General features: G+C 38.4%; 3 protein-coding genes across 4 annotated transcripts in view; 2 read left to right on the top strand and 1 right to left on the bottom strand.

The window, feature by feature from the left end:
- Positions 1 to 11,968: 11,968 nt before the first annotated feature.
- Positions 11,969 to 80,962, top strand: LOC116500545 (histone-arginine methyltransferase CARM1-like). Its single transcript, XM_032205627.1, has 13 exons — positions 11,969 to 12,134; positions 27,651 to 27,776; positions 43,392 to 43,498; positions 43,708 to 43,812; positions 51,339 to 51,449; positions 62,865 to 63,042; positions 69,266 to 69,356; positions 72,518 to 72,599; positions 74,314 to 74,399; positions 75,908 to 75,997; positions 77,703 to 77,840; positions 79,556 to 79,645; positions 80,811 to 80,962. The coding sequence occupies exons 1-13, from the start codon at positions 11,969 to 11,971 to the stop codon at positions 80,818 to 80,820; spliced, it is 1,380 nt and encodes a 459-aa protein (XP_032061518.1). The 3' UTR covers positions 80,821 to 80,962.
- A 4,211-nt stretch (positions 80,963 to 85,173) lies between these two features.
- On the top strand, positions 85,174 to 112,977 carry PUM3 (pumilio RNA binding family member 3). 2 transcript variants are annotated; one of them, XM_032206420.1, is made up of 17 exons: positions 85,174 to 85,310; positions 86,650 to 86,832; positions 88,473 to 88,608; positions 89,366 to 89,441; positions 90,264 to 90,357; positions 90,574 to 90,640; positions 91,398 to 91,572; positions 93,503 to 93,606; positions 94,136 to 94,214; positions 96,338 to 96,436; positions 97,218 to 97,271; positions 99,617 to 99,697; positions 103,367 to 103,509; positions 104,260 to 104,482; positions 105,757 to 105,844; positions 107,933 to 108,023; positions 112,771 to 112,977. In XM_032206420.1, exons 1-17 carry the CDS (start codon positions 85,214 to 85,216, stop codon positions 112,898 to 112,900), a joined length of 1,920 nt encoding a protein of 639 aa, XP_032062311.1. In that variant the 5' UTR covers positions 85,174 to 85,213; the 3' UTR covers positions 112,901 to 112,977. The 2 variants fall into 2 exon arrangements, with proteins under 2 accessions (XP_032062311.1, XP_032062310.1); XM_032206419.1 differs by having other exon boundaries at positions 86,647 to 86,832.
- A 9,525-nt stretch (positions 112,978 to 122,502) lies between these two features.
- The window catches only part of KCNV2 (potassium voltage-gated channel modifier subfamily V member 2), a gene marked incomplete at its 3' end in the record, with an annotated part of 13,300 nt that continues 11,716 nt past the window's right edge, over positions 122,503 to 124,086 (bottom strand). Inside the window, exon 3 of the mRNA XM_032205625.1 lies at positions 122,503 to 122,523. Within this exon, the coding sequence (XP_032061516.1) occupies positions 122,503 to 122,523 (21 nt within the window). The remainder of the gene's footprint in view (positions 122,524 to 124,086) is intronic.

The following is a 124,086-nucleotide window of genomic DNA, read 5'->3' as shown; positions in this document are numbered from 1 at the left end:
CTATTCCAGGTCTTTTCATATTAGTGGTTCAATCTGCTGCTCTTAGAGAAGATGATTTATAGAGTGCAAGGAATGTAGCAACCTGCATCATTTTCCTTTCAAAAATATTTCCTTGTTGTTAAAGGGGAATTAAATTTTTACAAAAAAAAAATTAGATAAGGCAGTGTAACTGGCACACCTCACTTGTACTTATTCCCAATTGTGTAGAATTTGAATAGGTGGCTAGATGGACCATTGCCATTTAAGAATGTACATCAGGGATCATTGTACCTCGGCTATTACATGGTGCCTTAAACAGAACTGAAGCTAAGATTTAGTACTTTTTGTTATTCTTAATTCTTAAAATAATTCAACAAGGTGTGCCTGTCATTTTCAAATTCCCTAAGAAGTAAGGACAGGTTACATAGCCTTCAAAAGAAGAAAATGATTTTTTATTATTAAATGATTTTAATATCCCTCTTAGAATGACAATAAACCTATTTTTTCTCATTTCTAGCTGGATTTCACTTTATTACAAATAAAATTTGCTTGGGAATTTAGAAGGCAAAACTAGCTTTAATACCAACTTCAAATGTCAAAATAGATTGACCATAGTCCCAAGCATGATTATATATTTTTTAGACCCCTGTCTACTTTTAATTTTAAAAAGTAAAAATAAATGAGCAGGTACATAATGCAGTGCATGTTTTCAATATGTATATTTTGTGGGGTATCAGCCTGATTTTACATTTTAATGGTTAAATCTCATAATGACAGTTTATATAGCCCATATTGATTGACATTAAACAATCAGATTTTTCTTCTTAAACATTTCATTATGCGGACACGTGAATTTGCTACACTAAAATAGGGAATTAAATAAGAAACAAAGCCAAAAACTAAAGGAGAGCACAAAAAGATCAACTTTATACAAAAGACTGTGTAAGAAAATTAGGATTTCATTTATTTTGGATTATCTACTGTGTCTGTAAAATGACTTTAAAGTAATATATACCAAATGGGAGAATAACATGAAATGAATAGTGTACTTACAGCAACAGGTTTGTTGCTATAAATTACATATGCTTCAAAGACAGCTACATGTGAACTGAAACGTCCTAACATTGTTGTACAAAATTCAATTTAAATTCCTTTACGGAATGGGGAGGTGAATCCATCCTGCTTATTCTGTGTAGGTATAATTCCTAGTTAATGTCAGTAGAAGGCTTTTGCCTCAGTAAAAAGTGAAAGTGAGGCTTATATTCATTACTTCTAAACTCATAAATGCACTGAATCTCGTTATATATTTTGTTCTCACCTATATCGCTCAGTGTGTCCTGATTTTTCCATGGAAATCGGCACATCTGTACCCTTCACCAAAAATGCTAAAACTAAGCTGTGATAAATATTTACTCCCCTTCATTGTGCATTATAAGATGTTTACAATTAAAATAAAGTGACATAATTAAACTTTTTTTTTCATTTTCAACTTTTTTTAATTCTGTAGTACTTCTTTAATTTTTTGTGTTGACAAACCTATAATGTTTTTCTATTATTGTCTTTTATTGGTTTAATATTGTATTTGTTGTTGCTGAGAAAAGAGAATGATTGTAATAGGTAAATCTAGATCATTAAAACAGGTGGGACCTGAGTATCTTTAATTATTTAGCTCCCCACTCCCATCCAGTTGTTCACTGTTCACAAAGTGCAAAAACAACAACAACAACCAAACAGAAAACCAACCCACAAACAAAAAAATAAAAATTCTGAAAGACGAATACAAAGCTGGAATGCTGCAATGTATTTCATAGCTTCTATAACAATCAGTTAACAAAGCAAATTAGAACTATGCCAGACTTAGAAAACTGAATGGCATCTATATTCCTATTCTTATCAATTGATTATTCTGTAGAGTTTTTAAACACTCTTTTCCCCTACCTTTTTATCATATTTTTAAAAGAACTGAGTTACTGTAAGCTAATTTGTATAGTTATAAGTTTGGGAGTCTTGTGTTTTGTTCTTACATTTACTGAAATTTGAATTGAACGTACTTAGGCAAAATATTTTGCACACTCCTACTATCTTTAATAATTTTAGTAATGATTATATGACAGAGATACGAATACCTCAGTCCAGATCTTATAATGTGTATCGTGTGGTTGCATTGGCATACCAGCTCTGAAGGCTAGTGCTCTGGAGAAGTGTAGCATGTATCTACAGGATAGACATTATTAGATCTGATAACGATTTATGTGTTTTATCTGATCTTGACATAGAATTGAAAATAATTATTTACAGGCATTTTCTCCATTAGCACAAAAGGCACAGTGAACAGTGTGAGGGAATGGGTATTGTTGAACTACCTTTTCAAAGCACAGGGCCCAATTTTCAAAAGTTTTATATTTATGATAATTTTTGGTACATTTCCATCTTTCTCATGGTAAATCAGTTTTAAAGCTTTTCTTTTTTTATGTTTTCAATTTTTTTTTTATGTGTGTGTTTTACTCATGTACTGTAGCATGCTATAAGCACCTTCTTTTAAAATAAAACTTCCATAAAAAATTGGAAAATAGATTTGAAATCATTTACTTGTAAAATGATGACTTACAGCATTACAGCCTTTAGTTCATAAATAAGAAAATAGATAATGTTCTGGTGTATGGTCATTCAGGAATGTATAGGTCTATATACAAATTTAATTTAAAGCGAGGTATTTTTAAATATCTAAAACACCTCTGTTTTTCACTTTTTTTCCCTAAGAGACATGATCTGATATCTTTGTCAGTATCACTTGTTGACATCTGCACTGTTTAGAAAAACTTATTAGAGATGCACTGCAATCCGATTTAATTCAGAATGGTTTTACAAAATAAAAGTAACAGTCATTAGCCATAAATTATCCACTTCCATAAAAGAGGAAGAAAAATATATTCATTAATAATGTAAGTATGTTTTGGTACTTATCTGCAACAGTAATTTCAGAGTTTAAAACATTCATTTGAGAGAGCAGCATGAATTTCTGAAAATTGGGCCCTTGTCTCTCTAACGGGACAACCTCTGTGTGTATGGTTTAAAACAAATCAGTAAATGGAATTGTACTATCTCTGCTAATTTGTTTGGTGATCTAAGACAAACAAATAAAAAAAAAAAACTGGAATAGGAGCATAAACACACAGTGCTTAGTTCTAGTATTAGAAAATTAATTTAATGTAATGCCTTGCATTAACCCTTTGAGCATTGTAAGTCACATGATGAGAATAAAGCTTTTTAGATAATTTAGTTAGGTCACTGAACATATACTTTGAAATACCTGATAGCATGGTAGATTTTTTTGTTTGTTTGTTTAATTTCTAAAGTAAATACTTGCATACTATATAGGAATGATTTTGTGATAGGAGGTTCAATAGGTTTAGCCAAAATATTCACTGCCATTGATGTGTACTGTCTAATGGAAAACAGTTCTTCAGCTCCCTTGTTTTCATAATCGTAGAAATACATAAAGAAAATCAAATGTGTTTCTACAGACATTAAAATATCTGATTTAAGATGCCTTTAGAAGATGAAGGTTTAGAAAATATATTATATTTAGCCTATTTTGAAAATCTCCTTAGGTAGGTTAGTATTGGAATACTCTGGTACTGTACAAGAGAATCTTTAGGATTAAAAGAAAGATTAGTGAAGAAGAAAAATTTTACAGAATATTTGATATGTTTGCATTAAAATTTTCTGCAGTCTTTTTTGATAAGCAAGAACACAATTATGTTCATATTCCTTTTAACATTCAGCCATTGCAATAATAACTATTGGAAGGATGAAGGTATTCTTTTCAGCTTCATCTACAGGGGTACAATTTGGATGGCCCTTATTGAATGTCAGAATTTTAAAAGCAACCCAGAAACTGCACCAGCCTTTTGCCATGTTAAAATGCCCCTTAGTTCTTATAAATACTGCTCGAAAGAACAAGGGAACAAGTGTAGTAGCAAGTACAGATTCTTTGAAATTAAAGAGAGAAATGCCACCTTACTAAGTGAGAGTACTGTACATTTTCTACTGGTTTCTTGCAGTATCAATCAGTCAGCAAACACTAAATGCAGCTGTACTTATTTAAGTCTAGCTGAGGGCAAAAACAAAGGTCTCCTTTTAAGTTATTTAATGCAATTACGTCAGTAGTATAATGCAAGTAAGCTGTAAACATTTTTAGTCAGTTAATGCAAATTCATGCAGAATTAATTATCATAAATGCAATACTCAAAGGGTTTTAATTTAACAACTTTTTTATTCATAATTTAATGTAAATGCTTCTGAGTTTGCATGCCTTGATCATTGCTGCTAGTGATTTTATGTGCCAGTAGACCTGAGTTTAATTTACCAGTTTAACTTGAGAAATAGTAAAAGCCACTTACAAAGTGACTGCCTAATGTTTGTTTGAAGTAAAATATGCCTTAGTTTGAAAATGATCATTTTAACTCGTTTTTTCTGATTTTTTTTCCTTTTCCTTTTGAAAAAATAAATTAACAATTTGGGATTGGAAGCCCTGAGTAGTTAAATATTTGCTAAGAAATGTTCTTATAGATTGCTCATTAAGGGTGAAATTTATTTTAGAAAAGAAGGCCCAGAACAAGACAATGAGCATCAAATGAGCCTCACATCTAAATCAGAAAAAAATATTTTTTTCTATATTTTTAAGCACTTTCTTGATTCAGGTGCAAATGTCTTACAAGAGTTTTCAGTTCTGGATGAATTTTACTCTGAAACAATAAATGTCCTTGTCACAGGAATTTTGGAGGGCCAACCTCACATGGATTGGTATTAACCAGGAACTCGTTTCAATTATTTTTGACTTGCTGATGTCAGTAAGAGCTTTTTCCACAAAGAGTACTAAAGGGTTCCCCAAATAAAGTTTCCTTCAATACAATATTAATGTGATTGCTTTGCATTTAAACATTATATCCATCTTAAAGTAACCCAATTTACAATGTCAGAAAAAATAACACTTTGTACCAAAGCAAGTTGCCCATCTCCATGCATCTTCACTGAAAATTTGGATTTACAGTTAGTAACCAATGAGGCTGTTAAAGAAACTTCGAGTGCCTTTCAAAAACTTGGAAAATTGTGCCTGAGGTGGTAAACTTTAATTAGGTTAATTCTAGAGCTACCAATCAGTAATTTTGTCATCACTCAGGGCTTTCTTACCTTCTAGGAAACTTCCATTCTTGCATTTATTTTATACTGTATTTTTTTTTAAAGTGCCATCATTTAAATTTTCACTTAGTAAGTGGCAGATTACATTATTCAGTCCCACAGCACAGAAACATCATAACACTAGGACATATTCAAACTTTTATTTTCCAGTTGACTGAATATATTATGTAAATGAGGTAAGCAACTTTTTGTAGATTGTATGTGTGAGATAATGTAATGTTCTTTTCCAGTTTTTGGACTACAGTTGAATATACTTTTTAATTATTTAAAAAAGACATCTTTACAGAATAACGTGATGGTTTTTTTGTATAATGTATTTGATTTTGTAAATACGTATTTCCTGATGTGATTTTTGTGAGAAATGCTAAATCTTTTAGTATATCATGTCCTCTCAAAACTGGCAGGAGCTAAATAATAGTTTGTGGGCAATTTGTATTGTGTACTGTACAATAACTGGGGAACTTTTATAATTATAAAAATATATATTAACTTTTAGTGTGTTGTTTAAAAAAATGACTGGAACATACTAAAGACAGTAGGATTTTTCTGAATATTTCAGACTTGAACTCAGGCTAGCTTTTTGTGTTTTTCAAAACAAAATTGTGTCTTGTCTTTTAAAATCAATAAATTTGTTTTCTTGTTACAAACATAACTGTATTGCTTCAGTTTTTATATAGCCAGCTATTTTGGATTGTAATACTGTAGATTTTGAGAGAGAAGATTATTTCTACTTATGAATTCTAAATAAAAGTGCAAACACTTACTTAGCAGCAACAAAAGTAAGTAAGAACATGTCTCAGACTGTCCATCTACCCAGTAAATACAGATAGTAAAATACTTACTAATTTAAATATCATCAATACTTCCCCATTACAGATTTAGTTAGTTAACAGCTGTCAGTGAGGGGGCTTGCAGACTGCGGCCTTCAGGAATAATTGGGTGTTAATTTTCATTGCAACTAGAAACTACTTCTGAAGGATTTGTTGTAAGTATTCTACAATATACTGATGCACTGAATGTTTTTGGAGTTTCACAAAACAAATACAAAGGCCTAATCTTAACGGGCTATTTTTCTCGTGGGTCTCTAGTGTGTGTTCCAGCCATGGTTTCATATAAAATGCAGAATGTTATTTTAACTGGGGAGGACCTGCCAAATAATAGGTGACAAAAAATCAAAATGGCTATTGGATACAAAATATAGAACAGGTATTTTTCACAAAATTATGGTAAGGATAGGAAAGCTTTGTTATTCTCAGAAAGTTCAGCTGTAAGTTGAACTGTAGTTGAACTGTGTCTATCATTTCATTTCAAATAGTCCATAAGCTTAGTAGAGTATAGTACTGGTTCCTGCAATGCATCCTACCAAACAAGACTAAAAATTTTCTGCTACGGTGACCAGCCACATATATCTGTGTTTACAGAATGCTCCTAATTGTTTTGTTAATGAACATGAAGTCTCCATTGCCTAACTGGTGTCTTGCTGACGCTGAAAAGGTCTTGCTCCAGCACACATACAGGAGAAAACAATCCATAGAGGAATATCTCTCATGCCAACTAACAGTTGATAGAGCCAACAGGCTGTATCATTCGGTTCTTGTCCAGTGATGGCATTACCATTAAGATCCTGCAGAATTTAACCTCTGCTGTTGCTGATGTTAATTAATGTGTCTTAGTTAACTGAGGAAGGTTTTGTTCAGCATCCTGAAGTGCTACAGTCCAGCACTTAAAGCCTGAACCACAACAGAAATATAGGAGAAATTCAGACAGAGCAGGTGCTATAAGAGGACACTAGTGTAAGGGTTACAAATGAAGATTATTTTTATTATTATTACTTCTGTGAAGTAATTTTCTGCATGATGTTAATGATACAAAATAAATACAATACATTCTATAACAAGTTATTTAAGTGTATGTAATTTCTCTTATCTAAAGCACTGGTTTCTATTCTACAAAATGTCATATAGCCTGCAGCTATCCAATTTGTATCAGTTTATGTCCATATTAAGGTCTATGCCAAAAGCCACATGAAATTTAAAGTCAGTTATTGTTCCAAAAAGACATCTAACCAAGGCAAGTTAGAATCCTTGATCCATTTTTGGCACGCTGACAGTACACCAGAGAGAGTTTTTATGCTTACTAGATTCTGCTGTTCTGATTTCATTCTAAATTTTGCTAAATCCTATTTTATATGTTCTTATCTAATACCTGTATTAACCTAATCAGTACATTTTTTCTATTAAAAATATAAAACTACTTGTCCTCAACTACAATGTGCTGTTGAAGGCAGTTTATTCTAAACAATTTTAAAAGCAGGACTGTTCTAAAAAGAATCTCTCTACATATTGATATTTTCCACTGGCATACTGCACGAAAAATCTGCTGCTGCTTTCATTATCAGAGTTTAGGGCAGACATAGTAGGTCGGTGCTTATTTAGTAATTAGTAGTTAGTAAATCAGACATGCTTTCAGAGATGCAGCTTGAAGTGGTATAAAAAAAATGCCTCAAGCTGTTCTCTTTTTGATTGGATATAACTCTTGCCTGCAGTGGAACCACACTAATGGACAGTGTCCCGACACAGCTCTGGTTTAACCACCTTTGTTCAAACTACTGCTAAAAGTGGTTTGTATTAATGTCTCTGCTGCTGTTGGTTAGAAAGGCCTGACAACCTGCTGAAAGCATGGAAGTGCTCATTTTCTTTATTTTCTTTAACGATGTAATGGTAGAAGGATATTTACAATCCTTGAGGTGTTAAAGCAGAGTTAAGTTAGCTACTGGGAGTACTGTTGTGAACAGAAATACCTGAAAACCATTTAATATGCACTTTAGAAGGACCATGAACTGGTTCGTGAACTGGTTGTTTGCAGAAGCTAGAAACTGAGGTTATATTGTCTTTCACCAATACTGAAAGACTGTAGAAGCTGCTGAAGAAGCTGTGCTAACAATAAATTGATTGAAGTGATGGACACAAAGACTTAGGTATAAAGCAGCTTGTAGTACTCAAAGAATTTATGTGTGTTATGGTTTAACTTTGCAGGTGGCTAAGCACCATGCAACTCACATCCCCTACCCACAGTGGGATGGGGGAGAGAATTGTTGGGGTGGGGGGAGGAAGGGGGGTGAAGTACGAGCTTGTGGTTTGAGATGAATACAGTTTAATAGGACAGAAAATGAAGAGAAATATTAATAATAAATAATAGATACAAACTTACATATATACATACAAAGCAAGTGATGCAGAAAGCAATTGCTTACTACCCACTGACAGATGCCCAGCCCGTCCCTGAGCAGCAGCCCCCCTCCCCCCTCATCCTGGCCAGCCACCCCATTTTTATTGTTCAGCATAATGTCATATGTTATGGGATATACCTATAGGACATCCCTTTGGCCAGTTTGAGTCAGCTGTCCTGGTTCTGTCCCCTCCCAGCTTCTTGTGCACCCCCAGCCTTCTCACTGCCAGGACAGCATGAGAAGCTGAAAAGTCCTTGGCTTTGTGTAAGCACTGCTCTGCGACAATTGCATGTTAGCAGCATTATTCTCATCCCAAATCCAAAACACAACACCATACTAGGAGGAAAATGAACTCTATCCTAGCTGAAACCGGGACACTATCTACCCCTTACTGCATACCACTTATGTCATGCTCGGGTCCCACACTTTCCAAAATATCCCAATTAATCGCTTTTCCTGTATATATACATATACACATATACATGGTGTCCATTGAGTTAGTTTAGTTTGTCAGATGGTGTGTGGTGTTCAATTGTTACATACTGAAGCCAGTTCTGATCCCATCACTGCTGTGTTTGTGCAGTTCTATCAAAATTCATTTGTCATTATCCAGGCGACTCTTACTGTGATACCATTAGTGTGACATGTAGCAATCTTCTTTGTGTTGATGTACAGTATTACACAGCAATTAACATCATACAATTCAAATCACGGGCTATTCTCACACATCAGATTCCTGTGAAGTACATACTGGACTTTCCCATTCTTCAGCATTATCCACCAAGTGTACCCAGGTCTTTGAGCAAAAGAAACCCCACGGATGGGTTTGCTTTTGCCTGAGGCAAGAATAGCCCAGACTGCCTTTCCCAGCTTGTTTTTTACAGGCAGTACAGGGACTTTATCCCCTTCAACAGTACGTAACAGGTTTGATTGGACAGGTCCAGCGTGCTTGGTAGATCCTCTAGCGTTGACTAACCATTTGGCCTTTGCTAAGTGTGTATCCCAATGTCTGAATGTCTCAGCACCCATTGCCTTCAGTGTAGTCTTTAACAGTCCATTATATTGCTGACATTTCCTGAAGGCTGGTGCATGATAGGGGATATGATCACAGAATCACAGAATCACAGAATTTCTAGGTTGGAAGAGACCTTAAGATCATCGAGTCCAACCTCTGACCTAACACTAACAGTCCCCACTAAACCATATCCCTAAGCTCTACATCTAAACGTCTTTTGAAGACTTCCAGGGATGGTGACTCCACCACTTCCCTGGGCAGCCTGTTCCAATGTCTAACAACCCTTTCAGTAAAGAAGTTCTTCCTAAGATCCAACCTAAAACTTCCCTGGCGCAACTTAAGCCCATTCCCCCTCGTCCTGTCACCAGGCACATGGGAGAACAGACCAACCCCCACCTCGCTACAGCCTCCTTTAAGGTATCTGTAAAGAGCAATAAGATCACCCCTGAGCCTCCTCTTCTCCAGACTGAACAACCCCAGCTCCCTCAGCCGCTCCTCGTAGGACTTGTTCTCCAGGCCCCTCACCAGCTTCGTCGCCCTTCTCTGCACCCGCTCAAGCACCTCAATGTCCTTCTTGTAGCGAGGGGCCCAAAACTGAACACAGTACTCGAGGTGCGGCCTCACCAGAGCTGAGTACAGGGGGACGATCACCTCCCTAGCCCTGCTGGTCACGCTGTTTCTTATGCAAGCCAGGATGCTGTTGGCCTTCTTGGCCACCTGAGCACACTGTTGGCTCATATTCAGCCGACTATCAACCATCGCTCCCAGGTCCTTCTCTGCCTGGCAGCTCTCCAACCACTCATCTCCCAGCCTGTAGCTCTGCTTGGGGTTATTGCACCCCAGGTGCACTTGGCCTTGTTGAACTTCATGCAGTTGACCTCAGCCCATCGGTGCAGCCTATCCAGATCCTCCTGCAGAGCCTTCCTACCCTCGAGCAGATCAACACATGCGCATAGCTTGGTGTCATCTGCAAACTTACTGACGGTGCACTCAATGCCCTCGTCCACTAGAGCCTTATACTTCTGAGGGTCTGACGTGCCAGAACATTGAACCCATACAGTCCAATAAACTTGATCGTCCCTTTCCTTATTCTGGCTGGAGGTAGGGCCCCTCTAGTGCTGATCAGAGTATTCATTACTGTGTCTGGGGGACCGACCACTGGTAGCTAGAGCTGCAATTTTCTCAGAAAAACTCCCTTTTGTGATTGCCTTTCCTTGAAACTCACATACCTGTGCCTCCCATTTTCCATCCCACTTTCTCAGGTCCTCTCCATGGTCATGCAGGTAAAACCACAGTGTGGCATGTGGTACCCACAATATCCCCCTTCCTGAGCAGAGGGATGCAAGCAATCCAGCTGACTGCCAAAGCCCTAACTTTTCACATGCAGTTTGCTATGCACAAACACCTGATGGTATGTGCAGACTGTCTTACTCCCCCTTTGTAAAGGCGAAGTCAATTTTTTGTACAGGAACATTAATAATTCCTTGACAAAAGAACGGGGGGGGGGGGGGGGGAGGGGGGGGGGATGTCTCCTTTTCCTTCTTAGGAAGGTTAATTAAGTCGAGGCAGAGAAACAGGCTATTGCAGTGACAGAACTTTGTTGCCTTTACAGACAAAACATCCAAGTCATCAGTGCAAAGAAACGCTCAGTAGTGTGTGTGCTACTTGACTACATTTTGTGGGTTAAGTGGCTCAGTGGAACAAGTTCCTGTCCATCTGGGCGACCAACCTGCTGACACAGCCAGTGCAAGCACATCCTCTGGCTTTCCAGCCAGCTAGAGACAAGCTAGCCCGTGTCATGGCCTGGAGATCTTACCGACGCACATATTGCAATAGTGCCTGGGAAGTGAGCAGAAGCCCGTGTAAACTTTCAACAGAAAAAGAAAAAAAAAAAAAAAAAAAAAAGAAAAAGAAAAAATATGTTATTTTTCTCCCATACCAGGACTTAAAAAATAAATAAATAATTTTAAAAAGAACAATCACGGAAAACGTTTTATAGCAAAATAGCGGCACCTACTGCTTAACGTCAGGTACACGGTTAAGCTCCTCGAAAACAGAGCGGCAAACATCGAGGTGGGGGGGGTGCGCAACCCGCACCGTCTGTGTTTCCCTGCCTCTTCCCCGCACACGCCCCGCCGCGGGCTCCGTCCCAAGGGGCCGGGTGCGAAGGCGGAGCCCGGCGCGGGCCGCGCCGCCTCCCCCCCGTGCCGGTCCCGGTCCCGGTCCCGGCCCCGGCCCCGCGCCGGTCCCCGTGTCCCCGCGGTGCGGTGGCGGCGTTTCGGCCGCGAGGTGTCGCTGCCGGGCCGCGGGAGGCCGCTGCCGCCCGTGCCCTCCGCCACGGGCCTGAGGAGCGCCCTGCGGGGCGGGGCGGGGCGGGGCGGGGCTGCCGGGCAGGTGCCGGGCAGCGCCGGGGGGAGGCTCCGCCGCTCGGGGCAGGCTCCTCCGCAGCCTTCCCACGGCGCTGTCAGGAGGCAGCCGCAGCTCCGGCGGTGTCCGGCTGGTGGCCGAGGCGGTGCCGTGCGGCGGTGGCGGTGGCGGTGGCGATGGCCGCGTCGTCCCTTCAGGCGCAGCAGCCGCTGCGGTGCGGCGTGAGGCTGCTCTTCCTCAGCGAGGAGCTCCTGGCGGGGCTGCGGCTCGCCAGCCCCAGCCAGAAAGCCCTGCAGCTGGAGCTGCAGCCGGGAGAGGACGCCAAGCTGATCGTGACAGACGGTAAAGTGCCTCCGCCGCCAGTGGGGTTCGTAGCTGTGCGGGTAGAGCCGGGCAGAGCCCCGTTCAGATTTTGGTCTGTGCAGGCTGATAAATGGGCTGGCATTGAAAGCTGAAGCAAACTCCCTGATTCCGCACGGTGGGATGACTGGGGAAAAGCAGCAACTGCTGTATCTATAGGAAGTAATGAAATATGCTGTCAACGAGGTGGGTGAACATGAGCGCAGTCCTACACAGGTCGAGACACACAGCGCTTGTTGGGACTGATTTGTGAAGAGTGAGCTGAGTGACTTCGGACAAGATTGCTGAAATATACGGGTTACAGTCTAGTTTAGGTTTGGGTCAGCCATGTTAAAGGTTGGACTTGATAATCTTAGAGGTCTTTTCCAATCTAAAGGATTCTATGATTCCATCTGAATAAACCAGTATGCGAACAGTTCAAATTCAATCTATGTCAATATGACATATTGAGGTATGTCATATACTCAATGTTTGCTTGTATTATCAGATACTTAACATGCCATTTAAGGAAGTGTGAATGACATAAACTAACCACTAACCACAAGATCTGCTTCCAACTTAGGTTGTATTAATTTGATGTAGTTAATGTTGTTGTATTGGTCTTTCATTTCACATATGCTCATTCTTGCATGCAAGCGTATGAAAGACCTGCTGGAACTGGGTAACATTGTTACCAGATTTTTTATTGGAAGGGCTCACATAGAACACAACTGAAAACTCTGAAGATGCAGAAGGGATTTTAAAAAATACTTTTGTATTTACTTTAACACTTCAGTGTTGCCAGGCATTCACTGAAGACTTGTCTGGTAAATTTTGAAAGAGGGTGCATCTTTGAACATCAATATACAGCTATGCTATTCTTGGTAAAAGGGGGGAATTGCAAACCTGTTCTAAAGTGCAAGGTATTTTCTTTCCTCTTCTTCATTTCATAAGAAGATGTTGAAGCTATGCCCTACCAGACATAACACAGATACATACATAACACAAATCTTTTCAGCGGTATCTGGGAGTTCAGTAACAATGTTTGAATACTTTTTGCATTAGATGGGAGAAACAATCTGCAAACACCTAGTTTGAAATACTCTAGTTCTGCCAGTGTAGTGTGTTTGTCTATAGTTACCTCTATACTCAGAAATCAATACAACTACTCTATATCCTCTGGAAGGAGTTGGAAGCTGTAGAATTTCTCTATAAGTGGAACCACTGGTTGTGACCCTGAGAGATGCACAAACTCATAGATAAACACAAGATGTTGAAACAGGAAAGAATGAAGGATTGTGCTTTACCAGGCAAAGACTTTCTCCCATCTCCCTGATGGGAGAGAGAAAGAAACTCCACAATGTGTTGGTAATATATGTAGAGTGAGAAGAAGCACTGGACTTTATAAAGTACAGGCGCCAAAGGCAGGATGCAAGTACACTTCTGAATGCTATACAGTGGGCCCAGTGCTGATCTGGAGCTACAGCCATTTGAGGGCAGGGTGCATCAGGTTTTCTGGTGAGTTGTCCAGCACTTTCTTGGAGACCTCTCCTCTCCAAGGAGAGCTGGAAACTGATGCCTCTTGTGGAGGAATAGTGTCAGTAAGACAGATGATCACCAGGTACTACTGATTGTCTGAGATGGTTCGTAACATCTGATTCAGGTCTGAAAACATTGACTGCCAAACTACTCTTGAAATGTTGTCAGCTGCTGCTGAGAGGACTCAGACCTGGTGTTAAAATATTTCTGAGGGTGTTGAACAGAATAAGTCCTGTTGTTTGTGGCTTTGTGCATTGGTTTGGGAGGATGTGATACAAAAAATGTGGCTTGTAGCAGTTTTATGGAATGCTCATAACAGAATTGCGGAAGTCCTGATATGAATAGATAGAACATCTTGGAAGAAAGGAGAAACTGGTGTCTAGGATGTGCTCCTGAGAGACCAAGAGAAAAACCAGAACTGCAACCTACTTGGATAAAGGGAAGCTTAGGAGCAGATGGCTGAGTGTAGTACAATGCAAATGTAGCAGTGTGGTGGCTTCTCTGAGACTGGGAGACCTCTTGGATTTCATTTTCCTGTGATAAGGTTTGGTATGTAAGCAAGTGACAATCTTAAACTAAGTTCTAATTGAAGGCTTCAAACCCAAATTTGGCAGTCTGGAATTTTTTCTTAGCTGCAGCAGTCCTTTAATTATTCCATATTCCTGCTTAGGTGTTCTGAAAAAATACCGGTTAGCTACTGGTTCTCTGAAGTATTTTTCCCCACATTACCTGACAGTTCTATAGGCAATTAAAACAATGTGCCTTGAATCCTCTTTAAGAACACACTGTTAACTCCTTGGAGCCATGCACTGACTTCTGTTCCTACCATTGTGATATTGTTGTCCTCTTGCAAGTATCAAGGATATAAATACAGACGAGATTTAAGCTTCCAAAGAACAAAACATGTCTACCTCCGCATTATGTAGTAGAAGTTGATAATACTGTGCTCAGTCATGGTGTTTCTCTGATGAAACAAGGTTTATAGCTATTGAGGCTCAGGATAGGAAGTGATGGCTAATAGTTGCAGCTTCCGTGTATTTCTGCATAAAGGTCCAAGTTCTGTAGAAGTGCACAGTGTACCAGCTTTTCACTCATTAATTTGTTTTTCCTCAGATTACTAAGAAAAACAAATATATGGTATCTTTTTAGGAAACGGTTCATTGCTATGCCTCATAGTTTACAGTGACGGAGGGAAAGAGAGAAGCTTTTGTGTGCAAGTATGTGATTCAAGGGATAGTTCAAGAAGAAATCAGTTCAATAGCAGTCTAGCAAATAGTTTTCTCTCTAGTTGTGTTCAGAATAAACATAGTGATACCTGAGTAGGCTGCTTTGCAAACTTCCTTTTTGTTCAGTGTACCTGTATAGTAGCTAGATGAAACTGGGAGGGCAGAAATTCTTTCTTCTGAAAAATAAGCAAGCAGTCTTCTTTGAAATTCTGCTGTGTGTGTGTGTGTGTTTTTTCCCTTGCCTTTCATATTTCAGTACCTGCAAAGAGCTTTTTAGTTGTAAATGACAGACATAAAATTGTGAGACTACTAAATGTTCTCATTTGTTTTCAATTGAAAGATTAGGAAGTCTGCAATAAATTTGTGTTTTGTTCTTTATATGTTAGGTGACGTCAGAAAAGAACTTGAACCTTACATAAACTGCCGGGTAAATGCTATCCTTTCAATTTTTGTTACAGTGTCTTCACATGTACTTAAATTTTTAATATTTTTCTAACTATGGCTGATCAGAAACTATGAGCAACTATGGATGGCATGAATTTTGGAAGAATTGATACAGTAAGTAAAAGCCCCAAAGAAAGTTACATTTTACATTGTCACTCATGTTTAAGATCCATCACATCATCTAAAAAGTTGCCTCTCTGAATTCCAACTTCGGAACTCTAGGAAAAATAACAACCATTTTTGGTTGAGTTATTGATAATTTATTTTTTTTTAAATTGTCACATACTCTTCAGGAAGTAATACTGTGCCTGAAGAAGCATATGAAAAGTCCCAGTCATCAGTGGTGTTCCTCAGGGTACTGTTTTGGAGCCCATCCTCTTTAACATCTTTATTGATGACTTGGATGAGGGAATTGAGTGCACCCTCAGTACATTTGCAGAGGACACCAAGTTTGCAGGAAGTGTCAATCTGCCAGAGGGTAGGAAGGCCCTGCAGAGGGACCTGGACAAGATGGGTCGATGTGCAGAGGTCAATGGGATGAGGTTCAACATGGCTAACTGCTGAGTCCTGAACTTTGGTCACAACAACCCCATGCAATGCTGCAGACTTCGCGCAGAGTGGCTGGAAAGCTGTGCAAAGGAAAAGGATCTTGGGATGCTGGTTGATGCTCCCATGAACATGAGCCAGCAGTGTGCCCAGGTGGCCAAGAAGGCCAATGGCATCCTGGCTTGTACCAGGAATAGCGTACCCAGTAGGACCAGGGAGGTGATCGCCCCCCTGTACTCTGCTTTGATGTGGGGCTGCACTTCGAGTGCCATGTTCAGCTTTGGGCACCTCACTACAAGAAGTATCTTGTAGTATCTCAAAGCCTACTGTCGAAGCCCTGGAGCATGTCCAGAGAAGGGCTACGAAGCTGGTGAAGGGCCTGAAACACAAGTCCTGTGAGCAGCGGCTGAGGGCACTGGGGTTGTTTAGTCTGGAGAAGAGAAGAGAAGGCTCAGGGGAGACATTATTGCTCTCTACAACTACCTGAAAGGAAGGTGTGGGGAGCTGGGGGTCGGTCTCTTCTCACAGGTGATAGGACTAGAGGGAATGGCCTCAAGTTGTGCCAGGGGAGGTTCAGGTTGGGAATGAGGAGACATTTCTTCTCAGAAAGAGCAGTCACCGTCAGGCACTGGAAGGGGTTGCTGAGGGAGGTGGTGGTGTAAACATCCCTGGGGGTGTTTAAGGAAAGGTTGCACATGGTGCTTAGGGACATGGTTTAGTGGGTGACATTGGTAGTAGGGGTACGGTTGGACCAGATGATCTTGGAGGTCTTTTTCCAACCTTAATGGTTCTATGATAGGCAAACCATCTCCCAGCTACTTCAGAAAATTAACTGCAGAGAAGATGGATAGTCAGTAGGGAGTACTAACTGTCTCACAGGATGCGATAAACTGTTGAGAGCCACTGCTGCCTTTTGTCTTAATAAGTACTAATACTGTTAGCCATATATTTAAGTTTTATAAAATTACATAAGTGGGAAAGTATGCAGCATTGATGGACTCAAACTGAATGTGTTCTATTTGTGCTCTAGAACACAGGTGATAATTAAAACTTTGTAGCTTGGAAAAACTCATCACTGCAAGCTACTCCAGTTCCACCAACTCAGTGGAAACAAAACAGAGATGGTAGTGAGTTTCAGGCACTATTGATCTGGACTGGATGTGAACCATTAACCACAAGAGATAAATTCTGCATTCTTTCACTTGGCCCCTGCTTAATTACACACATGCAGTACCTTCTAGCTGAATATATTGTAATATTTTCCTATCACATACTGAGAACAGTGTTAAATCCTAAAACATTAGGAGACTAGGAAAATAAAATAATTCTCGTATGAGCTGAAATGCAAAAGTATCAGGATTGGATACCCTAGAAAATATATTAATAGTGTGAATGGTCATTTACGGTCTGATACTGTACGTTCACATGCAGTTGCTACTAGTATTGGCATCCCCAGTGTGCTGGGAGAGGGCAACCACTGTGAACCGTTCTAAACAGCAGATCTGATGTAGTTTGACATTTCTTTTTCCACCATGAAAATCTTCATTTTTTTCTAGTGTGGAAAAATCAATTGCTAGAGAAAGTTTGAATAGATCACAATTGCTAGAGAAAGTTTGAATAGATCACTTAGTTAACATTTTATACATAAAAGTCATGTACACTCTGACATGGAGGTGATATGGAAGCTTTTAGCTGCCCTTTCCCTCTTCTTTCAATATCCATCAGGGGAACACAAAAGGTTTGGAGGGGTAGGTGGGAGGTCGTAAAGAAAACACTTAACATTTGTATAAATTATAATGGTTATTTTCAGGCCTTTTTTGTTTACTTTTCATTTTCCCTGCCCCTCCTAAAGGGATATTGCATAAGCAGAATAGTGCATTTGAAGGAATTGTAGTGTTGTTGAACATGGTATGATTAGAAACAGTAATCCTGTTTTGTTTGTTCATTTGTTTTCTTTTAACTGTTTCATATCATAGTACTAAGCATTCTAGTGGTTAGTTGAGTAGATAAATCCTTAAATTTAAGTTCTAAAGGATCTTTTTGTTATTTCTCTCTTTCTTCCCTACAGAAGCTTGTTGGTTTTTTTTGAAATATGTAAGTAGCTTGCTAGTCAATATGGTCTTGTTGTATCTGCAAGGAGATGTAGATAAAGGAGAAGTGTCAGTTCTGCAGTAGGAGCATGCCTCACCATTAAAATAAAAAGCACTCATTTTTTGTATTTGCATGAATATAGATGTACATATATATATATATATATAAACAGGCGTGTGTTTGTATAAGTAAGTAGGTAAGTATATAGAGAGATAGTAAAGACTGAATAAAGAAGTTTGATAACTAACTTGAAAGACTACAGTGGACTCTGGGTAGCTTGTTTGTGGTTGTTGCTGTTGATGGGATTTGATTTTATTTTATTTTTTAATGTATTTATTATCTGTGTGTTTGCATGTGTGTGTTTTGTTTGCTTCCTCTTTTTTTCTTTTACTTTTTGGTGATGATGATGATGATTATTTTGCTTCTCCCATCTTAATTAACTCTTGTTAGGCTTTTTTATTATACCACCACATTGCATGTACTGTATATTAAATGTGGTGCTCTGGCTAGGGATACCTGGGGATATAGGGAAGCCTGATCTCAGTTCTGTGCTCTCCTATGAAGTGTCTGCCTCAACGATACAGCTAATCTGTCTGTAAAAATGTGGTGATAAAACTTCTTGACCCATCAGCCATGTGGTAAAGCTAAATGTTTAAAGTTGTGTGGTGCTTAGAAACAGTGGCAATGAGACCATTTGTAGATGGATTGAAATATCTTTATAGTGTATGATGCTGGTACTGGAAGTGTTAGAGCTTAATGTACTGTAAATAGCATCATCTATAATGATGAGAAGCCACTATATTTGCCCAGCCTTATTATCCTGTTAGTGTATTTGCCCTCTGAACCAGTTCCTTCTCGCATGCCTGCAATTTTAAGGTGCAATTTGATGGTCTTTATGCTGTTGCTGTTAGTAACGCTTTCTAGGAAAAAAAAAAAAAAAGAAAAAAAAATGAATTTTCTATGTTTGCTTTTAAATGTTTTGCAGTGCTGCTCAGATACCTAAACCAAAACAGAATAGTTATTTCTTAAGGAGTTCAGAGCCTAACTAGAACATGGGGATTTTAAAAAGTCAGTAGGGAGTAAAGGAAGAGATCCTTGTTTTGTTTGTTTGTTTGTTTGTTTTCCTCTAGATTGCAAAGCTAACAAAGAAGCATGCCTTACTAGACAGTTTTGTGTGTTTTTTGTGTCACATGAAGTGTCACAGTAATCTAGGTTGAGTTTAACATATGTCAGCCCTCTGAAATACATTTACTTTTCTGAGTTTGTTTTTGAGGAAAGAAGGGAAATTATTCAGGTTTTTATGGGGATTGGTTTATTTAGAATCATATAATCATAGAATGGCTTGGGTTGGAAGGAACCTTAAAGGTCAACCCGTTCTAATCCCCATGGGGGGGATTATCCCTTCCACCAGACAATGTTGCTCATAATCCCATCCAGCCTGGCTTTGAACACTTCCAGGGATGGGACATCCACAGCTTCTCCGGGCAACCTGTGCCAGTGCCTCACCACTCTCTGAGTAAAGAATTTTTTCATTATATATAATCTATACCCACCCTCTTTTAGTTTAAAGCCATTCCCCCTTGTCCTATCACTACACTCCCTGACAAAGAGTCCCTCCCCAGCTTTATTGTAGACCCCCTTTAGGTACTGGAAGGCCACTATAAGGTCTCCCCGTAGCCTTCTCTTCTCCAGGCTGAACAATCCCAGCTCCATCAGCCTGTCTTAACAGGAAAGGAACTCCAGCCCCTTGATTATCCTTGTAGCCCTTATTTGGGCTCATTCCGATACTTCTGTGTTTTTCTTGTTCTGGGGGCTCCAGAGCTGAACACAGTGCTCCAGGTGGGATCTTACAAGAGCAGAGCTGAGGGGAAGAATCACCTCCTTCCACCTGCTGGCAAGACATCTTTTGATGCAGCGCAGGATCTGGTTGGTTTTCTGGGCTGCAAGTACACTTGGCTGGCTCATGTCAAACTTCTCATCCACCAACACCCCTGGGTGCTTCTCATAAGGCCTGCTCTCAATCCATTCTCCACTCAGCCTGTATTTGTGCTGATCCAGGTGCACTATTTTGCTCAGTTGAACTGCATACACAGAGAAAATGTATGGGTAGATGCCAAAAGGATTTCATTCAAAACGTGTTAATACTAGTGGGAAAGTTTTCACTAATTTCAAGGGAGCCATATGATGCTTCTGCCTGTCTCTTCTCCAACCAAAACCAAGTAAAAGGATCAGTGTATTTATCATAAAAGCAATGAAAAGTCAACTGAAAACTTTGGTCAGGGAGATGTTTTCATAGCTGGCAGAGCTTCTGCACTGCAATGCATTTTAGTGCAGTGAACCTGTACTCCTCTCTCATACAATAAAAGTCTCTACTGGTTTAGTCCTGTGAACTGAAGATGACTGAACTAGTTTTCTAAAAACACAAAAAGATTTCTATATAGTTGTGGTGTCAAAACTGTACCCTCACAGGTCACCTCTACATGTTTGTATTAACATAATAAAAGTCCTATTACTGGTGCATTTTGATGGTATTTTCCTATCCTGTCTTGAATTTTCTGTGGGTGAATTTTCATTTATTTAGTCTCTGGGTAGAACTGACTCTGTGTACATATACATTTAGATTGTGAGGTAAGTAAGTCCAAGGTAAATTATATTATCCTTTCAATAATCTTACATGCTATGTATAAATTAGTTAAGGTCTCTGCATCTGAAAACACAACATGAACATTTTATATCCTTCTCTGTTCAGCTGTTTAGTTTTCAGTGAGGCTGACAGAAACCCCTATTCTGCAAAAATCTATACTAGTTATTTTGTCTCTGTGATTTATTGCCATTAAATTCAGTTGGCAGTATTCCTGAAAGTAGCATGGGTGTCATTACCTCTGCATGTGTCCATAGGATCAGGTTCTTTGTAGCCAGAAAACGAATTGCAACTGTTTAATAATAGACATCTGGAAAGCAAACCATCTGCACTGAGGCCAACATGGCCTGATCATTTTGGTGCCATCTGCTTGAATAACATATTCTTCTGGCAGCTAAAGAGTGTGCATTAGAGAGAGACATTCCATACATTTCACACAGTCATACGCACAGAATGTTTCAAATATGCAGTGGGTTTTGCTGAATGTGGACCTAATTTAAGGTGTTTTCTAAAACGGTAGCAGAAACGCTGTATTAGCAGCTTAGTTTTCCTAAATGCATGTCTGCTTGTTTGATTTCCTAATGATGTAAATGTGTACAAAGCAGTGCAGGGGCAGGCAATGATAATAGGTCCAAACAAGGGTGGGACATATTTAATAGAAAGAAGTTCCAATTATTTGTCCAGATATAGGAATTCTTGAATATCTACTAGTTACCATGCTCTGTGTTTAAAAATTCGGAACTCCACCATACACAGCGACTATGCCTTTCTGAGTAGAAAGTAATACTGTGTTGTCTGCATGAATTTTTGTCAAATCATACATCAAAAACATTCATGAAGCAAATAAAATATTTCTAAAATGGAAAAACTACTTCAAATATATCACGTATAATTAAGATGTACTAAGCTAATAAAATAAGGTATTTCTGCTGTTTTGGAAACAGCAGCCGTAAATGACTGAAAATTACAGACTACTTAGCAAACTACAGGATACTGAGGTAAGGCAATAAAAATTACTGCTGTCCTGGGGATGTCTGGGTCTTGTTTCTTTGTTTCTTGATACCTCTCACCAGTTCATGAAAATGTAAAACACTGTCTTGTTTTCTTGTTTAACAAATCATGTATTGGGCAGTGACTACAGTTTCTTAATTTCCCTAATTTTAAGTTGCTAGTCATAAACAGAAGATTACTTTCATTAGATATTCATGGATAAGAGATTCTTAATTTAATGCTCTCCTTCATTTCTTTATCACTATTAAAAGAGGAAGTTTCCAGGAAACAAACAACCTTTTTTATTATTATTTATTTATTCTATTATTTATATTTGATAATAATTTGCATTGGCTAATAAATATTTAGGCATTTTAATCTGTTAGTTTACTCCTCAGTACAAAATGGAAGAAGCTTGATTATCAAGGTGATAGATTAATTGCTGCTGGCATTTTTTGCTGCACTGCACCCATTAATTCTTTTAAAAGTGCTTCTGCTAATTGTGGTGTACAGTCCAGAGAGCACTGTGCTTTTCAATCTATAGTCTTGTTATAATTTAAATACAGATGGTCAAAAGGCATGTATCGTTGTAGCTTTTCTTTGATAGTTTTATGGTATTTTATTCTTTTTAAATCTTATTTATATAAAAGTGTAGCTGAATTATAATGATACTCTCAAAATGTATGGACATAAAATAAGCAAAATTTAAGCAGAAGTGAATATATTTTATTGAAATTAGAAAAGGTTTTGCAATGTGAGGAAACAAGCCTGGCCTTCTCTTTCTGCAAATTTGGTAACTTTACACCAGGCCCTTCCTCTCCAAGAAGTTTTTGTACAAAAAAGGAGATTCATTGACCCATTAAATTTCAAGCCAAGTAAACACCAGTAGCATGACATTAGCAGTATGAGGTATTATGAAATGCTATTTTTGACTTTTTTATTCTATGTCCTTTAAAAGTACAAGGAAGTAGCATATACATTACCATTGTATTTGCATGTCTCGCTTGACAGCTCAGTGCTATAATGCTTCTATGTCACTAATCTACAGTAATTTAGCATAGTATACTATGATTAATACTTTCTAATTTGAAGTTAATGAAACTGTTTGTTTGTAGCAGAACAGTAACAACAGTAATTCTTAATACTCTGTTAGAGATACTGGTGTATAATTCATTATTCATTTATCAGACTGGAAAGACTGAGAAAGTTCAATGTTATTTAAATGTGTTTATAAAAAGTAATTTCTCTGAAGGTCAGTATAGTTCAGTTAAAGCAGTTCTTATATTCTGTCCCTCAAATCACATTCCTGGTGTGGTTATTTTTAGAATACTTGCTTGAGCTCTGAGTATCTTACAAACTACATCCAAGCCAGTCAGGATACCAAGAGGGCAGTAGTCCTAAACTGTCAGCATTGTGAATCTATGTCACAAAGATTCACTACACTTTCTGATGCTGTTTTTTTGTCATGTATTAGGCTATTAGGCTTTAAATCGTGCAGTTAATATTTAGAGCATTCATCAATACTGAGATTACAGGCAAAAGGAAGTTGTTGGGTAAGGTGGGTTGCATATTGGAAAAAAAAATCAGAGCCCTTGGTTCTAAATATCAACTATATCAACTTGCTGTCCTCTTTTTTTTTTTTTTTTTTTTTTTTTTTAAAATAAATTATGTTTTTTGTTATCAATGTTATCAAGCATGACTCATTCCACCATTGCTTTCTGTGTAGTTTTCTGAATAGCTCTGAATGTCTCTGTGTTTGTACTTCACACATGAAATGATGCAGGCACTTATCCTTATTCTTCATGCAAAAAGTCAAGCACCAAAAAAAAATACTGAGGTAAATTAGCACATTTAATTAGTGAAAGTTAAGATCTAAGTTCACTTAATATGCATACCTACATATTTAAGGACTAGTCAAAAGCCTGGTGATATCAGTAGAAGTCTTACAGGAGTACTGCAACAAATCCATATTTTCAAGTTTTGAAAGGGGGTCAATATTATCAATAGCAGCCTTGGCTGTACCAATCATGGAATAACAATTTGAAGATCTGGAGTGGAGACAGAAGAGTAGCAGAGGACAGATTATGGATAGAAGAGAGCAGACGTGCTGCTCAGGGAACTGGTAGGTATGATCCCATAAGAAGCAACTCTGAAAGATGAAAGAGCTCAAGAGCTCACAGATCTTTAAGGACAGCATCCTCCCAGCACTCAAACAGTGTATCCAGATAGGATGAAGAAAAGAACCAGGAGATCATTTTGGCTAAATAGAGAATTCATGACAGAGATGCAGTGTAGAGCTGATGCGTACAGGAAAGCAGAGACAGGCTACACAAAAGCAGTGTAGAAACTTTGTCCAGTCCTGAAGGAATGACACTTGGAAAGACAAAGTTCATCTAGACTTCAAACTAGCACGTGATGTCAAGGATAACAAGAGCTTTTGTTGCTGCACTATCATTAAAAAAAAAAAAAAAGTTTCATCCTGCTTCTGAATGGGGTGGTGACTCTGTGATAGGAGGCATAGGTGAGACTGGGGTACTTAGTCCCTTTTTAGTCCCTATATCTCAGTCTTCATTAACAAGGCTTACCTGTCTTCTGTGTCTACATGTGGTACTAAGCTGAAAGAAACTACCATAAAGAGGACAGAGTCAGAGGCATCCAAGAGTTCTGAGGAAACTGGTTGGTGTCATTGTGAAGGCACTCTGTCATGGAGCTCCAGAGAGGACCTTGAAAAATGGGGAAAGGAACGTTACACCTTTCCTCAGCAAGGGCAGAAAGGATCATCTGAAGACCTTCAGGAAGTTCAGCTTTGCTTTGTTTCTAGGGAAGACAGTGGAAGAAGTCATCTTGGAAACCATTTCCAAGTGCATAGAATAAGAATGTGGGAACAGCAGTCTTCATCCTTCATCTATCTGGTCGCTTTCAGTAATAAGATGGCTAGATATGTGGATGATGAGAGAGCAGTAGATATTGTCTACCTCGAATTCAGCAAGACACCATCCTTGTATCTAACTTGGGATATTATGGCTATTTGAGTGGATAGCTAGGTGTGTGAAATAATGGCTGCATCACTCATTAAAATGAGTGCATTCCAGTATTCCATCTGGAGGCTGGTTACCCATATTACAGAGGTCTATCCTGAGACCTTCCCTGTTTATCATGGTTACCATCTACACTTAGAGTTCAATAAGTAATGGCCCTGAAAATTCAGGCATAGGGTTGAGGGTGTCTGACAATGGGGGAGATATTGACTGGATACAAGTAAAAACACCATACTGCAAGAGTTACAAGGTGCTGAAATGTGTTGCCTGGAAAAGTTTTGCCATCTCCATCCTTGGAGGTCTTAAAGACCTAGTTGGGTAAAGCACTGAGCAACCAGTCTGATTTCTCACCTGATTCTGCTTTTAATACAAGGTTGGACTGGAGCCCTTATAGCCTGAATTATGCAGTGATTCTGAGAATAAGTGTTAAGGGTCCACTGGAAGACTTTGAAAGGATGTTTTTCTTGTACCTTTGAGGTAGAGAAATAATATTAGAAAGCATGTATGTTTCTAGAAGGTTCATTGCTCCAGCCTATTTAGGAATTGTCAATCAGATCAGTGTGAATGAATTGAGGTACAGGTAAAAAGACGATTTTTGTGGGTGTTTACAGACAGCGTGAACCAAAAATTGGTTCATTCACATTGTATTGTTGTATATATAGAGTGCTTTGCATTTATACTTAACTTGATTGTTTTTTCAGTACTGATGATTTTAAATAGCTGATGGAGTATATATAACTCTTTCGAAGGAAGGAGAGTAGTGTTGCTGGATATGGGTGAAAGATAAGTTTAGGTTTTGGGAAAAATAAGAAGATGTGTGATCCAAACAGAACTCCAGAAGACTACATGCTTACCACTTTGCAAATCTATGAAATGTTTTGCCAAACCATAGTAAACCCATATATTTAGGGAACTATAACATATGGTTTACAAAATGAGGCTGAGGGAGCTGGTTTTTGTTCAGCCCAAGGAATAGAAGGCTAAAAACAAAAGAGCAGCTGGCGAGTAGGGAATAGCATGTATACGGGTATATTCATCACCATTATTTGTGGAAGTGGTGAGTGTTATTTCAAGTCTTCTTACTGCTTCCTTTTGGTTAGTCTGTCCCTTGAGTACTCCAGGGATTTACAATGGAAGTAACATTTGAATGTTGAGGATAGAGTTGTGTAATGGATCAACTGAAGGATACTTTTAATTTTTACATGCATGAATATGTAATGGTTCCTTAGTTGAACAATTTTCATTATCCAAGTCTGAGACCTATGTACAAGACTATAGGTGCAAACACTGTAAAAATAGTAGAATGTGAATAAAGCCTTGGAAATTAGTGCTAATGCTAAGGAAAAAGTCCTTGAGCTGTGGAAAAGTAGCCAGCTGTGCAACTACGTTTGACCTACTGTAGCAGAAGTACAAAGCCGGTGTTCCTTCAGTTTGCTTACAAGCCTAAATTGTGGAAGAGGCTACAAATGCAATTGTGTGTGTGTGCCACACTCACCCATTTGTGAGTGTGGCACAGGTGGGACACATCTTTTTTTTTATTTTATTTTTTTATCCTGATTAAACCTTGCTTGAGATATGGAACATTATACAATGATCTTTCTATCTGTTCTGTTCACCTGTCATTACAGCTAGTGCTGTGAAATGTAAGGTTTCAAAATGTACTGAGTACCTCTGTGATACCTCCATGTGTCTGTGTCTGCCTTCTTGCCCTCTGTGGTCTTTCAAGCATTGTTAGCACAATAACATAGTGAGCAGTGCATAGTTAGCTTTCCACTGAACTTTTATTAATAATTTATTCATCATGTCTCTTGCTTTTTCAAGATGTATGATTTCTTCTGGCTGTTTTTAACTACTTCAGATATGTGTGTAAATTCATTCTGGCTGTCCTTCAGTTTTTCTCTTGTACTTTCTAACATATTGCAGTATATCACTTTTCTGTGGTGCTGCTAATTCCTGTACTTTTGATTTTAATTCTCTATTTTATTTCTGTTTTTCCTTAAACCTTTTATTTTTTGTTTATTTTATTTATTTTATCATTTTTCTCCATAAGGATAAAAAGTGCATGGGAGGAACTTAACTCTCTGCAGCAGAGTTGACTAAAATGAATTCAAGAGTTGTCCAGGGAAATGGAATCTTGGAGCTTTGCTGTTTGAGGGATGAAGACATATATAACAAAGAAAAATAAAAAGCATAATTTAAAAGCTTTGCCTGGTTTAGCCCATGTCCATAGCTGCTGTGTGCATGGTGTTTGCTGACCTCTTTCAGCTTTCTGGAAGTGATAGTGTGCATCCTGCTTCATGTATTCATGCAGCTGCATCCTGACAGCTGCAGTGCTGATAATAAGACAGTGTGTATAGGCTACTGTACTACTTAAGCCTCTGATACTGATCCCACTCCTTAAGGAGCACAGCACAGAAGCTTGCCCTCTGATGCTTTGACACCTAGCTCTAACATACCTGTGTTCTTCATTTTCAGAAAAATTGCATTGTTTTACCTCACATGGTAGGTTTGTTGATAGTTGCCACACATGAGGTGGTATGTAGTGTGTGTTTAAAGAAAAAGTATAGGTTATGTCTTGTTTAGCTGATGTAATTTATTCCTGACTCTTTTCCCTGCCATTTCATGTGCCTGAGCAGGTTCTCTAGAGATTGTCAAGAAATGTGCATATGGGATTGTGGAAACAAAACAAGGAGAAAAAATGTTCAATTATGACCTTGTTTGGATTGAGGTAAAAAATTAATTTAGGCACTTATCTTTCCTTCTTCTGAGGACAGGGCAACTTCAAGAAAGTACGTATGATAAGTTGGATGAATTTTTTGCAAAGCTGTAGATGACTGGAAAATCAGCTTAAGTAAGAACAGTTTAGAGAAAATTCATTGCCCCCCAAGTTGTATACTTCAGATATATGTTTATGTATATTATTAATCAAAAGAGACATCTAGTTCTTTATATGTCTTTGTTTTTAACTACTTGAAGTTTCCTAAAGTATTTTTTTTTCCTTCAGATGATGGCATCTGTGTGCTTAAATGCTTAGTTAACAGAAACACTGAATACTGTCGTGTGGGAAAAGAGTCTTTGTTAATTACACTGGGATTCAAGAGTGTCTTGCTTCGGTTCAGATCACAAGTTGGTAAGTACATCTTACATTTGTGGCTATCTTCTCTGTCCTGTCGTCTAACTGTATTGGCAAATTTTGCTTTAAGACATGTTGTTGTCTTCTACTACTGTTTCATGCTGGCTATTTGAATATTACATTTTGTTATGATTTGCACAACTTCATCTGCCTCTGACCCACTGTAACTGTCTCTTTTTGGAGTACGGGCCATTCCCATGGGGAATATAAGTCTTTAACAAAGCAACTGCAAATTCATTTTATGAAGAAAAAGCACATGTAGATAACAGATTCATGTGACTTAAATTAATGAACTGTAATAACTGGTAAATGTAATACTCTATATGAGCAATCTGCCACTTACTGTCCCACATTCAGATGTTGTCTTACAGATTTGTTCATCTGAATAATTAATTAAAGTACTTTAATATACACCTGTAGTTCACAGGATATTTTGTGAGTAGTGATGGTAAAAATAAACTCACTGTTACAGAAACATAACTAGTTTAGTAAAATGTTGGCTCTATATTTTTATGGTTCTAAGTCACGTTTTTTTAATAAATCCAACAACCGCTACTTTCTGTTACATACTATCTTCACGTGTCCTTACTGGCTTTTTCAAAAGCATTCTTAGTTTTTTTGCAAGCAAATTCAAAAGACTGCCTGTTAGAATATTCTGAGTAGTGTGTATGAGTTGCATGGCTGCAACTCATTTTGAAATTTTATAACTACAGGTAACATACAGCTTCCTCTTTAACAAGAAGCAGGAGCTCTTACATAGCAGAACTACATTAGCAGGACTTGTGATTTCCAGAGGGATCCATTATGGTTATTTCCATTCTATGTTGTGTGGAAGCTGAGTCACAGAACAAGTATATTTGCTATTTGTCAGCTTATTTAAACATACATATGTGTTTCGAAGTATCGAAGGCTGAGAATTTTGACATATATGGGTTTGTGCAATGAGTTCATAGAAACTCTGAATGGTCACACAGACACAAAACATGCGCTCTTCAGTCTCTGTAAGAGAAAATGCAGTTTTTAGACTCACCCAATCTTTCAGTTGGGTGACAAATCTTGGTGGCCTTTAAAGTCCTACCTTTCATCTGTATTCATCAAGAAAAACTTCACATTTTCAATGTCTTATTTTACAAAACAATATGAATGTAACCTAAGAATGACTGTTAGTGTTGTGCTGCTGTTATGTGTTTTGTTGCTTGTTTTTAACTTACGTGTTTGAGAATTACAATTCAGCATTGTGTTTTCATCGATCTCTTTCTCTTGAGCCTGCAATTTTGTGTTGGCACCTACAGAGTGCTATATCATAACTGAAGAGATAATTAAGATTAGGTTGTTCAGTGATTTACTTGGCTTATTACATAGATAGCTTATAACAAGTGATTAAGGTAGCAGACAGACAAGTTTTTCTCTACTCTTTGGTCTACAATCTCTACCATGGCTTACTTACCTATGGAGGTCCTGATTCCAAACGGCACTGATTGTTTGGGACCCCAAGAGAAATGAAGTTCCCATTAGTTCTCTTGTCCTCCTTTAAAAACAAGTATTTGTAAAAAAATAGTTTTCACACAGTATGGTATTATTCCTGGGAGGAGTACTTTGAAGATTAAGTGGTAAATTCAATCCCCTCTTTAGCTGCATTCCTTGGTGATTTATCTTTAGTTAATTTATATAGCTAAATATCATGAATTAGATAAGAACAGTATAGATAGTCTCTTAATTTATTATTTCTGATTGTTTTTTAACATGACAAAATTGAGCATCAATATTTCTGTCTTGCATGCTGTGTTAAACTGAAAGTCACTGATAGAATGGTTTTTCCCCATGCTATAGCAATAGTTTTCTGGTCCTTCTACATGTTAAGTATATCTAGTAGTCCCTAATCTTGAGAAATGTATCTGCTTTTACAAAGAAGACAAGCCTTTAAAGAAGAAGCCAACCTTTTGTTTGTTTTTAACTGCATACAAGTGCAGGTGTTAGTCTCACTTTTATGAATTTTCAAATGTTTATATGCGTATAGTATATAAATGAAAATTATTCTGTAATTCAAAAAAAGAGGTCTGAAAACTCCCTGTTGGTATGTTAAAAGTGTTAACTATGAAAATGCAATGTAAAAGGCTTAAAAACCCTAAGTCCTCTGTCATTTAGGAAGATAGAGGAAGATGAGGAGTGAGGAATGAGGGGAGAGGGAGATTAATGCCCTGCTTGTGCCCACACAGAGAATTGCTGTTTGGCTTCCATCATAAATCACAGACTGTATCTTCCATTTCCTGCTGAACATATGTTAAACATCTGAGAAGGATCATGCAGGCAATAAATACGAAAGTTAGTAGCCTAAAGGCTTTTTTTTTTTTCCCCCAAAAAAACAAAGATCGTTTCTCTATAACAGATCAACCAACCAGTCAGTAACTCATCTGTGGCAGATTTGGTATGTAGCTTTCTACTCCATGGTGGAAATGCCCTGCTTAATTTAGCACAGAATTCGTTCATGAGCAAGGATAAATTGTTCTTTCTGATTCTGGCAGAATGTGGATTCCTTCTCTTTCAAACCTAACTCTGTTCTCCAACGACTTTCACAGTGCGTCCAGACATTAGACATACCAGTACTTTGCAGATGTTTATTTACTAGCAAAACTCATCTTAAAACTTGTCAGCTCTAATTATGTGTGCCACTTATATAGAAGCACAATAGAGGAAAATAAAAATGGGCTTCTTACAGTTTGTAGTTATAAATAACATATATTACTTGTGGATATCCACATAGAGAATTGAGATAGAGACATAAAAGTGTGTGCCTGTATATACATATTAATATATAAGTAATACATATATTAAAGGTATACATAGTTATTTTGTGTATATAGACTGCACATGCTGTTAGTGTAGTATAATTTAAGCAAAGGAACATGGTATGTCTTATGGTGATTTTTTTCCCCTCGATTATTATTTCTCAGAATGACATATCTGTTGAGCTATGATCCCATTAACCAGACAGTCCAGAAGAAACAAATCTGTAGAACAGAACAATTGGTGCCGAGGACCTGGTGTGCAAACTGTACTTATCTGAGAAGGAAGCAAGAATAGAGGGTGTGTATACTTTGAACTAGATCTAGACTATTCTCATAGACTTAATACACATTGACTGTTGAAGTTTATTCCTGGAATGCGTATTTTGTTTTAATTTCATCCAGGACTCAGCTTAGTGTGACTCCATGACTGCACAGTCATGCAATCCAAAGCACAGTAAGTAGAGACAACTAATGGATTTACCTGAAGGCCAAGTAGTTGGAAGAAAGCTGTTCAGCTGTTTAAATGTAAGAATTTGTACCTAATAATAAGGTTCATGAAGTAAACAACCAAAATGACACTGTGGTTGCTCACTAGATTCTGTGTGAAGTAGTGACTTGAATTTTCAGCAGAAATAAAATAAAGAGTTTGGCTTGCCTAAGTCTTATTTTGTTTCAGTCAATTTAAAATTCACAAATGTTTTTAATATTGCAACTTGAAACTTGTGCAGAGTTTCACTGCATGAACAATGAGGTGCAACTTTTTAAGAGAACTTTCAACACATAGACTGTAATTGCAACTAACAGGAATCATGAAATCTAGCATTTGTTAGTCTCAGAGAAGCAGTAGGAGGTTCTACTATTGAAATTACTACCAAATCAGAAAAGTTTTGATTTTTAAGCCATACTGCATGCACAATTGTCATCCTTAACTTATCACCTCTGGGGCATAGAGTTTGGTTCTGTGTTGCACTTCAGTTTTTGCATTTGTCCACTGCCATATAGTGGCTCTAAGCTTTGTAGGTCTTTTCCCTGAGTTAAACCATATATGTGTCTATCCCAAACACTGGATGGTCTTTGGGAATATGCAGCCATCAGTTTGCCCTCTTCAGATTCCAAGGAAATAGGTGTCTGTTAATAATTTTCCAGGTTGTTTTTGGAGTTGAGGATTATGGTGTGCAAGAACAAATACTCATCATGTGATTTTGGAGACTGTTCATCTATCTGTAAATCTGAACAGAGGAGGCTACCAGTGACTGTGCCTGCTGCTGTATCTATATCCATTAGTCTTACTGTTCAGACCTTTGGATTTGCCACTGTCTCAGTCTGTGATTTTCTATGGCATTGCTTTTCTTCATCCAATTAAAGGCATCTGTACAAAAGTTCTGTGGTGTTTTGAGCTGACTCACTGTTTCAAGGTGTAGAATCTAAGGGAAAGCTCAAGGCCTGAGCACTTCTGGCACAATTTTCAGTACTTTTTGTTTCTCCAGACTTTCCTTGAACATTTCTGTGGGAATGTTTTTTAGCATTAGTATTTTAAAATGGTTGTTTATTCTGATTCCTGGGAGGACAAATTAAAGGGGATTAGAAAAAAAAAATCAATCTCCCAGCTTTTGAGCAATTTGTAATACTCTAAAAATAAATCGCCACTAAACCTGTGCTACCAGATAGCAAGACATGTCTGTGTCTACCCATTCAACGAGGCTCTCCCTAAGTGTTGCTAGACCTTTCATATACCAAGACTTTCAATACTGTGGTTGTTTACATCTAGTAGGCACAAGTAAGCCACCTACATCAACCATATCTGCCTCAATATTTCCATTTCATCCTATTGTACTGTATTAAGCCAAATAATCTTTCTTCATTAAAGCATGATTAAAGCATTCATTTTTCATTAAAGTTTAAGGTGTATTTTGAGGAAGATTGTTTATATAAAAAATCACATTTTGAAGATGAATAAAGTAAAAGATCCAATTCTTAATATGTTTAAAAGTTCCAAAAATATAATGTTAAGAGTTTTGCAATATGACAATAATCTTTGCAACCTTTATGTAAATCTAACTACAGCTTTAAAACCCATTTGTCTCTCTGTTGTTTAATACAACTCTAATGGTTGTTCTAAAGAAAGTGAAACATTCAAATTTAGATACTTCATAAAGTCATTTTATGAATTATGAATATTCTTTAGGTAATATTTTTAGTGTGAGACTGACACGGGGGGAAACTTTGGCATCTGCTAATTCACATTGCTTTAGGCTGTGATTGAAGCTTGAATTAAAGGTGCTCCTTTAATATTCTTCTTGATAATAACTGACTGCTCAGTGAATCTGGCTCCATTTTTGTTTTAGTTCAAATGTGAATTACTTACTAATGGATGGAATGTTCTGATAGAAGAAAATTTATTTTAGTTAGAATATTTAGGTTGGAGGCAGGACAGTATTTTGCTTTCTGCTTACCACAGAAAGTCTGTGTTACTGTTGCTAAAAATGTAAAAGATTTTTGCTTTGGGAAAAGTGTGACTTAGGAAATTAATAATGAGATTTGGAGCATGTGGAATCCATCTTCTGATGCAGCATGACACAATGCCATAAGTCATGTTTCCTGTAAAAATGTACAACTGATTGAGTCCCTTGAGTGCTGACTGAATTTCCAAGCATTGAATTCTAGTGTGCTGATGCTTGAAATGATTCCCTGAATAGTATGTGTGGAACAAACCATTCCCATTACAGAAATCAAGACTAACAAAAGAGTTTAAAAGTACACTGCAGAATTTGAATCTTAAAGTAGTATTCTGGTAAGTGACCCGGTCTGCAAATTGTGTTTTAATATTCAGTCATGTTCAAAGCAAAATTTTCTAATGGTGATTGAAGTATTTGTAAATGAGCTGTTAAAATGAACAGAATCTTATTAGTCCATTCTGCTCTGTTTATGACTATGAAATGTTGTATATTTTGTTAAAAGATGTATCAAAAATCTTTTGAGCAAATGCTATCAAACAGATGTAAATTCAAGGATTTCTGGAAGCTTTTTTGACTGTGTGGTGAACATTCCTGGAATTTTACTAAAATACTTGTAATAGGTGTCACTGTGAATGTCTGAAGTCTCCTTACAAGCAAATAAAAACAAAAATATATTCTTCCTTTTTTAGAGATGATACTCCAACCTTGGACATCTTGGATGGTAATCTAACCTTGATCAGTTTACTGTATTTTTATTTCCCATTTCTAATTTTTTTCCAAAGCAGGCATTTTATTATTTAGATATTGTTCAACATTGTTGTTCCAAATGGCAGACTGTGTCCCACTTAATAACAGGAGACAGGTTGACCAGTCTTATTGTTTGACATAGTCTTGTAATGTACTCTTGTCTGATGTAGTCATGGACTACCATACAGATGAGGGGGGTGATATTGCCCTCTATGTCAATGACCAGCTGGAGTGCATGGAACTCTGTCTGCCTGGAGGAGGATGAGGCGCCAGCTGAGAGTTTATGCGTTAAGATTAAAAGGAAGACAAAGACAGGTGACACTATAGTGTGGGGGTCAACTACAGGACACCTGACCATGAAGACCGAGTAGATGAAGGCCTCTGAAGACAGGTAGGAGCAGCCTCACATTCACAAGCCTCATGGGGGGTTTCAACCAACTCAATATCTGTTGAAGGGACAACATAATATGGCATAAGCAATCCAAGAGGTTCCTAGAATGCGTTGATGATAACTTTCTTCTTCAAGTGACAGAGGAGTCAATGAGGAGAAGTGCTATGCTGGGCCTTTTTCATACCAACAAGGAGGAGCTTCTGGGGAATAAAAAACCCAAAGGCATCCTTGGGTACAGTAACCATGAAATGGTGGAATTCAAGATCCTTGGTACAGCAAGAAGGGCACAATTCAAGTTCACAACTGCGGACTTTGGGAGAGCAGAATTTGGTCCCTTCAAGTATCTACTTGGTAGATCCTCCCAGTATCATGGGATAAGCCATGGAGGGAAAAGGAGCCCAGGAGAACTGACTAATGTTCAAGGATCACCTCTTCCAAGCTCAAGAGCAATGCATAGCAGCAGAGAGGAAGTCAGGCAAAAATGCCAGGAGGCCTTCATGGAGGAACAATGATCTCCTGACCAAGCTCAGATACAAAACCAAAACCTACAGAGGGTAGAAGCAAGGACAGGTAGCCTGGAAGGAATACAGTGAAATTGTCCATGTAGTGAGGGATCAAACTAGGAAAGCTAAAGCCCAGAGAGAATTGTATCTGGACAAGGACATCGGTGGTATCAAGAAGATCTTCTGTAAGTATGTCAGTGATAAAAGGAAGACTAGGAAAAATGTAGGCCCTCTCTGAAAGGAAATGGGAGGCCTGGTTACCCAGAATATGGAGAAGGCTGAGGTACTCAATGACTTTTATGCTTCCATCTTCACCAGGAAATGATCTAGCCATACAGCCCAAGTCACAGAAAGCAAAGGCAGGGGCTGGAGGAATGATGAACTGCTCACTGTAGGAGAGGATCAGGTCTGAGACCATCTAAGGAACCAGAACATGCTCAAGTCCATTGGACCTGATGAGTTGCATCCAAGGATTCTGAGGGAACTGCCAGATGAATTTGCTAAGCCACTATCCATCATGGTTGAGAAGTTGTAGCAGTCTGGTGAAGTTCCATCTGACTGGAAAAGGGGAAACATAACCCCAATTTTTAAAAAAGGAAAAAAAACGAAGACCCAGGGAACTACAGAGCTGTCATTCTCACTGCTTTGCCCAACAAGATCATGGAGCAGATCTTCCTGGAAACTGCTAAGGTGTGTTGATTGGTTACAGCCAACATGGCTTCACTAAGGGCAAGTCATGCCTGACAAGTTTGGTGGCCTTCTATGATGTGGTTATGGCATTGATGGATAGGGGAAGAGCAACTGATGTCATCTACCTGGACTTGTGCAAAGCATTTGACACATGACATCCTTGTCTCCAAACTGGAGAGATGTGGATTTAACAGATGAACCACTAGGTAGATAAGCAATTGGCTGGATGGTGCAGTCAAAGAATTGCGGTGAATGGCTTGATGTTCAGGTAGAGACTAGTGATAAATGGTATTCCTTTGGGGTCAATACAGGGACAGGTGCTGTTTAACATCTTTGTCAGTGACATGGACAGTGGGATCGAGTGCACCCTCAGTGAGTTTGTCAACATCACCAAGCTGTGTGGTGTGTTCAACATGCTTGACAGAAGGGATGCCATCCACAAGGACCTGGACAGGCTTGAGAGGTGGTCATATGTGAGCAGCATGCAGTGCAATAAGGCCAAGTGCAAGGTCATACACCTGGGTTGGGACAATTCCAAACATGAAACAGGCTGAGCAATAAGTGGATAGAGAGCAGCTCTCCAGAGAAGGACTTGTGGGTACTGGTGGATGAAAAATTTGACATGACCCAGCAATTAGTTCTTGTAGCCCAGAAAACCAATCATATCTTGGGCTGCATCAAAAGAAAAATGGCCGGCAGGATGATGGAGGTGATTTTCCCTTCTGTTGTTCTCTCGTGAGACCTACCCTGGAGTACGGTGTTCAGCTCTGGAACCTGCAGCATAAGACATAGACCTGTTAGAGAGGGATCAGAGGAAGGCCACAAAGATGATCAGAGGAGCACCTCTAGTGTAAAGAAAGGCTGAGAAAGTTTGGATTATTAACCTAGAGAGGAGAAGGCTGCAGGGATGCCTTACACTGACATTCCAATACTTAGAGGGGTCCTACGAGAAAGACTAGGAACAGACTCTTTATCAGGAATTATAGTGACAGGACAAGGCGGAATGGTTTTAAACTAAAATCGGGTTATTTTATATTAGATAAAAGGAAGAAATTCTTCAGAGTGAGGGTGGTGAGGCATTGGAACAGGTTGCCCAGAGAAGTTGGGAATACCCCATCCCTGGAAGTGCTCAAAGCCAGGCTGGATGGGGCTTTGAGCAGCCTGGTCTAGAGGGAGATGTCTCTGCCCATGGCAGGGGAGTTGGAACTAGATGATCTTTGAGGCCCCTTCTAAGCCAAACAATTCTATGATTGTATGTTGTGTTTTCTTTTTTTTTTTTTTTTTCAAACCCATTCAAAGTTATTACTATATACCTGTCATCGATTGTAGGCCAAATTGACTGCATAATATAAGTACTGCATTTTAGTAGTAGCCTGTAACACATAATGCAAAATGTTGTGGGAATAGCACTTCTCTAAGGCTTTTAGCAAAACTCCCTAGATCAGAAAATTAAATGTTTGTTGGTAAATACATTTTATTTATTGGTTTATTGAAAGTATCATTGTTTTGGATTGATGCTCTGTGTGTTTTGTGTTTTTGTGTTTGTTTTGTTTCTGTTGTGTTTATTTTGTTGTTTTGTTTTGTTGTTTTTTATTCCTCTCTGGGCTTCTTTTATTCTTTGCATGGATTTTTTGTTTTGTTCTGTGTTTATTTTCCCTCCATTTCTCCCTTATCTGCCATCCAAGTTTAATGTTAGATCTTTTTGTTTTGTTATGTTTTGACTTGTTTTGTTTTGCTACTACTCCACGCTCTTCACCTTTTGGACTAGTAATAGAATCCCATCTGAGCAGATGAGTGAAATGCACTACTTTAATATCTCGTGGTTTTGTATGTGTCTTCTGCTGTGAGGATAAGCACTTTGTAAAGAGAAATAATTATGAAAGTTCTGTTTATGCAGTGTGCAACCATTCAAGTGACAAATTACCAGGAACAGGGTATGAATATCCCTGTGGAAACTGCTAGAGTTCTAGAGCTGCTTCTTTCCTTTTTGAGAAGGAGCAGAACTCTTTGGGAGGATATTCCTGTTCTCTTTGGTCATGAGAATCAGTTTTAGCTGGCCTTAATTCAGTGTCTACACCGTGCAGTTTTTAGGTTATCACTGTAGTAATATCTGCAGAATAGTTCCAACAAGTTATCAGACTGTACAATTGATTAGTTCAGGTTCAATATCTAACAGCAAATACAAGTTAGCTGAGATGCATATCTAGTCAAAACTTCACACACAAATTCCCCCATTTTTCACCAAAATATAGCTTTCTGTCAAGGTGAAAGTTTTCAGAGGAGTACCTGTTATAAGACTTAAATTAAAAAAAAAAATAGGGAAATAAAAACAGATCAAAATCCTAACAAGCTTGGCTTTCAAAGAAAATGTTTAAGAGTTATATTTTTAATGTTCTTTTATGAAGTAAATTGCAAGGGAAACCTTTTATTTTTTCTAAACAAGATTCTTGCAAAAGCATTTCAGTCTACGAAAAGTGGAAGTTCTTCTTGCCTTTTAAGTGGCTGGGTAAGTGAGAGTTTTGTTCTGAAATCTAATAATGCATTCATTAAGGTGAGAGGGGAATATACAGAAAAGTATAAATGAAAAAAGACAATAAATATTTCTTCATACCTCTCTAATTGAAAAACTTGAGCTATTAATATGACACTATTGCAACATGTCTGTAAGTCTTGTAAAGTTTTGAGGTTTTTTTTTTTCAACCTGCTGGTTGATTTAGTGATTGGGGCAATGAGAGCATAAGGATTTATTTTTCAGTCAGTGAAAATTGTAAGATATTTCTTTGAAGACAGCCAAGAAGAGTTCCTATGTTCTTCCCAGTTTACAGTTTTACCAGACAATAAAGCTAATGAAATAGTTGGGAGGTTAGAAAGAAACCTTAGCATGGCATCAAGAAGTACCTGTGCCCATCCCCCCCAGACAAAAGCACATGAATTTGGATTTTGCAGAAGACCTTTTGTTTCCAGGTATAACCCCTGATAACCCCACAAATTTCATGAGTAAACAGATTCCTGTTTAAAAATTTTATTTTTTTAAATATAGATAAACAAGCAAAAAGTCAGAACTAAATAAAAAGTGGTGACATTCTAAGCAGTACACTCAGATTGCTAGGCAATACCCTCCAATAAAGAAGCATTATAGCCAAGATTGATTTTGTAAAGATGATAAAAGATCTGGAGAGGTTAGCTGATTTTTCCCTGAGATGAGAAATTCAATTCCCTACAGCCTCAAAGGAAAAGATTTGTAGAGTGCTAGAAACTTGGTGAAGAACATAGGACTGAGGATTAACAGCAAATAGCCTTTGTCTGTTCTTGAAAAATACTTTGCTCATTTTTGGTCTTGTATGCTTAACTCCTGGTTTTAAAATAAGTGACCCACCAGTAGTCCAGGCTGTCTGGTTTTGGTGTAGATTCTTTTCTTATTCCCTTCTACCATTAAGAAAGAAGAAAATCCATTTTTCATAAGAGCTAGGGACAGTTTTTCATGTATTTCTCTGTATGACAGCTTAAGTTTCCAGATTCTTCAGAAGATCAAACTAAAATTTCATTTTAAGGACCTTAATCAATATGCACATAAAACTATATTTTATATCACAAGCAGAATGATGTCCAAGCTAATAAAGAATTTCCTTTATAGAAAACATAAGGTAACAGCTTAGTGTATTTGCATGCAGAAGCAAATAGAGAAAAGATAGGCTATTGTTAATAGTTGTTAGATATAAGAAATAGACTTGCTGGATATAAAACACAGACTCAAGAGAAATGCTTTGCTTTCTTTTGGGACAGTCTACAAAAGGGAGAAACATAATGTTGGTTGTCTGTGCTGAAGAGAGACAGAACAGTTTGTGTACTTTGTGTCATGTGTGGAGTGTGCACAATAGCTTACTCCTTTTTTTCTGTATTTAATATTCATAATTATGTGTATTTCTTAATATACAAAAATGTATTATTTGGCAGTTTTCCCTGAGAGTCACGTAAATGAATATATGTCTGAATTCTCAGAAAATATTTGAAACATTTCTCAGAAAATAATTGAAACTGGTAGTAATTCTTACAAAAAATTCCTGGGCAATTCTGTATGCCCTAAGTGATTTCCTTTTGAATCCTTTAACTGTTTGCATTCAAAAGCAAAACAAAATCCTAAATTCACATCTGCAAAAATAATTCCTTCCCTAAACTTGGTATTTAGTGATTGCTATGTAGTAAGTAGAAGTAACTAAAAGGTTTTTGATGAATGCTTTATTTGTAAGTGTTAGAAGAAAAAGAAAATCACTGAAGAGATGAAGAGTAGCAAATTCATGCCAGGAGTGGAATTTTCATGGTATATTTATTCAATCAGCATGGGATCACAGAAAGATATGAGTATTTCTCAAAGGTGGACTCACTACGTTTTCATGGATAAGTGATGAAGTTTGTTTTGCTGGTTGTTTTTTGGTTTTGTTTTGTTTTTCACAAGTGCATTTTTCACTTCTCATGCAACAACAGTAGTTAAGTGAAGTTCTTTACAGAACTACTTTAACAGTAGTTGAAGTTAAGTTCTTTGTTTAACCTCAGATGTTTTTTCTCACAGTGTTAGTCATGGATAAGTGTGTAGAATGTGGAGTTGGGATTAAAAGTTTGTGAAAAGATTGAGCTGTATTAGATCTAATGCTGTTCCTTCTTTTATTCCTGAATCTTTACTGCCATCTAACAGAGAGGATTTTTAGTGTCTATTTTTTTAGAGATAGATTAATTAAATTACACTTTTTTATTTTATTTTATTTTTTTTTCTGTTATAGCTTGTCAGAGCTTTTTGTGGTCTTACAAATACTCTACTATAAAAGCTTTGAGGGCATCTGAGGTTCGTTATGAAAGACTGTGGAGGAACTTTGCCCATCTCTTGTTATTTCTTTCTATTTTGATGTCTATTATGTTAATATCTCCTCAACTCAGTGAATATTAATTGTGTCATTTGCCAGAACCTTGGAGAGCGCCAAGTACAAACTTCTTACTTGTATATAGAGGAGTACTGTACCACAAGCAAGTCATACTTTTTTTTTTTTTTTTTTTTTTTTTTTTTTTTTATAGAATCATAAAATAATTCAATTGGAAGAGAGCTCATTTGGTTACCTGGTCAAATCTCCTTTGCAAAGCAGGTTCCACCCAAGGTTGCTCAGGGCTTTATACAGTTATGTCTTGAAAACTTCCATGGATAAAAAAGTTCACTGCATAACCTCTCTGGATACCTTCTTCCAATTTTTCTCACCCTGCCCTGGTTCTGAAATCAGTTCTTCAGGAGGACACCAAAGATGTTCTTCTGCGTTGCCAAAAAGTCTCTGCAGAGGTATGAAGATAATGCTGACGTGCAACTTGAAAGGAGATGAGCACGTTGTTGAAACTGTAGCATTATCTCTTACTGTCAAGTAGAAGAAGGAAAAAAAAAAAAAAAGGGATAAGCTTAAGAATATCTCTGCTGTTAGTTGCTTTTCTGGTGGTGTCTCTCTAAAGCAGAGAAATAACAGAATGACTGATTTATTTTAAGCTGTTTCTTGCTTCTTGCAGTAGAAAACTGATGCTGCAATTTGTGCTTTTCTTCATCTTTTGTCATGATCCAATCACTTACTGTTACATTCTGGCCATCATCCTTGTATATGTGAGTGAAAAGGGCATGTTGAAAGCATCTGTACATTTTCACTGGAGTTTACAATTACTTTTGGACCAACTTGAGCAATTTTGAGTCCTCATATCACCTGAAATTCAGATGTGTGACATCTTTTTCCCACTTGAGTCGACGTGACAGAAGTTATGAAATGAGTTAGGATTACTTTATCTCACCTAGTAATGGTCTAGGATAATGCGCATAGTGATTACAGTTGAGCACTCTAGCAGATTTAATCAGTAGGTGAGGTGCTTGTGTTTACAACAAATTACAGAATAGGTGTATGAATTTTCTTTTAGAATATCACTGCCCTACTGTTTTCTGCTGCGGTTGGGTTAAACTTGTTTGTAGCAAACTAGTGCTGTAATGCTTCTAAGAGCTGTGCCCAGAGAAGCTGTGGATGCCCCATCCTTGGAAGTGTTCAAGGCCAGGTTGGATGGGGCTTTGAGCAACCTGTTCTGTTGGGAGGTGTCCCTGTCCAGGGCAGTGGTGTTGGAATTAAATGGTCTTTAAGAGCCATTCCAACCCAAACCATTCTATGATTCTATGATATTATTGCTCCAGATTTTTGACAAGTCATATCGTTACAGCTATTAGAATGCTAATAATCTCAACTAGGAAAAATGACCTTACTTTCCGGAGGTTTAGGAGTGAACTTTGTTATATTAGTCTAGCTTGGAGTTGCCCAAGAACTTCAAGGGGCTATGTCTTCAATTCATTCAAATTTCTCTGAGGAACTATGGCTATTTGTCATTTTTTTGAAACAACATATGACTACCTCAGAAGTGGAGCTTTTTTATCCAGTTTTCAAGCCTTAGTGATTCCTAGCTGTGCAAACAATGGAAGGCTTGGATAAAAACAATGATAGGCTGTGAAACTTTTACTGTGGTCTTTGCTGTCTTTATTACACAATTGCTGTCTTTATTACACAATTTTACCAAGTATTTAAAAATTTCTACAATTGGTCTTGCCCTATTCAAAAATATTTTTTGACTCAGTAAAGGTAGCTTTGCATTAACTATACTTATGTCAATTCCTGTAGACATGGGTCTTTGATTTCATTCCCAGATATCCTTACATTGAACTTGTCATGATTTCCAAAGGTAAATGGGAAGTGACTTGCTATCTTTTGCCTCTCTTTGCTTTTGGATATACCAGCTTCCTGCACTGGAGAAGGATCAGTGCAACAAAATTTTTATTTTGCAGATTTCATAATTTCCTGAAATGATGAGGGAAATCCTTCTTTTTGGTTACTATTTTGAGAAGTTTACTAATGAGTCATTTCTAATGTTTACTTCAAACCCTTTACTTCAAACGGCTTTTATTAGAATTATCAAATTGTTATCAAACTATCTCCAAAGAACTAGAGCATTTAACAGGTGCTTCCCAGTGCACATACTTATATGCTCCAGGCACTTGTTATTTTTCATTGAAAATCTGTGAGCTGTACAGGAGTCTCCTGTTGTATTTAGCAAATTACAAATGGAAATGGCTTGATTTCTCTATCTTCTCTTTTCCTTGTATAAGCAGAAGTTTCCATCTCTGCTTTTATTCTCTATTTATAAGATCTCCCCCTACCCGCCACTGTTCCCCCCCTCTCCTCCTTGCCCTCACCTGCCAGTTTTTCAATATTTCTAGATACTGTCTCTGCTTACTTACTGGCATGTCCTTGTCTTTTGGATGTAAGGAATTACTTTGTGTCAGAGGTTGGTCAGATATTTTTTTAAGATTGGGACAGGAGCCCTTCTGTTTACTATTTTTCAAGTTTTTTGTTTTGTTTTGTTTTTAGGTCAACTAGAATTTTCTTGTTACTTTGATAATAACAGAATTGATTTTGTCCACAGAAGCCTAAATGTTATAAATCTGAACTTTTTTTTTTTTTTTTTTTTTTTTGTTAGACTGCTTCTAAAGGAAGATAATTGATGCTCAGCCTGGCTTTTTATGCCAATTAAATTTTGAGTGTTTTATTATAGGTTTTAAATCTCCCAACTCAAATATATGTATTTCATAATAACCCTAGGTGGTTCTCTCTTTCTGGAGACTGGATTAGTATAGTTTAACTGAAATAGTAGGTGGAGTCTCATGTTCAGCTACTCCTCTGATAAGAGTTCACCATTGCAATTATTTACAGTAGTTAGCTAACATGAATGAAGAATCCTTGACAATATTGTTGCATTCATCCAGGTACTTCTTAAAAATTTAGAGGCTGATCTTCGCAAAAATTCTTCTCTGTTTAATGAAATTAAAAACTATTTTCTGTGTCTTTAAGAACACCATAAGCCAAATGAAACATTACTCTCAAGTATGAGTGAATCTGTTCCTATCTTGTCACTGGATGTTCATCTTAATTTACTATCCTTGTATGTTTTTCTACATTTGTGCCTTTTCTATTTTTCTTTTCCAGAATACAACGTATTTTCAAATGTACTGAAGATAGGCTGGAAGCAGAAGAAAGCTACCTCTGTGTTCAGTCAGAGAACAGATGAAGCATCTGCTACTCAGTATTTTCAGGTAATGAAAGTTTTCAGTGCCGATTTGTGAAATCTAAATTGCTGTTATTTTCATGACTTCAGTCACCAGGCCAGTTAGAAAGATTGCTTAGGTTTATTCAGACTGGTCAAGATCTTTGTAATTTAAGTACCAGTAAGACTGATAGAAATGGGATTTATCTTCTCTCTCTCTCTCTCTCTCATTTTCTTCACCTCCTCCATTCCTTTTAGTTTTATGGCGGTCTGTCTCAACAACAGATTATGATGCAGGATTTTGTGAGGACGACCACTTACCATAGAGCTATAGTGCAGAACCACATAGATTTTAAAGACAAGGTAAGCTCTGTTAAGTCTTAAACGTTGCAGTGTGATTTCTAATTTTGTCATTTTGCTCTTATGTTGTGAGACACCGTTTGATTGAAATTGCTAATCATTCCTCAATTTTTGGTGAGATTTTGTCATTTCTTGTTATGTAATCTTGCTTCTGAGATCAACATTCTAAGTCCTCTCAGCTTTTTTCTTTATGAAAAAGTAGTGCATGACACATTATTATTCTTACTATCTTTCAGTCACCATAAATTCTATGGCATCTGTTTTGAGAATGATTGGCAGGACTTATACATGGTAGTGAAGACAATGCCATACAATTAATTTATACTGCAGAATTCTGACTTTCTAGTTATTCTTTACTGTACTTTTTATAAATCTTGTATTTATTTACTTTTTTTTTCCTGGGACTACATTTATTCATTGAGCATTGATCTTCACCAAAGAATTCATAATGGTGCTTAGGCTCACTCTTTTTTTTTTTTCTTCTATTTCCTGGCCTTGATGCAATTCAGTTTGAACTTGGACGGTATGAGAATAGTTTAGATTTTCCGAAAGTAATATTATTCGGCACTGAGTTGAGTTTACCTTGTATTGACCTGTCAGTTACCTTCAGTACATATCTGTTCTTTCGTTGACTGAAGTTTGTGTCATCTGCAGATCCTTGTATGACACTGCTCACTTCTCTTAATAAAAATATTAATAAAAATAATGAAAAATAGCAAAAAATATTAGACCACATTGAACATTCCGTAAGCTAATAGGCAGTTTGTAAAGAGCAGCTTAGCCACCCAGCAAGATTGTGTTCAAGGGCTCAGAATGTCCACTGAGATCATGTGAGTTGTTCTTCTGATGTCCAGACAGAATACTGCAAATAAATAAAGATGGAGAGAATGAAGTTAAATTTCTGTATATATATTTTTACCCTGTTGTCATTTCTTGTGTTTTCTCCCTTTCCCTTTCCTTCTCTCATCTTCTAAAAGGAGCCTCTTACTTCAACTCATACCATCACAAATGGTCTTCTACATCACCAAAATGAGTCTTTAATAACATATAAGCAAGTATTGAACAAAACATTTCCCTCTAAAAGTGTAGCATATTTAGAGCCAAAATGAGGAGAATTGTAAGTATGAAATCTATTTTGATTATTTTAAGATTGTTATGTTTTAGATATTAATTATTTTTAGTAATAAATTCAAGTCAAATGATTTCTCTTTGTCATGTGACTTAGGCAAAACATGATTCTTTAGAAACTATACTTAAATATTTACCTTCTTAGAAAGAGATTTCAGTCTCTGTAATTTCTTTCTGGCCTGAGATAATTCTTCTCTCCTATTTAATTCAATAAAGTTAGCAAACTAGTGTTGTACACAGGGCTGTGCCAGTTTTCTATAAGCATCAGAATCAAACTCCAAAGCATGTGGTATTGGATGATAGCAGCTCGGTAAGCAGAGCTATTGTATCATTAATGGATTAAATTTTGTACTGGAACATGGAACTTAGTATATGATGAAAGAAACAACAGAGAAAAGATTTTATTTGCAATTCACTTCTTGCCGGTTAGGATACTCACATATTATAACCCAAAAGGATGATTTTTGTATGTAGGTAACATATCTTAATTTCATCTTTGTGCCTGCAGTAGGGAATTCAGGCCTTTTGTAGTCTTTGCCTCTCCGGGAAATGTTGCTGCTATACAGCAGTACAGCTTCCTTACTTTTACTCTTGGTTTATTTGTTTTCCCAACTGTTGGAGGTGCCTTGGCTTCTCTTCAACATACCTATTAGTAAAACTATTACACACTGGGTGTTGTTGGCCACCCTTGTAGAAAATGATCTTTCTTTTTCCTGATTCTGTTGAGAAATGGCAATTTTCAGAGTAAATGTAGCTGAAAAAACTTGAACTATCTACATTGTGGCAAAAAAAACGTTCCCATGAGAACGTGAGAACCCAATTGTGCTGAGACTGAAGCAGGCCAATTTGGAAATACTGCAGCTACATTTATCTTACATCCAGGAAATGCAGGGCAGACAAATGTTTAATGATGGCAGTGAGGAGATTAAAAACGGCAAAAAGTACATAATTATTTTCATACCTTCATTACTGAAAGAAATTTCATTCAATTGCTATTTGACTTACTGTTTCCTGCCTACTCTGCATTCCCTCGGTGTATTTTTTTTTTTTTTTTATTCTTTTTCTTTTTGCCTTCTTCCCTAGATTCTCAGATGGTATATTACATTGACATTTTTGCTTGTAGTCAAAAGTTATCTGTTGATAGGATATATTTTCCTTACTCCAGACTTTATTTTTTCTAAAAATTATCTTTATGAGAAAATGCAACAGGTAATATGAGTTGTGCTTGACCCATTGAGAGGGTTCTTGGTGATAAATTTAAACATACTGTGTCTTAGAGGTAAGGCACTATGGAACCAACTGGGACAGAACTTGTGTTGACTATGTATATTGTATCTTAAAGGAATAAGGAGAGCTCATTCAGAATATAATGAATCTAAGGTTGGATACTGCATATTAATATTGTAGTCCTTACTGATATATACTCTTCATGTTTACCCTTTGAAGGAAACTTCTTAGAACTTTCACTATTTTTAAAAGTAAAACTTGGATTTTGAATAGTTGTATTGCCAGAAGAGGTAAATTAAGGTGTTTTACTTAGTTAAAATGAAAAAAGGCTTTCAACTAAATACAGTAGCAGCATGTAAAGCTGTTTCAAACTGAGTACAAGCTGACACATCTGTATTTCTTCTAAAACAAGTCTAAATTTCAGAGCCTTTTTACATGTATTATTTTTTTTCTTCATAATCTTTTTACAAATAGTTTACTTAAAAGCAAAGCAACTTGAATCAGAATATCTTTAGTGATCCTGGAGGAAGGATCACAGAAATTAACCATTCAGATTATGGAAAGGCACATATTTTGTTTTGTGTGTGTGTGTGTGTGTATTTTTATTTGTTTCTTTGTTTGTTGTTTGTTAAAAAGGAATATTTTCTTCATATAATCTTGCTGATATATAGTAATTTTGAATAATAAATGTAATTGTAGATATATGACATTTTTGCTTTTAGTTTTATATGCTTGCCTTCTTACAGTCTTCCTTCTTCAACTCCTCACCCCTTTTTTGCAAAAGTCCTTTTCAGGGCTTCAATTATGCAAGTACTTAAGTATGCAAGCCTATTACCACATGTGAGTAATTCCCATTAAATTCACATTTGGCATGTTATTCATCTGTGTAGGCAAAGAGGAGCAGTACTGAACTGTGTTCAGGAGGGTAAGGTATCCTCTATTCCTGATTACAATTTCTGGTAATACTGAATTAGCTGCATTCAGATTTCAAAGTAAATACCGAAACACATACAATCTATCGGTAACCTTTACTTTAAATTTGAATGACACTATCATGCCCCAGCCACCTATCTTAAAATTCTTACCTATCTTAAAATTTTACTTTTCAGAAATGTGTATGTTAGTACAACATATTGAATTTCACAGTATTTCATCTTGATTGCTCTTACAGCTCTGATCTTAGAATCATAGAATTAGAATCTTAGAATTATAGAATGGCTTGGGTTGGAAGGGACCTCAAAGATCATCTAGTTCCAACCCCCCTGCCATGGCCAGGGACATCACGCACTAGATCAGATTGCTCAACGTTCATCCAACCTGGTCTTGAATACAAGGGATGGGGCATCCACAGCTTCTCTGGGCAAACTGTTCCAATGCCACCACCCTCTGAGTGAATGAAGTATTTCCTCCTAACCTTTAATCTAAATCTTCCCTCTTTTAGTTTAAAGCCATTACCCTTCATGCTGTTTGAGCAAAGAGTCACCCTTTATCTCTCCATCTTTTTTTAAGTCCCCTTCAAGTACTGAAAGTTTGCAGTGAAGTCACCCCAGAGCCTTCTTTTCTGTATGGTGGTAGAATGCTCTTCCTATGTGAAGCAAGGAAGGCTTTCTGTAGGACATGGCAATGATTGCAGCAATGCCAGTTGGGGAGTAAGGTGTGGTATAGCATCATTGGATTGCAGTACTTTGGTTTGGAAAGGACCCCTGGAGGTCTTTAATACAAATGTAGTGCTTGCGATCTGTCTAGTCACATTTTGAATGGATCTGAGAATAGAGATTCCACACTCTGTGAGCAACCAGTTCAGTCTCTAAAAGAAAACATTCTAGAAAAATATTAAAAATTTTCACTGAAAGCATGAAGTGGACTGTGGAAGACACAGATGTTAAATCCTAAGCCAGAGGACACTTTTAGATGTAAAAATGCCTTTCTAATTAATTGAAAGGAAAGACCCTAGTATGATTAGGAATTAAAAGATAAGGGAAGTTGCTGGAATTCCTCCAGCAACTAAGAATTACAGGCATGTTATTTACTCTTCCTCAAGGAAAAACAAGCAAACAAACAAAAAACAGGTCTTCATGAAGTGAATCCACAGGAGGATGATGACAAGCTTTTCAGAATCTTAAAGGCTGAACATATAGGACTGTGTTCTGCCTGAAGCCAAAGTAGAAGGAGAGCTTGGCCCAGGATTTAATCTTCAAAAATCAGAAAAGAACAAAGAAGAAAAAGATCATCCAAATAAATAATTAAGTAATCCATGCATTTTAAATAAGATGCTTTGTAATTACAAAAGACTGAATTTATTTAGGACAATTCAAGTTGCTAAAATAATAAAGTGAAGGCTAAGTCATACATCATAAAAAAGTTTGAAGGATTTCGAACAAAACAAAGAACATAATCGTGTTTTTATTAAAGGCCTTCAGGTAGACAAAAAAAATATTGTTCAATACTTTTCACCTCTTTCATCTTTCTATATATTCTATACTCTAAATGATCCATATCTTTGATGTATACACATCAAAATATCAGTAAAAAATAACAGTAATTACAGTTAAAAAAGGGGGGATCTTAACCCAACAGAATAGTCCTGGCAGGACAGATATAACAGAACTTTTTTCTGATGCTTAACATGAAACAGGTTTTCAGCAAGAATTTCTGTTGTCATTAATGTTAACAGGATCCAGGTATCATTCACCTAATCTCCATCAAAGATTTATTTTATTATTTGAAGAACAGCAACTTGGCTTTGTTCTGACAAAAATCTTGCTTTAGTAAGTAAAGTAGTAAAGTTTAGTAAAGTAAGTAAAGTAAAGTAGTAAAGTTTAGTAAAGTAAACTCAACTTTAATCTGCATGAATTAAAACAATTTTCGCTCTACTTTGACCCCATGTGATATTTTCTGTATATAATTCTATATAGAATGCAAATAAATAAATAATTAAAAAGGTGATTTTAATTGCTGTATGATTTGCAGTTGCACAAGAAGAAGGAAAATGCAGTACAGCACCTCTATATATTTTTGGTTATCCAAAGAGGAATCTTTTTTTTTTTTTCAGATGCAGTCTCCAGACATTTGAATTTTTGAAAACTTTAAGGCATTTCTGTAGCAATCAACATGACATCTTCATATTTCTCTTTTTTTTTTTTTTTTTTTCCCTTTATTCTCAAAACATTTACAGAGTTTCAGAGTTTTTATGCATTTTTGCTCCATCTTGAGCAGATAAACCAAACTCTGAATTACAGGATGAAAGAAGTAGAGGGATGAAAGAGTCAGGACACATGGTGAAAAATATTATATGTAGCTTAAAAAGTTTTCAAACCTCCACACAATTTTTACATACTCACAAAGTAATTACAGAAAATTTTCAGTATACAATGAAGAAAGATTTAGTGAACTTATGGAACTTTTCAAAGGTTATTAGTTTTGCCAAGATGGCATGATCAGTCTTAACTAATTTTTTCATTCGTTTAGAATGAAGAATTCTCAAGAACTACAACAAAGACCTGGAAATCATTACTGAAAACTAACAGAGGTTGAAAAGTCAGGACTTTTGAGACCAGGACTTTTGAAATTTGAGACTATCTTTATATCTTTATGAAGTTTGCATAACTAGGATGAGTCATTTGTGAAAGCTTTTCTGAGAAAGTTATCCAGTAAAGAAACACTCACAATAGATAAAATACTCACAGGACAATATACATTCATCCAGAGAAGGCATACAGTATATTTATAAGACAATAAGATATCTAAATTAATAGAAGTAGACAAAAAAAAAAGAAAATCATAAATATATAGCTGGTCACTATGACCTAGTTATGTGCATTTTTCATGCAACTTCCTCTACAGTAAACTCATGCATGTATAGCATGAAATAGGGATGTCTGAAATTTCATTATGAAGAATCAACAGTGGAAATTCTTTCTCTGGTGCCTAGGTTTGAAACCTTTGTTTTGAGAGAAAGTAGTTAAAAAAAAAAAAAAACAGTTTGGATGAGTATTGGAGAAATACAAGGGAGATCTGTCAGTTACCTGGAGAGCAAATAAAGAAATCAACAGCTTACTTCTTCCTAACTTTCTTAGGAGTGAGGGCTTTTGTTGAATGCTGTAGCTGTCTGTCCAGTAATGACTAAATTTAAAATAAACAAAAAATAAATGTAATCTAACATACAGCACAAGTGTATGATAGTTGAAACATCTTGCTGAGATTTGAATGATCAATCTAGTCATGATTATATAGTTCATTTAATCTTAACAGTCATCCTCTTAAATACGTAAAGTGAGGAGATACTCTACCTTCTTCTTCCTCATTTCTAGAAGTGCATTAGACAGAAGATTCTTGCAAATCCTCCCACTCCCCAGGGATGCCACAGACATCTTCATCTTCCATCAGCTCTTCTGTAGCTGGCTTCCTGAGAAAAGTAGTACAAGTGTATGAATTTGGACAGGTCACAACACGTAGCACTTCAACGTGTGCCCAAGGGCCATCCAACAGTGGATATAATTTGACCTGCATATAGGTTCATTACTCTCCAGTGGACATCTTGTAACTACATTTGGAATCCTTTTTTCAGTCTGATGGCCCATTTTCTTTTTCCATTATCATTCCAGAGATGTGAAATAGATGTAAAAATCAAAGTAATTGAATAAGCAATATGGGAAAAAATCCAGTAAGCAGAACAAGTATATAATTGATATATATAATTGTTCTTATTTATAATAAGAACAAAGATATATAATTCAGTTTTATTCAAAATACTTCCACATCATGGAATGATTTTTCATTTGAAAATACATAGTTCTGTATTCAATAATAATTACTGTCATGTCATCCCTCCCTCCCTGTATTTGGCTTAGGCTCAGTATTCAAGTTGTCCTCCCAAGGAAAGTTTAATAGAAAAACCTATTTCATCCAAATATACGCATGTAGTTACACTTGAAAATAGTCTATGGTCTCTTAAAAATATGCTGTTGCTGCTAGAATGTAATTTGCTGTTGCAGATCAAGGGTATTCAGATTCTTTATAAACTATTTTTTTTTTTTGACTTTTTCATGTCGAATTCATAATTTTTATATCATTTTTTCATGTCAAATTCAAACAAAAATGTTGTTACTTAAAAGAGGTGTCAGAAAGTGAATTTTAAATACTTTATTTCTTTCGGTGTGCCTTTTGTTTTCAAGGTGGTCCTAGATGTTGGCTCTGGATTAGGAATCCTTTCATTTTTTGCAGTGCAGGCTGGAGCTAGAAAAGTCTATGCAGTTGACGCCAATTCAGTGACAAAATATTCAGAGGTAAGTGCTTTATTTGAGGCAAGTGATAGAATGGTATAGTGTGAAAATGTTAGAGATCTAGTACTCTGTCTCTAAAAGGCTAATGTCAAAAATTTGGTTTTGATTTTTCTAATAAATCAGATCTTAGTGGCAACACATCTTGGATGGTAATTTTTGAAGGTGACCTGAATATTATATCAGGTCTGTAAAACATAGCATCACTGGTTTTGTGAAAAACTTGTGTTCATTGTTCTAACTGTGATTAAGTTTTTACTTTCAGAAGCAAAAATCAAAGCAAAACAAAGAAACAAAGAACAAAAAAAATCAACAACAACAAAAAAACAGATGTTGTTTTTAAGGGTTCTGTGCAAAAATATCAGGGTGTTTTTTCCTGGGCCTCTTGAACATCCATGTGATCAGGTAGTTAACTGAGTTTCCTGATAAGTATTACCCTTTTACTCATTCACCCTTCTTATGAAAAAACATGTTTTTATGTTTACAAAAGGCATGTCTGTAGAGTGTATTCAGTTTTAAAAGATATTTTTCAGGCATTGCTTTTACAAAGTATTATAATATCAGTCAAAGTAAGTTAAGCACTGAAAATGGTATAGAAAACTAAATGCCTTAGGAAAAGTCCGGTACCTATAAGGTGCTAATTCTAAATAGCAGCAACAGCAAAAATCTCCATGTCTTTTCTCGCTGTCTCTGCTTGTTTAGGTGAACATCAGAATGCGTGGGGAGAGTGAGAGCATTATTGTTACAAATTTTGTTAACGCTGATCACCTCCATCTGAGTTTTTACAATAGCTTTAATGTAAAAGAGGGTGAAAAGTAGAGAAATGAACGAATTTTCATCCCACACCTAGAAAAAAGTTGCAGTATCCAGATGTCCATTGTTCTTTTTGCTTTGCTGATCTAGATTCTAAATGTCCATAAGCAGGATTGGGAGTCAATAGTTCTTCAAAGCCCACACAAAGCGTATGCAGTAGTTCAGTGGAACTTCCTCCCTTACGCTCCTTCAGCAACCCAGCCTCATGGTAAAGGCTAGTGAAGACCGATTGTTAATTGTAATACTGTAAAGGAAATGCACTGTTATTGGAATTGAGATAATCTGTTTAGATTTTAAGGAAGAAAATGTGGATACTAGGCATTTTTATTTCTCTCCAGGCAGAAATTTATAAATTATATGTATTTTTCATTCCATCTCAAATACAAAACTCTTAATAATCTCCCCATATACATTTTTCATTAATTCATATACTGAATAAAATATTGTAGCACAACTATCTCTTTTCTATTTCTAAGATATGTGTATATACTATTATATATAGAATTCACCTGAGAAATTTCATATGGTCATTTCCTACTTCTATCTTATTTATATTGCTGCTGACAAAAGGCTTTATTATTATGTGTTTGTTACTTTCGGAATTGGTTAGGGAGCACTAGCCTGACTTATCTGCTAAGTACTAAAAGAAGATTTCTGGGTTTTAGTATAATTTGGATAATTAGAAAAATCTACCTAATTAAAAGGATTTTTTTTTGCTGTTGATTGACAACACTAAGCAAAGGTTAATATATGGAAGGTGTCTATCAGAGGGAATGGTGAAGAGTGGTTCTTAGTTCATGTAGGATTTTGTAAATAGATGCAATGTTGTCCAGTATCTTTGTTTCATAATAGACACAGGTTTTACAAAAACATAATAAAAATAGCAAAAGACAACTTGCTTATCCTAGCAGGTAGTGGGTATTGGCTCACTCATTGAGTCTTTGTTCACTCAAAACTTGGCCCAAGTCAGAAGTGAGCAAAATCACTAGTTGTGATAGGGTACATGTTGCATCTGTAGTCTATCAAATCAAGTATGTAACTATATTGCAATATAAATGTGAGTAAAATATATGGCAACTTCTTGACAGAGAAACAGCATGAAACCATTGGCTTTGGGAACTGAATTGCTTTTCTTCTGGGGTGGATAAAATGCTAAAATGATAAAAACTAGGATTGATAGAGATGTGAAGAACCGTATATAGCTGTAGATCCTTGGGACTACTGGCTAAAGTGTTATTTTTAGTTTGACAATTCATAGCTTTTTGGTTATTTTCTTCTCCTTCTACTTCCCCAAATGGGATTCAGTTTTCATAAGAAGTATAATAGATTTCCGTGGTCATCATTTCTTATGAAAACTTGTTCACTCTTATGAATTGTATTGCAGATCAGATGACCTATTAACACATAGCATATTTTAAGAATTTATTTATTTTTTTCAAAAAAGGATGCTTAGCTGGATCAGTCAATTAAATTCCTATACTGCATATTCAGTATACTATTTGTCATTTCCTCATCTTCCACAATGGGATTTCATTAGTATGGTTTATCAAGTATCTGGATTATAAAATGAATGTTACTTTCCATCGATTTATTCTCTCATTTCTGTACGGATTTATCGTATTTAACATCTGTTTCAGATATATACAATATAGCAATCTGAATATGAGATTAATGAGTCTTTTTCATTTTTTTATGTTTTAGTACAAAGCAAGTATTCCAGTACAATGAACTACTGACTGAAGTGAAATTATACTTGAGCAGTAAAAATTAATGTTGTAGTACTACTTACTGAGAAAGTTGTTGGTATTACATAGATTCCTCTTTATGGTTAGAGGTTTATTTTGAAAGAATGATATTTAAAAAAAAAAATGACAGTGTTGAAAACTGTACAGTGAACAGATGTGCAGTGGCAGAACATTTGAAAATTATGTTAATAGGAAAAATTATAGCAGCTGCTCTATTGGGAAACATACCGGCTGTGCTTAGTCACTCATTTGTTTTAGATATTCAATAAAAAATACTTCATGTCTGCAACAGTCGTTGGTTTGCAATTCATTGGTTTGCAAGTCAATATGTTTGTATTTCTGTGTTGTACCATGGTGTCATTATGGTGTTCAGAAAAGCTAAACAGACGTGAGTCTCTGCTATGTTTGTATGTATATATAATCCTCCAGTGACAGGTATTCTACCACATCTCTGGGGAGGTTCTTCCCATAATTGATTGATTACTGTCAGCATAAGGAAGTATTTCTTATATTGAGATAAAACTTGTCCCAGTGCAACTTGCACTCATTGGTTCTTGTCTTCCCCATATGGCTCGTTGTGAAGAGTGAGCCTCCATCCTCTCTGTAGCTGCTCTAGAATACATACTGGAATACATATTCGTATTCTGCTGGGGACTTCTTCAGGGCAAAAAGACCTAACTCCTTCAGTCATTCCTTACAAGGCAGGTTCTTGAACCATTTGATCATCTTCATGGCCCTCTTTTGGATCCTCTCCAGCCCATCAACACGTTTTTTGAATTGTGAAGACCAGAACTAGCTGCAGCAGTGCTGGCGCAGCCTGACAAACGCTGAGTATGTATGCATATTCAGTCATATGGTATGATTGAATCTCTAGTAATAACCCTACAAATGCCCCAGAAATGCTTGTCAGTCTGCCATGATATAGGACATAAATTGTGCATAGCAATATATAAGACTGCCATTTATTGTGTTGAAATAGCCAAACACAAGGGAATAGATTTAATTAAAGATAATTAGCCTTGAGCAGACTGAACAACAACTCCTGTGAGAAAGCCCATTTATGTGTGGATTCAGGCTGCATATAAGACATATACAGGAGTTTGAACAGGCATTTTGACATGCTCTTAGGACAGCTACTTTTGCAAAGATTCTGTATCAGTCACCACAATGTTTGCACCTGTTTGCTGTGTAGTGTTTAGGTGATATTTGTATGCACCATGCTGTCTTCTGTGGAACAAACAAACAAACTGCACCTGTTTCTGTGTTTTTTGTTTTGTTTGTTTGTTTTGTTTGTTTGTTTGTTTGTTTTTAAATTAGTAGGCTTTAATTGCATTTAATTATGTGGTAAGGTGCCTGCTATCTTATCTGGTATGCCAGATGCTGTATGATGGATTTTATATAGTATGGTGATGATATACATTGAAAAGAGGAAAAGAAAACACTGGCTAGATGCTGCTGTTGCAAGGGGCAACTGTGTAAAAAAATGAGAGCATAGCAGTTTCTCTGTCAAGGAAGATGTATTTCAGCTGTCCAGCTGAATGCATATATAAATATATATGTATGTTTATATATATGTATATATATATATACATAGCCATTTCAAATAAACTCAGCAATTGCTGCTGAGAATCTGGTGAGATAGTCTTCAGAAACAATGTGATGGAAGTACAAAGCTTCATAAGAAGGCTTCTCCATCACAGAACACAAAGTTTGTATTCTTTGGAATTCACAGAGAACAAACATCTTGTTTAGACACTCTTAGATTTCCTCAATATTTAATAGACTTGGCAGTTCAGATAAACTTTAAGATATAGACCTTATATTTTAAGTTCTTATATAATTATGTAATTACTCCTTTTGCCTCTGTTAAGAGAGGTCAGAGAACTGACTTGCATGCTTAGATAAGTGCAGCTGCTGCTAAGGTGCAAAATCTGAGCAGGCAGAGAGTACTAGAATAGTTCCTGATAGACTAACTCTACAAATTGTCAAATTTCTTTTGCAGCTGACTAACTGTGCTCTTGTCTATGACAGCTGATGATCACAGCCAATTAAAGCCTCTGCCACACTTTTGGTTAGGATTTTGGGTGAGCCATCTGTCAGTCTTACAGTTAACTCTTGAAAAAATGCATAGAGAATGTGTATATCAAATTAACTCTATTTTTCTGTCTGGGTTTTTTGAAGTGTCACACAAAGACATGTTTTTAACATGTATGTTCTCAAAAAATTTATTCCTTCTCAGAGTCTTCTATTTACAGAGAAGTTACTCTGTTTTCTCTATATTCATCAGCATTCAATAAAAAATTTAATTACAACAATATTTTATATTATATATTTATATTTTTATATTATATATTATTATTTAATATTATTAGTATTTATATTATATTGGTATTTATATTATATATTATTAGTATTATATTAATTACAACAGTATTTTCAAATATGTAGTTCTTAAGCATCCCTAGAAAGTATGTAGCTGCACCATTAGATAAGTAGCCATTTGACTACTTGTGTTTCAGTATTAAGGATGCTGCTATGTTATTTACTGTTTTGGCGGAGTTCATACAGCAGCACACGCACAGATCAGCTTTTATATCTGTGTGAAATGCTTTGATCTGTTTGCTGTCTCTGGGGCTCCTTTGGAAGTCAGACTTTTGTTGTTGTTTTCAGAGTTTTATTTTTGTTCCATGAAGAAATTTCTAAGTTTTATTTGTGCAGAGAGCAATGAGGCTCTCTCAGCCTCCTTTTCTTCAAACAAGACAATCCAAGTGCCCTCAGCCTCTGCTCAGCACATACATCCAGCACAGCTTTTTTTGCCTTTTTTTTTTTTTTTTTTTTTTTAATGCTTTCAAGCAACTTAACATCCTTTTTGTGTTGCAGAGGTCCGCACTGCACACAACATTTGAAGTAAGGCTGCACCAATGCTAAATACAGCAGGAGAATCACCTCTTTTGACTGGCTGACCATGCTGCATTTAATACACCTGAAAATGTGGTTTGCCCTCCTGGCTATCAGGGCACACTGCTGGCTCACATTGAGCCTGCTGTTAATGAGTACTCCCATATCCTGGGATTACCACAGGGCTGACACGAGCAAGTCCAGGAGGTTCCTGAAGCACCTAGATGATAACTTCTTGGTGCTGGTGCCAAGAGAGCCAACTAGGAAAAGGTGCTTTCCTAGATCTGTTGCTGGAGAACAGAGAGGGTCTTGTGGGGGATGTGGCAATTGGCAGCCATCTTGGTTATAGTGCCCATAACATGGTTGAGTTTAAAATTTTTGGTGACAGAAGGAAAACTGCCACCAAAACTTCAACCCTGGGTATTGGGAAAGCAGACCTCAGGCTGCTCAGGGAACTAGCTAGCAAGGTACCCCGGGAGACTGCTTTTGAGGGCATTGGCACCCATCGGTGCTGGTCAGTCTTTAAGCACTGCCTCCTAGAAGCACAAGATCAGGCAATTCCAAAATACTGGAAGGCAAGCAGGTGGGGCAGAAGGCCGGCCTTGATGACCAGGGATCTTCTACTGGAGAAAAAAGAAAATGTACAACTCCTGGAAGGAGGGTCAGATGACATGGAAGGAATACAGGGACACTGTTCGCATTTGTAGGGAGAAAATTCATGTGGCTAAAGCCCAATTAGAGTTGAAGCTGGCCAGGTCTGTGGAAGACAATAAAAAAGTGTTGTTTTTTTTCAGATGTGTGAACAGAAAAAGGAAGACCAAAGAAAACATAGGTCCGCTACTTGATGGGGAAGGTGGGGAAGGTCTCCTCACACACAATTACATAGGCAAAGCAAAGACGTTTAATGCCTTCTTTGCCTCCATCTTAAACACTGATGATGGACTTCAGGACTCAGGGTGCCCTGAGCTGGAGGACCACGATGGTGGGAATGATAAACTCCCAACTGACCCTGAACGCGTGCGGAATTTGCTGCTCCATCTGGATCTATACAAGTTCATGAGTTACATGGGATTCATCCCAGGGTACCTAGAGAGATGGCTGACATCACCGCAGGTCCTCTCTCAACTATTTTTCAAAGATCTTGGGAATCTGGAGAGGTCCCAGTAGACTGGAAGCTGGCAAATGTTGTACCAATTTTCAAGAAGGGCAAGAAAGAAGACGCCAGCAATTACTGGCCTGTCAGTCTCACGTCAGTGCCTGGTAAAATTATGGAGAAGATAATCCTTGAAGTTATTGAAGCGCACCTGGGGGACAATGCTGTCATTGGTCCCAGCCAACATGGGTTCACAAGGGGTAGGTCTTGCCTAACAAATTTGATTTCCTTTTATGATAAAATCACCCATCTAGTTGATCAAGGGAAACCAGTTGTGGTCTTTTTGGACTTCAGCAAAGCTTTTGACACAGTTTCCCATAGGATCCTACTGGACAAAATGTCCAGCATACAACTAAACAAAAACATCATATGATGGATGAGCAATTGGCTGACAGGCAGGGCTCAAAGGGTTGTGGTTAATGGGGCCACATCTGGCTGGCAGATGGTCACCAGTGGAGTCCCTCAAGGCTCCATTTTAGGGCCAGTCTTCTTCAATGTTTTTATAAACGATTTGGATGTAGGACTAGAAGGTGTTCTGAGCAAATTTGCTGATGACACCAAACTTGGAGAAGTTGTGGGCTCTTTTGAGGGTGGAAAGGCCTTGCAGAGAGACCTGGAGGGGATGGAGAGCTGGGCGATCACCAACTGCATGAAGTTTAACAAAGGCAAGTGCTGGGTCCTGCACCTGGGACGGGGCAACCCTGGCTTTACATACAGACTGGGTGACAAGATGCTGGAGAGCAGCCCTGCAGAGAGGGATCTGGGGGTTATGGTTGACAACAGGTTGAATATGAGCCAGCGGTGTGCCCAACAGTCAGGAGGGCCAACTGTATCCCGGGGTGCATCAAGCATGGCATTGCTAGTTGGTCGAGGGAGGTGATTGTTCGGCTCTGCTCTGCGCTGTGCGGCCTCACCTCGAGTACTGTGTGCAGTTCTGGGCACCACAGTACAAAAAGGACATTAAACTGTTGGGGAGTGTCCAGAGGAAGGCAATGAAGATGAAGGGCCTAGAGGGGAAGACATATGAGGAGTGCCTGAGGTCACTTGGCCTGTTTAGCCTGGAAAAGAGGAAACTGAGGGGAGACCTCATCACAGCTTTCTCACAAAAGGGAGTGGAGGGGCAGTCACCGGTCTATTCTCTTTAGTCACCAGTGATAGGACCCTGGGGAATGGTGTCAAGCTGAGGCAGGGGAAGTTTAGGCTAGACATCAGGAAGAGGTTCTTCAGCAAGAGGGTTGTCGCACACTTAAACAGGCTCCCCAGCGAAGTAGTCACTTCACCAAGCCTGTCTGAATTTAAGTAGCATTTGGACTGTGCACTTAGTCACATGGTCTGAATTTTTGGGTAGACCTGTGTGGTGCCAGGAGTTGGACTCAATGATCCTTTAGGGTCCCTTCCAACTCAGGATATTCTATGATTCTATGATTCCTTTCTGCGGAGATATGTGCTATGGGGTTCAGTATAAGAGATGAAAGATAGATGTGTTTAAAAGGCATAGCTGATATTCCTGCCTGAGCAAGTCATACTGGTGATGGCAGAAATAACTTTTCATGTTTAAAACTTTCAATTCATGAAGGTGCTGCAGAGATTGTGTTAATATAATATTAATAATTCTGTGAAAAGTAAGGTCAGTTCAAACAAGGTCGGAGTTGCTAGAACAAAGCATTAGTTTATAGCTGCTCATTGTAGCCTTTTATTTGTTTAATCTGATTTGGACTAATAGTGTGTGGGATTAGAAATTAACACTGTTTTCTGTACTTTCCCTATAATGCGCTTCTGTTGTATATCTGTTTTAAATTATTTATAATAACCTCTGTAGAATCTTCATCATGTGGAAAAAGAGATATTTGTGGCAAACTGTAGCTCTGAACTACTTAATGCCAATTAATTGATTTTTGCTTCTGTTTCTGTGATAATGAGCTACTACTCATAGTTCATCAATGCATGATAAATTCCAGTTTCAGAAAAATAATCTGTTTTTTAAACAAAAAAAAATAGTAATTAAATGCAACAAATGTTGGAAACAATGAAAAACTAGCTTTCTAGTCTCTCTTGGATACGCTTGTAAAGAATACTTAAACTTGTATTCACTGGCATCCTGAAAGTCAAGGTACACAGACTAGGATTTGTCAGATGCAGGATTGCTTTGCTTCTTCAGAGCACTGTCAGAGCATGTTTGGTAGGACATGGAGAAGAATGTTCTGTGACAAGAAGAGGTTTCTGTTCCCTGAGACTCTCTAGGCAAAACCTTCCTACAGCATTTAAACTCATTGTAAATAATGCAATTTTTGCCTCTGTTAAGCTTTGGAAGACTGAATGCACAGAGAGCTTTAGCTTTCCCAAGATGTAGCTCCACTCTGAAGGACAGAATTAGTACTGACAATATTTCTTGGTATTTTGTTTGTCTTTGCTGTATATGAGGGTAGGAAAACAAATAAACAGTGGCGATTTTTTTTTTTTAAGTTGTATAATAATAATAATAACATGGAATAGCAATGAAAAGCCTTTTCTATTCTACTTGTCTCTCTGCCTTATTTCCAGTAAAAGTAAAAATTTTCACAACTTAAGTATCTCCACCACATATGAGAGGTATTGCAATATTCTGCTGCCCTCTAGCCAACTGTGAGGTATCTATGACAGTCTATGATGGTCTGAAATGATTTAGGCTTCTTTCCTTTATTCATCCATGCTGCTGCCAAGCTGTTCTTAGATGAAGAATTCACCTGTGAGTAAAAAGGTAATTACATTTCCAAAATGAAATCACATTGCATGTTTTCTGGCATAGTCTTCAGTCTAAAGAATTTTAAAATAAATATATTTTTTTGTCAGCCTGTTCTAAGGAATGGTTACAAAAACATTTGGGACTAAAAGAAGAAGCAGTGTAATGTGCCTAATTGTTAGTGTGTCAGTGTAGGATTTTTTTGGGGGGTTATTCAATAGTTTAATTACCACATTATCATGTATATAGTGTTGTGTTTTGGCTGAAAATAATTAACTTTATTATTCATTAAAATGATTGGTTTAGCTAATCACAGAATCACAGAATGACCAAGGTTGGAAGGGACCTCTGAAGATCATCTAGTCCAATCACCCTGCCAAGCAGGATCAAGCAAGATGCACACTGTGCAGGATGGCATCCAGGCAGGTTTTAAACGTCTCCAGAGGAGACTCCAGAACCTCCCTGGACAACCTGTTCCAGTGCTCTGTCACCCACACAGTAAGGAGTGCCCTCTCATATTCAACCAGAACCTCCTGTGCTTCAGTTTGTGCCCATTGCATCTTGTCCTGTCACTGGTCACAGCAGAAAAGGGTCCAGCCCCATCCCCTTGACAACTTCCCTTCAGATATTTACATGTATATGCATTGATAAGGTCTTCCCTCAGTCTTTGCTTTTCCAGTCTAGACAGGCCCAGTTCTCTCAGCCTGTCCTCGTAGAACAGGTGTTCCAGTCCTTTAATCATCTTAGTAGCCCTTAGTACCTAATAACAGTATTAGTCTTTCTTTCCCTAGTTAAAATGAGTTATAAGTTTCATAGCCGTTACCTAGGGCCCAGACTGTGTTGGAAAAGGTTTGCTGAAGTAATTATGCACTTGTACTGATGTTATAGTTATACCAATGCATGCACATCTGTGAGGAAATGATTTCTAGTATTTACTGAATTGTGTATGCTTGGTTTTCCTGGTATCTCTGGACATCAGTATGAATCAATAGCTAGGCATTGGAATGTGTTGCTCAGGAAAGTGGTGGAGTCACTGTCCATGGGGGTGTTTAAGGAAAAGTTGGATGTGGTGCTTAGGGACATGGTTTAGAGAGGTAATATTGGTGGTAGAGGCATGGTTGGACCAGATGATCTTGGAGGTCTTTTTCAACCTTAATGTTTCTATGTTCCTATTGTGCTGTTGCAAAGGGTATTTCATTTTAAAGAGTCTCTTCGTAGACACCTCCCTCTGTTAGAGTAGATTAGTGCAAAGTAAGTGATTCTGTATACATTTGTTCCCCCCCAAAACCAGATTCTACTCGTAATTTGAACTTGACAGGTTTAGCTACTTCTCTGTATGTCTGATTACAGCACAGCTAGGTAGGATATACGTCGATGTGTAGATGTATAGAGAGTTTGAAAAGGTATTCTTTTTTTTAATAACTTGCTATATTGAACATGAAATTTGAGGTCCATCTCTCCTGTTCATTAAATGTTTTGCTCTGAGGTTCACTATGCAAATAGAAGTGAGTAAGTCTCCAGTACACTGGTTGTAACTACTAGCTATTTGAATGCATTTATGCAAATGTAAAGCTATGTTCCACTTATGTTTAGAAATGACTCACCTCAAACTTTTCAGCTATAGAGTTTCTTCTTCTTTCATAACTGAATAATTTATTCATGAACAGTTGTGGTTGCTTTTTTTTATTTATTTGTCTTTAACAACTTGGAGAAGTCAGAAAATGCTTTCTTTGCAATCTTCTGATTGTCATAAAATACCCACTTTTTATTATTATTATTCCTGGTAATTCTCTTATTCTTGTAGATTTTAATTACAATTATTTCTTATGTGACTTTTCTTGTAATGATGCTTTCTGATCCTGCATGATATGTTTCTTTGAGTTTGCTCCAGTGAGCCCCAATCTTTGGAAATTTTGGTGCAGCAAGGAAAAATGTCTACTTTTATGTTTTAATCTGATTATCAGGTTTAAGTAGCTGTTTTACACTGTAGGGGTTTTCATGTTAATTAAAAATCTCTGATATGAAGTCTGTTAGTAAAAAGAGTCAACACTTTCTGTGTGTTTTTTGTTTTTTGTTTTTTGTTTTTTCTTTAGCTGTTGGTGAGAAGTAACAACCTTTCTGACAAGATCACAATCCTGACAGGGAAAATTGAGGAGATCTCCCTGCCTGAGAGCGTTGATGTGGTAATTTCTGAACCAATGGGTTATTTGCTGTTCAATGAAAGGATGTTGGAAAGTTACCTCCATTCTAAGAAATGGCTGAAGTCAAATGGTGAGTGTGCCATCACAGTTACCCCACTGCATATAGAAAGGAAAATAAAAAGCTTCTGAAAGAGAAATCAAAGACCTGCATTATTAGTCCTGGATATTGATAGTTTGGTATTATACTATGGTATACTCTAGCACCAACATCTAGACAGACCAAGGGAATAAACATAATGATGCAGCTATTGTACTATGCTGTGACTTCTTGCTGTTTCACAGTGGAAATAGTTTTTGAGTATGTTGGTGTTGCATTGCCAAGTTCTTCCTGTGTTTTAATCTTAACATGATGTTGTATATTGTATGATTGCATCTTTGTTGCAACATATAACAATAGATGATGGCACAATAACCTCATATGCCACACAGAAGAATGTGGATGAGAGCAGAATGGTCAAATAGGATGAGCTTTTTAGTGGAAAATTATATTTTGCTTGGGAAAACTGAAATTCAAATTGTTTTGAAATCCTTTCACTGGGCTTCTCCCAGATACCTTATTCTCATACTCAAATCTTACCTTTTCAGAGACATATCAGAGATTCAGAGCATTTGGTACTCTTTATTTCATTTCTCCTGTGTTTGGAGGAGTTTTGAAGGGAATCTATGAGTTCCTGGGCCTCTTGCGAATCTTCTTTGTGAGGTGAATCTGGGCATCCATTTGCTGAATGAGAAATCTGTGTGAATTGCTGAAAATGAACTATGAAGTCTCTCTTTAAAAGACTTCTTTCTCAAGTAAAATTATTAGATCAGAAATTTGTGAAGTATGGAGTGAATCTGTACATCAAGGCAGAAAGCTACTGGTTTTGCTTGTTTCAAACTTGCAAATCACATTCAGGTAGTATTTTTCAGAAGTCAGCCACTGATTTGAAGTCTCCTGCATACATTGTTAGGACTCAGTTTCCAAAGAGGCTTCTGAAAATTGATCTGTAGGCATCTAATTTTCAGCTAAAAATATGAGTGAATGAATATGATTTCCATATTTTACAAACTTCCTGGTTACTCTCTTGCACAGTGGGAATGAATCACCTTACATAGTGATTATTAAACTTAATGATTGTCTAAGAAGTGAGCTGAAATCCTGACATTTTGTTTAAGTTGCAAATACTTAGTTATTCCAAACAGTTAAGTTTGTAAACTTTCTATCCTACATTTTCATCTGCAAACTTGTTAATTTTCTCCCTATGACCAGTTTTAAAATGCACATCTTTTTTTGTGAGTGGGTGTTGTTCTTTATTTGAATTCCTGTGGTCTCTTCCTGTATGTACTGAATACAGAAAAGCTGTTTCTTTTCCCCTACCATCCTTTACTTGTCCTCCCCTTCAGGTATTCATCATGTTTTGTACCAGGTAAACAAACAGCTGATGAAGTATGTTCAAATGTAATTCAAAACAACCACATTTATAGAAGCTACAAGATGATTAGAATACAGTGTAGAATACAAGGGCTTCTATTAAAGCTGCTAGTTGGTCTGAATCACTGTCCACTGAAAATAATGGAAAATAGTTCCTGTGGTTTTCTGAGCCATTTGAGTTTGAGTTCCCAATAAAAATGAATTCTTGCAAAAAGATAGATCAGGATTTAACTCCCTGCTCTGTAAATAATTTGCCACACTGTAAATAAAATTCTCCATTCCTCAATTTCATTATGGAGGGAAAAAAGAAAAAAAATAATATCTTTTTATGATAGTAGGATTTTTATTTATGTATAATATTTATTCCTAAGTGCTATCAGTTTCCTGGATAAAGGCTTAAGAGTGATATATACATGACCATCTCAGTCATTAACAGCAGTTCTGATCTCAACAAAAAGCATACCCAGCAATTTAGAATCATAGAATAGGATCATGGAATCATTTAGGATGAAAAAGAGCTCTAAGATCATCAGCTTTAACTGTTAACCTAGCATTGCCTAGTCTACCACTAAACCAGGTCCCAAAGCAACGCATCTGCATGTGATTTAAAAACCTCCAGTGACTCAACCACTGCCCTGGGCAGCGTGTTCCAATGTTCACAACCCTTTTAATTAAGAAATTCTTCCTAATATTCAGCCTAAGCCTCGCCTGGCACAACTTGAGGCCTTTTCCTCTTGTACTATCACTTGTTGTGAGGAGATGGAGGACATGTGAGGAGATGGAGGAGAGACCAACCGCCATCTCACTAAAACCTCCTTTGAGTTAGTTGTAGAGAGTGATAAGGTCTCCCCTGACGTGTATTTTGCTAGGCTAAACAACCCCAGTTCCCTCAGCAATTCTCCTATGACTTGTGTTCCAGACTCTTCACCACATCCGTTACCAATCTTTGGACATGCTCCAGCATGCTCCAGTATGTCCAAAGCTTTCTATATTGAGGGGACCAAAATAGTATACAGAACCTGAGGTGTTGTCTCACTAGAGCTGAGTACAGGGGGACATTCAGTTCCCTGGTCATGCTGGCTACTCTATTCCTTATACAAGCCAGGATGCTGTTAGCCTTCTTGGCCACCTAAGCATACTGCTGGCTCATATTCAGACAGCTATTGACCAATACCCTTAGGTCCCTTTCCTCTAGGAAGCTTTCTAGCCACTCTTCCCCCACCCTATAGTGTGGATGGAGTTGTGTTACAGCTGCAGGACCTGTCACTTGGCCTTGTTGAACTTCATAGAGTTGGCCTTAGCTCATTGATCCAGCCTAACCAGACCCCTGTGTAGAGCCTTCCTACCCTCAACCAGATCAACACTACGCCCTACTTGTCTGCAAACTTACTGAGGGTGCACTTGATCCCCTCGTCCAGATCATTGGTAAAGATTTTAAAGAGAACTGGCCTCAGCACTCAGCCCTATGGCACACCACTAGTGACTGGCCTCCAACTGTATTTAACTCCATTCACCACAACTCTTTGGGCCTGGCCACCCAGCCAGTTCTTTACCCAGCAAAGCATACACCCATCCAAGCCAAAAGCAGCCAGTTTCTCCAGGAGAATGCTAAGAAAAACAGTGTCAAAATCTCTACTAAAGTCTAGGTAGACAACATCCACAGCCTTTCCCTCGTCCACTGAGTGTGTTACTTTGTCATAGAGGGAGACAAGGTTAGTCAAGCAGGACCTGACATTCATAAATCCATGCTGACTGGGCCCAATCATGTGGTTGTCCTGTACGTGCCATTTGATGGCACTCAGGATGATCTGCTCCATAACCTTCCCCAGCATAAAAGTCAGACTGACAGGCCTGTAGCTCCTTCGGTCCTCCTTCCAGCCCTTTTTGTGGATGGGCATCACACTTACTAGCCTCCAGTCAGCTGGGACTTCTCTGGATAGCCAGGACTGATGATAAATGATGGAAAGTGGCTAGGTGAACACTTCTGCCAGCTCCCTCAGTACCCTTGGGTGGATCCCATCTGGTCCCATAGACTTGTGTGCACCTAATTGGTTTAGCAGGTCACCAATAATTTCCTCTTGGATTATGGGGGCTTCACTCTGCTACCTGTCCCTATCTTTCAGCTCAGGGGGCTTAGTACATGGAGTACTTTACTGCTAAAGACTGAGGCAAAGAAAGCATTAAATACCTCAGCCTTTTCCTCATCCTTTCTTACTGAGTTTTCTCCCACATCCAATAAAGCATGGAGATTCTCCTTAGTCCTCCTTGGCTGCTAATGTAATTTTAGAATCATTTTTATTGTGTTTAATGGCATTAGCCATACTAATTTCCAGCTGGGCTTTGGCCTTTCTAATTTCTTCCCTGCATAGCCTCATGACATTTTTGTAGTCCTAGTTAGTGGATTGCCTCTTCTTCCAAAGGTCATAAACTTTCTTTTTCTTCCTGAGTTCTAGCTAAAGCTCTCTGTTCAGCCAGGCCAATCTTCTTGCTCACCAGCTCACTTTTAGACACATGAGAATGGCCTGCTTGTGGGCTTTTTAAGATTTTCTTCTGGAAGAGTGTCCAGACTTCTTGGACTCCATTGCCCTTCAGGACTGCCTCTTAGGGGACTTTGTAAGCCACTCTCCTAAGCAGGCCAAAGTTTGCCCTCTTGAAGTCCAAGGTGGCAATTCTGCTAACATCCCTCATTACTTTTTGAAGAATTGAAAACTCTATTCATTTGTGATTGCCATGACTAAAATGGCCTGCAGCCTTCACATCATCCACAAGTCCTTCTCTGTTCACAAGCAAGAGGTCCAGCAGGGCTCCTTCCCTACCTGGCTCACTCACCACTTGTGTCATGTAGTTATCTTCCACATACTCCAGGAACCTCCTAGAATGTTTCCCTTCTGCTGTATTGTATTTCCAGAAGACATCTGGTAAGTTCAAGTCCCCCATAAGAACGAGGGCTGGTTATTATAAGACTTTCTCTGAGCTACTTATAGAATATTTTTTCTGCCTGTTTATCCTCATTGGGTGGTCTGTAACAGACTCCCACTATGACATCTGCCTTGTTGGGCTTCCCCCTGATTCTTACACATAAAGGATCAACCCTATCGTCCCCATTATTAAGTTCAAGATAATCAAAATACTACTAACATACAGGGCTACCTCACCACCTCTCCTTCCTATCCTATCCCTTCCAAAGAGTTTAAAGCTATCCATTGCAGCACTACAGTTGTGCAAATCATCCCACCATGTTTCTGTGATGGTAACTATGTCGTAATTTTCCTGCTGCGCAATGGCTTCTAGCTCCTCCTTTTTGCTGCCCACACTGCATGCATTGGTTTGCACTTCAGTTTGGCTAATGATCCCATCAACTTTTTGGGGGTAGAAACCCTAATTCCTATGTGACCATTCTTAGGCACATCTGTGATTTCTAACCCATCAATATCCTCTTGTCTTTGCTGTAACATGTTTCTCCATCACCTACTTTCACTGGGATGGCAGACAGGAGGACCTTGCTAGCAAACCGTCCCACAACCATTGGCATACTGCTCCCAGGCTTATATTTAGTGAGCCTGTTTTTATCCCTTTCCCTGTGGCAATGAATGCACAGACTCTGATGCACGTTTCAAGCAAAGGAAAAGATTTTTTTTATTGTCTCTACCTCTGCTCTTTTATATCCGTCCGGAGATAGCACAATACCATGGAAACCTCCTAGCAACAGAATATAGCCTATGTGCCCTCAGTTACTTTCTCACTGCCAAAGGTTAAGCAATCTCATGGTAGCACTTACATTACAAAAACAGTCTTTCGGTGCTTTCACAAGTTTCTCCTAATTGCCATGTTCCCAGGGCTTTCTGCCTACCAAAGCGATAAGACTTTGGTGGCTGTCCAAGTTAGCATATGCCTCTGGCCCCACATTTTCCCCTTCAAATCTAGTTTAAAGTTTTCAGTGAGCCCTGCTAACTCCTTTTCCCTCTTTGAGATGGGTATACCCTGTCTGTTACAAGTAGGGCTGCTATTGTGTGAAACATGATCAAAAAAAACAAAGATCTGCTGGTGTCACCAGGCTTGGAGCCACGTATTCATCTGGTGGGTCTTTCTCTTTCTCCCCTCCTCATTCCCTGCAACTGGAGGGCTAGAGGGGAACACTACTTGTGCTCCTGATCCCTTAACCAGTTGTACCAAGGCCCTGAAGTCTCTCTTGATTGCCCTTGGACTTTTTGGAATTTCATTGCTGTCTATCTGAAAAATCAATAATGGATAATAATCTGAGGGTAGCAACAGGGTAGGAAGGCTTCTCTTCACATATCTAACCCAGGCCCCATGGAGGCAGCAGACTTAGCTATGAAGTGGGTCGGGTCTGCGTGTTAGGCTTCTTGTTTTCTTTGGGAGGGAGTCTGCTATGATAATGACCTATCTGTTTTTCTTTGTGTAAGCTGTTTTGAGGCAGAGCGTAGGCCAACAACCTTGATGATGCCTCCAAGCCAGATGAACCACCATCCTCAGTTTAATTTGAGATCAGGTCTGAACTATAATGAAAGTCCCTCACACAAATATTGTATCTATTGAGTAAGCAAAAAAAGCCACTATAATTCCTCTAGAGAACATTGAGAAACTATTTAATAGCTAGCATTTTACTTCATTTGAAGGGAGTTAAAATATTCAAATAATTAATATAGGACCATAAATTATGAAGACTTTATGAAGTATTGTATGTTTATTTGTTTGTTTGTTTGTTTTACTTGATGCTTGAACATATTCATACATCAGTAATCCCTATACTAATAAAACTAAATGTTAAGATATTTGAACTGGTTTTAAGTAGTTAAGACATTCCTATAGAGTTGCCTGTGGGAGTATGCCTTGCTACTTTATTTTGTCTTTTGTTTACTAGGAATGATGTTTCCAACGTTTAGTGAAATTCATTTGGCTCCTTTTTCTGATGAGCAGCTGTACACAGAACACTACTCCAGAGCCAATTTTTGGTAATGGTTATTTATGTTTTTTGTTTATCACCCAGGGTTCAGTAGAGGTTAAAAAATCAATCAGTTATTTGATTCAGCCTAAAGGGGTGCATAGTATCTGTCAGTATTGGAAGAGAATACTTTTATATTTTCCTTCATTACTTCTCTGAAGTAGAGCCATACTGTTTATTGTGCAAACCTGGGAGATCTTTCAGAAAGTGCTAGAGCTGTCTGAGTCTCTTCTTGAAAAAGAAATTAACTCTATGGAGCATCTATTGTGAGAAACAGTTGTCTGTAAATCAGTTGTTGGTATTTCCTTTGCTATACCAGAGTAGAGTATGCTGTAGATGGTGATTATTTTATTTCTTCAAATCTCAGCTGTTTGAGCATGGCAACAACTCCTTGGGTGTCATCACAGAGAACAAATATTAACTCCTGTGTCCTGAGCAATTTCCAGTTTGGTAGTTACTTTGTCCACCTGAATTTTTCTTTCAGCTTCAACAAGCAGTTGCACTCTTTTTTCCCTTGAAATGTCCCACTGCAACTCTCCACTGTTGAGCTGTCACTATGCCGTATATAGGGGAAAACATTAGCAGTGATATTCTTATGAGGAAAATAATAACATTTCAGCAAAACTCCAGTTGCCTTCTAAGCATCTCCAGTATTCTGCATTTAATCAGATGAATTATCTGTCAACTACTGCAAGACTTTCTGAGAAAGGGGGAAAACGGATCACTCAAGTCTTCCCTAGTAACTACTTTCTCTTCACACCAACAATGTTTTTATCATTATTATCACAAGCTGTAGTAATACTTCATAATTGTGAGAGCATTCAGGTTGGTATCTAAATCACAAAGTATTGCAGTCTCTCCTTCACCCATCTTTGCAGAAGGATGTCTCTCATTTTTGATAGATCTTTGCATTACCTCCATTTGATTTTTGATGAGAATGGATCAACCAAATTAATCACAGAAGTGTGACACAATTACCTGTAGTGATACGCCTTTTATATCAGGTTCTGTTTGATATATTCCTAGTTTGTGCACTCATAATATAATTTATAGCTGTCTTGAAATGTTCTCTATGCAGAGGACTACATTATCAGTCCTTCTATCTATCCTTCTGTCATCCCATATGGTTATAGTTTTGGATGGATATATGCCCAGTGAGTGCTCTACAGACCAAAATATTAGTGCTTCTAATGTCTTCAAGCAAATGTGGGATCAACATTTTTTGAGTAAGAGTGCAGCAGTTCTGCTTCAGCACCACTTTAGGACATTCATGTTCTTAACATTAAAAAGACTGGGAATGTTGCTAGATCCCAAACTATAAAAGTCCTACTTCAGACAGCACTTTCTGGGCTTTCTTGGGTGTTTGAAGTGTACTGTCAGGAACCAGTTGTTGACAGCCTGGAAGTTTTGTAAGCTGTGAACTCCAGTCTTCAAAATACAGCCTCAATTCATTGTCCAGTTTTATTACCTGGAACAGAAGATGTATTTTTGTCTAACAAATGATTTCTTATATAGCTAACTGCATATCCCTGTGTCTTAAAGACTGGATGCGTTTTTGGGACCAACTGGATGATAATAGTTGCCAAAAGACTGAAAGAAATATCTGGATTTGCAGCTTGAAATTGCCTGTGGTAAAGGCACCAGGACCTTGGAAAAATCTTCAAAATAATACTGAAAAATCATAGTGTGTGATTTAATGCTAGGTGCAGCAGATAGCTTAGCCTGTTTACTGTACAAAGGAAAGGTTACATATTTCTCATACTCTTAGAATTATTGCAATTATTGTAATAAAAATTATGACGTAAGTAGGTTGTTCCTCTTCAGGCCTGTAGGTTGGCTTACTGTTGTCCTTCAGAGTTGTGTTTTAATTTGTATTTACCATTAATCATTCTTAGAAGTGTTATAATACATGTATATAGTCTACCATAGAAGAGCAGACTGCTATTTTTGTTATGAAAAATCTTGCCAAGATAGAAAGATACAAAGCATAAATATAAAAGGGGTTAAAAATAACATGCATTTTGTCTGGTTTTCATCAGTAATAAATATGCAACTCAATTACAAAGTGCAGCAAACATATGGATAAAAGATCACTTGCAGTTGGTGTCAGGTGATTTCTGCTGTTGTGCTTATTTGAGTTCCTTCCTTAAAGATACTTTATCAGCTGTAGTTACCTAAGCATTTCCCATTTATGCAATTAGCACAGAATGTAGAATTTATCAGTGTTAAATGGGTGTTGCCAGATTAGTGTAGACTTCCTCATCCACTTTGAAAAAGTGATGATAGCTTAGGAATTGTATGATGTTTTAACCATGAGAACAGACTTTCAAGGTTTCCCTTTTATGTGTTTCCGAAGACTCGGAAGAAGGTTTGCCATAGTTTTATGACACTTCCATCACAAGAAATTGAGCTCTCTTGCTGTTTCCCCTTTCTATCCCATTTTGTTTATGTTATCTGGGGTTAAAGATACCTGTTAAAATTTTCAGTGAGTTGATTAGACCCAGGGTCTGGTATGATTTCTGCAGACACGTACATTTTAATTTCAAAGTTCACACTGGGAGTAGCCTGTATGTACATTAAATGAACGTTTGCAAAAATTTGTAAGATAAAAATAGGATTTTGTTTGTTTGTTTCCTCTTTTCAGTTGGTATCAGATGGTCTTTATTTTCCCCTTTTATATCAGTAAAAGGGACTGGACCTGTAATATAGGCAAACTGAGCACCACTTTTATCTGCATGAGGTCCACCCCCATTTCTGGAATAGATCAAGTTTGCAAAAGTAGTTTAAGACTGCCTAACTGACAGTCTAATTCCTGTTCTTTTGTTTCCATGGGGGGGGGGGTGTCTTTTTTGTTGTTGTTGTTGTTGTTTTTTGTTTTGTTTTTGTTTCTGTTTTTGTTTTTGTTTGTTTGTTTTTCAGTAATGAAGTGTGAAATGTCTACATAATGTCCACTTGAGGGGGTCAGGTCACCTAACTGTGCTGGCTAGAAGGCCTGTATCATAGGGAAAATAAACTGAGGAGGGCTGCTATTTTGTCTCGGCAAAATGGAAAAAGGGAAAGATGTGGCCAGCTGTAGTTCACCTGCTGTTTACAGTTACTCTTCCTGGGTCTGGTTGGAGCCCAAAAAAACATTTTTCCACTAAAAATTTTAAAATGTGTTACTGTTTCTAGGTACCAAGAGTGCTTTTATGGGATTAATTTGTCCAGTCTACGCAGTGCAGCTGTGGAAGAGTATTTCAGACAACCTATTGTGGTAGGTTTGTTTGTCTGGGGGTTACTTCTTACATTTTCCCCTCTCTTATTCCTACCTTATTCTCTCCACAAAATCCTATATGTACCATAGACTCCCTGTTTAACAGAGCTCTGTGGCTGCTGAATAAAGAGCCAGCAACACACTCTGTGAGAACTGTGAACAGAGCTGCTGCGAGAGGTTAACAACTGTATGTGATATTCCTGGTTTTGCTGTAAGTAACAGGTCTAGATATGCATGCATTAGGGAACCACAGCATGTGAACACATCTGTTTTCCTAACATGCAACTAGTTTCCTTCAGTTTTCATTCTCTTAAACAAGTAACTTGACCTTGGATTTTCCCTTCCTTTCTCTGATCCACAAATTAAACCAAAATAGGAAGTGTCCAAACAAAAACATTTCTGCATTATGAAACAACCTTTTAAATTATTTAAATGTACTTTCTTCATGGGTAACTTGTATCTAGCCCCTAATGCTCTCTTTCTTTGAGCTGTCTAACAAAGAAAAACACCCACAAATCAAAAGAGTTACCCCACCACCACAGCCTGGTTTAATGCTTTAGTGTAGGCACAATGTAAAGGTCTTCTCTCAGAAATCTGACTGCAGCAAATTTGGGCTGGATTTATGCTAACTAGTTTAAGTAATGATAGAGGTATAACTGCTGTTGCATGAAGGAATCTGGAAAGATAATCAGCCTACTGCTGCCATCTTTTGCACTCTCTTGCTTTTACTGTGTGAAATAAGAAAACTCTCTCATTTGTATTCATAGATTTCAGCCATATCTTTGATTATATAGCATGGTCATCTCAGTGCTGGTTCTTTAGCTTTCAATTAGAGAATGGAGTAATCTGTAGGATTGAAGTACATCTTTCCATCCCATATGAATTGATGATTGGCTTTTGGCATTTTCTTCCCTTGAAGATCATAAAATTATGTATCAATAAAAGCTTTGTTAAATTGTTTTTTCTTTAAAATAATCATTTATCTCTTTGGTTTCCTCTTATTCTATAGATATTTTTCAATTCTCATTCAGCAGGATATGATATAAGCATTTATGTTAAGGCTTTGCTTTACTTGTCAAGTTGTTTACTTGGTTGTGAACAGTAATGGTTAAAATAAGGGTTAGTGCATGTGACTGAAGAAAGAAAAATGTAGGGAAATGTTCCATTTGCTGACTATCTGCTCTTAACATGTTTCTAGAAGGCAGTCTGCATTAATTTTGCTTCCTATACTTCACTATTGAATTTTCAAGTCTTGTCGTAGTCTCTTAGTTTGGTTTATCCAACTATGTGGTGCATAAGAACACATCAAACTGTGTGCTTTAATAAAATAAAAAATAAGAACAAAAAAAAAATCACAGCATTTTTATAAGTTATCTAATCAATGTAGGGACAGATTTTTTTTTTTTTTTTTTTTTTGGTTTTGTTTCTGGCTTAATAAAACATTCTTTGCTATCAAATAGCTAACATAAGATATCTAGTATATTGAATTCTGATGATGATATGGAGTTTTCACATCTAACAGTGTTTCCAGGGCCAATTAAAATAAATTTTAAAAAAAATAAAAATATATTTACAATGGGTTTATTGGGGTGAAGTTTGATTTGTGTCTTCTTCCCATTTTGTTTAACAGATATATGCTGTTTAACAAGTATATGCTGACAAAACTGAATGGTAATACATATTACCTTTCCTCATCTCCTCTCTCCCCCATTAGGATACTTTTGACATGAGAATTCTGATGGCCCAGACAGTGAAGTACACCATTAACTTCAAAGAAGCTGTAGAGGAAGATTTGCGTAGGTTAGCAGACACCAGCAACCTACTTTTTTTTTTCCTTTTTGTGATTGGCTTTTGATGGTTAATGATGGGAGACAGAGAAAGTTTTGATTAGTGGTGGGTGTGGAGGAGGGAAGGTGGCATGCCAAGATGGTTAGTACACCTCTGGTAATGTACCAGAACATTCATCTGCAGGATGGTTTGTCTACTGTTAGCAGAGAAGTCTGTGAGTCTGTGAAACAGTAAAGAAGTTTAGAAGATTCTTACTGAAAGGGATAAACTGGACTCTAGAAGTCAGTTTGCTGCCAAGCTTTGTCTGTTAGGATACAGTGGCAAGGTAGTTGTTTTTCCAGCTAGACATCCTAAAAGACCTCAAATATTCTGGGTAAGATGGTCATCACAAGCCACTTTTGTGTATGTTTTCTGTTGGTTTTGGTTTGTTTGTTTGAGTGTTTCTTTTTCTTTTTTTTTTTTTTTTTTTTTTTTTTTTACTACATTTATTGCGTAAGAGGGGCCAGTTGCACCTCTTTTCTTCCCTCCAGAGATCCTTCAAATCTTTCCTTGGAAGGTCTTATATTTGCAATGACCTACATTCATTGTGTCCAAGAGTTATAGAGAGAAGCTTCGTCCTTGGTACCTTAGAGAAATAAAATGTATCTTATGGGAGAACTTGAGGGAGTACTACAAGTACTTGCAAGACATCGTCATCAGAGGAAGATATCATATACTGTCTTTGAAACTCTGAACTGCTTATTTCTCAACCTGACTCCTAACTAATTGCATGGTCTAGTGAAGGAAAGGAATTGTTGTGAGAGGGGAAGACAGCTGGAGATCTGCTTTCCAGTTTCAGCTGGCTAGTGTTGACTTATTTCAGTCGTTCTCAGGAGGACTAATAAGTTCTATCTGAATGCTAGTTTTTATATGTTTCTGCAACAGTGAGTGAGATTTGGCTAAAACTGCATAGCCAGTAATACTTCTTTTGGAAGTGAAAATGTTCCAGCTCTTGTTTGGGTAGCTCAGTTTTTAGCTTTTGATTCCAGTAGTAGACCTGTTTGTTAAATTTGTAGTGGAGCATTTTACTGTTCAAAACTAAATTCAAATCCCTCAGTGGGAATAAGATTTTTTTCCATTGGAAAGACTGAACTGCTGTATTTGTAACATCCTGCAGTGATGTAACAAATGATGCAGTAACACATACATACTGACATGTTTGATTCTATGGGCAAATAAGGCCAAATCAGTGCCATTGGTTAGTTCTATTGATATAGAGAAAAAGAACTTTTTTTTTTTTTTAATATGTGGAAAATTGAGACATAAACTGATTAAGAATGGCAATATATAAATTAATATAGGGTAGGTTTCACTAACATATTTCTGATGGATTTTTGTTTCCCGTACTTTTTGTTTTTTTTTGAAATTACTTTTGCAGCATTCTGATTTTCATTTTGTTTGTTTGTTTTGTTTGTTTGTTTTTTGTTTTTGATTTTGTTTGTTTGTTTTTGTTTTTGTTTTTGTTTTTTTTCCTCCTATAGAGTGGAAATCCCGTTCGTTTTCCAAATGATGCAGTCTGGACTAATACATGGCCTGGCCTTCTGGTTTGATGTGGCATTTGTAGGGTCACTGTGAGTACTTCTTTCATACAATGTGTGCCATAATTAGAAGTTTATCTGTTGCAGAGCTGGTTTATAATGTAATTACCCATGCCCTTTGTTATTTTAAGATAATGCCTTCTAGAGGTAACAAGAAATATGGTAACTCGGAGCAGCAAGACTCAGATGGTAGTGATTTTGTTGAGGGTCATAATGCATGTATTTATACTGTTCCATACATCTGTTTCTGCATAATATTATATATTATGTTATATTTTACATTGTAAGTAAAGAAGCAGCATTCAAATACGAGGTGTTTTTTCTTATTTGTGCTGGTCTTGTTTGTGGGCAAAAACAAGAGCTGATTGCAAGTTGCAATTGACAGAATGGAAATGTAGAGAATTTCACCAGGCTTGGGAAAAATTTTCATTGCAGCACCAGGTACTTATTTCAAAATGTGGAGAACTGGTATAGGAAGTAGGGGAAAATTAGCTAAACTTAGGTAGTCAGTATATAGATTTCTGTTAACTATATTTAGCTTTTAGATAAGATTTATTGATATTCCAGTTAAATAGGTCTAGTTTTAGATGAGGTATTTTTTTTTTCAAAATATTTTAAAATACACTTTCATCTATTTGTGTTGATAAATGCCCTTTATTAGCCTTTGAAATAAGGTTTTACAAGAATTCAGAATAGTATATCCATTAAAAGAGAAAAATGATATGGCATTTATATTTATTTTAACAACTGATAGTAACAGTTTTAATCCTAAAAGAAACTCTAAAAACTCCACATGACGTAAAACAATAGACAAAATAGCAGACTTACAGGAACTAACTGAAATCCTTAGCTCAGAAGGCCTCGATTTTGCAGTAGAAAATTGATTAAACAGCACCTCTTTCATGTTGGTAGAACTCTAGAAGTTCTTTGCCTTACTATCTGAAATCTCAGTGGATCAAACTCACAACACTAGGACACGTGTTATGCTTTTCTATACACCTACAAGACCTTTCAGGAAAATTGTTGTAATATGTTTTCCAAGAGAAAACTAGATACAGAAGCTTCTTGGGTAGTGTTCTTAAGGATAAAACTACCATTGCAGAGAATTCTACTGCCATGTTCAGGAGAAACCTTTCTTTCCTGTAATTTCTTAGAGGGTAGATTTGTATTAGGAAGAAATCCTTCACTCAGAGGGTGGTAAAGCACTGGAACGGGTTACTCAGAGAAGCTGTGGATGCCCCATCCCTGGAATTGTTTAAAGGCAATTTGGATGGGGCTTTGAGCAACCAGGTCCAGTAGAAGGTGTCCATGCCCACATCAGGGGAGCTGGAACTAGATAATCTTTAATTGAAACCCTTTCAACTCAAACCATTCTAAGATTCTACGATCTAAGTGGTGAAATGGGAGAAAAATCAGTATTTCCTGTCCTGGGAGCATAGAAAGAAGAGAGAATAGGAGTCTGAAGAGTCTCTTTTTTAATCTGCATAATTGGTCCCCAGGTCTTGTGTTGATGTGCACAGCATGAGCTAAGAAAGAAATTAAGGCCTAATGTATTAATTTCCAGACAAATTCCTCACTATTTCCTCACTACAGAGTGATTCCATAGAATTGCTTGCCCCATTGACTGTACGAGAGTTTAAACTTCATTATGAGCAGTTATGAAAAGCCACATACACATAATCATTTCTGAAAGAAGATTGGTGAGTCCATTCTACATAGTTCCTCTCTTCTGTTTTAGGGTAACTGTTTGGTTGTCAACTGCACCAACAGAACCTCTCACTCACTGGTATCAGGTACGCTGCCTTCTTCAGACGCCACTCTTTGCTAAAGAAGGGGAAACTCTCTCAGGCACCATCTTGTTTGTTGCAAATAAACAGTAAGTGTAAAAGCTTCCTAAGCAGATTTTGAAGTGTTAGAGGTACACAAGCAATAACAGTTAATTTTCAGCACGCTTGTACTCATGTTTATTATCAATCCAACTGATAAATCCACATAAGCACTGTTGGCCTTGCAAGACTCTACTCACCAAAAGGTCTCATGTGTAATGTTCTTTCTCACATAATTCCTCCACGAACACCTGTGAAATTTTGCTGTCCCTCACAATGCTACCTGTAACTTTTGCCAGCTCTCTTATCACACACAACAGTTTTCTTAGGTCATGTCCAATCATTTTCCACACCTTTTTTTCAGTTAGCGTTATGTCTAAGTCATCAGCCTAGTTGTTTGCCTGAAGCCCTGACATAATCCCTCAGCTCCCACCAAGTTCCATGCAGAGATAGGCAGAAGTGGGGTTGATTTCCAATCCACGATATTTTGTAATTCTGAGGGGAAAAAAAAATCCTATAGTCAAGCTGCCCTCTTTAATAGTGCTTTCACATGCTCTTAGTCCTTCCACTGAGTCTAATGACAATGACTGCTTTTGGAAGGGCATATTTCCTCACCAGAGTGCTTCTCTTCTGCTTCTGCTATCAATCACATTTGGAAACTCCACTCAAATACTTAGCTTTGAAAATTATTGTCAAGAGCCTGTACCATACAAGTTGCAGCCTGGTTTGTTTACATATATATGTGGGTTTAATAGAAAACAAACCAAAACCTTCTCTATACAGAAAGGTGAATCTCCTTCCCCGCCTCCGCCAAAAAAAGGGGGGTAGTGGGCAAAAGGAAATATTCAAAGGCTCTTCAGTCATGCAAGTAACTAATGCTTTATGTGACATTTGGCAAATGCCAACATCTGGTTAGGAACTCCTCATGGAACAAATAACAAATACAGGTCTTCATATGCTTCTTTCAAAAGTAAATTATTCAGTATTTTAATATACAAAAGAAACACTGTATGCCACAAAATGATCACACAGCCACTGCTGTAAACATGTCAATATGTAAGGCATATCTACAATTGAGCATGGCTCAGAGACACCTGCACTACTGACCTTGCCAGATTTAGAATGAGCAGTTAAACCAAGTTTAGCACAGAGCTAAAACCCACTACAAAGCTAATTTGCTTCTAGAATCAAGATATCATCTTTATGTAATTCTGCACTTGCAGTTCTGTGTAAGAGAAGCTTTGGTCAGCTTCAGCCTTTTTGTATGTTCTCCATTGCTCAGTCACTCCTGTTTACATTTCAGAAATTTGGTTTCTTGCAAAAAGGTATGTGAAGAATATCTTTTCAGATGAAACCTGGGATTATAAAAAGACTAAACCTAATGGTGTTTGGCCAATAAGATATTTTTGATCATGAAGACTTACTCAGCTAATTTAGAAATTTATAGTATTTCTGTTTGAGAGAGAGAAAAAGAACTTTCACTACTGAATACCATAATGTAAAATGATAGTGTTTTTTCATATGCAAACACTAAATACCAGTTACGCGTCTTATAAATTATTCTTCTTTAGATATGGTTAAAAAATCATGCCCTGGCACTGATAAATAAATGTATTGTAATACTAAGTGGTAATTTTGTTTGATTGTAATACTAAATGGTAATTATTCAGAGAGCGACTACACTGATATTTTTCACATAAGATATTACAGTTTTAACTATAATTTATTTCCATTATCTCCTTTTATACTTGTATTTCTGATGCAGACAAAGTTACGATATTCACATTGTGGCTATGGTGGACCAGACAGGATTTAAATCTGGTAACACTCTTGATTTAAAGAATCCATTTTTTAGGTAAGAAATGCATTTGACTAAAATACAACATTGTATTTAATGAATCAAAGTAGAGTTATCAGATCTTGTGTGACAGAAAGCAAAACACACTTACTATATAAAAAAAGTTTTTGAACTTGTGATTTATTTAATTTCTACAGGTGTGAGTGTATTTTTGTTTTGTGTTAGCAGTAGTTATTTATATAATCATTATTCTATTTAGGCTGCATAGAAAATAGAAAAACACATAGAAAAATAGAAAACACAGGGTTTCCCATGTGAGTCTTCATTATAGTTTTGTTTGCTTGTTTGTTTACTGATCGTTCTTCATTTTGTCCCTGCCTTCCCATAACTGAGTTTTTCAGATGAAGAGTTGAAAAAGCAGTGACAGACTTCCCCAAAGAAAAGTGCTTATTTGTCAACATAAATAAGTGCTTTTTTATAAACATAACTTTAAAAGCATTCATAAGGTTTAAAAAAAATAACGTATAACCTGTATTTTAGACTAGGACATGCAAATTGTCACGCATGGTGGGAAACACTTGATTTAGATTTCAGGCGAAAGCTTCTACAACTTCTTCAAGGGGGAAGGAAGTACGTAGCTGACACAAACAGCCCAATGCTTTTCTACATCACTGCCTCAGAATACGCCTGATTCAAATACTTATTTCTGTACCATTTTTGGCTCACTCGGAAAAACTCCATACAAATTCTATAGCATAGGGCAAAAATAAACTAGAGTAGACTTATTTCTGTAAACCGGTGGCCTGAACTGGTATACATATAAGCAGATAAAAAGTCACTGCCTTTGTAAAATAAGCTGTTTGTGGATTTGGCAGCATTTTACACCTGTGGCACAGCTGCAGATATAGATGAAAAGTTACAATATAAATTTGAAAACACACTGTATTTAATACAGTAACAGCACAAAGTTTTATTCCAAGCACACATTTTTATTCCAATGAGACCTCTCTGCCATGCATTGTCTGAGTGTTGTGTTTACAATACTTCCAATTTCATAAAAACCCATATTAAATATTATAAAGCTGTCAATAGTTTTTTTCTTCAGAGTAAAGTAAGAAAAGCTGTATTAGAATTTATTTACTTTTTTAATTTAGCTAATTCCGTCAGGTGTCAAAGAACTATGTATTTTATTATAAATATCTTATTTTTTCATCCATTTTAGATATGACTAGAACATAGTATAATACGGCACATGAAAACAAAAATGAGATTCTCACCAAGCTGAGCAGCCAACAACAGTGAAATCTGTTCAGTACCTAATACACCTACTGGTCTTCATGTAAAATCAATCTGTAACTGTACATGTATGTAATAATAACAATAATAAAAAAGTGATTGGCATAATAAGGGAGTATTTTTTTTTATTTTGTGTGTGTGTGTGTGTGTGGTTTTTTAACTGAAATTTAGCTTGCACTCACAATTATGACTTTTATTACATTTATGACATTTACAACTTTATTCCAGAATAGAATTAGAAATAGAATAGAAAACAGAATTTCAAAGAATCACAGAATCACAGAATTTCTAGGTTGGAAGAGACCTCAAGATCATCGAGTCTAACCTCTGACCTAACACTAACAGTCCCCACTAAACCATATCCCTAAGCTCTACATCTAAACGTCTTTTAAAGACTTCCAGGGATGGTGACTCCACCATTTCCCTGGGCAGCCTGTTCCAATGCCTAACAACCCTTTCGGTAAAGAAGTTCTTCCTAAGATCCGACCTAAAACTCCCCTGGCACAACTTTAGCCCATTCCCCCTCGTCCTGTCACCAGGAACGTGGGAGAACAGACCAACCCCCACCTCGCTACTGCCTCCTTTAAGGTACCTCTGGAGAGCAATAAGGTCACCCCTGAGCCTCCTCTTCTCCAGGCTCCCTCAGCCGCTCCTTGTAGGACTTCTTCTCCAAGCAGAGCTACAGGCTGGGAGATGAGTGGTTGGAGAGCTGCCAGGCAGAGAAGGACCTGGGAGCAATGGTTGATAGTCGGCTGAATATGAGCCAGCAGTGTGCTCAGATGGCCAAGAAGGCCAACGGCATCCTGGCTTGTATCAGGAACAGTGTGACCAGCAGGGCTAGGGAGGTGATCGTCCCCCTGTACTCAGCTCTGGTGAGGCCGCACCTCGAGTACTGTGTTCAGTTTTGGGCCCCTTGCTACAAGAAGGACATGGAGGTGCTTGAGCGGGTCCAGAGAAGGGCGACGAAGCTGGTGAGGGGCCTGGAGAACAAATCCTACGAGGAGCGGCTGAGGGAGCTGGGCTTGCTCAGCCTGGAGAAGAGGAGGCTCAGGGGCGACCTTATTGCTCTCCAGAGGTACCTTAAAGGAGGCAGTAGCGAGGTGGGGGTTGGTCTGTTCTCCCACGTGCCTGGTGACAGGACGAGGGGGAATGGGCTTAAGTTGATCCAGGGGAGTTTTAGGTCGGATCTTAGGAAGAACTTCTTTACCGAAAGGGTTGTTAGGCATTGGAACAGGCTGCCCAGGGAAGTGGTGGAGTCACCATCCCTGGAAGTCTTCAAAAGACGTTTAGATGTAGAGCTTAGGGATATGGTTTAGTGGGGACTGTTAGTGTTAGGTCAGAGGTTAGACTCGATGATCTTGAGGTCTCTTCCAACCTAGACAATTCTGTGATTCTGTGATAATTTTACTATCACAAACATAACTGCAATGATACCTCTAGCAAAACATAATCACCTGCTAGCCCTTCACGTGCTGATGCAAGGCGGGTCTGAATGAAAAGCTGCACCAAGGCTGACCCTTCTTTTGAGAAGTAACACACAACATTGATCAAAAGACCTTCTTAGCTAAGGAGCCCTGCTGAAAGTAATTAAGAAACAGTTTAGGATTTTTTTTTTCTCATTTTTCCAAGACAATAGCCATTTAAAGATAGTTTATTAGATTATCAAAAGTAGTCTCTAAAACTGTGAAACTTGTAAATGCAACATGAACTTCATGGTTAAGACTGTGAAGCCATTGAAGTTAGTGTATGAATGTAATTGTCTCAACAGTCTCAACAGGACATTTCCAGTAGCATTTAATTCAGTAGAGGACAAGTTTCTTGTTGGAAGGGACTTGTGGAGATCATCTGGTCCAACCTTCCTGCTAAAGCAGGGCCACCTAGAGCTGTTTGTCCAGTACCATGTCCAAATGACTTTTGAGTATCTCCAAGACAGCTTTTGAATATCTCCAGTATCTTCTTTCCTGCTTTGAAGCTTTGGTGATTTTGAGTGTTCAGGAACCCACCCTTAACCTGTACAATGCACTGTTTTCAGCTTACAGAACTTTCTGGGTAGAAACATGATATTTCCCTGCCCTGCCCTGCCCTCCCCCTCCCCCTTCTCAATTCTTCCTGCAGTGCCTAAAAATGGTCCAGAGAAGAGGTCCTTGGCATACTGCAAATGGAGAAGCAGAGATGCAAACAAGTGTGTTTGTGGTGCAGGGTTTTGTGCTGTTATGGCAAAAAAGACTAAAAACAACAACAACAAAAACACCTTTTATATTCTGGAGGAAGTGTGGAGAGAGAGAATGATTTGAAAGCCAGTTCAAGTGTGTTGACACATCTTCCAAGGGACCCGAAACCATGTTCATGATATAAAGCTGGAAACCTCATGTTCAAGGAATAATACACAATTATGCAAGTGAGTCACAATTTTAAAATAATCTGAATGTAAATTTGGCTTTTGAGATCAGGCTCCTGGTAGCGACATGGACTGATAATACTGAATTTCACTATTACATATATTGTACATACATGGCAAATTGATTTTTCTGAATTTCCATCTTTTGGTTCTTTAATTATTTTTATCTCTATGAAATCAAAACAGCATCTAGAAAAGAGATTTATTTATTTTTTATTTATTTTTATTTTTTTTTAATGGACATGAGAACATCCATACTGACTCTGAACATATATGTGGAAATATCCTGGTGACCTGATTAGGTCAATAATTATCATGACAACTACAGGCTGTTGTAAAGTACCTGAAGAATCTTAAGGGACCAATAATTATTTTGTAAAACAGATGAATGCTCAAATGTGCATTCATCATGAGTTTAAATCTCTGGTTGACATTCAAATGTTTCACTGCTTTATTATCTGGGAGGTGTTCATACTATTAGCAACCAAGTTGAACATAACAATGAATTTTCTAATGCCTTAATTGATTTCACAGGTCTTAGTACTTGAAAAGAAACCACCACCAAAAAAAAAAAAAAAAAAAAAAAAGATAAGTTGAGTGGAGACATAAACACCTTGTTTGCATCTGTCTTTACTAGTAAGACCTTGGGGTACTCAGCCGTCAGCCTCCCAACCTGGAATTCTGGGACAAGGAGCAGAAGAAACCTGCACAGTTCAGGTAGAAACAGTTAGAGACCTGCTGCTCCACCTGGACTGCCAGAAGTCCATGAGAATTGAGTGCACCCTCAGTAAGTTTGCAGATGACACAGAGCTGGGGGGCAGTGTCAATCTGCCAGAGGATAGAAAGGCCCTGCAGAGTGACCTGGACAAGATGGGTCGATGTGCAGAGGTCAATGGGATGAGGTTCAACATGGCTAAGTGCTGGGTCCTGAACTTTGGTCACAACAACCCCATGCAGTGCTGCAGACTTCACGCAGAGTGGCTGGAAAGCTGTGCAAAGGAAAAGGATCTTGGGATGCTGGTTGATGCTCCCATGAACATGAGCCAGCAGTGTGCCCAGGTGGCCAAGAAGGCCAATGGCATCCTGGCTTGTACCAGGAATAGCGTACCCAGTAGGACCAGGGAGGTGATCGCCCCCCTGTACTCTGCTTTGATGTGGGGCTGCACTTCGAGTGCCATGTTCAGCTTTGGGCACCTCACTACAAGAAGTATCTTGTAGTATCTCAAAGCCTACTGTCGAGGCCCTGGAGCATGTCCAGAGAAGGGCTACGAAGCTGGTGAAGGGCCTGAAACACAAGTCCTGTGAGCAGCGGCTGAGGGCACTGGGGTTGTTTAGTCTGGAGAAGAGAAGAGAAGGCTCAGGGGAGACATTATTGCTCTCTACAACTACCTGAAAGGAAGGTGTGGGGAGCTGGGGGTCGGTCTCTTCTCACAGGTGATAGGACTAGAGGGAATGGCCTCAAGTTGTGCCAGGGGAGGTTCAGGCTGGGAATGAGGAGACATTTCTTCTCAGAAAGAGCAGTCACCATCAGGCACTGGAAGGGGTTGCTGAGGGAGGTGGTGGTGTAAACATCCCTGGGGGTGTTTAAGGAAAGGTTGGACGTGGTGCTAGGGACGTGGTTTACTGGGAGATACTGGTGGTAGGGGTACGGTTGGACCAGATGACCTTGGAGGTCGCTTCCAACCTTAACGATTCTGTGACTATGCCTGCAGAAGTTTCCAGCACTGACACGAGGCCCTTTGGCTGCGGCGCTCCCGCCCCTGCACCCTGACAGGACCCGCCCAGCGCCGCCCCCGACCTAGGGCAAGGGCCTCCCCGTGCTTTACGGCCGGTGGCTTCACGCTGTCGCGCGGTGCCGTGAGGCGCGGGCGGCGGGCCGGGCCGGGCGGGGCGCTGAGGCCGCTCCTCGTCTGTTCCGCAGCCGCGTGGCGATGGAGGGCAGGGGCAGGAGGAAGCCGGCGGCGAGGAGCGGGAAGGCTCCCGCTGGGAAGGCGCCGCAGGGGAGGAGGAAGTTCAAGAGAGACCACGGTAAGGAGGCTGCGTCCCCGGGAGGCGGCTGTGCCTGGTGGCGGCACGCCCGGGCTCTGCGGGAGCGCCTGGCCGCGTGCAGGGGCCGGCCTGGCAGCCCGGGCCGTGGCCTCTGCTTGGGCTTCAGGAGCGCCTTGACCTCCGCTGCCCGTCCCGTTCGCGCAGAGGAGTCGGTGTGTGTGTGCTGCGTGAGCTGCGATGGGTCAATACTGCGTTCAGTCTTGTTTAACCTCTTCGCTAATGATCTGAATGGTGGGGCACCCGCAGCAGGTCTGCAGATGTCACAAATCACGGATGAGTGGCGGATACACCGGAGTGTATCTGGCTGTGCTGCCATCCGGACAGCCTCAACAGGCAGGAGAGACGGGCAAGTATTTCCAGCAGATCAGCACAGGGTAGCCATCCCCTCTACTCTGGACTGGTGAGGCTGTACCTGGAGCACTATGTCCAGTGCTGGGCTCCCCAATACAAGAGGGAGATGAGCCTACTGGATAGAGTCCAGTGGAGGGCCACCAAGGTGATCAAGGGACTTGAGCACGTCTCCTGTTAGACCAGACTGAAAGAGCTGGGGTTGTTCAGCCTGGAGCAGAGAAGACTCAGGGGGATCTTATCAATGCGTATTAAAACCTGAAAGGAGGGTGCAAAGAGGATGGAGCCATGCTCTTTTCAGCATCGCCTAGTGCCAGGACAAGAGGTGATGAACACAATCTGGAACATAGGAAGTTCCGTCAGGAAGCACTTCTTCACTCTGCTGGTGATGGAGCACTGGAAGACGTTGGCCAGGGTGTTTGTGGAGTGTACCTCGGAGGTCTTCAAAAGCAGTCTGATCATTTTAGTGGGCTTTAGATGTTACTGCTTGTATACGGGGGTTGGACCACTTGACCTCCAGAGGTTCCTTCCAACCTAAACCAGTCTGATTCTGTGTTGCATTCAAAACTGATTGTAAGATCAATAAATTGATCTGTCCTGTTAGAATGTTCTGTTAGTTCTAACATAACTAACAAAATAGTTAGAACTGATGTCAAAACAGCTCTGACCTAAAACTGTGAACAGGTGATTGTAGGACTGGTGACTTTAATATCCTTAATTTAGAACAATCCTTTTTATGCCTGGGCTACTATGCTGCAGGCTGGAAAATAATGCAAGGTTTCTTGGGCAAACTGCAAGACCTAAGACTGCAAAAAAAAATCACTGGCTTTGAGAAGCAAGAAAGAATTGTTGCTGTATATATATTTGGTATTACATATTATAAAGTAGTGTGCTGCTTTTTATAATTGTAATTTGTTATTTTGAAGCTTTAGGGTAATGCTTTAACTTTTTTTTTTTTTTTTTTTAGTAGATTCGGGTCCTCCAAAGAAATTTCCTAACAAAGGAGATGAGGAGGGAAAGCCCAAATCCACTTCCAAAAAATCTGTGAAAGGAAATTTAAGACCTGGAAAAGCTACTATCAAACAATTCAAGAATAAACAGCAGTCAGGAAGTCTTGCAAAGAAGAGGAAACTTCAGGATGGGGAAGAGGGAGGTGAGCAAATTTAAGCCTGGATATCAATGGAAACGAGGATTTGATAAACACATTGTTCATCTCAGTCTTTTATCCACATCTTGTTATCACCTTTCCAAATTGATTGCCTCCAAATTTACTTTCTATTTAGCCTTTTCTGTGTAACGATTTATTTCACCTAGTTAAGCCTGAGGCCAAAGTGATGAGAATCAACAGTTAAAGAGTTTTCTTTGGAATCAAAAGTAAAGATATAACAGCAAATTTAAATAACTGATACGCCATCATAAAGCTGTGATTATTTAAATGACAATGTTGTGGCAAGCATGAAAGTGACAGTTTCCATGTAACTCTGAAAAAGAGTTATTCGTAGACTTGCCTTAGAAATGGAATCCGCTCTTATAAAAGTACTGGCTAAAAATTTGGAATGAAAACATTTGTGAAACAAAGTTGATTATCCTTCTTTATATTAGTTTGGACCACAGAAAAATATCTAGTCACGCCTTAAAAAAAAAAAAATGTGTTTTTTTTATACACTTCACGTCTTATTTTGTCTTAAGATAGAGAGGCTAAATAAAGGCGTGTTTAAATAGTTGTTTTTTTTTTTATAACTTCGGTACAGGAGAACTTTTGCTGTCAAACAAAACTACTGGGATGATTGAACATAAGCATCAACAGAAAATGAGAGGTGGAATCTTGCAGGGTGGATTCTGAAGTTCTCTAGAAAAATGTTAGTTGTCTGAAGGACAGCAAAAAGTGCTGGAGTAGTGGCTGTTGCACATTTGCAGAATGGCTTCAGAGATGGAAAGATTGCATGGTGGTGTGTTGCTCTCAAAGCAAAGTATCACTATTACTTTTGGACAAGTGATACAGAAATTCTAAAATACACTTAGTAAAAAGAGAGCATGGTTTTTGAACAGGCAAAGTAATTAGTTGCATGTTGCTGAATACCAAAGAACAGTGCTTCAGGGTCCAAAAACTTAAAGCTCTATCTGTAGTGTTCCATATAGAAGTGATAGCGCTTGCTTCTGGAAAACAAACTAATATACAATCACTTCTTTTGTCAGGATGTGAATAAAACTAAAACACTTCAAGTTTTTTTCTTATTTCATTTTGTGGCTCTTTCTATAAAGTCGCTCTAAATGAACTTGCTGTGTGGCAGGGTATAGCTATTGTATAGCAAAATCTCCTGTTTTAAAAATTTGAATAAAAAGAATAGGCTTGCAAAATTTTTTTATGTTTTTTCCTTTCTCTGAGATTTCAGTTATGTATCTTCAATTTAAGGGTATCCATTTGAGAGATGGAAGTAGTATCCATCCATATGTGGACAGAGGGAAAATCACCTGGGGCTGTACAGCCACAGGGTGCAAGGTGCATCTAGGGTCAGTGTGCAAGCTGTGAAGAGGTTTCTGATGCATTTTTTGACAGAGCTTTGAGGAAAATCATTGTTTGCTTTGTTCTTCCAGTATTCTAGAAGTGGAAATAGCTAGCTTCGCATACTTATTAACTACTTCTGCTCTCATATTAGCTAGCTGAGAAACTGCTGGCAAAACTCCTGACTTGTTAGGAACTGAAGTAACAGAGCTAGCACAGCTCAGTCTGTTAGACAATTCCTTTGCTTCTCTCTTGTTAACTATAGAAAATATGTTTATTTTTGTCTTCAGGGTCAGATTCTAAAAAGCCTAAATGGAATGACTTCAAAAAGAAAAAGAAGGAATTAAAGCAAAGCAGACAGCTCAGTGATAAAAGTAATTATGACATAATTGTGAAATCAAAGCAAATATGGGAAAGTGTTAGAAGGTAATGATTTATTTTTTTCTTTTATTGTCATAAGTTGCAAAGAGATTCTTTCTCCTTTGGTAATTCTCTGAAACTGTATTTCCACGGTGAAACTCTGTGAGTAAATCATAACATTACATGCAGTTCAAGCATGTAATGTTATGATTTACTGATTTACTCACAGGGTAAGTGTTCGAGCAAAGTGTGGTGATTTGTAATGCTAGGAGTGTAGAAATGTCTGGATTGGTGTCACTTTTATTTTAGGATAAAATATTTAAGGAGTTATGTTGTTTTTTAAATTGTGAACCACAGATCATACGCTGATTTGATCTGATCTTGGAGTTAGATCACTGCTTTTTTTTTGTGGGAGTTTATACTATTTCTCTGTGCTAGCGTAATTCTCAGACTGAGGCCCCATGTCAGAAGGAGGAGTTAATTCTACTATGCTCTAATTGTATGTGCTTTTCATTTTTGCTTGTAAGACATTTAAGAATCTAGTATCTAAGTGACATGAGCAACTGTGGTGGTACGTGTAAGTTTATAGTGTTTTTAATTGTTATTCAGAAGAATATTATTTCAAAGTGTGATTATCTGTTTTGGTTTCTAGGCACTGAAACTGCTTAATTATATCTAGTCACAGCTTTAATTAACGTCAGTGTAAATGTGGATTAGCAGGCACTAATTTCATACTGTTTTTTACCATCTTGCTTTTTAATATATAGATAGAACTGAATCATATGTTTCCTTAATTAAGATTGTTTTACTTCTCTACTTGTAGGAAGAAATGCGATAAGGAGAAGCGGGAAGAGCTGATGAATGATTTACAAAAGCTGCTTAAAGGAAAAATTAAAAATGTAAGGAAAAAATCAACACCATGTAACAAACATCATGTAACGTGCTCAAATTCACAAAAGTTCCTTTTAAGAATAGAGAAGTATAAATGCTATAATATAGTACCAACCTTCTTTGCTAGAAGGAATGTTATTTTAGCCACATTTAAAACAAACAAACAAACTAGCAGGGTTGAAAGGCTGCTTCTGCCCCTTTTAATTTGAGAATGGTAGTCCTGGGATGCTTTGCCTATCAGTTGACTATTATAAGAATGGCTGTTTTGCCAAGCAGATTTAGTCAAGTGAAACTATGTTAAATGAAATTTAAAATCAGCCACTCAGGCTTTTGGTTAGTTACAGTTGTTGTTATGCTTCACAAGTAGTGCTTCACAGAAGTCATTGCCCTGATAATTAACTGTACTAAACAGTCTTTCTGTTAATTCTTGAAATGTGCAAATGCGCAATGAGATATTGCTGTATTCTAAAGGGATTCTTGGTATTCCATGCAGAAGTGTAACTGTAGAGTAACACTCAGGAATTGCGAAGAATATGAGTGAAAACAAGATACAATTTCATGGTTTTAATTCAGAGTTAAATACTTGATGCATTTTACAGTTTTTCTTAATTGTCAGCAATTGCAAGTATTCTCTGTATATTGTTTGGTAGTACTTCTAAAGATCTAAAAAAAACGTAAAACTTGATTTGTTGCAACCTGTAATGACAATTATGAGTGGTTATCTGTTACATGTGGCATAGAGCTATATCAGAGACAGAATGCATTAAAATAAATTTTGTACATAATGGCATATGAATGGCTTAAGATAATGAAATGTATCTGTCCTGCAGCTGGCATTTGCACATGATTCAACTCGAGTGATCCAGTGCTTTATTCAGTATGGTAATGATAAGCAAAGACAAGAGACATTTGAAGAATTGAAAGGTATTTTTTCCCATTTTACTTGTATTCTTGTGCTTTGCTGTTAAGGTGCATTAAAACAAGCTGAGTTATTTTCGCTAAAATATTTTTTGCTTTGTGCTGAAATAATACATCATTTCTATTGAGCTCTTGAAAATTACTTAAATAGTGGCATCTTGTTCTGTATTGTTAATGTCAAGAAAAATAAAAGCTAGCTGAATGTGTTTTCCCTTCTTCTAGATAGCCTAGTGGAGTTGAGCAAGTCAAAATATTCCAGAAATATAGTGAAGAAATTTCTTATGTATGGGTGAGTATGAAGTGAGATTGCTTAGCTGTCATGCATTGTTTCATTTTCACTGTGAATACTCTGGAATGTATGATGATTTAAACAAACAAACAAACAAAAGTATTTGGAAGCATGTTTATAACAGTGGTGAGACAGGAGTGTTTGGTATTTTGCCCAGAGAATTTGTGGAGTCTCCTTCGCGGGAGATACTTACAACCCACCTGGTTGCCATCCAGCTCTACATGATTCTGCTCCATGTAGGGGATTGGACTAGATGATCTTCAGAGGTCCCTTCCAGCCTCGGCCATTCTGTGATTCTGTGATTGCTGGTAGTTGTTTTTCTTTTGCAAGTAGTAAAGCTAAAGCTGTACACATAATTGAGGAAAAAGTGCCCAAAAAGCTCAGATACATGCTGAAAGTTGATTTTTGCCTTACATATAATAACTGGCTTATAAAGATGTTCTGTTCTCACTGAAACTTAGTGTTTCAGGAAGTCATTCTTCTGCAGTGTTTATCCACTGTTTCTTTTTGTTTTATCAGAATGCATACTTGATCATCCTTCATAACTTCTGCAGATCCTTGGGTTTTCACACTATTTTTGTAAAAGCTGTAATGTTGATCCAGATGCATGCATGTTATCTTAACGCTTAGATAACGTAAGATATCTTAGATAACATAAGATATCTTAACACTTAGATAAGCTTCCAGAAATAAAACTAATGCTGGATCACCTCTTTAACGTTTTAACTCTTGGTATCAATCTTTCCCTGTGAAACAGGACAAAACCACAAATTGCAGAAATAATAAAGAGTTTTAAAGGTCACGTGAAAAAAATGCTCCGTCATGCTGAAGCTTCTGCTGTAGTGGAGTATGCATATAATGACAAAGCCATTCTGGAGCAGAGAAATATGCTGACAGAAGAACTATATGGGAATACTTTCCAGGTTTACAAGGTGACTACATTACTTTCTAGGCTAAGGTGTTGTGGTATCTAGTATGTTGTGTTATTGATACTCTACCTATCTTACCTGCTACTTCTTCTGATAAATTTCGTTTCTCTGAGCTGTTCAAATGCATTCTAGTTTAGCATAAGTAAATGCTATGGAAGTTGTGCATTTCCATGATGAGTGTTTCAGTTTGAGCTATGTGAAGTCTATTACTTTCATGTACGAGCTTGTTCTGCTCATCAAAGACAGTCTAGTATTCTGTAGTTGGAGTTACCAAAGTGTCTAGCCTGATGTAGTCATCCTTGCTGAGATACGATTTAGGATTAATTCCCTTAGAATGCTGTAACTGGCTTTTGTATCAGAACTGGATTATATCCCATGAGAACTGCGTGCAAGGAAAATGTGCTTGGATCTATGTACTGCATGCTGTTTAAGCCTAATTTTTGTCTTAGTTTCCTTTTCTCACAGAGACTATTGGACTTGAGTCCAAACTCGTGAAACCATTTAGATGCAGATGCCCAACAGACAGCAGAAAGATTTTTAAACGTGGCCTGCTTTGTTTTGACCTCTAGTTCATTTTCCTTGCTGATCTGGTTTACTGTTACTGGAGTTACAAACAATTCTATTTGCTACAAAGCACAAAACTGTTTTACCCAATTATTAACTACAGCAGAATGACTTTTGTACCTTACATAAAAAAAATCTGGAAGAATTTTAGAGGAATTTAACAGCATATTTCTGAATTTGAAAGCTTTTTTTTTTTTCTTTACAGGTTATCTTAAGTTTTATTAAAGCATTTTGCAACACTATAATGCAAAAGGCATATTTTCTGTGTTTAAGGACTGTAATTTTTCTGGGAGTATACAGTCTTTGAAATCAAGCATGCAGTCAGATTCTACCATTCTAGCATTTGTCTTGAGTGCCTCAAATAATCATACCTTATGGTGTAAAACTAAGACTCAAAAATAGGTGGATTTTTATGAAATTATGACATAATCCTTAAAAGACAAAGAATTCTGTGGAGTTTTGAATTGTGATCCCATTTTCCTCTTCCTGTCTCCAAGTTCTCCACTCCCATTCCAGCAGGATATACAAAATATATAGCAAATAGGAAAAAAAGGAAGATGGTTTTCTTCTAATTATCTGTCTAGTTTGATCTGGTGACCAGTGATAGGACTCAAGGAAATAGCTTGAAGCTGTGACATGGGAGGTTCAGGCTGGATGTGAAGAGAAGGTTCTTTATCCAGAGGGTGGTCAGGCAGTGGGACAGGGTCCTCAGGGCAGTGGCCACAGCACTGAGCCTGACAGAGTTCAAGACACACTTTGACAACATTCCCAGACAGATGGTCTGATTTTTTTGGGTGGTCCTTTGGGAGACCAGGAGTTGGACTTAGTGATCTTTGTGGGTCCCTTCCCTCTCAGGATATTCTATGATTCTACCAGAAGTTAGTTCGGTATTCAGAGTGTATAGTCATTTCTACATGCTGTTCTTGGACTGGAATTTCATGGACCTCTGTTAACTTCTTAATTCGTTGATGTATTATTGTGTTGACGACTGACATATATGCATCTTGCTGTCCTGCAAGACTCCCTTAAACACACTGCTGATTCATGTATTTTACTTTGTACCTGACAGTCTCATGAGGAGCTGACTGCAATTGCCAGAAAACAGTTCGGTCCATAGAAGTAGCTTTTGTTTTGTAATGACTAATACAGTTTGTGAGAACTTAAGTATATAGCTTCTGACATATTCAAAGTAGATAACACTTATTTAGAATTTTAGTTCTAAAAGCTGATAGTTTTGCAGAAAGTTCATTTTGTTTGTGATATTGTTCATGAATTGCTGTTTGACAAGGGACTGAAGAATGTTATAATTTTGTATGAACTCTGATACCTACTGGGAATGATTAAACCTCTGAATGGACATTCTTTTCAGACACCAGTTGTTCCAACGCTGGATAAGGTATTAGAAGCTCAGCCTGAAAAGAGAGAAGCTATCTTGGACGAAATGAAGCAGATTCTTACACCAATGGCACAGAAGTAAGGACAAAAACTAACTGAGCTAACTAATGTCAATCTAGCATGTACCTGTTTGTTTCTTTGTTACTTACATTATCTGCTTATGTAGAAGAATAGCAGTAATGCTGCTGTTCTTTTCACCTGTAACATCGCTGCATGGAGCAACAAGTAACAATGGCTTTGTCAAAATTGCCATAACAAATATCTTAAATCATTGTGAGCTCAATTTCTATAAAGTAAAATGTCCTTACTGCTGCCACTGCCTAATAGAACTCTGGACAGTGTGGTATGCCTTCTTAATGTGCTATCGGACAAGAATCTTGAGTGGTCTTAGGCGACAATATCTTACGAAGTTTTGGAATTTTCCTTTTGGTAGAATTTTCTGTGTTATGCAACTGCTAAACGTCTTAAGTGGAGTGACTGTATATTTTCTGCATGCCATACTGACTGACTGGGTATTTTTTAGAAATACGGATGAGGCAGTGTTAGCTTATGTTACAACCATTGCTAATGGGGGACTTTTTCTCATTTTTTCTCTTCCAAAATACAGAGAGGCTGTGATAAAACACTCACTGGTACATAAAGTATTTTTGGACTTTTTCACTTACGCTTTTCCAAAACAAAGATCTGTAAGTATCCTTTGGTTGTTTTTGTTTTCTCTTACCTTTCAATGAAATGTTTTAAATGTTGTTTTAATAGCATTGTAGCTACAAAGAAATACAGTGGAAATGGTAACTTTTCTTATCTGGTCATCCAGATGAATGTCTGGGGAGTGCTATTTTATGGGGACTTAGAGTGATCTTTTATACTAAAGCAATAGTGTTGGTGATGTTTGACTTTAAAATAATTAAAGTGTAATGCAAAGACTTAATGTGATGGAAAACTGATGTTTTCTCTGTGTTAAATGTTCCTTCTCAGTAGCTGGAAAATAAGATAGAAGCTTTGTTTCCAGCTTTAATTGTAGTAGTTCAGCTTTCAAAGTTTATTAACCTCTTCTAGCTGTTTTACAAAATACTTTTGATCAAAGTATAATAAAATTTGTCCTTTCTGTCAGCAGACGAAACAGTCTCCTGCCTATAAGCCAAGCATGTGGCTTGTATTGCTATGTCTGTATTAAACTGCAGTTTTAAGCTTACTCCAGCCACTCTTGCAAAAACTAGGCCTAAATTTATCCAAGTAAAGTGACATCTGTATGAGCTAGTATCCTGCCTGGTGTCACCTGTCTCCAAACCCTGTCCAATGTCCTCATTTGGATTCTGCAACTCAGTGCCATCTGACTCTAGGCCAAGTGGAGCCTTCTGGACTTGCTGTGTGTCTAACCTATTTTCTGCTATACCGAGCTCTTTTTCTGTTAGAGTTAACACAGTCAAAACTAGTGAGGTGGATTATTTGTGGCCTGTTCTACATACAGATCTTATCTAATTCAAGGTTCTTATAATGGTTTCCTATAATAATTCCACTCAAGAAGAGTAAGGGCATGGCTCTTTTCCCTTGCCTGTCTTTTTGTACAGATATGGTAACATTTGAATCTTCTCTGTATGAAAGGATAGATGGATACATTTTTTTTTATTTTTGTGCACATGCAGCCATTTGGAAACCTCTTTTGTAGACCTGTCCCTTCCTGTGCGCATAGCCAGTGATGCCATTAATTCTGTAATTTAGAGACAGTTTTTAGAGAGACAGAAGCAGCTAGGGCTAGAAGGGGAGAAAAATGGAAACTCCATGTCAAGGTATCTATCGGACAATAACAGGAATAGTATTTAGTAACCTAAGTTGTTGTTTTTCTGTTTCGTTTTTTGTTGTTGTTGTTGTTGTTTGTTTTTTGTTTTTTTTTTCCTGCTGTTGTTTTCAGATGGCTTCAGAACCTCTTCCATTTTATATTGTGAGAAAAATCTCAAGTAATTTTCTTCAGACAGGATCTTCTGTGAAGCTATTTTATTCACGATTGCAATGGCAGGCGTCCTTCCAATTAGGAGCGCATTTTAGTAAACAAATCATAACATTTTATTCCCTATTACCCAACACCTGATTGCCTCCCGTTTCCTCATTGCCTGAGTACTACAGGTTCACAAGCTACTCGACGCTCCTCTATACCATATATGTACTTTTTTTTTCTTCAACCCTTTAATTTCTTCTTTTTCCCGCCTTTTTTTTTTTTTTTCCCTTTTTTATGTTTTGAGAACTTGTGATCTTTGTTTTACTGTTCTCATACTGCTGATCCTGTCCTTGTCAAGCTTCTACCTTATTTGGGAACCGTGAGGCCTTTTACTGTCCACTTATCTACTTAGCATTTCTCCTTGTCATGACTACGCAACTACCTTTGAATACAGAAAATGAGTTCTCTACTGCAAAAACACAACTTAGTTTCTCACAATATGAAAACCAACTTTTGGTTCAATCTTGTCATATCTGATTTACATCTTTTGATGTGTAGATGACCTTTTAGTTCATGCTCTCTAGCAGATGCCCTGTATGTGTAAGTAAATTGTATCCCCTCAAAGATTTTTTTCTTGTATTTTTTCTGATAGGACAAGTGACAGACTTTGACATGCTTTGGATTTCACATGATGTACAGTTTTGGAAGAGGAAATATTGTGTCATTTATAGTCTTTGGCATTCTTTTTGAGGCCTGTTCTTGTAGGTCAAGCCACTGAGAGCGATTTTGCAGGAGTGTTGATGCTCTCTGTAGTGTCATGAGCAAAAATTCCTTGTATTTTCTTTCTCCATTTACTTACCACCTTTTCTTCATCAGGAAATGATAGAAGCTATAAGAGAGGCTGTCATATACCTGGCACACACTCATGATGGAGCCCGAGTAGCAATGCACTGTTTATGGCATGGTACTCCCAAGGTACTGTTTGGTTCCTTTCTACTCAGCTCTGCCTGAAAATAGTCTGGTCTGAGAATATGTGACTATGACTGCTCATGTGGGTTGAAGCTCTGTAGATATAGGGTATCAGCTTTTGGAAATACTATAATGTGCCCTATCTCTTTGCATAAATAGAAAAAGAAAACACACATTATTTCAAAAAAAATAAAAATTTATAAAAACAGTTTGATTGTTGAAGACAGTAAAAAAAAAAAAAAAAGGTTGCTAGGGACCGGAGGTTAGTAATGTGTCTAAAGAAGACTGAGTAATGATTGTAATATCTAGAAGAACAAACCTGGGGAAGCTTTCTGCAAAAAATACCATGCTAGCAAAGGTGTTTTGTGACAGGTTAGAGTCCTTACTTTTTTAAAGATTCAGGTCATATTGAATGGGTTTCTTTCCAAGCAAAGAGTGCCAAGTGCATTGCTATTTCTTAAGTAATGGACAGGATATAGGTGAATATTTTTTTTGAAGTTGCCCCTTTTTTATGTTTTCACATGCCCCTTTTTTATGTACTCACATTCCTAGAGTGAACGTGTGGACATCTCACAGAACAGCCCCAAGACTGACTCTTTCACAATTCGGATTTAGCCATTTATCCTGCTGTTTAGATGTTGATTAATATTACAAATGTTGGACATCAGTAACTATTCTGTGCTTTAGGAAGCAAATTGTAGGTTATCTTTCTGAAGGTGTTAATAACAATTCAGTTGTTCAGAATCACTGATTTTGTAGGCTCACTCAAGTTTTTCTTTTTTAATAGGACAGAAAAGTCATTGTGAAAACTATGAAGACATATATTGAAAAAATAGCAACGGTGAGTGATCATTAGTCATTTATTTCATAAATAAAAATTTCTTAAATACCTGATTTAATGCTTAGAGGCTGATTTTAATGTGCTTTGGTAGTAGAAACAACTGTGAGGTCTTAATAAAATGAATCATAGAATCATAGAATATCCTGAGTTGGAAGGGACCCTTAAGGATCTTCAAGTCCAACTCTTGACACCGCACAGGTCTACCCAAAAGTTCAGACCATGTGACTAAGTGCACAGTCCAATCTCTTCTTAAATTCAGACCGGCTCGGTGCAGTGACCACTTCCCTGGGGAGCCTGTTCCAGTGTGCAACCACCCTCTCTGTGAAGAACCCCCTCCTGATGTCAAGCCTAAATTTCCCCTGCCTCAGCTTAACCCCGTTCCCGCGGGTCCTGTCACTGGTGTTAATGGAGAAAAGGTCTCCTGCCTCTTGACACCCCCTTACGAGGAAGTTGTAGACTGTGATGAGGTCTCCCCTCCCCTGTGATGAGGTTTGCAATAGTGATGCTGTACTAGATAGTATGGAATATATTCAACTTGATTATTTGGAGACACTAAGAAACTTCATTGCAGGCACTACATTTGGTATTCTCTAAAATAGCTGAGTTAATTATGAATCTTTTTTCTATGTTTTTTTCTTCAATTAAAGTATAGGAGAGTTAGTTTATAGGAGAGTCTGTTGAAGACAGAAAGAGCAGGTATCTTCAAGCCTATCTTTATGTTTTGTCTTCATACTACCCCTTCATTAATTTATTAGAAATAAAATCTGTATGCAGAAGAACAACAAAAATTAAGATTTTTTTTTTTTTCTTAATTTCTTAATTCAGACCGAGCCTGTCTGAATTTAAGAAGAGATTGGACTGTGCACTTAGGCACATGGTCTGAACTTTTGGGTAGACCTGTGCGGTGTCAAGAGTTGGACTTGATGATCCTTAAGGGTCCCTTCCAACTCAGGGTATTCTATGATTCTAAGATACGCTAGGGATGTCATTGGGAAAGTTGTTTAAGCATATTAGTTTTAGAACGTGCTCAATGCATTTTTAAGTCAGGGGGCTCTAAAATGAATTAGTATTGAATTGACGTACAATGGAATAAGTCTGTATATATTTGTTTTTTTAATGAGAAGTATGATTGGAGACTGCGACACCAACAGAGTAGCAGTTGCAACTAGTTTTCATGTTACAGGGCAAAACTGCAACCGTAAAGATATGCTTTTTAAATGTATTCCCTTTTGGGTGCTGTGTTCTGTTTACTAGTAGTTGGTCATCGGTCTCCAGGCTTTTTTTTGGTGATGCAACCGTATTAGTAAAAACTTATGAACACATATCCCCAGTGTATGTATTTATAAATAATATACGGTACAACTGTACTAATACATTACATACATTATAAAGTATACACAAAAATATAATTTTAGAGGTTAAGAAAATATCTTTAAATAGCATTTGCTTTATTAATGCTCCAAAAGAGTACTTAGTCTCACACCCCAGTGGATAGTCTTGCACACTCCAGTTTAGAGACAACTGGCCAATGTAATGTTTCTCCATGATTTTCTAATACCAATAATAATTTATGTTATATATGGATGTATGCTTGTATAAAAAAACTGAGACTGTGGTTGAGTAACACTTCAGTTTTGGAGTACATTGAAGGTCTGGCCTCGCATTCATGCAGTGTCTCACTGACGTACAAGAGAATTGGGTGGTGCCCCTGCTCCATGGGCTTGTATTTGCTAGATACATACTCTCCAGAAGTACAGCATGTGATACATCTCACTTTTAATTCAGTTTTTAATTCTTCATTCACAGGGTAGTGAGGCACTGGAGCAGGTTGCCCAGAGAAGCTGTGGATGTCCCATCCCTGGTGGTATTCAAGACCAGGTTGGACAAGGCCCTGGGCAACCTGATCTAGTGAATGGCATCCCTGCACACCGCAGGGTGTTTGGAACTAGATGGTCTTTAAGGTTCTTTACAACCCAAGCCATCCTATGATTATGTGTTCCAGCAAGGCAAATCCTGTGATTTCAAACGATTATCATGCAATTGGATGAGGTTAACAGCTTGCATATGATAAAGCAATGTATTAAGTTATAATGCCTCATGAAATCTTTTTTAAGAGGCTTCTATTAAACAAACAAACAAAAAAAAAAACAACAAACTCTTTCTTTCAGAGAGCCTAAATGTGAGGTTTTCTGCGACATTTTGTGACAGTGGATAGAATTTGCTTGTAGACTTATGTTGTGCCATGTTTGAGACAAACTGTCATAAATGTTGGTTCTAAATGAGTTACTGTGTTTGTAGAACTCTGCTACATGTTCTTGAAGCTTTCTCATGTCTCATCTTTGCAGGGTGAATTTTCTCATTTGGTCTTGCTGGCAGCATTTGATTGCATCGATGACACTAAACTTGTGAAACAGTTAATTATATCTGTAAGTAGTTTTTCCTGAAGTACTGTACTAATTAGTGTCTTTGTATTTGTCATTGCACTGAAGGATCAAAGTAGGAATCCATCCACTTGTTACGAATCATTTAATTCCTTTCCAACTTGTATATTTCCTTGTATTTGTGTCATTTTTTTTGTCATAGATGACTCAGCACTTTAATTTATTGAACTTGAATTTAAGCTTGATTCACTGCTTGCTGAAAATTGCCCTTTTTGTGTATGTTCATTCTAGCTAGTGAATGACTTCAATCTCTTTAATGGAAAATGTCTTTGTCATAAACGTTTGAGCTCTGCTAGTATGGCGAGGATTGAAGTGATGTAAAACTTTAGAATGAGGAAGTTTCCTTATACATTTTATGGGCAAACATAAAAAGTCAATGATATCCATGGCTAGAATGTCATTGTAATGTAAGCTTTTTTGTTGCAAAAAAGGTTATTTAACATATACTCATTTCCAAGTAGTGTCTTGGAAAGTAAGATTTCAAGATGAGCTGTTGCTATCTTAGAGGAACGTGGCAACATGTCTGACTATACTGTTGTGAGGCACTGCAACCTGTTGTGCAGAGGAGCTATGGCTGCCACATCCCTGGAAGTGTTCAAGGCCAGGTTGGATGGGCCTTTGAGCAGCCTGGTCTAGTGGAAGATGCCCCTGCCCATGGCAGGGGGATTGGAAGCACATGCTCTTTTATGTCCCTTCGAACCCAGAGTATTCTATTATTTTATGATAATATAACATCAGTTTGAACAAGAACAATTAGTTGGAGACTTTTGTCTGGATGCTGAATATGTAGACTCACATTAACTGTCAGAATTTGATACTTGGCATAAGGTGTTGATAATTAAATGAAAATTGGCCTTCTGGATAAAATCCATGTAATATTTTTATCAGACCTTCAAAATGGAAATAGGTAGGTGTCTGAAACACAAAGAGTGCTGTAGCTGTTTTGCAGCACCTGCATGAGGTTGCATGATGAACAGTAATGGTAGTATGATGTAGTCTGCATCTGCTTCCTTTTGGATTGCCCCATTTCCCCAGTTTTTTTCAAAAAAACACTTTAATGGTAGTAAGGTATTTCTACTTAGACCATATTTACATGCAAAAGTTACTGCTTTTAAGTTGTTTTAACTGTAAATGACCATCAAGTTGTCTTTTCACACTGAGAAAAAAGACATTATAGCACACAATTTTGATGCAGGTAAAATAATTAATGTTGATATATATAGGTTGCAGTGTGCTTATGGTCATACTTGTGATCATTAATGATACGCATAGGATCACAGACGTTGGGAGGCAGTGGCAAGGAGGTGTAGATAACAAGGTGAATGCTCTGTATGTGGAGAAGGAGTATGAGAAACCAGTCATGAGGAGGCTTGCTTTGCTTTTATTTTTGTTTGATTCCCCCTATACAACATTCCAGATTTCTGTATCCTAACACAGATATTCATCATGAAGTCTGTTCCTCTCCTGTGTGTGTAGAAAGATTGAAAGTGTTCCAGCGTGGAGATGGTTTGTGTTCCTTACGTATATTAACTGTGATCACAGCTGGCTTTGTTTCCAGAGTCTATTCAACAATGTAATGCCTTTGGGCAAGTTCCAAAAAAATAAGCCCTGAAAGATCAGGGCATCTTTGTACAAGATCACTGATGCCTTACTGTGCTATGTTGCAAGCACTCAGCATGCTGGGCACTTATTAGTTAAGATACTGCGTTTGACTTTAGCTCCCAAAGTGCCATTTAATTACAGAATCATCTGTGGTTTTCTGCCGTCTGAGACCTCCTTATGTTATCCTGGGTAATGGAGTGTTTACTGTTTGGTGCAAATGGAGTGTTTACTGCATCAATCTGGACAGAGGAATACAGGAGAATAAGAAGGGGTGGCCTTTGCATATACAGAATTAGCCTGTCTGGGTTTATATGAGGCCAAAAATATGAAAAAGGTGTCAAGGAAAAGGAAAAATGTATCAAGTCAGATCAAAACCAGCTCTTCAGATGGGGAAAGAAAACTAGTAACTTGACGATGAGGTAGAAGCATCAAGAAATCAGGTCTTGAAGCACACTCTATGGAACAATCAAAAACTTAATTTTCTTAAAGTTAGATTTCTGAAATACTTTATACATGTTAATAATTCTGTCCATAATAAAAGCTTAATTGAAGGAAAGAAAATAATGAAGATCTGGGGAAGAGAAAAAGCAGTGTTTGCCAAGTATTTCTCTTTTGTTGCTGTTGTTGTATTATAAAACAGATTGCTTATGTGGATTGGCAGAATGGTAGGGAATTCCCATGTAAGAGAAAGTTGTAAGCTCTTAAAAGCCTCAGAGGAAAGTCTATCCTTATCTCTCAGCTATGCAGAGTCTTAATCCTAGACCAGAGAATAAGTATGTTGTCTTAAACCTTCAAATATGATTGGAATTGTAAAATACGTATTTGGCACGTGTTAGAATTCAGGCGGATTTCAGAGGGAAGGCTGTAAGAATTCTGAGTAAGCAGTGCTAGTGTTACATGCTATCGATGTAACAATATCCGTTGCCATTTAGAGTTTCTCCTGATACTTTCTCACAGTTCTGGTGAGGAAGTTCTGTAATTTTTCAGAATCACAGAATCAGATGGGGAAATAGAATTTTGAAGGACTTAACAGAAAATAAAGGCATTTCTTTTTATGCTAGATGGCTGTGCCATGGGTTGATTTCAAAGTCCAGGATTATTTTTCCTTTGTTTTTAAAAATTGTGACATTGGTAGATAGACTTTAAGAGGGAATTGATAGTTGCAATAGTCATGAATATCTGGATGGTATTCAGGGTTCTTCAGTGTTACTTGCATAAAAAGAAAATTATTACTCTATGAAAGGGCATTTGTCAAGATGCTGACAAAAATGTGAGTACAAACCTATGGGCTAAGGTAGGTGCTTCTGTCCAAATATAATAATGTACTTGTATTAGCAAGAAAATTCCAGTATATACTAAAGCATTTCTTCCTTAGCCCTGTCATTGCATGAGGGTGTGAGGTACATACTCTGTAGCCCACAAAAGAATTATTCCTAGCCAACCGCTGGTCTCTGGAGAAAACCCGGTGTTTTCTTCTAATGCTTAAATAAACTGCAAATAATACTGGTAGTGCTTGTGGCAGAAGTCAGCTTTATTCAGTTATTGAAACTTTTTTGATGTTCTGTGATCAATTTAAGATGGAGTTTTCCTTCCTAAGCACTGTCAACAGTGTGTATGTACTTATGTACAGCCATTTCAAAGTCAGCATGGTTTCAGTGATTGATTGTAGGTGCTGTGGTAGATGATGCTTTGTATGTTTGATCTGTTGAGGTTATGACTTCTACTCAGATTATGTCTGACCATCTGACATACCAGAATATGCAGTGTTCGTGCTGATACAAGCAAGTAAAAAGAACAAATCTTGTTCTTTCAAAGTATTTTTCTTATTAAGACATGTTTATCAGATGCATCAAACCTTAATATTTTTTTAAGTTTCTCTCATTTCTGCAAACTTGCATTTTGATTAGGGTTTTTTTGGATTTAATTTTAGTAGCATGTGTGAATCCTATTCACAGTATTTAGTTTTCCTAAGCTTTGTGTTTGAAAGACAATCAATAATTACCAGTAACTCAAAACTTACTTATATCTGTTGCTGTTTGTTTGCTTTTACAGGAAATAAATGCTTCCTTGCCCAGTATTATTAACAACAAACATGGAAAAAAGGTTTTGTTGTACTTGCTAAGTCCTAGAGACCCTGCACATTTTGTTCCAGAAATCATCACACTTCTGCAACAGGGTGATGGAAATGCCTATAGGTAACTGAGATGGCAAGTTTAAGTTTTTTCCTAGAGTCCAGAAGAGTTCATCCAACTTCTGCATGATAAATTTTCTTTATAATATATCTAAGTAATATAAACGCTTTTGTATAATGTGCAAATACTATTAGATACGTTAATCTGAAGTCCTAACTCCTATACATTTGGTTTGAAGCTTGTGTGTGATGATTGGTGATTATCAGTGTTTTGGTGATCAGCAGTTTTCCCCTTCTGTAAAGGGCAAAAAATACTATGTGTTCTTTGTTTAAATTCCTATATCAAATGCAGAATAAAAGTAAAATATTAATATGCATTTTGAGTTGCATAAAAGTATATCTTAAAATCTAGCAATAGAAATGTAAAATGTTTGTTTGAATTCAGTCCCCAATATTGATAATGACATTGAAGCTTATCAGCTTTTGAAGAAGCAGCAACTTTGTTTAAGCATCTCTCTCAGTAGTTGAGGTAACAGAATGAATAGGCAATATATGGAGGTCAAGTAACCGTTGTTAACAAAATACTCTATGAAGTTTACTGACAGCTTTAAATGCTGTATACTTCCTCATTCTGTGTTCTTAAAATGTGTGCAATATTTAATTGTATGAGAAACAGAGGGAAGAATAATGGTTTTGACTTTTCGGTAATATATAGCTGTCTCAAATAGTACATGTATGTGTATTCTGAATTTCTTTTGACTTGATGTGCATGAGGAGCAAGTCTTCTAAAGTAATTTGCTGTCTCTTTTGTCAGCAAGAAGAATACAGAACTCCGCCGTCGTGAACTCCTGGAAGCCATTTCCCCACCTTTGCTAGAATATTTGCAAGAACATTGCCAAGAAGTAGTGATGGACAAAGCTACCTTTGTCTTGGTTGCTGACATTTTAAGAACAGCTGTTGGTGAAATCCAGCCCACATTAGATGCAATTGCTAATTTAGCAGCAGAAGAGCTGGTTCCAGGTGGCCATGATGGGCAGGTAATGTAACAGAGGATAAGATGCTGATACCTTGCAGTGCATTTGTTTCATTACTAGCACAAAGTCTGTTCATTTTTCTCTTTTGCGTAAGAGATCAATGATCTTCCATGATAGACTCATACACTAGAAGTGGTCTTCGTTCTGTTTCCTGACATGTTTCTTTAATAGCTTATTGTGTCTGGAGTAACGAAGGCTTGAGCCAACATTCCATCTGAATTTGAGAGCAAGGTACTTCATAGTCTTGAGTCTTCCAGAATTAATTTAAACATTTGGTTGAAAGGTAGCTAACAGTCATGTTACGCAGGCTCTCTTTTAATATTATCACTATGAAATCAAGTAGTTAGTAACTTTTTATAGTTCACTGAACTGTTTGCACTGCAAATGTTAGGGTCCCTTAGCTTTCAGGTATGTACATGTATATATCCATGAAAGGGAAGATCTTAGATAACAGTGTCTCTGTAGTATGGCCTTCTCTTCAAAATGTGCATGAGAGGCCTTTTCTGATTTTGTTGAGTCAGGCAGGTAAGTCTCTGTAGACTAGAAAATAGAAAGTGCTGTGTAGACTGTATGTGAGATAGATGCTCTCAAGATTATTAAAGTTTTGCTGAATTGTCTTGGTCTCCCCCAGTTTTGCAGTGCCCCTTCCACTGCAGTGCCTATAGAACGCAATATATATAGTTCACATAAGAGTTAGCAAGTCAGTTTACTGATGGAGGAAAAATACTGAAAGTATTGTCTGTCCCTAACAAACGAACTAGATTTCTTGCGTCTCTGCCATGCCATGAAACATGTGCCTCTACCCTTCTTTTTTCTTTTTTTTTTTTTAGATTGGCATTTGGTAGAATTTTCTATGAACTATTGTCTTCTGTACTTTTCTGCAAGTCATACTATAGTAAATTTTGGAATCAATGAAAACATGAAAAGTCCGGATATTCATGTAGAGGCAACAAGACCTTGAGATTCTGCTAAGTAAGCATGAAGTCTTAGGAGTGATAGATGAAACATTAGTGGATGTGGAGCAACAGATACAATTTATATTACTAAAAGTCAGATGCTACAGGGCAGAAAGTAAAATAAATAAGCTGGTCATTTTAAATAAGTGTTCAGATGTTTGCATCAGACTTGCTGATATTTGCAAAGGTAATGACTAAATGGATGAGTGTGGTTTGGTGGCTTCCCACAAAGGGAAAAGTATATAAAGCATGCAAAAATAACTACAGAACTACATTTTGTATTGTTATCACTGAATAATTTGTATTTTTCCCCCCTTAAAGCTTCACATTGCAGAACATCCAGCAGGTCATTTAGTATTGAAATGGCTAATAGAGCAAGATGAAAAAATGCGAGAGAGTGGAAAAGAAGGTATGTTTGAAATTCAACTTTAGTTGATCAAATTTTGACTTTGGAGTAATTAGTTAGCTGACCTAAAATAAGTTTGCTACATTTATTTCTTTAAACCTACTGATATTTGGAAAATATAATATACTCTCTAAGATCATTGCTATTATCTTTTTTTTTTTTTTTTTTTTTTGCTGTTGTGAGTTGTTGCATGAACAGAATGCAAAAGATCGTGTTGTTTTTTTTTTTTATACAAAGCAAGTACTAGTCTGTTTTTGTTCTCTGGGTTTACAGTGTATTTGGGACTCTGTTCGTTTCTGCGCTTAAAATGTCTTTCTTTGCCCAAATTCTCAGCAATTTAAAGGATAATTATAGAAAATGTAAAGCTTTTCTGACAGGAAGACTTGTTTCATTACTGCTTGTAAGCCAAGCTGTAATCCATACTGTGTTCATTAGTGGTGCTGAGTTACTGCCTTAAAACTGTTGCTACAATAATTCAGGCACAAAAATAGGACATCTTTGCTATTTTATATCCCAGAAGGCAGAGATTGGGCACAGATGTTCTCATCTTAATTTAGCTTTTTTGAACTCATTTTATTACATAACTGCAAAATCTTGTTCTGTGAATCACCATATCCTAATAGAGATTACTTTTTTCATATGAAAACCTTGAAAAATGGAAATGGGTGGGAGGCATACTATAACGTGAACTTCTGTTGTGTGTAGGGGGCTTTTTCATTGTGTTAAACCCTTTTTTTCTTAGTGTCCAGCCATCTACTGTTTCATTTTAAAAATAAGAGGTTGCTGGCCTTTATTAAATGTTCCTCGAGGGAGGCTGTTTTGTTACTACTTTTCCCAAGTGCATGATTGGAAATGTTCAAAGAGGAAGTTTTATCTGACTGTCTTTCAGAGATTAGACTAATTGAGATTATAATAGTGGTTTTTTTTGTTGTTGTTGTTTTGTTGTTTGTTTTTTTATTCTGCTAGCAATAAACAATTCCTTTTTTAAACACAAGTGTTTCCCTTTGGTTTCCTTGATTTTGTCTGAAGAATGTGCCATTCAGAATTGTTGGTTGTTTTTTAATGCTAATGCAATAAACTCACAAATCATTATCACATAGGGAACAGCTGAATAAAAACTGACCTGTTCTTTGGTTGGAATTCTAATCTAAAGTGACAGTGAAAAATAGCTTCAGTGTTTATTGGGAGCTTGAAGATGGGGGTTCTTTTGGTTACTTCCTGATAAATTTGCTAAGCTTACAAGTTATAAGATCTGGTTCCCCGAAGTTTGTATAATCATAGAATGATTTGGATTGGAAGGGACTTTAAAGTTTCAACCCCCCTACCATGGGCTGGGACACCTACTAGATGAGTTAGCTTAAAGCTCCATCCAGCCTGGCCTTGAACATTTCCAGGGATGAGATAACCGTTTCAGTTCGTCAAATTCAACTATGGGCTTACGGTCAGCTTTGTTTCTTTCTTTTACATACATATTTAGTGTAATGCAAATCAACTTATGCTTTCAAAGCTACTGAAGAAGTAGAGCCCTGTAGTATCAGTACAACTGAAAGAAATAAGAGTCAGGTTGGTTTTCATGTGTCACTAAAGGATTTGATCTGAAGATACCAGAGGGTATGTTGTTTTGTCGTGTCAATTTGCACCTTGTACAAATTCTGTTTCTTTGCTTGTAGCGTCAAATGCTTGAAAACAGCATTTTTCAGGACAGGTATCTGCATTAGTAAGTTGCATGTAATTATCTCTTGTGTTGATGTCATTCTTACCAAGTTCTTCCATTGGAGTAATTGCCTTTTTTGAGATGTGGATAGTCTTTGAAACCATTTAAAAGAGAAGCAGCGGATATACTTCTTTATAATAGTAAACTGTCACATTGTGTTGTTACTGTCTAATTTTAAGCAATGCTTGGAACTACAATCTGCAGAGGTATCACTGCATTGGATAGCCAATTATTTCAAGAGAGCATAAATTTGTGAATACTCGATGGATAAAATCTATTTGATTAAATTGCAGCCACGGATAATTTTTAGTATGTTTCTTTGTATAAAGTTACTGTCTTAATTTTTTCTCCCCCTGCTCCTTTCCCATGTTTTACAGGTTGCTTCGGAAGAACTTTGCTGGAACGTGTTGGTATTGAGAATTTGAAGACCTGGGCAAAAGTAAATCGAGGTGCCATTGTTCTTTGTTGGTATGTAAGGCTCATGACTATTTCTGATTAGGCCCCAGTATTAATTTCTTGAACAGCTAAGAGAACATTAGTTACAATTTCTACCAGCATAATTCCATTTTTTGCTCATGGAATACTGTCATCCATGCCACTGATAAGTTTTGATTGGAATAAAGTACTGGAAAAATTAAAACTGAATTTCTACAGGTTGTCCCTTGAGCTCAGGCTTTTGCAGTTGTAGGAAGTAGTTCAATGTTGGAAGAAATCTTAAGATTAAAAAAAAATAATCATGTTTTTTGATCTTAAAATACATGTTTTTTGATCTTGTACCTACCAATGCATGCTTTCCCAATGCAAAAGACTTAAAGGGGGACTCCACGTATTAAAATAATAAACCCTGAAATACCTGTGGTTGGGGTCAGTATGCACAAATACAGTTTTTATTCCTGTAACTTGCTACTTTGTCTTGATGCATTAATTATGGAGCCTGAGCATGTTTCATACTGAAGTAGGAAAGTGTTTGAAATAGACCGTGAAAAGGATTATGATGAGCTGATTGGTTTACAACTTGAAAGTCATGAATGATACAACTAGTACGATCAAAAAGAGTGCACAGGAATCAGACCACTAACATTACAATTTTGTTTTTATCAAATGCGAACAGTTGTATTAACCATTGCTATTTTCACATTGTAACTAAATGTCAGTGTCAGGTCATAGAAACCCAAGGTTTTGTCTTAAGACTTAAGTGTGTGGTCTGTGTTGTGGAACTTCTGGGTCAGCATCACACTGCTGGCTCCTCGTAAAGACTTTCACTGAGCCAAAATCAGCAAACAATTCAGACAACATACTTCTGAAAAATGAAACATCTCCCTTTTTCCACCTCCCTTCTCCTCCTAAAGTTACTTTGGGTTCCTTGATGATTGCTTTCCATCTCTGCTTCTTATTAGCTTAGAGTGAGGCTACTTTGTTCATTCTCTTTTGCAAGATGAATCAAAAGATGTTTAACAGAAGGTCTATTTCTGAAATTGCAGTTTAATTCTAACTTGTTTAGTCATTGCCACTCCGATCACTACTGAGAAGAACTGGTAGTAGAAGAGTAGTGGTAATCTTGATACAAGACAACATCATAGTAGTCATAGGTATGGTGGTTAAGGTTGTTCAGTTAACAAAAGTAGAATGCTTTTTCTTTTTCTTTTTTTTTTTTTGTATCTTGCAACTACAATAAATGCATCTAATGTTTATAATCTAATCCTATGCACAGATGTTCAGTAGAGATCTCTTATAAAGGTTTGTACACTGACAGTGTGTTCATGCTTGGACTTCTTTCCCTAACTTAAGACTGAGGAGATTCATTTAACATGTGCTGTTGCTGCTTTATGTGCTAAGCTATTCTGATTGTCCAAATAATGTTTTGAAGTAAATTAATGGATATTTTTTTTCCATGCATGACACTTTAACAGCTGTTCAGCTGTCGGTATGACAACAGTTTTTCAATAGGTTTTGAAGACTTTTGGAAAAAACAGGAAACTAATAATTACATATTAGTAGAAGTGAACACAGGAGTGATATTATTTTATGGAAGTGACATAGGAAGGAGAAATTATTTTTTTCCTTTCTGATATTATACATGGAACTACAGGGTGGGGATTTGACAAGGGTACTTTGTTACCAAGTAGGTGTGCTTATCTCCTGGACTGTCAGTTTGAACACTTATCACCGAAATTGAACCTCATCTATCTGGATGGAGATATAAAAGTAGTGGGGAGTTGTGGTTTATTTGTTGTATTTGTGTGTTGGGGGGTAGTATTCCTTTTTGCTTCTAAGTAAATCTGAATCGGTTGAGGTTCTCTTAATGACTCTCTAGGCAGGATGCCCTTTTGTTTAGGCGGCTGAGAACATGTAAATCTAACCAGCTGTATTTGTTCCATACCATGTGACACCTGTTTAGCACAGTAACACATGTAATTAGTCCTTTTCTTGTTCAACTGCTTGCACTGAAATATAGAGAGGTTACCTAAATTATACAGCAGTGATAAATTTAACTTATGTATGTATAATGACTGCAATTTGTTTCAATAGAATCACTTGAGTTTTTTAAAAACTTCTCATCTAAAAAAAAAACAGGTTATTCTCCTATCATAAGAGAGCTCAGATCCCTCTTACAGAGGTAACTTGCAGATACTGACAGTTCTCCTTGAAGCTATGATTAATTTCTATTGTGTTGTTGGCTTTTGGAAGCCATCTGTTACTTACATGCAGATCTGAAACTCAGAATTACTCATTCAGTCCATTTGAAGCTTTCGACTTTTGAGTCGTTTAAGCTCATTCACCAGTTATGTGCAGCTCATTGACTGCACTCAACTGATTAGTTACCTGGTATCCTCTGAACACTATCCTTTCAATGTCCTAATAGCTTTTGGTTTTATAAAAGAATCTGGGACCCGGTTCTGACTTAGCACAAACATGCAGTATTGGAAGAGTCCTTAGGTTATGAGCGAGCCCTCTGCAGACAAGCAGTCAAGCTTAGTATAAATAAAATGTTTTAAGTACTTGAATTTTATGGATGCTATTCTAGTTATATCTCTACATCTGACCATTCCTCAGTGTACTGATTTTGTCAATGGTATGTTACATCAGGATAGATACACCAACTTTATTCATCTCCACATGCAATTTTTGTAACTTGTAGAAGTTACATTTTATATCCACAAAATACGTAGATATCTGCTTACCAGATTTTAGAAGAACTTTCAGAAAAATAAAAAATACTATCATAATCTTTTGGCTGCATTATTAGACATGTAGATGTTCCATGTTAAAAATGTGGTGTCTTGAAATAGCTGTGGATTCCAGCAATTTGAAAACAGCTTTACATGTTTTCATACAGCACTGGGAGATGAAATTCCCTTCTAAAATATCAAAGTGTAGTCCAGAATGGCTTGCTGCCACTTCTGTATGCTTTTTGTACCAGGTGGCAAACCAGGTGAGTCTCCCTATGTTAATTGCCAGTGTATTCAGCACATCTTTTGTCATTACTTTTGACTTTCTTGCTCTTAATGGGTGTACATGACCTATAGAAGAGCTGAAAAAGTACGACGCTGGCCTGTGTTGAATTCAATTTTAAGGAAGGCCTCTAGATTAAATACTGCTACAGCTATAAGTAGCAAATAAGTACTTCCGGTAAGTGTCACTGGAAGTTGTTAGTCATAGAGTTAAATATAGGAATAAAGTGGCTGAAAATAGTAGTGTTGTTCAATGGGCATCACATGCTTTCCTGCCTATTGCATTGTCATCCTGCACAGTATACAGAGTCATAAGAAGGTAAAATTTAAATCTCTCCTTGAACTATAATAATTTCTTTTTTGTTTTTACTCAGTTCAGCTTGCCATATCTAATGCATAGAATCATAGAATCACAGAATTTCTTCTTTATATCTAATCTAAATCTACCCTATTTTGGTTTAAATTCATTACCTCTTGTCCTGTCTCTGCAGTCCTTGATAAAATGTCCCTCTCCAGCTTTCTTGTAGGCCCCCTTTATGTATTGGAGGACTGCTAAAGGCTTGTTTAAAGAGTATGCTAGAAACAAGCTTTTAAGATAGCTGCAAATTTGTGATCCAGGTGGAAGAATCCTAGGGTTTGTAAAGACCAGCAGTGTCACACGCCCCTCTTGGTATCGGTACATGTGTTATAGTTTGCTTCCAATCTTAGTTTATTTGGATGCCACTGTGACTTTTAATTCTGCTGCACATACTGGCTGCAGAAAACATTAAACTTTTTAGGCAGTGTTCACTCACCATTTAGAATTGGCAAAATAGATGTGCCATTACCTCTACTTTGCATTGTAATACAAGCATGTTTCACTACTGCCTCAAAGAAGGGGAGAAGTCACTGCACACGTGGGTGTGCAAGAAAGAAGCTTTTACTTTTCTAGTAAGCTTACTGTGAATTTCCTTGTTTCTGGGGAGCAAGTTATCTAAGAAAGGCAGCTTGTTTTCCAAAAAGACAACAACTAAAAAACAACCAAGACTGTTAAGTTTCTGTAGCCCCATGATAAAGGAAGCACAGAATTAAAATATTAAAAGTACTTGATGTGTATTAGGCATATGTCACGGCATCCAGTTTTAGAACCCCCATTACAAGAAAGATATCGACAGCTGGACTGAGTTCAGTAGTGACTGGCTAGTATAGTCATGGCTGGAGGACTTGCCCTGTAAGGTGAGGCTGGGGAGTGGGGCCAGGTCAGCTGGGAGAAGGGGTTGGCTTTTGGGGTACCCAGCAGCAGCCCTGGCACTGGCAGGATGGGATGGAGGAGATGCAGCCAGGCTTTGCACAGTGATGCCTGGTGGGAGGGCAAGAGGCATGGCACAGGCTGAGACACAAAAGGCTTAGGCTAGAGAGGGGAAGCCTTTTCCCACCAGGACAGCCTGGCTGGCTGTAAAGCTGTGGACCATGCAGGCTGGGAGACTTTACACCCCAGATGAAGCCGTGAGCAGCCCAATCTGACTTCATGCTTGAACCTGCTTTGAGCAGGAGATTCAGCTTGGGCTCTGCAGCTCCTCTGGGTCTTATTTATCCTGTGTTGGTTGTGTTCTTATGTGGTATTTCCTGCTTTCAGAAAATTTTACATCTTTGTGTAATAGAAGATAATAGTCTGCCTTGAACTGTCTTGTTTTGAAATAGTTAACTGTTTCATAATACGGACAGCTTTTCATTATGACCTGTATTCTGACCTTTCATGCCCCTTTTTTTCCCTCCTTTTGTAGCCTTCTCCGGAGCACTGATCAAGAAGTGGCAAATGCAGTCAAAAAAGGACTGAAAAAGCTTGTCCCACAGTTGAAGCTGAACAAAAATGTGAAAGGAATAGAAGCATTACTGGAGAAATTGACTTCCTAGTGTAACTGATCTTTTTAGCTTCAAATACAACTATGCAATGAACTCCCAGTTGGTAAGATTCTGCTCCATGTCTAAAAAGCATTTGTAAATTAAACCTTTTTTAAAGCAATCTGTCTCCTGTACTCGTTGTGCTGTGTGTGGTAAATAGCTGCTCACAAATGTTTAAATCTTGAGATTTCAGAGTTTGTGGGAACTTCTGATCGTGGAAAGAAGAAGTTAAATCTTTCCTGATAACTTGCACAAAGGTGTTTTCATTCCTGTTGAAAATCATGTGCATATTATATCCTAGTTACCATAGAAATGGAAGCATCAGTTCAGGAGATATTCCTGTGTACTGGGCAAATGCACCTGTTCATAGTGACCTTCCCTCTTGTTTTCCTCAAAAACAAATTAGACGAAAAACATTCTTAACATGTGTGAAGGAGCTAACAAGAATAGAATTAAAATATTGTCTCCAACATTTTTCAAACACATTCCAGAAGGGAGAGGATGACTCTCAGTCAACTATAGTTTGATTCTCTTTTTCTTCAAGTCTTTCTAAAAAGTACGGACTTTTAAGTCCTGATAAACCTGTGTGATCATTTTTTAGTGTTGTGGGGTTTTCTTTTCTTTTGTTTGCTTTGGTTTTTAATATTCCTTGTAACAGGAGAGGGATGAGGAACCTTTTCACAGGTTGAGGAAGGGGATTCTTCTCTATTCTGCTCTGTTGGGACCCCAACTGGAGTGCAGTATTCAGCTGTGGGCCCCAAAGCATAAGATTCACTGTTGGAGTGAATCTAGAAGAGGGTCACAAAGATCAAAGGCCTGGAGCACCTCTCCTATGAAGACAACCTGAGGGAGTCGGAGTTGTTCAGCCTGGAGAAGAGAAGGCCTTAGAGAAGGGAGACCTTACAGGGGCCTTCCACTGCCTAAAGGGGGCCTACAGGAAAACTGGGGAGAGTGACTCTTTGTCAGGGAGTGAAGTGGTAGGACAAGGGGGAATGGCTTTAAACTAAAAGAGGGTAGATTTAATAAATAATCTCTTCCAAATATCTATCTATGAGGGTGATGAGGCACTGAAACAAGTTGCCCAGAGAAGTTGTGGATGCCCCATCCCTGGAAGTGTTTAAGACCAGGTTGTATGGGCCTTTGGGCGATCTGGTTTAGCGGGAGGTGTCCCTGCCTCTGGCCAGGGGGATTGGAACTGGTTGATTGTTAGGTCCATTCCAACCCAAATCATTCTTAGTTTATTTACGCATAACATGAAGCAAGTGTTCTAGAAAAATCAAACTAATACTTTATTTTTCTCTTCCTTGGCAAAACATCCATGTAACAACCTGCTGGCATTTAATGTCAATGCTGATAGACTGACCTACATAGAGAACAAAATTAATTCAATCCCTGACTGTAGGAGTCACTCTCTACTGCTGCATATCCTGGTAGGATGTGCCTCCTTTATTAGTATGAGATAGTTAGCCATTATAGAAATATAGCTTCCTCTGCATAAAGAGCAGTGCGACTGGTTGGAAGTGGCTAGTGGTTATTGCACTAACATGTACAAAGAAATGAGATGTAATGTTCTTAGGGATTATTTTTCCAGTACTACAAATAGCATCAGATGCGGGGGGTGGATGTCAAATTTAACATACTGTTTTCATGACTGAGGACCTCGAGGTCTGTGAGTTTGTTCAGGAGTAAAAAAAAAGTTATTTCTTAGAATCGTTTGGTTGGAAAAGACCCATAACATCATTGAGTCCAGCCATCACCTAACACTGTCCAGTGTCCACTACTAAACTATGTTCCTAAGAGCCACATCCACACATCTTTTAAATACCTCCAGAGGTGGAGATTCCACCACTGAGCAGCCCGTTCCAATGCCTAACCACTCTTTCTGTAAAGAAATCATTTCTGACATCAAATCTAAACCTATGGTGCAACTCGAGGTAATTAGCTTGTGTCCTATTGTGTCACCTGAGAAAGGAGACCAGCATCATTCCTGATACTTGAGGCATTCCTCATGTGCCAGTAACAGTGATGTCAATTTAATTACACATTCTAGTACTTCAAATATTCATGTATCTATGCTTTTTGATAAAGCAAATTAGCATGTGCTGGATTTCAAACATCAGTGTCTGGACATTGAAACACTGCAATGTTTCTGATGCTGTGTGTTACAGGGACCACTCATTTTGAAGTCATCCAAGACTGTTAGCTATCGTCAGTAGTACTGGCATAAACTTCTGTATTTTCAATACATTAAATCAGTCTTCTAAATTCGATGACTTTAGTATCAGAGGTAGTGATGATCCACAACTACTTTTACAGTCCATTGGGAACTGCAGTGCTCAGCATCCAGGAAATTCAGATTACCGAGTTTGAGACTCAGACAAGCTTGCATGCTTAGCATGTGGTGAAATATTCTGGTTTCCTAGAGAACACAAAGCTTACAGATTCTGTTTACAGATTCTGGAATTGTTAAGTATATTTCAAGATGTGTATGTTTAATTATAAATAGTTTATTCAAAAAAGAGAAATGCATTGTTTTTTCATAATAAGAAGTAATCTCTTGCTACTCACTGGTCCTGTGCTTCTTACTGGTCCACCCATTCTAGGGGGAACATTTTAGAGTATAAAAAAATGACAAGGTGCCTGCATAGGCAAATTTTTAAAAATCATAAACCCAATTTTAATTACTTAACCCAATTTAAGTAGTACTTCAGCATTACACTTGAAAGTGGTTCCCGAGTTTGTTTCTGTATCTGTTGATTTACTGATACTTTGCTGACTTTGCTTCCTTCTAATTCCACCTAAGCTTTTAAGTAGTAGTGAATACTTAAAGGTTAATGCCAATTAGACCTGATTGCCACTGGCATAAAATGTTCATGCTTGTAAACAGATAGCCTCACCAGGATCAGTTACTGAAGGTTGTAGCTCATTAGTGTCTGTAACAGGATTTTCTCCTGTGACAATAAAACATAATTAGCAGCAGATAATGAATTTAAACTGTTGTGAACTGTTTCTAAAGAAGTCTTATTTACTGCGCCTCCCCCCCAAAAGGAAAAAAAACAATCTGAAAGAAAAATGCAATAGAGTTGTGACTGAACGATTACTGGTAGAATAAAATAGATATTGGGGGAAAGTATGATACAGCCATTTCCAGTTTTCAAGTTACTGTGGCAAATAAACTAATGCTTAAAATCTGGAACTGAATTTCAAATTCAGAGAATAAAATTCATAACTAAAGATAGTTACCCATTAAAAAAAAAAAAAAAAAAAAAAAAAAGCAAATCTGTATCTTAGGTCACTTAGGTGATTCTGATTTTACATGCTTAAATTCCAGTTGCTTTAACTGGCAGCTATGTGTAGTAGTTTGGAATGACTGTCTACTATTTTTTGTTACTACTATTTGAGAAATGCATTTTTTTGTTAAGTAGACATTAGTTTAGATGTACACTAAAGACGACACTGTGTTTCAGTTTGTACTTGTCATGTCTCATCCTGTCACTGGGCACAACTGAAAAGAAACTGGCTCCATCCTCTTGACACCCTCCCTTCAGATATTTATATGCATTGATGAGGTCTCCCCTCAGTCTTCTCTTCTAGAGGCTCAACAGGCCCAGTTCTCTCAGCCTGTCCTCATATGGCTGATAAACCAGAGGGCTGTGCTGCCATTCACATACACATGCTGGCATGTGTAGCCCCTCGCTGCGGCAGGCAGGCTACGACTTGGTTGCCATCACGGAGACGTGGTGGGACCAGTCTCATGACTGGAGTGCTGCAATGCCTGGCTATAAGCTCTGTAGAAGGGACAGGCAGCATAGAAGGGGTGGTGGTGTGGCTCTCTATATTAGAGAGTCTTTCGAGGTTGTAGAACTTGAGGTTGGGAATGACAAGGTCGAGTCCCTTTGGGTTAGGATCGGCAGGGACAACAAGGCTAGTGTCCTGGTCGGGGTCTGCTATAGACCGCCGAACCAGGATGAGGAGACGGATGAGGAATTCTACAGGCAGCTGACAGAGGTTGCAAAATCATCAGCTCTTGTACTCGTGGGGGACTTCAACTTCCCTGACATATCCTGGAAGCACAACACAGCCCAGAGAAAGCAGTCTAGGAGGTTTCTGGAGAGCGTGGAAGATAGCTTCCTGACGCAGCTGGTTAGTGAACCTACCAGGGGTGGCACCCCGCTAGACCTTCTCTTCACAAACAGAGAAGGACTGGTGGAGGACATGATTGTCGGGAGCTGTCTTGGGCAGAGTGACCACGCAAGGGTGGAGTTCACTATTCTTGGCGAGGCCAGGAAGGGGACCAGTAAAACCGCTGTATTGGACTTTCGGAGGGCTGACTTTGAGCTGCTCAGGACACTAGTTGGTGGAGTCCCTTGGGAGGTGGTTCTGAAGGGCAGAGGGGTCCAGGAAGGCTGGGCGCTCTTCAAGAGGGAAGTCTTAATGGCGCAGGAACGGTCTGTCCCCACGTGCCCAAAGACGAGCTGGCGGGGAAGAAGACCGGCCTGGCTCAACAGAGAATTGTGGCTTGATCTTAGGAGGAAAAAGAGGGTTTATAAGCTTTGGAAAAGTGGGCAGGCCACTAAGGAGGACTTTAAAGAAGTAGCGAGGCTGTGCAGGGACAAAATTAGGAAGGCCAAAGCTCATCTGGAGCTCAATCTGGCTACTGCCGTTAAAGATAACAAAAAACGTTTCTATAAATACATCAACACAAAAAGGAGGACTAAGGAGAATCTCCATCCTTTACTGGATGCGGGGGGAAACTTAGTTACAAGAGATGAGGAAAAGGCGGAGGTGCTCAATGCCTTCTTTGCCTCAGTCTTTAGCGGCAATACCGGATGTTCTCTGGATACTCAGTACCCTGAGCTGGTGGAAGGGGATGGGGAGCAGGATGTGGCCCTCATTATCCATGAAGAACTGGTTGGTGACCTGCTATGGCACTTAGATGTGCACAAGTCGATGGGGCCGGATGGGATCCACCCAAGGGTACTGAGGGAACTGGCAGAGGAGCTGGCCAAGCCACTGTCCATCATTTATCAACAGTCCTGGCTATTGGGGGAGGTCCCAATCGACTGGCGGCTAGCAAATGTGACGCCCATCTACAAGAAGGGCCGGAGGGCAGACCCGGGAAACTACAGGCCTGTCAGTTTGACCTCAGTGCCAGGAAAGCTCATGGAGCAGATCCTCCTGAGAGTCATCATGCAGCACTTGCAGGGGAAGCAGGCGATCAGGCCCAGTCAGCATGGCTTTATGAAAGGCAGATCCTGCCTGACGAACCTGATCTCCTTCTATGACAGAGTGACGCGCTGGGTGGATGAGGGTAAGGCTGTGGATGTGGTCTACCTTGACTTCAGCAAGGCTTTTGACACCGTCTCCCACAGCATTCTCCTCAAGAAACTGGCTGCTCTTGGCTTGGACTGGCGCACGCTTCGTTGGGTTAGAAACTGGCTGGATAGCCGGGCCCAAAGAGTCGTGGTGAATGGAGCCAAGTCCAGTTGGAGGCCAGTCACTAGTGGCGTCCCCCAGGGCTCGGTGCTGGGGCCGGTCCTCTTTAATATCTTCATCGATGATCTGGACGAGGGCATCGAGTGCACCCTCAGTAAGTTCGCAGATGACACCAAGTTAGGTGCGTGTGTCGATCTGCTCGAGGGTAGAAAAGCTCTGCAGGAGGATCTGGATAGGCTGCACCGGTGGGCTGAGGTCAACTGCATGAAGTTTAACAAGGCCAAGTGCCAGGTCCTCCACCTGGGATGCAATAACCCCAAGCAGAGCTACAGGCTGGGAGAGGAATGGTTGGAGAGCTGCCAGGCAGAGAAGGACCTGGGAGTGATGGTGGATAGTCAGCTGAATATGAGCCAGCAGTGTGCTCAGGTGGCCAAGAAGGCCAACGGCATCCTGGCTTGTATCAGGAACAGTGTGACCAGCAGGGCTAGGGAGGTGATCGTCCCCCTGTACTCAGCTCTGGTGAGGCCGCACCTCGAGTACTGTGTTCAGTTTTGGGCCCCTCGCTACAAGAAGGACATCGAGGTGCTTGAGCGGGTACAGAGAAGGGCAACGAAGCTGGTGAGGGGCCTGGAGAACAAGTCCTACGAGGAGCGGCTGAGGGAGCTGGGGTTGTTCAGCCTGGAGAAGAGGAGGCTCAGGGGCGACCTTATCGCTCTCTATGGGTACCTCAAGGGAGGCTGTAGCGAGGTGGGGGTTGGCCTGTTCTCCCACGTGCCTGGTGACAGGACGAGGGGGAATGGGCTTAAGTTGAGCCAGGGGAGTTTTAGGTTAGATGTTAGGAAGAACTTCTTCACTGAAAGGGTTGTTAGGCATTGGAACAGGCTGCCCAGGGAAGTGGTGGAGTCACCATCCCTGGAAGTCTTCAAAAGACGCTTAGATGTAGAGCTTAGGGATATGGTTTAGTGGAGGGCTGTTAGCGTTAGGTTGGAGGTTGGACTCGATGACCTTGAGGTCTCTTCCAACCTAGAAAATTCTGTGTGATTCTGTGAAGAAGGACATGGAGGTGCTTGAGTGGGAGCAGAGAAGGGCGACGAAGCTAGTGAGGGGCCTGGAGAACAAGTCCTACGAGGAGCGGCTGAGGGAGCTGGGCTTGTTCAGCCTGGAGAAGAGGAGGCTCAGGGGCGACCTTATCACTCTCTATAGGTACCTCAAGGAAGGCTGTAGCGAGGTGGGGGTTGGTCTGTTCTCCCACGTGCCTGGTGACAGGACAAGGGGGAATGGGCTTAAGTTGATCCAGGGGAGTTTTAGGTTGGATCTTAGGAAGAACTTCTTTACCGAAAGGGTTGTTAGACATTGGAATGGGCTGCCCAGGGAAGTGGTGGAGTAACCATCCCTGGAAGTCTTCAAAAGACGTTTAGATGTAGAGCTTAGGGATATGGTTTAGTGGGGACTGTTAGCGTTAGGTCAGAGGTTGGACTTGATGATCTTGAGGTCTCTTCCAACCTAGAAATTCTGTGATTCTGTGATTCTGTGAAAGGTGTTCCAGTCCCCTGATCATCTTAGTAGCCATCCTCTGGACTCTCACCAGTAACTCCATGTCTCTCTTGCACTGGGGAGCCCAGAACTGGACACAGTACTCCAGGTGTGGCCTCACCAGGGCTGAGTAGAGGAGCAGGATCACCTTCCCTGACCTGCTGGCAACACTCTTCCTAATGCACCCCAGAATACTGTTGGCATTCTTGGCCACCAGGGTACATTGCTGGATCATGGTTAACTTGTTGTTCACCAGGACACCCAGGTTCCTCTCTGCAGAGCTGCTCTCCAGCAGGTCAGCCCCCAGCCTGTACTGGTGCTTACAGTTATTCCTCCCTAGGTACAGGACCCTGCACTTGCCCTTGTTGAACTTCATGCGGTTCCTGTCAGCCCATCCCTCCAGCATATCCAAGTCCCTCTGAATGGCAGCACAGCCCTCTGGTTTATCAGCCACTCCTCACAGTTTTGTGTTATCCACAAGCTTGCTGAGGGTGCATTCTATTCCATCATTCAGGTCACTGATGAGTAAATTGAACAGGACTGGACCCAGTACCTACCCTTGAGGGACACCACAAGCTACAGTCCTCCAACCAGACTCAGCACTGCTTATCACAACCCTCTGAGCTCTGCCATCCAGCCAGTCTTCAATCCACCTCGCTGTCCACTCTTCCATCCCACACTTCCTGAGCTTGTCTGTGAGGATGTTATGTGAGACAGTGTCAAAAAGCCTCACTGAAATCAAGGCAGACAACAGCCACTGCTCTCCTGTCACCCTCCCAGTTAGTCATTCCATCATAGAAGGCTATTGGGTGGTCCAGCATGATTTCCCTTTGTTGAACCCATGCTGACTACTGATCACCTTCTTCTCCTCCATGTGCTTGGAGATGACCTCCAGGCTGTGTGATTCCATCACCTTTCCAGGGATAGAGGTGAAGCCGATTGGCCTGTAGTTGCCTGGGTCCTCCTTCTTACCCTTTTTGAAAACTGGAGTGACACTGGCTTTTCTTCAGTCCTCAGCCTCCTCTCCTGTTCTCCATGACCCTTCAAAGATTATGGAGAGTGGGCTAGCAATAAGATCAGCCAGCTCCCTCAGCACTCCAGCATGTATCCCATCTGTGCCCATGGATTTGTGGATGTCAAGTTTGCCTAAGAGATCTCTGACCTGATCCTCTTTGACCAAGGGAAAGACCTCCTTTCTCCAGACTTCCTGCCTTTTCTCTAGGGTCTGAGATTCTTGAGGGCTGGTCTCAGTGGTGAAGACAAACAAAGGAGGCATTCAGCAACTCTGCCTTCTCTGTATGTTTTGTCATCAGGGAACCCACCCCATTCAGCAGCAGGCTGACATTTTCCCCAGTCTTCCTTTTTCTGCTGATATATTTGAAGAAGCCCTTCTTGTTGTCCTTGACCTTTCTTGACAGATTTAATCCCAGGTGGGCCTTGGCCTTCCTTGTAGCAGTCCTGCATACTCTGACAGTGTCCCTGTCCCCAAGTGACCTGTCTCTTTTTCCACATGCTGTGAACTTCCTTTTTTTGTCTGAGCTCCCTTCTCATCCATGCAGGTCTCCAGCCCTGTTCGTTTGCCTTCTTACTCATAGGGATGAGTACTCACAGAATGGACTCACTTCCCCGCTGTGGAGAATTTGGCTGGATTTAGTGCCATTGTTTGCTGGTCTTCTGTGGGTGAGTCTATGACTGCAGTATGAAGGCTGATGGATAGATTGTTTGAAGGACATGGAAGCAAAAGGATTTTATCAGTGTTTCCTTTTTGTTTTGTCTGAAATTCAAGTGGTGGGTCCTGCACGTGAGACAGGGCAACCCTGCCTATATGTACAGACTGGGCAATGAGACACTGGAGAGCAGCCCTGCAGAGAGGGGCTGTACTAGTTGAAGTGGGTTTGGTCATCTTGTCATCTGCTGTCATTGAAGGTGGTTTTAATTGTTGGATATTATGCTCTTTTGATCAAAATGCATCTTAAAAAATATACTTTACAAAGTATAAAATCTTATGGATTCTCTGATTTTTACTGTCTTCCCCACATCAGCTTCTGCCTGTCATCACTGTAGCTTTTCAGTCTGCACTAACTACTGAGGATTGCAACTTTTAGCAGAAAGAGGGAATAGTCATGAAAATGAAAGGGAGGGAATGAACAAGAGCTCTGGGTATACAGACATATGTGAACAAGTGCTAGAAGCATTGAACCAAGAAGTCATTTGGAGGGTTTTCTGTGTTTGAAACAGATAAACAGATAGAAAGAAGATGATGCACTTGTGTGAGGAAAAAAAGGGGGGGGGGGGAGGGGATTTTCATTTTAAAGGTGTAATGATTTATAAGCATGATTGATAAAACTTTTTTTTTTTTTTTTTTTTTGTGTGGAAAAAGATAACAAAGCAATATGATAATTCATTCAATATGTTGTATTGCTTAAGCTTCTGCTCCTGAAGAGTGGTTAGATGAAGAGGACTGGGTGCCACAAAACCTGTTATTAAGGTATCTTCATGGTGTGGTGATAGTACCAGTTTTTATGGCAGTCAAAACCATCCTTTTTATGGTTGAAATGCTTCCAAAGGCTGTTTTACAAACTGATGCCACTGTTTTTTCCACGTATGTGTTTTTTCTCTGTTTTTGTTGGTGGTTGTTGATTTTTTTGTTTGTTTGTTGTTTTTGCCTCTGTTTACCTGAAGAGGTAAAGTATTTAGAGCCAGGTTTGAATTCCAAGTCTTTCAACAGTGGACAGTGAAAATAACAGGTAGTACCAGCTTAAAGACATCTTTAAGAAATGTCTAAATGATTTCTCTTCAAAATAATGAAAAGCAGTTGAACTGGGAATTTTAACATTAAATTGCGTAATATTTTATTAGCCATAGCCTGGACACCAGGGAGCTCAGTGGACCTGCCCAAGAACCCCTGCTGCTCACCAGCATCCTTTCAGGTCCATTGATTTCCCTTTAACACATCCGCATCAATGATGGATGTCAATGTAATGTTGTATTTCTTATTTTATGCAGCATCCTGCCCTAGTTCGAGGACCTTTGCTTTCACAGATGGTGATTCAGCTTCATATTCTGTGCATCAGTCTACTTTGCTGCTTCAGTGTTACTGACCAAGTGCACATTGGAACAAGCACTAGAGAAGAACATTTGTTCACAGAGCAAATGTACTATATGTCATAAAAGGACATCTCAAATAATTTGTTTCCTTCTGCTTCAGATGCACTTTGAGTGTCTGCCAGTGGTCCTACTTTGTCCTTTAGTCTTCATAAGTTAGAAGAGCTGTACATACATTTTCTGCTCCAAGCAGTGAGTTGCTGCTCAGACATCACTTGCTGCAATGCATAAGCTGTTGCTTTCTGACAAGCAAGCACTGGGTCACAATACCTAGCAAACATTCCCTTCCCTTCCCTTCCCTTCCCTTCCCTTCCCTTCCCTTCCCTTCCCTTCCCTTCCCTTCCCTTCCCTTCCCTTCCCTTCCCTTCCCTTCCCTTCCCTTCCCTTCCCTTCCCTTCCCTTCCCTTCCCTTCCCTTCCCTTCCCTTCCCTTCCCTTCCCTTCCCTTCCCTTCCCTTCCCTTCCCTTCCCTTCCCTTCCCTTCCCTTCCCTTCCCTTCCCTTCCCTTCCCTTCCCTTCCCTTCCCTTCCCTTCCCTTCCCTTCCCTTCCCTTCCCTTCCCTTCCCTTCCCTTCCCTTCCCTTCCCTTCCCTTCCCTTCCCCTCTCTTCTTTAGGCTCTTTGTTTTTGTTATTTGTTTGTTTTTGTTTTAATTGAAATGGTTGGTTTCCTTAAACCAAGCTGATTTTCAGACTGTTTTATTAAGGTCAGTATTCTTTTATGTAACCGAGTGCTCTTACTCTGAAGAAGAAGCTGTGAGTAGAGAGTAAATGTTATGAATGAAGCCTGAAGCATTGTATCTTTGCAAAGGAAATTGTTGTGTTCATGCAGGACTGAGCACTCTTTCACTCCAGATTCTGTATGGTTTACCAGAACCAGAAACCATATTTATACATCAACGTTCCTTTTCAGACAGAAATGCAAAGTGTCTAATGCACCCTCTCTTTACAGCGGCTCTGGCACTTGTCAGGCTATTCACTAAAATTAATCAGTTTACAACCTATGAGAGACTTGTGTGGAGTGTTTTGTTGAATTAATTTCTATTAGTGAGCTGATAAAATTTGCTGAACAAACGGAGCCCACTTGAACACTAAAGCAGGAGTTAAATGGCAAAGTTGCACAGAAGG

The sequence above is a fragment of the Aythya fuligula genome, chromosome Z, assembly GCF_009819795.1.
Source record: "Aythya fuligula isolate bAytFul2 chromosome Z, bAytFul2.pri, whole genome shotgun sequence".
Lineage (NCBI taxonomy): Eukaryota > Metazoa > Chordata > Aves > Anseriformes > Anatidae > Aythya > Aythya fuligula.
Note: the sequence above shows the minus strand (reverse complement) of the source record. Positions and strands in the feature narration are given on the sequence as shown.

What these genes read in the sequence shown, in the direction of transcription:
- LOC116500545 (XM_032205627.1), top strand. Translation starts at nt 11,969, where the DNA reads ATGGCCGCGTCGTCCCTTCAGGCGCAGCAGCCGCTGCGGTGCGGCGTG. An exon ending in CAAGCTGATCGTGACAGACG is followed by an intron (nt 12,135 to 27,650) that starts GTAAAGTGCCTC and finishes TTTTTCCTTCAG; the next exon opens with ATGATGGCATCTGTGTGCTT. An exon ending in ACATAGATTTTAAAGACAAG is followed by an intron (nt 43,813 to 51,338) that starts GTAAGCTCTGTT and finishes TTTGTTTTCAAG; the next exon opens with GTGGTCCTAGATGTTGGCTC.
- PUM3 (XM_032206419.1), top strand. Translation starts at nt 85,214, where the DNA reads ATGGAGGGCAGGGGCAGGAGGAAGCCGGCGGCGAGGAGCGGGAAGGCT. An exon ending in TTAAAGGAAAAATTAAAAAT is followed by an intron (nt 89,442 to 90,263) that starts GTAAGGAAAAAA and finishes TCTGTCCTGCAG; the next exon opens with CTGGCATTTGCACATGATTC. An exon ending in ATACTTTCCAGGTTTACAAG is followed by an intron (nt 91,573 to 93,502) that starts GTGACTACATTA and finishes CATTCTTTTCAG; the next exon opens with ACACCAGTTGTTCCAACGCT.